Source organism: Chenopodium album, chromosome 22, assembly GCF_948465745.1.
Source record: "Chenopodium album chromosome 22, dcCheAlbu1.1, whole genome shotgun sequence".
In the NCBI taxonomy this organism is placed as follows: Eukaryota; Viridiplantae; Streptophyta; class Magnoliopsida; order Caryophyllales; family Amaranthaceae; genus Chenopodium; species Chenopodium album.
In genome coordinates, this window is record NC_137855.1 from 34,301,913 (window position 1) to 34,421,352 (window position 119,440).

Here is a 119,440-nt window from a genome sequence, read left to right on the forward strand (position 1 = left end):
CAAATCAAATCTTTTCATTTGTGCCAACTATCTTTGAATAAATTTCCTAATTAACAACATTATGAAAATTTCATACACATTAATATGAATCAACTTAGATGGTCTCAAATTAGTTGAACTAAACATAACTTAGGGTCTGTTCTCTTCATATTATTTTCAGTTCATTTCAGTTCCAATAAGTTCAGTTTAGTTTAGTTCTTAATTTCCTTTTCTCATAAAATATTCAGTTCAGTTCAGTTCAGCTCCAATAAGTTCAGTTCAGTTCAGCTCGTTTAGTCAATCAGAATAGGCCCTTACTTTAAACACTAGCTTTCTCTATGTCTAGCTTTTTATAATTACTTAGCTTGTGACAATTTTTATTTCACCCTCGTTATTTTAGTTAGTAATATCTTTAAGGAAAATTTGTATGTACCGTCTCTCAAAACACCATATATTGATTTAACCACATGTTTTTTCGTTTACTTTATTTAATCACCTGCAAAAATGCCAAAAAAAAAAAACATCTCTTAACATATAGTTTCCATTAATCAATAAATTACACTTAAAAAGAAATCATCGATTTTCGTGTCAAAACTCTCTATAAGGTGAACTAAACAGTGTAGAGTAAGAGCCTGTTCACTTCAACTTAATTTCAGTTCAGTTCAGCTCCAATCATTTCAGTTCAGTTCAGTTCAACTCCTAATTTCCTTCTCTCATAAAATATTCATTTTAGTTCAGTTCAGCTCCAATAAGTTCAGTTCAGTTCATTAGTTCAGTTAAGCTCAACTCAGTAAATGTGAACACGCCCTAACTCTAATGATAAGCTAATTAGCAAATTATCTTGTTATGCCACATAAGATTTAAAGCTTATCTCTTTCGTTGCTAGTTTGTGTCCCAATGGTTAGCTACTAGCTTATAATTTAAATGAGCCTTAATTTCTTAATTACTAGCTTTTTAAACTTAATTTTATTAATATATTAACGCTCTGTTTGACAAGTTCAATTCTTTCCTCTTAACCAAACTAATTTCATTTTTTAACTAATAGTTAAACTAGTAATAATTTTCTAAATTGTAAGTGACTCTAACTACGACCATTGGAGATGTCTAAGATATTGAATAAGCCGACCTAAACTTAGTTGTAAGATTTTTAATTATGATGATAAAAAGGTTTCTCACCTCATCTTTATTATCTATAAGCCTAATTAATTGTAGAAACAGTATGAAATACGTGGCTTAATTATATCCTCAAAAACAACGTATGATGCAGCACCAAATATCGTTGCATCTCCCGGGGGTCTTGTCAGCATGGTCCAGCAATTTAATTCGACGGTGATTTTCATCTTCTTTGTTAATTTGATTAAATTAAATTAAATTAAATATCCCCCATTATAATACTCGAGTTGTAGCAATAAACATGGGATGTAGTGCAAGTACTATAATTATGCAAGATTTTGGCATCTGTTCTAGTCAAACAAAAAACACGATCTCGGTATGCCTCCCCCAAATTGAATGAACATGTGTTAAGCTATTCATGTAATCATGTTGTATTGAGCTCGTGTTTTTTGTTAAGTGAATCATGCACAACTTGATTTACGTATTATGTCAGAGACCGGGACATGAGAGTTAACCTATGCCAATTGTTCCTTTCAAATTTTGTTATCGGTTAAAAATAAGCGGACTAGCCTATCGTTCTATTGTTGGGCTCTTGCCAAATTTTGAATGATATACATGTACGGCCTATATATGGTACATGATAACTTGTTATTTGATACGATTTTAGGGTGATTTTTGAACCTTGTTTACTTGATATATTAGCATTTTGGTTCACTTCTATCCTATTTTCATTCAATTTTTGTGTATCCCTTGCTTCACGGGTTTTTAGTGTTTTTGTTGAGTTTTTAGGTCTAAAAATCGATTATTTGAAGCATATGGATAACAAACCGAGGTTAGAAGCCGTGACAAAGGAGTAAAACTGAAGAGAATGTGAAGAAAAGGGCTTAGAAGACCCTGCACGGCCGTGCCATGTCGTGCAGGAGTGTCCCAGCCAAGTCAAGCCACTGCCTGATATGGCACGGACGTGCAAGGCTTAAGCACGTCCGTGCAAGTCAGCCAGCACGTCCGTGCCAGAAGCTGCACGGCCGTGCATCTCACTTGGCCTAAGTTGGAGCTACTGCCCGATTCTGCACGGCCGTGCTTAGGGTGGCACGTCCGTGCCACTAAGGCTGCACGTCCGTGCGCCCCTGTAGCCGTACCCGACTCTTGTTTTCTCCGTCTTTTTTATTTGAGGGTCATATAAATACCCCCTTTTGCTCAATTGTGCAGCATCCAAGTTTTCAGAGCTTCCTCTTAGTTTGTAGTTGTAGAAACATAAATACTCTCAAATCATTAGTTAGATTTCAATTATTAGTTTGGAATTCTCAATCTCAATCATTGTAGAAGACAAGTTCCTCCATTGTTATTCAATTTCAAGCTTTAATTAGTAATTTCTCCAACCTTTTTCTACTTAATTTCTGATTTCATTTGCTTTTGCATGTAATTTAAATCTTCTTAAGTTCTTGGTAATTTGTTATTGGATGATAGTTATTTCAATCGTTAACCACTTTTCCCCAATTATTGAAGTAGTTAGAACCCTAATTGTTGATTGCATGTTGATAAATATGAGTTGTGAGTAGTCTTCTTGCTAGGGGTTGGGTGAAGCTCAACCTTTTGGGTTAGTTATGCAAATATGGGAGAAACATTGATGTTTGTGTTGCAATTAAATTGATTATATGAGATTGCTTGTTAGTTCTTCATGATAGGATTAGCTACCCTTGACTTAGGAGCTTGATAGCATGATATGCCTAATTTGACATGGAAGTGTAAATTGAGTATGTCATTACTTATTGTAATTTGATTATGTATCATCTATTGCTAGACTAATGAGGAATCTAAGTTTAGTAGTGTGAGTTGTTTTCTTATTGCATGAGGTTGATTTTACATGTAGTCCTTGCTATAACTTGTCTATTTTACTCCCCGTTTGCCTAATTGCCTTGGTTGAGTGGATCCCATTCCCTAGTGTCTTTAATCCATTGATTTAGAACCATAGTTTGTTTGTCTACTTGACGAAACCCAATTCACCATTGACTTCGAATTAGCTTAAGTGTTAAGATCTTTAGCAACCATATCCCGTTCCTTGTGGACCGAACTCTTACTTGTCATTATGCTTGGTTTGTAAGGTGTTTGTTAATAAATGTGTTTGATTGAGTGTGGAATGAGCGACCGTTCTAACGCCCATCAAAATGGCGCCGTTGCCGGGGAACGGTGTTGTTGATTGCTAATTGATTACTTGAGTCTAGTTCACCATAAACCATAAAAATTTCAAAAAGAATTGTTTCTTTTTGGCTACACTTGTAGCCTTGGTACTAATTGCGTTTGTTGAGAGTGTATGCGCAGAACTCATAACAGGATCTTGGTACCTTACGATCCCGAGATTGAGCAAACTTATAGAAGGAGAAAAAGAGCCGGTTCTAGGCCGTTCAATACTCCCCCAACTAGAGAGACCAATTTCGAGGAGGATCGAGATCAAATGGGTGACGCGGAACCACCACCTCAAAGACCTTTAAAGGAGTTGGGAATTCCGGGAGCTTATAGAGCTTCAAGCGGCATTGCTCCACCCGTCACTCAAGCCAATGACTTCGAGATTCGGCCCGCGATGATAAATTTGATTGAAAGGAGGCAATATAGTGGAGCAAAACATGATAGCCCTCTTGCACACTTGAACGAGTTCGAGAAATATTGCAACACAATCAAGGTAAATGGGGTAACTCAAGAGTTTGTGAGACTAAAGCTATTTCCTTTTTCTTTGATAGGAAGGGCTCTTGAATGGCTTGAGAAGGAGGTGAGGCCTAACTCCTTGAGAACTTGGGACGAGGTCACCACAACTTTCTTAGGGAGATTCTATTCTCAAAAGAAGACGGCCGAGGCAAGGGCTTTGATCCAAGGCTTCCGTCAAAGGGCTAGTGAAACCATATATGAGGCATGGGAACGATACAAAGAATATCAAAGGGAGTGCCCTCATCATGGCATTCCATCATATCAAGTGCTTCAAATTTTCTATGGGGGATTGAGCCCACAAGGAAATACTAGCTTGGATGCGGGAGCGGGTGGCCCGATTATGAACAAAACGGAGGAGCAAGTCATCGAGATAATTGAGGATATGGTGAGACACCACATAGATTGGCAGGAAGGAGAGAGGGAGTCTTTAAGCAAAGGAGGGAATGCGGTCTACTCCGTCGATCACCTCAACGCCATCAATAATTTGACATCTCAAATAGCCAATCTTGGCAAGGAGATGACATCTATCAAGGCAAAGCTAGAGACTTCCACTTCACAACAAGAGCATCCCTCCCAATCTAAGGGGAGAGGTATGAATTCTAACTCTTCTCCTTCTACATCTAATAACATGCCACATGGGTGTTTGTTTTGTGAAAATTGTGGGTCATATGACCATGATACTGAAGGAATTATGTCTTCGATAAGTGCAATTACTAGATATATCAAGGATCACTATTATGGAGATAATAAGTTCATTCTATAGGATCGTCAATATCTGGTGCTAGATATGATAATTGATCTTTGGGTTAGTTAAATAACCCAAAGCCTTATAGAATGGATCCTATGAGGTCACACAACAAGGGTATTGGGTTAAGCAAGTAAGAGGCCCATTAATGGGCCTCATGAGCAATTAATTAATCATGAATTGGATTGGGCTAGCATGGTTAGATTGGAATTAGGTTTTGGGCTTTTGACATGGGCTCTTATTTAGAGATGAGATCTATAAATAAGATCCATGCCTAGGGTTTGTAAGAAGCAGTCATAATTCACACACTGTGAATTTTGACATCAAGGCAACCAATCCCAAAACCCTAATTCTCTCTCTTAACTCACGGCTCTCCCTCTCCCCTCACGTATGTACGGCCGCCCCATAGGTGGTGGTTCGTGGTGGTTATCGTGGTGGTTATTGGTTAGTTTGTCGCTCTTCTCCGTAGAAGGTCAATTGAAGGTTTCAATTGCAACTAACTAGCATTAGTGGAGGTCTTAACTTGTGCCCGTGGACCAAGTAGAGGAATCACGCTTGGGGTTCTTTATCTCCCTTTGTTCTTGCTCGATCGCATGTGGAATCACGCTTCAAAGGTACAATTATTTGTTCTTTATGTGTTATGCATTAGATCCTTGGATTAGGTACTGTATGAATATGATTCATGTTTTTTTTCCGCTGCGTAGTACCTATAAACTCTTACAGTGGTATCAGTTAGCCTATTGCATTTCCGCATATTGCCAATAATTCTTTGATAATCCACAATTTTAATTCAATTAGGAGGGAGAATATTTAATTATGGTTCAATTGTTACTTTTAATGTGATTAAACTTTTGGAATAGATTAAATGCGATTTAATTATGCTCAAATAGCCATGAAGAGGACCGAATTAAGCCCTAATATGTTCGAAAATTTCGAGCCCTAGAACCCTAATTTCGAATATTTTCGAAAATCCTAGCCTTAAAATATGATTTTTGTGCTTGATTTTGATTTAATTCGATTTGTTTTATGTTTCATAATTTTAATTGGATTGATTTATGCACAAAATGTTTTATGTATGATCATAGATTTAATTTTAAATGTTAGAATTAAATTGGGATTAATTTTATGATGAACCCTAATTTTAAAGTTGAATGTGATTTAATTTTAATCTTATGGACTGATTTAATTTAATTAGGATAAATGTTATTTTAATTAAATTAAAACACAAAAAAAAAAAATTTTGGTCGGCAACCACGGCTGGGTGGCGCAGCCACGGCGGCTGCCGACCAGGTGGTGGTCCAAGAGGGAGGGTTGGGGAGGGCGGCGGTCCATGGTGGCTGTGGGCAGCAGCGTGCAACCGTTGCACGGCTGCTGCCGCGGCTGCCACCGCTGGTGCTGCTGCTGCCTTGCGCGGCAGTGGCTGCTGCAAAGCAGCCAGCCACCGTGGCTAGCCTTGGCTGGCCACGCACGGTGGCCTGCAGCCCAGCAGAAGCAGCTCCACGCTGCTGCCCTTTGAGGCAGTGGCTGCTGTCACGGCAGCCAGCCACCGTGGCTAGCTTCGGCTAGCCAACCACGGTGGCCGGCGTTGGTGGTTGCGGTATTTTAAAAAAAAAAAAAAAATCAGTTTTTGAAAATTTATTTCAAGATAATTATGAATTATTTTGGGATAAAATCAGTTTTATTTTGGATAAGTTAAAATATTTTGAAAATATGATCTTTTATTTTAAAAGATAAAATTGGTTTTATTTGGATAAAATCTTTTATTTTAGGATAAAATCAAATATTCAAAAGTTGTTATATTTGATATTATCCATATTTAAGTTGTTAAATTGGTAATTATCCTAAATTAAAGTGGTTAATTTTGGATAAGATTTGTTAGGATATTCTGAGCATATTCCAAAAGGATAATAATTGATTTAAATAATGTGATTATCCCATAATTATTTTTGGATATAATTGATTTAAAATTTTGTGATTGGCTAGTAATTAGGATAGAATTTCCTAACTTTGTTAGGATAATCTTTGGGGATAAATATGATTTATCTTTTAGGATTAAAATAAGATTTGATTCTATCTCATGACTAATTTAGAATATATGATATTTTATTGATGATCATGAATAATATATGATATTATCTAATTACATTAATTAAAATATGAGATATTTAGATGCCATGTTTCCTTAATTGTGAACATTCGATGTTGTAGTTTAGGAAAGCATGATGAGTGATTTATTATGTGGCAATTTTATAATATATGATGTTGTTTTATTGCTATATAATGACTAGTATGGCCCAGTAGATTGCTAAATACGATCTGCGCATCGTGATGTATTTTTGTAATCTTAGTACGGTCTACGAACCGATAAAGTATTTTGTAATTTTATTTTATTTTATTTAAGTCATAGATAGAATAGAGTAGAATTACAGGTTGCAGTTAATCCAAGAAGCCCATGAAATGAAGGCCCAAAGGAGCAAGGTGGATGCGATCTATGATGATTCAAGTGGGAGCATTTACTTTATTAGCTTTCTTAGGATTAGGGGCCATGCTATGTCTTTTTTGTGCATTCAGTATTTTATGCATGTTAGATTTTATTGATGTTTTGTGATGATGCGCTAGAGTTCACTATTTAATCACAGCATAATAAATCTAGATCCCAGTAATATTGAGGCAGCTTTTCCAATTAAAAACCCAACGAAACCTTTGATCGTTTATGATGGGTCGGCCTCAGCAGAGCGTCATAATATATCTTGGGGAAGTGGGGGTAGATCACGTTCTACACTTTTAATTGGTTATACTCAACAAGGTTACCTAAAGATCAGTTTAGAACCTTGAAGCTAAGGGTAATAATTAAACATGTGATGGTTAATTATTCAACCAAGAGTTACAAGAGTTGTGATCAGTAAAGAGTTTACTCACCTTGAAAATGTAATGATTGATGGCATGGCCTCAGTCCGGTCAATTATTGCACAAATAAAGGATCTTGGAATCACTTAATTCAAGTTGGGATCACTTAAATTGAATAGAGTGTTTTAAAGTTACCAATTTAATTCGCTTATGGTACTTTAAATTTTAATAAACATAATTGAATTTTGCGTTTACTTATAAGTAACATATCGTTCTAATTTTATTATTATATAATCTCCTCGATTGAAAATAAAGTTGAGAAACGTTCTCAAAAAGTTTAAAAGATAATCCATAAACCTATATTCCAATTTTGCTAAGATTGTTCTAAAAGGCTAGTTTTAGAAATCCATGTCATAGGTCTAAGGTTGGTTTTATTCAAAATGTTTGAGTAAAATGCCAACACATCTTCATTTTGAAAAATGTTTCAAGGGATATAATGAGATAAGAGGTACAAACCCTCCAAAAGACAAGTATAAAAAAAATCAAATAAAATCTCTTATCCTCAATATGATTGAATATAAGAAAGTGATTGGAAATCTCTATGATCAAAAGTTGATCAAATAACAGTATTCTTCATCTACTTTATATAGAGTTTAATACTTGATTAAACTCAAATATAAATAATGATAGAATAGACTTAGAAAAATCATGAAAAGTGCTTAAAGTAGTTGAGCAAGGTATCATTTTGAACCTAAGAAAAATGTTCTAAGTGGCTCAAACGGGAAAAGTTTAGGAATATATGAGGATTGCATTAAGAAGTTATAGGCCAAGAATTGCAAACAAGTTGCTACTTCTCAAACCTAGAACTACTTACATGCTAAAAGTTGTTATGAACAACAAATGTTTCAAATTAAATGGACCAATTCCAATTGATTAGATACTACCTCATATAGTTGGAAGGTAAAGAATGGAAATGTTCCAATTTAAGAAGTATACTATAGAAATTGATTTAGCATATTGCTACTTCTTGGACATATGATGTCTTGTTTAGATCATTCATTGCACAATTTGGTTGAACTAAAGGAAGAAATTAGCTAAAGGAGGAATAAATCTACAAGTTTAGAAGCAAATGTTGCTACTTCACAAGTAGAATCTACAAGTTTGGAAGCAAAAGTTGCAACTTTACAAGTAGAACTAGTATTTCACCACTAATAATTGGCTAGAATTAAATAAATGTTATTCATTCTTGCCATTATCAAAACACCATTCAATGTTAGTAATGACTAAGCATCGAAGATTCAAAAACGTGGAATAAATGTTATTCTATGCTTCTTTGAGTCATAATGTGTTTTGAATTGCTAAATAGGTTTAAAGTTCTATATGATAGAAATAGTTAAACCATTTCTATATATATAAGTTGTCTCTAATATGTCAATTAATTCGAATGAAAATGAAAATTGCATGCGGAAGATCCAAAGGGATGGACTTTCAATATCATTGGATTATGAATCCATTGATATATGTAATTATCATTCTAATTTGAAATTATGACTAAGTCACCATTTAGAGAAATGATGATGCGAACTCGAGGTCGAATACATATCGATGTAAGAAAACCAAAGGTTCAAAGACTAGAAATGGACAAAGAAACTTCATTTGTGATACGATCACTACTTGTGCTTGGTTGAAGCATAAGAGTGAAAATTTTGAAAAGTTCAAAATGTTCAGTATGAAGTTCAGTATCAACTTGACAAGATAATGATTACACTACAATATGATTGTAATTGTGAAAATTTAAGTCGAGACATGTATTGGCAACACATTCAAAGTATTGCGATATGATCGTAATAATGAGAATTTAAGCCAAGACATTTATCGTTTTACAACAAAGTCCGAAAGAAAACCTTGTGAAGTGTTTATGAAGGAAGCTATCAATCTATATGAGATATATTTTGATAGTGGATGTAAGTTACCTATCTTCCAACCATTGTTCAAGGGATATACTTTTAAGATAAGCTACAAAACTAAACAAAAACTACATACGTCAAATCAAAAGTAGCAAAGGCTTCATATGTGATATGGATAAGAAAAGTTCTTATTCTACAAAGCAAGGAATAAAAGTTGTATTGAAACGTTTAATGCACATTCGATTCCTATATAGAGCACTGGGTACTACTATACAACCATACTTAGCACAAAATGTTTGTTGCTCAAGTAGGTGCCCTTATGGAAATTGTTCCAAAAGGTCAAGTGGGAGTAGTATAAACCTCAAAAGAGTTTGAGAAAAGCAACAAACAAACGTGGTTCAAACCATGATTGGTTCACCCTATGCTAAAAGTGCCTCCCTAAAAGGCAAGTGGGAGTATAAGAATCTTGAAAAGTTCGAGAGCCTTGAAAGAGTTCAAGAAAAGTGACTTCGAAAATCTTGAAGAAATTCGAGAAGTTATCGAATAAAAGCAACAATATGAGCATGATTCACCTCATGTTACAAATGACAACGCGTGGTCTCATTATGTGTAATGGGATTAATAACCATGTGTCGAAGGTAGTACATTCCAAGTGCACATCCTCTATTGTCGTTTCTCATTGAAAACTAAACAAAGTTGTTGTGTGAGTTTCAATTGTTGCATCAAACCCACAATGATGACTAGCATATGTAAAACTTAGCCAAAGAAATATGATTTCATAATGACTAAGAGTTCTAAAATATTTATTTTGGAACATTATGGTTATGCAAGTAATAAAGATGATTTGACAAGTTATGACTCCAAGTGGTTTAAAACCATGAAATCTGAAATAGATTCTAAGTATATAAGCAAGCATATGACACTTGAATAATTTGCCTAAGTTGGGTGAAACCCAATATAAGCAAAACAGACAAGAAAGAAAAATGTTTTCTAACTAAAGCAAAGACTTAGCTTGTTAAAGGATTCAACTAATTCATAGTATGACTATGATTACGATGAAACCTTTACATGTTGCAAAGATCTATTAAAGATATTTCAGTGATTTCTACCTTATGAGATTTGGTAGATGGATATCAAAACGCTTTCTTGAAATTGTTCATGAAATAAGATTTGTATATGATACAATCAAAAGTTTGAAGATCCAATAATCCTAGGGATGCATAAAAGATCCATAATGGACTGAAGTTAACATCAGGGAGTTAATGTTCTTAATTTTGCGAGTTAATCAAATCGTTTGATGTTCTTGTAAAATGAAGAAAAGGTCTTGTGTGTACAAGATGTTTAGTGGGAGCTATGAAGTCTTCTTGGTCTGTACAAAGAGCGATTATTTGTTGCTTGAATAGTCAAGTAATGGTTAATGCATTTTGTATGAAAACCTTGGAGAAGAAGATGAGTACATTTGGGATTCAAGATCTATATAGATAGGTCTCGAAGGATGTTTGAGTTTTGGTTAAGAAGCTTATATTGATAAGATTCTTATAAGGTTCAACATTATATTGAAAAGAGTTTCAATCCCTTGTGACATGGCACGTTGCTTAATGATTCAATACCTTGAGAAAGGATTGATGAAATTAAGACTTTGAGTGATGATCCTTATGCAATTTGCAAAGGATGCATCATGCATACCATGGACTATACTCGTCTATTTGATTCACGTGTTTTAAGAACAAGTGATGATAGATTTCAATCGAAATCCAATGTAACGTTGGAATACAAATTAGAAATTCCTAAGTTCCTTGCGAAAGGGCGAAGGAAAATTCTTAGTGTATGGAGATAAAAAAAATGATTATAAGATTTAGAAATTGCAAAGTTCATGTTTATGAGAATGTCTCATGAACTCTACTTACTGAACCCCTTCCATGACCAAGGTATGAGAGTCATACTAAGGTTTTTGGATTGAAGCAAGTTATGTAATTTTAGTTGTGTATGTTTTGAGAAAGCATATTACAAAAGTAAATACATTAGCTTGCAGAATTATGTTTATCAATTGAAACAAAGTTTCAATCTTATTTAATCGTGGTTTCAAGATTAAATAAAATGTCCAAAATAATTATGAATTGATGGGCTCACTAGGTTGATGACCTTTTGAATGAAACCCCACAGGTGAACAAAATTCATACATTATTTAAGTTCCTAGTTCGGAATCATTAAAGTGGACATAAATGATTTCAATTTGGACTAGCATGTTAAGACTGATTGGATAGCGCAGTTTCATGGGCTATAGGAGCGTAGCGATGCTCGGTCAATCACATGGATATGCATGAATGATGCATGATCGAACTATAGACCTACTTTGGAGCTTCCGGATATATTAGTGGATTCCTTTGACATGAGTGGAACATTGATCTCATTCAATGATTGTTTTAACTGTGGTACATTCAAACGTCTGGCCGTAACTGGAGATTATAAAGGATGTTTCCCGGTTACTTCATGAGTTGAGTGGGAGCTTTGGTTGCCACAAGATTGGATAGAGTCTACCTATTTAATTAGGAATGTGTCTTGGCCCCTTGAAGAGGGAGAATTCAGAAAATGCATGGCCGTGCTCAAATGGATTACATAGTAATCATTTGTTTTGTAATTCTAACTCAGATTTCAAGAAAGATTTGTAGATTAATATGATCACGACATGAGATGCAATAATATTATCAAATCGACACACATTGACTTAAGGAATTTGAATATTGCGCACTTGTCTCAGACAAGTGGGAGATTGAAGGAATTATGTCTTCGATAAGTGCAATTACTAGATATATCAAGGATCACTATTATGGAGATAATAAGTTCATTCTATAGGGTCGTCAATATCTGGTGCTAGATATGATAATTGATCTTTGGGTTAGTTAAATAGCCCAAAGCCTTATAGAATGGATCCTATGAGGTCACACAACAAGGGTATTGGGTTAAGCAAGTAAGAGGCCCATTAATGGGCCTCATGAGCAATTAACTAATCATGAATTGGATTGGGCTAGCATGGTTAAATTGGAATTAGGTTTTGGGCTTTTGACATGGGCTCTTATTTAGAGATGAGATCTATAAATAAGATCCATGCCTAGGGTTTGTAAGAAGCAGTCATAATTCACACACTGTGAATTTTGACATCAAGGCAACCAATCCCAAAACCCTAATTCTCTCTCTTAACTCACGGCTCTCCCTCTCCCCTCACGTATGTACGGCCGCCCCATAGGTGGTGGTTCGTGGTGGTTATCGTGGTGGTTATTGGTTAGTTTGTCGCTCTTCTCCGTAGAAGGTCAATTGAAGGTTTCAATTGCAACTAACTAGCATTAGTGGAGGTCTTAACTTGTGCCCGTGGACCAAGTAGAGGAATCACGCTTGGGGTTCTTTATCTCCCTTTGTTCTTGCTCGATCGCACGTGAAATCACGCTTCAAAGGTACAATTATTTGTTCTTTATGTGTTATGCATTAGATCCTTGGATTAGGTACTGTATGAATATGAATTCTAACTCTTCTCCTTCTACATCTAATAACATGCCACATGGGTGTTTGTTTTGTGAAAATTGTGGGTCATATGACCATGATACCTCTTCTTGTAATTATGATTCCCAACCCCAATCCCATTATGAAGAGGGTAATGATAATGAAAATGAACAAGTCAATGCTTTGTCTTATGATAATAGACCTAGGAATGACAATCAAAGATATTTACCACCTAATCGAAGGGAACAAGGGGGAAATGCTTATAACCAAAGAGGAAATGATTATGATTACCATAACTAAAACCAATGGGGTAATAGGAACCAAAGGGACCAAAATCCCCAAGGAAACTACAACCAACAAGGTGGTTATGGTAACCATAACCATAATAATCAAGGGAATTATGGGAATCAAGGCCAATATCACCAAGGGGGGAACTCTAATAATAGGAATAATTGGAACAACAATAATAATAGAGGTTTTTCTAATCAAAATGCTTCCAATTCAAATGTGAGAGGTAATAGAGCTCCCCAAGATAACTATTATGCCCAAGCACCACCTAGTAAGTCTAATCTAGAGGAAATGATGGAAAGTCAAACCAAAATGTTCAACACTTTCATGGCCACGAGTGACAAGAAGTTTAATGAAGTAATGACTCATAATAAAATGCTTGAAACTCAAATTTCACAATTGGCCAACGCTTTGAAGGAAGGGGCTAGCACTTCCAAACTTCCACCCCAAGGACTAGATCCTAAGAGGCCCGTTAATGCCATATCTACTAGGAGTGGGAAGGTGTTGGAAGAGAGTGTTCCTAAGAAAAACAATGAGAGAGTGAACATGAGTGAGCCTCCCCTTGAGAGTGATTGTGAGCAAGAAAAAGAAAAAAATCGAGAGAGTGAAAGAGAAAAAGAATGTGAGAAAGAAAAAGAATGTGAAAAAGAGAATGATTTTGAAAAAGAGAGTCAAGAGAAAAGAGAAAAAGAGAGGGAAACAAAACAATTGCAAAAGCTACCATATCCTCATAAATTTGTTAGAAACAAATTAGATGTGCAATTTGGAAAGTTTCTTGAGACATTGAAGCAAATTCATCTTTCAATTCCTTTTACCGATGCTATCAAGCAAATGCCTAATTATGCTAGGTTTTTAAAAGACATTTTGAGTGGAAGGAGAAAGTGTGAATTGGTTGAAACGGTGAATCTCACCGAGAATTGTAGTGCAATTATCATGAACAAGATGCCACCCAAGTTGAAAGACCCCGGTAACTTTTCTATCCCATGTGCAATATACAAGATGCAAATTGATAATGCTTTGTGTGACCTAGGGGCTAGTGTTAGCCTAATGCCATACTCGGTATACCAAAGACTTGGGATAGGGGAACTTCTACCCACCAACATCACCCTAAAATTGGCCGATCGCTCTATTAAATTCCTAAAGGGTAAGGTAGAGGATGTTCCTCTAAGGGTAGGAAAGTTTGTAATCCCGGTGGATTTTGTTGTATTAGAGATGGACGAAGATGTTAACATTCCAATAATTCTAGGAAGACCTTTTCTTGCTACTTCGGGTGCTTTAATAGATGTTAAAAGTGCTAAAATTTCACTAAAAGTAGGAGATGAGGTAATAGAATTTGACTTGAATGAGAGCATGAAATATCCAAGCTCTAATCTTGATAATTGCATGATGATTGATACTATTGATTCTATTGTAACTTCCATGCATGAGCACTTGCTCACTACTAATGATGCCCTTGATAATGTCCTTTTAAACAAGGAAAAGATAGGTGACCAAAGCAAAGAGATGGCATTGTATGAGGAGATGCTTGAAGGAAGTACGGAATCAAGCGATGAGCAAGTGTGCATGGGAATCACAACACATGATGCATTAGAAGTAGCTACCTCAAGAGAAGGTAAGGGTGTTCCAATGGTAGAGTTGAAACCTCTACCATCACACCTAAGGTATGAGTTTTTGGGCCCCAATTCAACTTTTCCGGTTATTGTGAATTCTTCTTTGAATGAGTGCCAAACTCAAATGTTATGTGGTGTTTTGAGAGACCACCAAGGTTCTTTAGGCTATACCATAGATAACCTCAAAGGTATTAGTCCCGCTTTATGTATGCACCACATAACACTTGAGGAGGGTGCTAAGCCTTCCATTGAGAGGCAAAGGAAACTCAATCCTCAAATGGGGGAGGTGGTGAAAAAAGAAATCACCAAACTCCTTGATGCCGGCATCATCTTCCCCATTTCGAGTTCTAGATGGGTTTCCCCCGTTCATGTGGTCCCTAAAAAGGGAGGAATGACCGTAGTTGAAAATGAGAATGGTGATCTCATTTCAACTAGAACGGTGACCGGTTGGAGGATGTGCATAGACTATAGACGTCTAAATGCATCCACCAACAAGGATCATTTTCCTCTCCCTTTTATCGACCAAATGCTTGAAAGACTAACCAAGCACAAGTATTATTGCTTTCTTGATGGTTATTCGGGTTTCTTTCAAATCCCTATAAACCCGGATGACCAAGAGAAAACAACTTTTACTTGTCCCTATGGAACTTTTGCATATAGGAGGATGCCCTTCGGGCTTTGCAACGCACCGGCAACCTTCCAAAGATGCATGATGAGTATTTTTGGGGACATGCTTGAAGCCGAAATGGAAGTTTTCATGGATGACTTCTCGGTAGGGGGCCTTTCATTCGAGGATTGTTTGCCCAACTTGGGCAAGTGCTTGGCAAGATGTGAGAAGGTCAATTTGGTTTTAAATTGGGAAAAATGCCACTTTATGGTGGAAGAGGGAATTGTCCTTGGTCACAAGATTTCAAGCAAGGGGATTGAGGTCGACAAGGCCAAAGTTGAAGTGATAGAGAAGCTACCGCCACCAATCAATGTGAGAGGAGTAAGGTCATTTTTGGGGCATGCCGGGTTCTATAGAAGATTCATTAAGGATTTCTCACAAATTGATAGACCCCTAAATGCTCTTCTTCAAAAGGATGCCATCTTTATTTTTGATGAAAAGTGTCTCCAAGCTTTCAACAAATTAAAGGAGGCTTTAATCTCAACTCCAATTGTGCAAGGGCCAAGATGGGATTTGCCATTTGAACTTATGTGCGATGCAAGTGATGTTGCGATTGGAGGAGTATTGGGGCAAAGGGTAGAGAAGAAGCTTCACGTGATTTACTACATGTCTAAGACCTTGAATGAAGCTCAACGGAACTACACCACAACGGAGAAAGAGTTTCTTGCCGTGGTTCATGCTTTTGAGAAGTTTTGGAACTACCTCATTGGTTCCAAAACTATTGTTTATACCGATCACGCAGCCATTAGGTACCTTATTGCAAAGAAAGAATCCAAGCCACGTCTTCTTCGGTGGGTCCTATCTCTCCAACAATTTCATGTTGAAATCCGTGATAAAAAGGGGGCCGAGAATGTGGTGGTGGACCATCTTTCCCGACTAGAGAATGTGCAAGCTAGCGATGATGAAATCCCTATATGTGATGAATTGAGAGATGATGTGCTTTACATCTTGAATGAAAAGGAGCTTCCTTGGTTCGCCGACTTGGTGAACTACTTGGCTTGTGGAGAATGCCCACCTGATTTCTCCAAGAATCAAAGGAAGAAGCTAAAAAGAGAAGCAAGACATTATGTATGGGATGATCCCATTCTCTACAAACGAGGAGTAGATGGTTTGCTCCGTAGGTGTGTCCCGGATGAACAAGTGCAAGGAGTGCTCAAGATGTGCCATTCCGATCCATGTGGAGGGCATATGGGAGCCAACAAAACTGCATTAAAAATCTTGCATAGCGGTTTGTGGTGGCCTCACATTTTCAAGGACGCTTGGGGATTTGTGAAGACTTGTGACCGGTGTCAACGAACCGGCAACATATCCAAGCGCAATGAGATGCCCCAACAACCGATTCTTGAGCTTGAGGTATTTGATGTATGGGGTATGGATTTCATGGGGCTATTCCCAAATTCTCATGGAAATCAATACATCCTTGTGGCGGTCGACTATGTATCAAAATGGGTGGAAGCCATTGCCTCCCCAACTAATGACCACAAGGTTGTCATGAAGATGTTCAAAAAAGTCATATTTCCAAGATTCGGTATTCCAAGGGCGGTGGTGAGTGACAATGGTTCACATTTTGTTCATAGAGCTTTTCAAAAGATGCTAAGAAAGCACGGGGTCCACCAAAGATTCGGCCTTACCTATCATCCACAAACAAGTGGACAAGCGGAAGTGTCTAACCGTCAAATAAAGCTAATCCTCGAGAAGACGGTTGCTAAGAATAGGAAGGATTGGTCGGAAAAGCTTGATGACGCTCTATGGGCATATAGAACGGCGTACAAGACCCCAATAGGCACAACTCCATACCGGCTAGTGTATGGAAAATCTTGTCATCTACCGGTGGAGCTTGAGCACCGAACCCAATGGGCGATCAAGAAGATTAATTTCGACTTGGCTAGCGCGGGAGAGCAAAGATGGCTTGATTTGCATGAGCTTGAAGAGCTAAGGTTGGAAGCCTATGAGTGTGCTAGCAACTATAAGAATCGCACTAAGGATTGCCACGACCGGAACATTGAAAAGAAAGCATTTCAAAAGGGCGATAAGGTACTCCTCTACAACTCTAGGATGAAATTGTTTCCCGGGAAACTTTTATCAAGGTGGAGTGGACCTTTTGTCGTCAAGGAAGTGTTTCCTCATGGAGCCGTGGAAGTTTGGGATATGGACGGCAAGAGATCTTTCAAGGTGAATGGGCATCGCCTCAAGCTTTACTACGAGGGTGCTCATGTGGGTGTTTTAGAATCAACTTAATGTAATCTTATCTCCTGAGTGTGGAGGTCGTCAAGCTAGTGACGTTAAAAGAGCGCTTCCGGGAGGCAACCCGAGTTTCTCAACTCTCTCTCTCAATAAGTTATTACTTAATTTCCATCACTCTTACTATTACTAACTTTTCTCTCAATGTCTTTTATAGGTGTTGATGAAAAGAGAAGTAAGAAAAGGCTTTTGTGAAAGTGAAGTAGTAGACAATTTTATTAATAATAATAATAATGGTGATAATAATAATTTTATTATTATTATTATGCCTTACTATTATATAAAAAAAAAAAATTAAAAAAAAAGGGGAGAATAAAGAAAAAAATGCAGCATCAGGTCTGCACGGACGTGCAGAACATCGCACGTCCGTGCAGAATCAGGCAGTAAGGAGCTTCGCAATTTGGCACGTCCGTGCCAAATCAGGCAGGAACTTGTTTCGAAACTGATCGAAACTGCACGTCCGTGCCAAATTTGGCACGTCTGTGCAGCCTCGATTTTGGCTGTAAAAAACACGGGTTTTACTAAAAAAAAATTTTTTTTCATCACTTTCACTCTTTCAATCTCACGATTCTCACTCCTCTCTCTCTCTAAAAAACCCCTCTTCTCTTCATCCCAACTCACTCAAATTCCCACAAACACTCAATTTCTCACTCAAATTTTACAAATTTCACAAAAATCTTCACTCCATTTCAACAAATTCACAAACTACTACCACTTTTATCACATTTAACCCCAAAAATCACCCAAAAACTCAAACCCTTACTTGAAAAAAAATTGATTTGGGGGTTTTCTTTGTGAGTAAATTTTGGAGCAATTGGTTGAAGGTGGTTGTCAAGCAAGCAAAAAGGAAGGCAAGAGAGGTTTATTTGCGGGTTTTACACCCACGATAAGCTCGGTATAATCGTTCCTCCCTTTTACTATTTTTTTTTGCTTAAATCCTTGAATTTTTGCTTGAATTTGGTTGGGAAAGTTTGTTGAAATTGATTATGAGTGATTGATAATTGCCAAGTATTATAGAGTTTGAATGAATTTTGGTGTGTTTTGAGAATTGAATTTTTGTAAGTGAGGTTGAGGAATTGATTTTCATACATGACAAAGCATGCTTGTTTGAGTAAATTGTTGTGTTGGATTTGTTGATTCTAGTGCATAATTTTGATATTAGAATTGTTGTGGTTGTGATTGGATTAAGTCTTAGTGGCTTGGTGATTTGCTTGTTTTAGGTGGGAGACTTAGAGCTTGGCTTGATTGTGTAATATTTGTTGGCCTTATTTGAACTTTGGTTGTGTATAAGTGGACTTAGTGCTTATTGTGTGTTTATTGTGTTGATTATTTGGTTGTGGTTTGTTTGATTGCATTGCATAAATCCGACCATGTCTAGAAGAAATCGACCTAGAAACACGGACTCTAGGTACCGCAACCCTTCTCCTCCTCCTCTCGTTGGTCCACCACAAGTGGATACAATGGGCATAATTTTCAATGACGAAACTTTTGCAAACAATTTCCTAAGAAATAGCAGGAGGAGAATTAGGCCGACCAAATTCTACAGTGAGGAGGTAGCCGAGTCCTTAGGGGTGGGGGAAGACATAAGAATGCTATTCGAGGGATGTGGCCTAGGTAGTTGGCTAGACTTGCATGCCTTGACCTACAAGAGATTAACTCTTGAATTCCTCTCCACCCTCCAAGTCCAACGGGACACAACCAGGAACCCCCGCCGTATCACTTTCCAACTCATGAACACCCCACATACAATGACCATCAATAGGGTGAACCAAGCGTTTGGGTGGCCTACGAACGGAACCATTGGGGCAAAGGATAGGCCACCCCGTAGCTATAACGCAGGTGAGTTTTGGAGGAAGATCACCGGCCTCTTTAACTACAACCCCAGGACCGATAAGGCCACGACCATTATCCACCCCGCATTTAGGTTGTCACAGCGCACCATAGCGAACACGACGTTCGCTAGAGGTGACAGTTCGGGGGTAGTGTCCACTAGGGAGCTTCACTTCCTATGGCACTTGAGTCACGGTAGTTCGGCCTTAGATGTAGGGTCCTGGTTTGTAGACCACCTAGAGGATGTTGCCACCGGGTCTGGTAACATCACCATAGGTGGTATGATCACTATTATTGCTGCTGCTCTTAATTTTGATTTTGCAGATCATCAGGTTTGCCCAGGAGCAACGCGGATCGATATGCAGTCGCTTAGGACAATGAGGTGGGTGGAGGACGTCGAGGGGCCGCACCCCTACCTGTGGCACGTGAGTGGCCGGTCCTACGCCTACCTCCCCGACACAGAGCGGACCTTCATCTACGACGAGACCAACTGGATCTTCGAGAGAGACCACGATTGGGCTCCCGCCGATGAGGACGATGAAGAGGAGCAAGAGCAAGGAGAGCAGCAGCAACCTCCACAACAACCCCCACAACAACAATTCCAACAACAACAGCAATACGATCACCAACAAGGATACCAAGGTCAAGGCATGGGTGAGGGCAACCCACCCCTCACCTTCGAGCAGCAAATGCATTTGATGAACCAAGGGTTCAACCGGATGACCACCGAGTTCGAGACTATGGGAAAGTCTCACGAAGATATGAGGTCCTCCTACGACAACATGAGGACAAGCTTCGAAGGACTTCGGTCGGAATTGGGTGAGTTCTGAAATGTCTACCAACATTGGTACCCCGGGGGCTCAAGCTCCCAAGGAGGACCGAACCAATGAGTTAGTCTCTTTTTCCCCTTTCTTGTGCTTTTATTGTTTTAACATTGGGGACAATGTTTATGATAGCTTGGGGGGGAGTCTTTCTTTTTGGTTTTGTTGATTGGCTCTTGTATGTGATTGATTGGTGATTTCCTTGCATGTTGTTTGTTCCTTTCCCTAACATCCAAACCCCTCAACATCCAAATTTGCTCCCTTTGAAATCCAACACCCTAAATCCAAATCTCTTAATGTGTGAATACTTTTCTTCTTTCCTCCCTTTACTTAGTTGTATAGTTGTGTTTTAATTTTTTTTTTTTATGCTTAGCTTAGTTCTCCTAACTTGCTATCTTTTCTTGCTTTTTAGATATAAAAAAAAAAAAACCTGAAAAATAGCCCTTGGATGAGACTCAAATGACGATGCTTATACGATTTGCTTGCTTGACTCTTGAGTGATGAGTAAAGTTCTTTTAGAAGGGTGTGTGCAAGAGTTGGGGTCATTTAGAGGCTTATTAATCTTGATTGCACTAGTGTATATGAAATGAAAACCGATGAATGCTCAATTGCACGTCTAGCATAGGATATTGTCAAATTTGCCCAAAGTAGGATATGTTTGAATCAAATTGCGGTCCCTTGTGCCCTTGGTGTGTCTCCCTTCCTCCCCGAAACGAAACTCTGCTAGGGAATTAGTTCTATGTATATCTTGTGTAATAAGTGGCATAATAAGCCACATGTTTCGAATAAAAGAAAGAGCCGCTCAAAGTTAAAAGAGGCGAGGGCAATGAATTAAAAAAAAAAAAAATAGAAAAAGAGTGGAGAAGTCAAAAACTCCCCCAAAATCCTTAAAATTTTCACTTTTTCTATTCTAGAGGTCAATTTGTGGATGCCTCCCACACGCTTTCTATTTTGAAGTTTCTTGTGTAAATTCCCGAATTAGAGCGTAGTTGAAAGGGCTTGGGAGTGCATTTTGGGAGGTGGACTTGCATTTTGAGATTTTATAACCGAAAAAGGGCTTTGCAACTTTGGAATATCTAGACGTGCTCTAATGAACTAGTAAAAGGTATAACGAAGTATCCTAGTGCAACCTTGCTTAGTTCGCCTCTCTACCCCCAACTTAGGTGCACATTTGTATGAATGGTAATTCTTGAAAGTTGCTCACTTGTCTTGCTTGTGGTTTGTATCCCGATGAGTTGACTTGGGCAATAAAAATATTGGTTTTGTGTGTTTTGACCACTTTGAGAGCAACAATGTGCTATGTTAGTTGGTGTGGTTTGTGTGAGTTGTGGGTTAAGCTCAAGGGAAACCCTCACGAGATAAAACTCGTCCTCTTAGGCGACTTAGGGATTTAAATTGCTTTCACTTGTGCTAAAAGTGTTTATGGTTCTTGCCATGCGGATTTGTGTTTGTGTTTTCTCTCCTTGGTTTGATCATTAGCAAGTAATCTTCCTTCTTGATTTGACATGTTTGTTTTGCTCGAGGACTAGCAAAAACTTAGCTTGGGGGGATTTGATAACTTGTTATTTGATACGATTTTAGGGTGATTTTTGAACCTTGTTTACTTGATATATTAGCATTTTGGTTCACTTCTATCCTATTTTCATTCAATTTTTGTGTATCCCTTGCTTCACGGGTTTTTAGTGTTTTTGTTGAGTTTTTAGGTCTAAAAATCGATTATTTGAAGCATATGGATAACAAACCGAGGTTAGAAGCCGTGACAAAGGAGCAAAACTGAAGAGAATGTGAAGAAAAGGGCTTAGAAGACCCTGCACGGCCGTGCCATGTCCTGCACGACCGTGCAGGAGTGTCCCAGCCAAGTCAAGCCACTGCCTGATTTGGCACGGACGTGCAAGGCTTAAGCACGTCCGTGCAAGTCAGCCAGCACGTCCGTGCCAGAAGCTGCACGGCCGTGCATCTCACTTGGCCTAAGTTGGAGCTACTGCCCGATTCTGCACGGCCGTGCTTAGGGTGGCACGTCCGTGCCACTAAGGCTGCACGTCCGTGCCACTCCTGGCACGTCCGTGCGCCCCTGTAGCCGTACCCGACTCTTGTTTTCTCCGTCTTTTTTATTTGAGGGTCATATAAATACCCCCTTTTGCTCAATTGTGCAGCATCCAAGTTTTCAGAGCTTCCTCTTAGTTTGTAGTTGTAGAAACATAAATACTCTCAAATCATTAGTTAGATTTCAATTATTAGTTTGGAATTCTCAATCTCAATCATTGTAGAAGACAAGTTCCTCCATTGTTATTCAATTTCAAGCTTTAATTAGTAATTTCTCCAACCTTTTTCTACTTAATTTCTGATTTCATTTGCTTTTGCATGTCATTTAAATCTTCTTAAGTTCTTGGTAATTTGTTATTGGATGATAGTTATTTCAATCGTTAACCACTTTTCCCCAATTATTGAAGTAGTTAGAACCCTAATTGTTGATTGCATGTTGATAAATATGAGTTGTGAGTAGTCTTCTTGCTAGGGGTTGGGTGAAGCTCAACCTTTTGGGTTAGTTATGCAAATATGGGAGAAACATTGATGTTTGTGTTGCAATTAAATTGATTATATGAGATTGCTTGTTAGTTCTTCATGATAGGATTAGCTACCCTTGACTTAGGAGCTTGATAGCATGATATGCCTAATTTGACATGGAAGTGTAAATTGAGTATGTCATTACTTATTGTAATTTGATTATGTATCATCTATTGCTAGACTAATGAGGAATCTAAGTTTAGTAGTGTGAGTTGTTTTCTTATTGCATGAGGTTGATTTTACATGTAGTCCTTGCTATAGCTTGTCTATTTTACTCCCCGTTTGCCTAATTGCCTTGGTTGAGTGGATCCCATTCCCTAGTGTCTTTAATCCATTGATTTAGAACCATAGTTTGTTTGTCTACTTGACGAAACCCAATTCACCATTGACTTCGAATTAGCTTAAGTGTTAAGATCTTTAGCAACCATATCCCGTTCCTTGTGGACCGAACTCTTACTTGTCATTATGCTTGGTTTGTAAGGTGTTTGTTAATAAATGTGTTTGATTGAGTGTGGAATGAGCGACCGTTCTAACGCCCATCAGTACACTAACATGACATTGCATGCATGTCCTGCTTATTAAGTTGGGATCGTTTTGTGTCGAGTCAATTTTGTGTTAGACCATACGGCTAATTTGTTGGTCCTTTCCATGTGTCCACTCTAAAGTTCTTGAAAAGCCTAAACTCGACACTCTAACTCCGCTAAAAGTAGATTTTGTAATATCCATGTGTTTGTATATGTTGCAATTAGTTCAACCAGGTTGAGTTTGGTTGGGTAATTTTCGAGTAAGACTTATTGTGGTAGATTCAGTTTAGGCTAGGTCAGGTCATTTTCAGATGTAATACTGTAGACACCCATTTGTGTCTCCCCAAAACCAAACCCAGTGATGAATACCTTTTGCATCGAACCATAATCGAATTAGGTGAAAGTGGTTGGAAGTTAAGTGTTGCGGTTTAGTTTTAATTAAAATTCTTCTCTTTCTGTTTTTGAAAATAACTCTATTTATTTGAAAATAGCCAAACCAGTTTAGTTTGGTCCATAATTAAGGTCCAATAATAGTATAGTTGGATGGGGTTCGAAAAGACCTTTCCAACGATATATTATAAGCCCAATTCCGATGAATATTGAGGAAGTTATGGCCAATATACTAAACTGGGCCCGGTTAATTATTTAAATACGGCCCAATGATCTAGAGGAGGGCCCAATGTTAATTATTATTCCTAAAATTATTAGGATTAATTATAATTTTCTAGAAGTTTCTAGAAAGTTCTTTTTAATTCTAATATTATTAGATTTAATAATTAATTATTTTAAAATAGACTTTTATTTGGAGTAAAATATCGTTTTATTATCTTAAAAATACATATTTTATCTTCTGTACGGATTCCGTAGATCAAGTTGATTAATGATCGGATTCCGCGTGAAGAAAACGCGCTAATACAGGTTGTCGCCAAACGACAAGTTTGTCGCCGCGCGACAGACCCTGTCGCCTCACGACAGACATTGTCGCGTCGCGACAGAGTCGATTCCTGGCGACAGCGTGTAGTTTTATTCCTTATCAAATTCTATGTTTTTTCGGACTATTTTCATTATAAATAGGGTCCGAATCCTTGTTTTCAGAATCATCAATTCTCATCAACTCTTCCTTAATTCTCTCTTTTCTCTCTTGAGCAATATATGCTTTCTTTCTCCCTCTCTTTCTAAATAAGCTTTTTCACATACAATATTCCGCATTCGCAAGACTTAGAATCTCTTAGCCAAGTTCGAAGTTGCCTTCGCCCTAGACGTGCAAGGTTTAATATTTTCTGAGGGTTTGGTCCAAAACTAGTCAAAACTTTGTTTAATTTGATTTCAATTTAATTCTTTAATTATTCTTTATTTATTTTCATTGAAGTTTACTAACTTGTGTATTTTGTTATTAGAAAGAGGTACGAGGCTTCAAAGTAAGTAGATTAGCTTACTCCCTATTTCTTTCACAATGTAGAAAGCATGCTTATTATTGTTTTATGATTCCTAGTATCATGTTAGGATGTTTAATATTCCTAGTATCATGTTAGGATGTTATTTTATGCTTTCTAGTATCATGCTTAGGTTGCTTTTACTTATTTCTAATATCATGTTAGCATGTTAGTACCATGTTAGGTTAAAGCTTTGATCTTTATTGTTTAGTGACATGCTAGGATCGTTATTAATTTTGTTAGTATCATGCCTAGGGTCTTGCTATTATACTTAAGCTTTATTATGCCTTATCATGTTATTATTATCATCATTATTGTTATTTTATTATCATGTTGCTTGATATATTTTTATTGTTATTGCTTGATCACGCCTTTTATGCAGGTTTAAAGGGAATTTGTACTTGAAATCACGCCTAATAAGATAATTAATAATTTAGTTTAGGCTAATATGATTTTAATTCAAGTGATCGCCAATAATAGTTTATTTGTGCATTAATTTCAACCAACATAGATTAAACAGTTTAGGGTTAATATAATGTTTGTATGTTATTCGAAAAGCGCACATGAATACGAGCAGAACAAAGTAGAGGCCTATTTTATAGGGCGGGTCCTTTCTTTTGTAGATTGGATTCGTACCCTCATCCCCGGACCCTATTTGGTTCAAGACCTTATGGAGTAGTTGATGGTCCTTTTGGATTGTCTTTTGGGTTTACAAGTTCCTAAAACTTGTTGGCGACTCTTTTTGCTCTTTGTCTTTCCCTTTGGAACGCCACCGTACTTTAGTGTATGATCACAGTGGGGTTCAAGTTTGGGGTTATCATAATGCTTGAAATATTCCCTACAAATACCTATATGCAAATATGCTTAATTTAATAAAATAACCATTATTACACACTACAAAAAATTGTGCCTATGGCAACGATCAAAAACTGATGCTCTATTTACCAAAATTGATGCAATAGATGTAAGAGCAAGTTTAGCCCCAAGTCTTAAGACTTGAGGTCTTGAGGTGACATCATCACTTTGAGTCTTAAGATTTATACTTAAGACTTTTCCCATTTTTCTTCAAAAATCTCAAGCAAGTCTCAAGTTGAGTCTTGAAATTTCAAGACTCAACTTAAGACTTGAGATTGGAACCCACTTCATTTTTATTTTTATTATCCCTTTTTTTTTTTCTTTTTACACTTTTCTACATATAATATGTCAAATATTTAAGTCTTAGGGCTAAAGTGATAAATTTGTGTAAGTCTTAGTGAGTTTTAACAAGAATTTGATGACATCATTTTCAATGGGGACCACCAAAAATGATGTCACATTCAAGTCTTAAGACTTGGGGCTAAACTTGCTCTAAGGCAATGGTTTACACCTGTTGCTTTAGGGTAGCGCTGCCTTAGGTAATACGCAACAGTTTTTGCACATATGCAATGTTCTACCTATTAAAAACATTTATACAATATATTTTAAATTCTTGATCTCCCTTCAATTTGAAGATTCTAAAAAATGGAACAAAAAGGTATACAAGGGGTATGAACTTTTCTCTTAGTTCTTGATGTTCGACTGACTTTCTAGTTTGATTTTTGAATCGTTTCAAAAAGTTTGATTCACTTATAATTTATTCAATTCCTTTTTTGTGGAAAACTGAATACCCATTTTATAATCTTTGCCTCTCATATCTCACATTTTTTAATACATCTTTAATTTTCATATCTCTTAATTTATTAACTTTTATCTTAACCTAACTCACTTTTCTATACACTTTTAGAACCAAACTAAGAGCATCTACAATGGATAGCTACAGTACATGTACATGTAGATTTGGGTTGCCACATCATAAACTTTAAGTTATATGATTTAAGCTACAACCTAGCTAACATTCTTTTGTAATAAGTAAACCATAAAAAAAAAAAATTAAATAAACAAATAAATACATAAAATATATTAAACAAATAAATATAATAGCATTGGGTGGAGTGAAACTAGATAACTCTATAGAGCTATGTAGTTTGACTTAACTCTACAAGAGGTTGTAGCTCCACAATGGTTAAAAATTGCTAGCAGGTCCTTATGCACAACTATTTTGAATGCTTTAAGAGTCTACAATGTGTGAGTTGAACTTTGGGGAACGAATGGACTAATGGAATATATGAATTCATATTTATGATAGATTAACCTAAGTAACTATTTATTATGGAGTAATAATTACGTAATATAGTTAATCATAGATTAAGGATTCACAGAGTACTAATTAGTTAGTGGTAAAAAAAACTTCAATGATTGCAACAACCAATGAGATCAACATTTTGATTATAGCTTTTCAACAACTAGAAAGCCATTAACCAAACATATTTCCTTGGTTATATACAACCACTAAAAAAATGTCAATGCAAAAGCCTACCATCAAACATGACCCAATATATACACCCCAATCCTCATAGCAATGTTTAAGATTAGGACTTGTTCTCATACAACTATTTTCAGTTCAGCTACTAATTTCCTTCTCTCATAAAATATTCATTTCATTTCAGTTCAGTTTAGTTCAATTCAGCTCTAATAAGTTAAGTTAAATTCAGTTCATTTCAGCTCATTTCCCTCACTGAGAACAAGCCCTTAGTATCATACCATTTATCAAGGAGATGTAGAATAATAATAATATATAGACAATAATGATTTGTCAAGAACTCCATATATTGTTGAGATGCATGTAATCTCTTAACCAGAAAATATATGTCAAAAAGACAATACGAAATACATTGTTGTTGAAAATGTCAACAAATTAATAATTCAGCAAATAAATTTGATTAGGAAAATAATTAAATAATTAGTTAAAACGGCTGCAAACTTTCCTAATTTCACCTTGACTGCCTGTAAGAACCTCAACAGCTTGCAACTTGATCATGACTTGTGCCTTCCTTACACTAAACAATGTCCGATTTTGCGACAAAGCCGAAACGAAGCCAGAGCTTGCAGGATCACGGGACAACTCTTGGTCGAGTTTGAGAACTCCCCGGTTTGCGATGAGCTCACCGTAGAAACGGTTGTTCAGTGTGTTGTTATTGGTTGGGTCTTGGTTAAGGAGAGCGGAGTTGTTGGTTGTATCTGTGTTTTGAGGACAAACTTGTCTTAACTGGTTTAGAAGGCTTAGTTCCATCTCTGAGTCGAATTCTCCGGTGTCTTTGTAGAGTCGTTTTTCGAAGAATTTGCAGTGTGCCTTTCCGACGGCGTGGTAACCTGAAAGAAAATTGTTAGCTCAAGTACATGAAAAATGATCATGCAATGCATTTGTGTAACACATTTTATAATGGTTAAGGGTAACGGTTTTATATGCTATTCACAAGTTACAACTAAACTATAATGACGTGTCAAAATATGCGTTACAACTTGCAAGTAATGTAATGAACACTTAAAGGAAGTATATGTGAAAAAACTAATTCACTTTAGTAAAGCATGATTTATTAGTCTTTTGGTCTTTTTTGGGACGATATTTTTTTTTTTTTTTTTAATGTGTAATTCTTTTTGATACGGATCAAAGTAACTAATTCAAATGAATATTTGGAAAGTTAATTTTAGTCTTTTGTTGTCTATATTATATAATATAAAATACTTTGTTAAGGACCTATATAACTATAAATTCATCATATAAGATGTATGAAAGGAGAAAATACTAAGGTAGTAACAATACCTAGAAGGACAACCATTTCTTCGACGGTGAAGTTCTTGGCTGCGAATACAGCAGCAGCTTCCTCGACGGCCATGGAAGGATTTGGAAGGTTCACATCGGCGGAATTGGAAACAAGTCCATCCCTACGTCCTGTTTCTACCGGAAAGTCAAGTCCTCCTCCCTGTTTATTAGAAGCTAAGTAGTGTTAGTATACATTTTAATTAATGTTGTTTTTTCACTGTTAATAATGTAATTAAAAACTCGAGGAGATGACGCTTTAGATATTATAAAGGTATGAATTTACCAGCCTAATAAGCACTTTAGTAGCAATAGCGATAATGTCAGCACAAGAGACAACGCCAGGACATTCTGATTCTATTGCGGTCTTCAATTTTTCAATAAATTCATAACCCCTTACTCCACCATTAGAGTCTGAAGTCTTCTCAGTTGATGGTCCGTCGATAAGAATGGATGCATCACAACCCTTCACATTATAAGACAAAAATTACAAATTAGTTACATTATATTCATCATACCATGCTATATATATAGCTTATTAAGGATCTATTTCATGATAAGATACGTTAATAATGAGTGAATGAAATTATCCACTTTCTTATATGAATAAATACTTTCTTCGTCAAGAAATAATAATTTCTTTATCTAAGTTATACCTTCATATACATGTAAGTCAGATTATTCATTAAGATGATACTAATTAACCCTATATATTATACAGAAAATACCAGTTAATCAATTTGATAAACAAAATTTGTTTATCAAATGGCAAAATTGTAAATAAATTAACAATTTTGTATTAAACTTGGGTTCCACTATTATTGATTTATTTACGAAAATGCCATGATGACTGGACATATATGTTGTTTTATTTACCATTTTGCCATTTGATAAACAAATTTTGTTTATCAAATTGATTAACTGGGACTACCTATAATGTAATACGGTATCCCATATATAATTGTATTTGAACTAAAGGATTTGTTTGAAAACCTAAACATAATACTAATATAGCTAGAAATTGTGGAATTTTCTAAGATTTCAAAAAATAAATGTGTACTTGACTATTAATTTAACTAGGATAAATAGTGTACGAGAATATAACATAGTAACTTACATGGACAAAACAATCATGAAACTGGAGACGAAGAAGGGCAGGAAGAATAGTAGGATCCTGGTCAAACTCCTCTTGGCAAAGGACATCAATGATTTCCTCAACATCAGAATTGCATTTGTCTTCGTAGAAACCAACAACCAAACCAGAAGTAGCTGTCGTGGAAAACCAAAATGGACCCGAACGTCTAGAACTCATAGAAGGACCAGGAGCAGGAGCCAGTGCAGGGCCAAGGCTAGGTGACAACGCGGGCGAGTCACCCATTGGTTGTTCCTTTGAAGGTTTTGAAAAAGGATTCTCGACTTTTATGCCAAAGATAGTAGCACATTGAGCCATTGGGGTTGATATCAAGACTAGCCCTAGGGTTAGCATGACTAACCCAAAATTTGCTTGAAGCTTCATTTTTTTTTTTTTTTTTTTTTTTTTTTTTTTTTTTTTTTTTTGCTTTTTACTTTTTTTTTTAGATCTTCCGAGTAACTAGTAGATAATATTATTGCTTTAATATGGAAGATCGATGATGTTTTAGTATGAGGTTATGCATGCAATATATATATGATGATAAAGAAAGAATAATTTTTTCAAAAAATAAAGTTGATGGATCGTTAATTAAAGTGGCATGCACGACTCCACTATTCATGTTATTTTAGACGTGCAATGGAGTATTTTTAAGAGGACGGCTAACTTCGAGTTCTTCCACTTCTCATAATAATGTTTCTATCATTCCTATGAATGTGATCTAACTACATAACCATTGATGTTGATTTGTGAGGGATTATTCATAGAATGAGCACATCAATTATTGGATACAATTTTTATTTTTTATTCGTGAGTTATGAAATTTGAAATTAGATAGTCAATTATTATTGACCCATTATTTGACTAATTACATAAACCTTTTTACATACAAGCATGTAATTAAATAAACGAAAGGTCTTATTTTTATTAACCGGTTAATTTAGATATATTCAATAAAATAAGTTATCAATCATCAAGTTAAGTTCGTTAAAAAAAAGGTAAACTACTATTCTCTTCAGCTGATCGGTTTGCTAAGACAAAATTTAGATTAATTATAACAAATCTTTGTACGATTGTACCCGTGGTAGCATCAAGTAATGACCTTTGAATTTGATTATTTCGGATTATTTTATAGTTGTATTATTTTTTTATTTTTTATTTTGGATTTTTAATAATGCATACTTATTGTCGTACTAGAGTCTACATGTATATTGTATAGACGTGTTGGACTTACCATGTTAAAGCTCAAAATAGTTTATTCTTCCATTGATGAATTGTCCCTTTTCAAAGGTTAATAAATCACCGAGTTTGACCTCAAATGGATGAATGTGGAGAGCTCATTTGTGTAAGGATTTTTATAAAATAAAGTCGGATTATTCTTTAGAGTTAACAAGAAAAAAGACCCAGTCTATTTCGTCAACGGTGATGTTCAATTGGGCCAGGTTACCGACATTTCAATTTGCATTTATTTATCAAGTTTGTTCCTAATATTGGGAGATGACAATCTAAAGGCCCATTGACAATGATTTTTTTAACAACACAAAATTGAGTCATATTTCAAACAATATTACTTCCTCTATTTCAAACATACTTTGGGATTAAGATAGAAATAAGTAATATAACCCCAAATCGTTTTGGGACTAAGACTTTTATTATTGTTGTTGTTCTTGTTATTGTTGTAGTAGTAGTAGTACAGTATTTCAAACATTATTATAATCTAATACAATTGAAATCTATTATGAAATCAAAATAAATCGATTACTTTAGGTGTTGTGTTTAATTTGTGGCTAAACATAAATAACAATATATAAAACCTAAATATGAGAAATAAAAGTTGAGAAAATGTACAAATATAAATACACAGTTTGATTAATATGATCTATTTTACCATGCAGGTGATATCATTTTCTTATTAGCTTTTACGAAAGATTAAAAAAAAACAGATTACAATGTGATAAGGCAGTGTCCCTCTCACAGTATCTCTCTCAAAAGTGGAGTTACATTTTGGCTTGGATTGGCTTGGTGACTTTTCACATGCGCACCAAGGACGGACATCCGTATTAACATATGTGCCAAGTTTAACTTTGTCAATATTTATGAATGGAGAAAATAAAATTTTGTACAAGGTACAGATTGTTGGGTTTAGGACCATTTAACACCCTTTTTATATGCTTCTAGCTAAAATTCTCTTAAATAGTGCATGCACTTGTTTGACTATAATTTTCCAACCTAAGCCAAGAGCATTCAGAATCATTTTACTGAAATAGCTAATTTAGCAAATCAATTTTCTAATTAACTAGGGGATCCTACGCGCGCGATGCGCGCGGTATAGGTAGTGTTTCAAGTTGAGTTATTGCAGTTAGTCTTAATACCTTATGCATGTTTGCATATATTTTATTATAACTATTTGTACAAATGCGATTAATATGTTGAATGTCATGTATCTTAGCAATGCTCAAAACTCTAGCAAATTACTCTAGAATTAGTGAAGGAGTTGTATAAAGTATTGAGTTCTAGAGATGGAAATGTTTGCTATATTTAAAGTACAGATTGAAATGGTTCAATTAGCGGGACATCACATGTCTATATTTTTCTTGTATTCATTTAAGATACCAATACACCTCACTTTAAGTTTTAATCGGTTAAAGTTATGATCATAGTAATTACAGTAAATGTCATTTAACAATGATTACAGAGTAAATTAATATTATAAGTCATTATTTATTTTGTTAAAGTTACAAAAATAATGAAGTTATTTTCTTGAATTGGTAAAAAATGCAGTGGACAAAATGGACCAAGTAACCTCAAAAACTAAGGGTTTGTTCTCATACGATTATTTTTCAGTTCAGTACAGTTCAGCTCTAATAAGTTCAATTCAGTTCAGCTCCTAATTTCCTTCTCTCATAAAATATTCATTTCAGTTCAGTTTAGTTCAGCTCTAATAAGTTCAGTTCATTTCAGTTCACATATCTTAAACCTTTCAAAATCAACAAACATAGTGTGTCCTAAGTTGGTAGCAAGATCAGAAGGCTCTAAGAACTCTGGATAAAGATTGAAATCTTGAACTAATCAAAAGTCTCGTTCGATTCAGTTCAGCTCAGTTCAGTCAATGAGAATAGACCCTAAGTTAAGTGGAGAAATAAGGTCCAAGGATTAATAACAGTAGATGTTGAGTGATTGACTGTGTGAAATTGTCAATCAAGTTCATTCCCAATTCAAATTTCTACCAAGCTAGTCTTCAGTTCAAATGAGTAAAATAAAACTTGGGCAATTATTGCCGAACGTTAAGAGTCACCAAACTAACTAAACTATCTCAATGGCATTAATACCGCAATCTCTTGAATAACTTTCTGGTTATTGTATTTGACCAACCTTTGTCTTAGCTTTTTTTTTTTTTTTTTTTTTTTTAAAAAAAAAAAAAAAAAAACTACTCATATGATCTTTTGGATTTCACTTTCATGAACTTTTTAAAATGAACCAATACCCTTGTAAACTTATATCAAAATCATGGACATCGATTTTCTCTTAGTGTGCGAAATATAACCGATTCACCAACCCACACTTGAGCTTGATTTCTCATATATCAATTTCAGTTTCAACATAGTTGCTTTTGCACTATATTGGACAAATGCTTGCTTCCATAGTTCCTTGTGCTTCATATAGGAAAGAATGTAAAATCAAAACCTCTCATAATCAAACTTATGAAGGTTTAGGTTTTAAAAAAAAAAAAAATACTTATGAAGGTTAAAATAATTAAAGCAATCCTAATTATACTGACAAGTGAGCAATTAAATTAACGATAAAACCCATGTTGTGAAATTGATCAATAATAACAAATTAGCAATAAAATAAATACATTGATTAATCATAAACTACTCATACACCATTAATGGGGGTATAAAGGTAATTAAACATTTTCAGGGCTAAAAATGTCCTAACACTATTCATAAGAGTATTTTCCCACTTTTTATAAGGTAGGGAAATGACTATTACCCTTTCAAAAAAGAATTAAGTTTACTCCCTCCGTCCCCTTTTGATAGTCCCTTATGGACATTTTTCAAGAGAATTAATTAACACAAATAATTAGAATAGTAAAAGTACATTGAAAAAGTAAATTAATATTGGTTATGAAAAAAGTAGAGAGAAAGTAATAAAAGCATTGGAAAACAAAATTTACATAGAAAATTTAAATTTGCACAAATATTGTTGCAATTAAATTGGAGACAATATTGGTAAAAAATTAATATTAATATAATATTAATGGTTGTTGAAAAAAGCAAATAGGGTGAACATTTTGGGATCGTTTGGGCATGGAGAGTTTACATTTAAAAGCAAACATACATAAATGAGTTTACATTTAAAGACATTAATAATAAATCATCAAACAATTTAGTACGAATTACACTCTTTACGGTAAGAGAATTGGGACATTATTCTCGGCACTTATTATATTCCGTGTTCTAAAAGTGCGAGTCTTAGTTGACTTTACTACAAACCTTCCTAATTTGTCCTTGATCACCCAGGAGGACATCAAGGGCTTGCATTTTAATCATAGCTCTTACAAATTTGGTATTGAATAGACCACCATTTTGAGCAAACTGTCGAACAAAGCCACTCGTTAAAGGATTTCGTGACAAGCCTTGGTCTATTGGTAAGATTCCTCGTGCTTTGAGAAGTTGATCAAAGTAAGAGTTGTCAAATTTGTTCGAGCTTTGTGGATTTTGATCCAAAAATGCAAAGTTATTTGTTCTTGTGCCACGGGGGCAAGTGCGACTTAGTTGTTGACGAAGGCTTGAGTCCATATTTAGGTCAAATTGGCTAGTGCCTTCGTAAAGTCGATCTTGGAAGAATGAACAATGTGATTTTCCAACGGTATGCCCACCACCTAATTCAATGAATTACACATTTATAAGAATCCTTGATTATTGCCAATAACTATTAAATGATTGTGATTCATTAAAGAGAAAAAAATTAAAAGATGATAGAAAATATAATCATACCAAAAAGAAGCACCATTTCTTCGGAAGTAAACTTTTTTTCCTTGAAGGCTAGGATACTTTCGGTAACAGATCCGGATGGGTTAGGAATTCTTACGTCTCGAGCATTAGATACGAGTCCATCTCTTCGTCCGGTTTGTACAGAATATGCTGGTCCACCACCCTATTTAGGTAGATCCATATGTAATAGGATAAAAATGTTATAAACTAGAAATAATAAACATTAATTTTAATTTACTAAATTATGATTATTTACCAGCTTAATAAGTTCTGTTGTTGCAATTGCAATAATGTCGGCACAAGAGACGACATTAGGACATTGTGTTTCAGCCACACCCTTCAAAGTATCAATAAACTCGTACCCTCTAACACTCAAATTAGGACCCGCAGTTTTCTCAGATGACGGTCCATTAATTAAAATTGATGCATCACACCCCTGAGAAAAGAACCAACTCGTTAAATAAACCATATCTATATATTAGAATGAAATCTCAAGTACTAACGTGAAATTTTTCGTTAATTATTTTTTTCCATGACAATTAGTAAACTACAAATATTGAGCTAGATTTGATAAAAGTACTTACATGGACAAAGCAATCATGAAATTGCATGCGAAGGAGTGCCGGAAGAAGAGTTGCATCCTTACGAAAAAGTTCTTGGACTTTTGTTGTTATGGTAGCCTCAATGTCAACATTTGGTTTAGGACATAAACCTTTATAGAAACCTACTTGCAAACCAGAAGGTCTCGGTGGATTATTCGAATAAATTGGTTTCGGACTTGAAGGACTCGAAGGATTCATAGGAAAAGGACTCATAGGACTAAATGGACTAAAAGGAGTAAACGGGGTAAATGGAGTAAACGGGGTAAATGGAGTGAACGGGAAAGAACTATCGTCTTCTAAGGAAGAATGTAAAACACGTGAATGTTTACGACTATCCAATGTTGCTTGACCATCAAATTTACCGCGATCACCCAATCTAGAACGCTTTGGCAATTTGGAAGCATGACTCTCACCAACATGGCTCAATACCAAGATGAACCATATGGTAATGGCCTTAAGTAATGTAGCTAAAGTTGGAAGACTCATTATATTTATTGAATGGTCGTTCCACTTCTTTTGTACTAAAATAGTTAGTATATATGTTGCTCAATCTTAATGGTTTGTTTTTGTAATATGAGAAATATTTGGTGGTTTAGTACGTTGAGAGGGCATCACTTATATATGATGGGAAGAACAAGCATAAGCAATATCTTATTCAAGATACCAAGTAAATAATGCAACAACATGGACGAAGTTTCTTTAATTTTGTTCTTATAATGTAGTGTGATGATAGCTAATTAGACTACATTTTCTTATTCGATTAAGATCTAACATGAGATTTATACTATTTAAAAGCATATGATAAGGTAAAATAAAAAAAAAAAACAGGAAGTCGCAATGATATAGGAAACACTAACAAGAGTAATATAATATATATGCCACCCGTTTTTATTTTTTTAGTGACTTAGGGCCTATTGGACCTTAACTGAACTAAACTGATTGGAGCTGAATTGAACTGAAATTAAGCGCTGAAATGAACAGACCCTTAAGACCTTATGCTTGGAATTTTAGGAGAAATATATGTGGTCATGTGGAGAGTATTGGTATTCAAAACAAGAATTATTGCATGTCACCCCACTACCTATTTAATTACCTTTTTTTTTTTTTTTTTTTTTTTTTTTTGTGTTTCACCCGATTCACTCTTTGGGCTAATCCGGATTCGAGGATCAGTTTTGGGTGGTTAGGTTCCAGTCCCCTACCAATTGTTGTTGTGGGGGATCGAACACGAGTCCCCCTACCAAGTGTAGTCCCAATCACCACTACACCAACACTCAATTGGTACCTATTTAATAACCTATGATTAACTTAAATTTCTTGTCAATTTGCACGTTGTTCAAATGAAGAACATTACATTTTATTCACAACATCTTTTAAAGATCATATTACATACAATTTATATTAACATTACATTAGACCTTAGACGACAGAACATAATTTATACTTCTTTTTTTTTTTTTTTTTAATGCCAGAAATTGTTTGCAAATTAAAGTCAAATTCATAAATTTAATAAAATATGAAAAGTCAAATTTATTTTACTTGATATATAAATGAACATCCATGTGAGTAACACATGTATTATAAAGTTGTTTGAGTTGTAGCTGATGTTCAGAAAGATTAAAAACTACTTCAATTGCCGTAATTATTTGACTAGCTATATATTCCAGGTGGTAGTTGTTGTTGGAGAAGAAGTGGAATGTAAATGCATGTGATCGATCTCCATGCTAGCATATACTTGTATAGGTTGCATGGCTTCATTTTGTTAAATTGTTAAAATGTCTGTGTGTATGTACTACCTCCGTTACATATTAGTTGCAACTTTGAAATATTTTATCACTCACAAATAATCCCCAAAGTTGCAACTAATTTGTAACGGAAGTAGTATTATGTACTTGTTATAAACTTATAATAGTATTACTTGATAACATACAAGTTTTTGAATATTACTGTTTTGAAAAATTATATGAACGCCTTATATGTTATATGTGAGTTAGGTTAAGGGAACACGGAATCTATCATATGTTTAAAATTACTCACAAAAGTAGTCTTTTTATGATAAAGACAAAATTTTTTACTTAAATTTATTAATACTTATTAACATATATTGAAATGGGTATTGTCGTATTGACACTTTTACGTATATATGTATTAGTTTCTGCATCAATTTAGCTTAAAAATCTGAAAAAAAAAATAAATTTTTTTTAAAAAAAAAAAAATGGCCCATAAGTGATGCGGTAAAAATCAAAGCATATAAGTGGATTTAATATTTATGCTAGATGTAATTTAATGTTTATATGAACCTAATGCTGACTGCTTACCAACGTAGGTTGGATTAAGATGGTAGTTAATTAGTGATCGATTAATTCAATCAGGGCATGAAATTCTCTATGAAAATAGGTTGAACTAATTGTTAGGACATGAAATTCTCAATGAAAATAGGTTGAAATGTTGAATATATTGTTATGAAATTGTGATTAATGTCTCTAATATCATCCTATGAATTGTATGTATATAATATGTTAGAAAAGCTATTAATTTATTATAAGCAATTTCTTTCAAAAAAAAATAAAAATAAATATATTATAAGCAATTCTTGGTATTATGAAGATGGCATCTTTTCTAGTGAGCATACTTTTTTGATTATTTAGAGTATAGAAATATATACATCTTTATATTAATAATATTTTTTTGGATAGCAAAAACATTTCATTAATTAAAAGTCATACGACATGTACAATAGAGATTTGACGTTAACAAATACATAAGATATTGAATCAAATAAAATTTTCCTTCATAAAAACTACGATCGTCGAGTAGATCTTGCATTGTGGAACAACTCTCGCTTATGTCGTCGCTTGAAAATACAGTCTTACTAGAGAGACATCTAACGATCCTTTGTAGCCGTGAGGATGTTTTCCTTCTGATTCATCTGTTTGTATTGGAAAACTTGATAACTTCTTCACCAATAAAAAAATTTACCCACTACAAGAAAACAGCTTAATAGCGACGGACTGCTTCCGACGGACCCATTATTCCGTCGGAAAAAACGAAATTTCCGACGGATTTTTTTTCCGTCGGATATTTCCGACGAATTCAATAATTCCGTCGGAAATTTCCAACGGAAAATAAATCCGTCGGAATATATGGACTTTTCCGACGGAAATTCCGTCGGAAAGTACAATTTCCGACGGACTACAAATCCGTCAGAACTTTCCGACGGAATTTTCCGTCGGAATCTAATTAAAAAAAAAAGGAAAAAGTTTTAAAAAACCCTAATATCCTACACCTTTCTTCCGCCTCCACTTTTCTTTTCCCCCCTTCTCCTTCTCTCTCCTCTTCTCTCTCCTTCTCTCTCCTGGTTCGTCTTCTCCTCCCCTTCTCTCTCCTGGTTCTCTTCGTCTTCTCCCACGGACAACACCAACAACAACATCTTCTCCTCTCTCCTCCTCCATCTCTTTCTATCCACCATCTTCTCCTTCTTTATCTCTTTCCTCATTTCTCTTCTCATACTTGTGTTTTTCATGGCCGAAATTAATGGTTTTTTGGTCAAATTCGACCATGAAAAGTGTAGATCTACACTTTTTATGGTCGAATTTGACCTATTTAAACCAAATTCAAGACTTCAAAGCCAATTTCAGTTAATAAGGTATGTTTTTCGAGTCTTAAATTTTTTTTTGGTTTTTTTTTTGTAAATATTTTCGATTTTTGGCTGTTCAATGTGGTTGTGGTGGCTTGTGTGGTGGTTTGGTGTCATGGTGGTTTGGTTTTTGGTCGGATCTGGGTCGTTTAGGAGGGTGGGTCGATTTTAGGGTGAGGTGGGTTGGGAGTTTTTCGGGTTTCTAGGTGTTTGGTTTTGATTTTAATTTTTTCTTTTTTTATTTTTTTATTTTTGGGTTGTGGTAGTTTGTTTTGGTGGGGGTGGTGGCGGTGGTTGTTTGAGGTGGGTGGTGGGGTGGTAGATCTGGGCTCGTAGTGTGGGTTAGGGTTAGGAGGGTATGAGTTTTGGTGGTGTGGGTGGTGGTACGGGGCGGGTTAGGGGGGCTAGTGATACGGGTTAGGGGGCTGGTGGTGTGGGGTGGTGCCGTGGTGGTGGGGGGTTAGTTAGGGGCTGGTGGTAGTGGTGGTTGTCTGATGTAGGGGTAAGGGTTTATTTGGTGGTTGGTGGTGGATGATACGTCGTGCCGTGGTGGCGCGTCGTTTTTTTTTAATTCCTTAAAATCAAGTTCCGACGGAATCGTATCCGTCGGAAATTTCCGACGGAATCGTATCCGTCGGAAATTTCCGACGGATTTTCCTGGTGCTGTAAAACCTCTTTCGGCGGAAAATTCCGTCGGAAATTCTGTCGGAAAAGTGTTTCCGACGGAATTTTCGTCGGAAAAAGACAAATTTCCTACGAAAGGTTTTCCGACAACCGGTTACGACGGAATTCCGTCGGAAACGGATTTCGAGGTGGTTCCGACGGAATTTTTCCGTCGGAAATGACCTTTTTTCTAGTAGTGGTACCGACAATCTACTATATTGAATATCATGGATGCAAAACTAAGAAATTTCTCCCCAAAGGAGATAAACCTTGTCTTTCGAAAGAAGTCGAAAAACCCTTGTCTTTTGAAGGAGATCGCAAACCCATTTTTTCGAGGGAGATAAGTTCCTCCCCAAAAGAGGAAGCATTAGTATAAACCTATAAAAAAAACTTTAAAGAAACAAGGACTGGGGCTTTTCACCGGTTAAAACCGATGAAAGCCCCTTCAAAATTCAACAATGGAGGCTAGGATTTGAAGAGAGGAAAGAGGAGAGAGGAGATAGTTTTTTCATTTTTATTTTTATTTTATATTAATAATATAATCAGGGATTTATTATTGGATTTCGTATTTATTATGTTAATAGTCTTAGTTTAGTTATATGCATGTAATCCTTCAAATTAAGGTTATTTATTATTGTTCATTTACTCATCAAATGAGTAAAAAAAGCCTTTGAACTTAAATCTGTGTTCCGGGGTGGAACCGAAATGATGATAAGAGCATAAGAGAGTAAGAGAAAATAGAGAAAGTGAGAGAGAGAGAGCCCTCCCATGTTGTAACACCCCAATAATTCTCTCTTTAAACCTGTGAGGACCCTGAACAATATTCAAGAGAATTACTGGCGTGTTACCGCCACGTGTTCAAACGTTAAGGCTTTATCAGAAAATAGCAGCGGAAAAACTAAATCAGTTATAAATAAGTTTCAAAACCAACGAATGAAACCAAATTAAGTCATACAACTTGGAACCATTAAGGCCCTTATTCAAAACCCAATAAAAGTAGTAAGTGATTAAATTCAGTGTTCAAATAAATTCAAACCCAAAAGAAATAGTGTCGAATAAAATCGAATTAAAATAAATTCAAACTTGCAAAAGAAATAAAATGCAAACAACCAACTCTCTACTCAAGATCCCACGACCCTGATGAATGATGCATGTGTAAGAACCTGTGGTAATTCTGCTCCCCAATATTACAAGTGTAAAAATTGGATCGTCACAGGGTCATTAAAAGGCGAAGGCCATGACCAAAGAAAGACACACAAAGCACGCAATCAGCAAAGCTGAGTACATACAAGCTGCAAAATAAATTAAGAAATCCATAACATGCTACTAATAATCAATCATCATGCATCATTAAATTATAGACTCAACACACGACTCAACTATTTATATTACTAAGACTCCATTAATTAATAATAGGTAAATCATTATTTTTATTCATTGGATTACGCAATAGACAAGGTTGTCCAACCCATGCTCCATTTGGAACATCAATAAAAGAAAAACCCCATGCCTCCTTTCGGAAACATAAATAAACATCCAACGACCACGGGCGCGACTCCGTGACCGTAGTTAGTATGAGATCTCACCTAACTCCTAGTTTTGAAAAATATTTGAAATAAGAGGCTCGTAGATCAGACGGCCTCGAGAAAAGTACACGGCTAATACCCCATGTACCCCAACCCCTGATTGTCATTACTCCAGAAGTGCACCAATCCAGAGTTTTATTGCTCATCCATCTTGCACTTTACGTGATTTACAGGTTTAGATTTGGTGATGACTCATATGCATAACAATACAATCAATCCAATATCAATTCAATCAAGTAAAACAACTTTTCAATTTCAATTCTTGATTTATTAGTGGCAAGCAACATTTATTATTTATTCCTTTACTACCTCGGTGTATAAACACCTTGAGTGCATAAGGCACCCCAAAACCTCAACCTCGTCTTAGAAGACTTAAATTCTTCCTTTACTCATCATGCTTGCATAATCATGAATGAGTAATAAATTAATCATTACACCAATCATATACCTTTGCCTCTAAGCGCACCTTGCATAATTAGAGCACAAATAATACTTGCAATATAAAATAGTGCACGTCATACGAAATTCACAATGTATAACCAAACAATTTAACTCAGTCATCCCTATACATGATACTAAGTTCTCGATCCGTCGTCCTTAAACATGCACCTAAAAGAAAGGTTTTGTAACTTGTACGTACCTTGAGCAAACGAATTGGTATGCCACTTTACTAACTAGAAATCACCTTCAATAAACTCCTCTCCTAAGCCAAATAATAACATCTCAATCAATACCTAATCAATCAAATTTACAGCAATACTAACTTACTTTAAAACCTTCAAAATCCAAATCAAACAACACTTTAAAACCTTCCCTTTTGTTAAAATTAAAGGCTCATATATAGTTCTTTAAATTTTTCTTCATAAAAACCTTAAAATACACTCTTGTACATGAAATTACAGCAAGTTCAAAGTCTAATAAAAATCTGAAAATTATATAAAAACCCCTAAAAATCTCCCTTTTTAATGGGTGATTAAACCCTCTTTATAAAACATCAAAAGTAGTACTTAGAAACTATTTCCAACACTTAAAACTTCAATAAAAACATATATTTATGCTTAATTAACTTTAAACATAATTAATTTTATTAATCAAACTCAAGGATAATATTTTAAGTATAAAAAAAACTTCGTTAAAATCAAAAACTGCCCGAAAATCATATTTAGAGGCTGAATTTGGCCACGAGAGGATAATATCTTAAAACGTTGTTTCCATATGGAAAGAACTACTTTTTCATCAAAATCGGATGAGTTCAGAATCTGATCGGGATTAAAACGGGATTAATATTAACGAACGAAAATCTAAAATTAAAACACGAATCTATGTGTTCAAAATAATCTGGAATTAAGTTAAACTATTCAGTAGTTATAATCACCAAAATTTCAAAACATCATTACTATAAAATCCCTAAATCAATTGTTCATAAAAACCCTAAAATCATGATTTTCAATAAATTGAAACCCTAGGTTTATAATTCATAAAATATGAAATTTATAACATAAATATAATCTGAAATTTATAATCTTTATACCATTAAAATATAATTTGATACTAAAAATATAATCTTTATACTAAAATCAAAACCCAAAACAATTAAATTAACATTAAGCAAAATAATGAAACAAAGGAGGATGAAAATAAGACTAACCTTTTTGTGAGGGAAATTTTTGGAGATTCATCGGGTATTTATAGGAGAGAATTATTGTAGGATAAAAAGAAAGATTGGGCCTCATAAAAATAATGGGTCGATTAAGTAAACAAATGGGTTAGGCTTGTGTAATTGGACATAAATTGTAGAATAAAGGTGCATAAAATAATTTGTTCAAATAATTTTCGACCCAGATTAATAATTTGAAACTTTTGAAATTAAATTATGAAAAATAACAAATAAATATTATAAATAAAATAAATTTTCATTTATAAAATATTTAAAAATACGAGGGATTACACATGTCACTTGGTAATTTGGTATTTATAGTCCTTTTTAATGTTCATACTTTTTTTAGATTATAGGCTTGGGCTAGTGTGCTTTTAATAACTTGCACGGTTCATTGGTATATTAAAGGCTTTTTATATAAGTAATGAGTTGGGTCATTATATATCCCGTACAATCTGGGTGTTTAATCTGTTTATACAAAAACTTCAGTATAATCATTTAACTTGTCTCTTTGAAACTTTCGCGTGTTACATGTGTGATTGATATTATAGAGACATTTCTTTTCTATATATAGAACTGAAATAGTTATAGGGATATTCTTTATTTTTTTGCATCTTCCCGTGCTAGCCATGTTGACCTTTTACAACAACCTTATGCTACAAGCTTATGGCCTCGCCTAGTTGTGAGACTATATTTACATACGTGTAATTATATTGGAAAATGTTGTTATTTGTATTGTTGTGCAACTTGAAGGAAGTTGCTACAAAAATGAACGAAAAAAATTATGGAATTGGTTAATAGATTGGAGTCACAATAGATATGTTAAATTGTTAACAGATTAAAAATGAATAAAAATTCAAAGATTATTATAAAATGACTTGAAACTAAATAGGCCTAGGAGCCCAAATATAATAGAGATAATAACAAATCAAACAATTTTGGGATACACACTTTCATTTCCCCTAAGAAAATTGAGATTATCTCTGCAATTATTATTTTCCATGCATGGGAGTCTTAGTTGACTTTACTACAAACCTTCCTAATCTGTCCTTCATTGCCAAGGAGGACATCAAGGGCTTGCATTTTAACCATAGCTCTTACAAATTTGGTATTGAATAGAGTATCATTTCGAGCAAACTGTCGAACAAAGCCATTTGTTAAAGGATTTCGTGTTAAGGCTTGGTCTATTGGTAAGACTCCTCGTCTTTTGAGGAGTTGATCAAAGTAAGAGTTGTCAAATTTGTTCGAGCTTTGTGGGTTTTGATCCAAAAATGCGAAGTTATTTGATGGTGTGCCTCGGGGGCAATTAAGGCGTAGTTGTTGACGAAGGTTTAGGTCCATAGTTAGGTCAAATTGGATAGTTCCTTCGTAAAGTCGATCTTGGAAGAATGAGCAATGTGATTTTCCAACTGTGTGTCCACCACCTATTTCAATGAATTACTCATCAATAAGTATACTTGATTAATGTCAATGTATGTTCATAGAATGGTTATTTTTCTATAAATTAAATGATAGAATTATAAAGCTATACCAAAAAGAAGCACCATTTCTTCAGGAGTGAAGCCTTTTTCTTTAAAGGCTAAGATACTTTGAGTAATAGATCCGAATGGGCTTGGAAGTCTCACATCTTGAGCATTAGATATAAGTCCATCTCTTCGTCCTGTTTGTACAGAATATGCTGGTCCACCACCCTATTTAGGTTAATCCATTAATAGGATACAAATATTATTATCTAGAAATAATAAACATTAATTTTACCAAATTGTGAGGCAAATAAATTACTAGTAAATAATTTACCAGCTTAATTTAATAAGTTCTTTAGTGGCAATTGCAATAATGTCAGCACATGAGACGACCTCGGGACATTCTGCTTCAGCCACACTCTTTAGAGAATCAATAAAGTCGTACCCTCTAACACTTAAATTAGGCCCCGCATTTTTCTCAGATGATGGTCCATTAATCAAAATTGAAGCATCACATCCCTTGTATAAAAATATAGGCAAAAGGAACCAACTTGTTAATAATCAACAATGTCTAGAAATTAACAAGAAATCTTAAGATCGAACTCATCATGTGATATTTTTGGTAATTTTTTCCCATTCTATTTACTATTATTTTAGATATTTTTGAAATAGATTAGGAAAAAATACTTACATGGACAAAACAATCATGAAATTGCAAGCGAAGGATCGCAGGAAGAAGAGTTGCATCCTTGCTAAAAAGCTCTTGGACTTTTGATGTTATGGTGGCCTCAACGTCGACATTTTTGTTAGGACATAAATCTTTATAGAAGCCTACTTGCAAACCAGAAGGTTTTGGAGGATTATTGGGAGAATTAGGAGGACTTGAAGGACTTAATGGTGAATTAGGAGCATTTGTGGGGGGATTAAGCAATCCACTTGAAGGTGAACTTGTAGGTGGACTATGACTTATTGAAGGAGAAAAAAAGTCGGTTGGACGATTGAATGGAGAATTAGGGTTTGGAAAATTAGGTTCCGTAGGACTAAACGGGGTAAATGGAGTAAACGGGGTGAATGGCGTAAACTTGGTAAATGATTATCGTCTTCTCGTGTATGACCCTCCCAAGCATTTACTTGACCATCATCGTTAGGCCAATGACCCAATCTAGAGCTCCCATGACACTCACCAACATGGCTCAATACCAAGATGAGCCATATGGTAATTGCCTTATGTAATGTTGCAAAAGTTGGAAGACTCATAGTGTATTTATTGAACTAAATTAGTAAGAATGTTGCTCTTAATTGTTTTTCAATTCAATTGTAATTTGAGCAAATTTTTGTGGTTTAGTCCATTGCAACACTTCACTTATATATGACGGGAAAAGGAAGTTCAAAGTAATTTTATATTCATTATGCAATATAACGCGACTACGTGCATGCAAGTTTTTTTTTTTGGTTCCAATAATGCATGTGATTAAATTAATTATAAGTTTCCCTCAAAAAAAAAATTAATTATAAGTAAGCATTAGCTAGACTACATTATTCGATCACAATCCAACACAAGATTTATAATCTTTTAAAGCATATGCTACGTGAAATTATTGAAAAAGGAAGCCGCAATGATATAGAGTAACAAGTTACTTAATTACTTTGTATTAGAAAATACTCCTTTGTATATGATATATCGAAGAACTTGTATAATATTAGGCTATTAGCCCTATACGAAACTACTCCTCGATTCTCGTATATGTGGGTCGGGTTTGAGTCGAATCATGTCAGATCATGCATTCTATAGAGTTTGGGTAGTGGGTTTTAGAGGAGATTCAATTTCTAGTCAATTCAACTCAAGTTCAAGTCAATCTGGTTCAGGTTTGATACATGTTCTTTGCATGTTGTTACATGTTTGAGTCAAATTTGGTCCAGGTCAATTTTGGGTTAAGTCATTATCATAAAGGTCGAGTTTGGTTTAGGCCATTACTGTGTTTGATCCAATTATGAGTCGGACCATTATCAGGTTAGTTTAAGTACAACTCGAGTTGTTATCATGTCCCGTAATTCAAAAACACTTTGCATCAATCTAATCTAATATATATAAAGGGGAGTTTTTTCCCGAGGTTTTAGAGAGCCACGTAGGATTTAATTTTCTTAGCGCGTCACGTAAGATAATAAATTTTAGTTGTAGCCAATTAAATAAGAGATTATTAATTTCTTTTAGAATAATTAATTGATTTAAATGTCACGCAAGAAAAATCCGCGAATGATATTTTTAAGTTTTAATTAATTAAATAATATCTTTTGATGTTAGGAATTTTATCTAAACATATAACAAATTTTAGCATATAAATACAAAAAAATAGATTTTTAAAAAATTCAAACAAACCGTGCATCGCACAGGTTTCATCTAGTTTAATAAATTTATGTAATTTTTTTCACAAAATATAAGATTAATCCATTTACCATGAGTCCATCCACCCAATGCATAAAATTCCCAAAACTAACATTTCCATAGCTATGTGTGAAAATTTGAAATTATTCTTATTAAATTCTACTCCCTCCGTCCCTTAATACAATGACTCTTTCTCTTTATTATGTGAAGAATAAATGCTCAAAAGAGGCATTGTATTAAGGGAAGGAGGGAGTATTTACATGCTCAAAATTCGAATAATCATGCACTGACACCCCCTTTGCTCAACAAAACATAATATACTACCTTTCTCAAGTTCAACAAAACATAATATACTACCTAATTATGATTAGCTTAAGCTTCTAGTCAATAATCTCCAAGTTGTGTTCAAATAAAGAGCAATTTATTTTATTCACAACTTTTTTTATCTTTTTTTTTTTTATTGAAACTATTTTTGTTTCTTAAGATCATATTATTCACAAAATCACAACCAATAATAACGTTGTTACAGAACATAATTTTTATTAATTATGATGCTAATGAAGACAAATTCATTATTTTAATAAATAAAAACAAAGTCAAATTCATAACACTTCATTCTTTAAACATCCATGTGATTAATCACTATATTTCCCACTAAATTCTGATTATATGCTTATATATGCATGAGATCAACACGTGCAGTGTTTGTTCTTTGAGCTGTTGCTTCTTTTAGAAAGGTTTAACATTATTGCAATTATTTTGTTTATTTAATTAATTAATGATAGAAAAATAGGGAATATTAAAATTAAACGCTAAAATAAATTATACAATTGCTGTTATTGTTTGACTATAGGAAATCCAGGTAGCAATTGTTGGAGAAGTGGAATTTAAATGCACATTAGTATTAGTCTAATGTTGGAATTATTACCCTAATAAAAGTTAGAGTTATTCAGGAACAATACAAAATTAGAATCATTTAATAAAATAAAAAAATAAATAAAAAAAAACCCTAAATTTGGGATTATTAAAACTATTATTAAGGGGAGGGGGCATTATATTGCAGTTTAGATTAAAGCAAATAATTTTCCTAAAAAAAAATAAACAAAGGCAAATTAATTTTTTTTTTTTTTAAAAAAAAAACAAACAGAGCATATAACTGGTTTTAAAACCATTATTCGTACCACATCATATGAAATTGTTTATGTACATTTAGGTACAAAATACATCATCCTTATTTCTTGCTCATTTGATGATTAAATGAACAATAACTATCCTTTTGCTTTCAAAAAAAAAAAAAAAAACAATAACTATCTTTTTAATCATCAAAATTAACAAAATATACATTGGGTACATTGTGCACTAAGGTGAATATAACAACTTTTGCAAATCATCACAATAAAAAAACACCTACAAAATACAGAGTATATACCACTGTTTATGCTACAGTTAGAAACAAATTAAAGCAAAAAGACCTAAGATAACTGCGACATATGTACTTATTTTTTACAAAAAGAAAAAGGACTGCTTCATCGATACAAGATAGACAAACGACATTTACATACAATTTCTAAGTAATCTAAAAAACAATACAAGTACGAAACACCTTACAACTAATTATATCGCAAATCAATCAACAACCACCTTAACAAAACTTCATCTTAGGGTCTGTTCTTTTCAGATTATTTTCAGTTTAGTTCAGTTCACTTCAAGTTCAGTTCAGCTCCAATAGTTTAGTTTAGTTCAGTTCAGCTCAGTTCGGTCAATTAGAACAGGCCCTAATCAATACAATATGCGAGTTAACATTGGCTTGAAATCCACTGATATATAGTCCTTTGGGTGAAAATGCTCATGAAGTCCTCCTGATCCTTATGGTGATTATAAAAAGATGTTCAATCCTTGCTAAACGAATAAACAACGAAATTAATCATAATAGAAAAAAAAAACATCTCAAGGATGAGATCTTATTATTGATGCGTTTAAAACTTTTTAAAGTTTACAACTAGTAAGAACACCGGTGGAAGTTCTTACAAAATCCACAATTGAGATCAATATGATAATAAATGACATTTTTTCTTACGGTTTTTTCACCATCTACCCCTGAGTTTTTTTATTTATTCAACCCATGAAAATTTTCAAATTCACCATATACCTTTGAGTTGTTACAAAAATTCACCATATACCCCTAATGATAACAAGATAAGTGGAATTTGATTAATTATGCATCGAAACCACTTTGGATCTCTCCTTCCATCCCTGAAACCACTTCTCTCCTTTGTCCAATTCCTGAAACCACTCTAAATCTCCGTAACCATATCTGTACGATTGATTTTGAGGATAAGAAAAGAAAATCTGGGGTGATTTTGGGGGTGGGAAAAAGAAATGTGGGTGATTACGAAGGTAATGGGATGTATTTAGGGTGGTTTCGAATCATAATTAACCCTAATAATTGATAAAGTTAACAATCAATAGAAATCAAGGGTATACGGTGTATGTTTGTAAAAACTCTGGGGTATATGATGAATTTTAAAAACCTCATGGGTATATGGTGAATAAACAAAAAACTCAGGTGTATGTTGTGAAAAATCCGTTTTTCTTATTTTTCGTCATCTTTCTTGGGCTCTTAAAAAGGGTAGGTATGGGCCAAGGATGAGAGAGTGACGATAGATATCACTATAGATGGGCAACGGGCCGTGCCTGGCCGTGCCGCGGTGGTGGGCGTGCCGTGCCGTGCCTAAATTTGGCACACCCCAGCCCACGGCACGGCCCACGTGCCAGGCGGGCCGGGCCGGGCCGCGGGCCAAACCGTGCCACTTTTTTTCTTAAATAATAAATGTAAATAAAAAACGATATAATATACATATTTTTTTAGTACAACTTAATTTTATATATATAATGTTATTAATTTATGTTTATGTTAATGTTAATATATTTTGTTTTGAACAACTTTATTTTAATTAAGGTTATATAAATTATTTATCTAATTATGTCTAAGTTTATATAAATAATTTTATTAATTTACAATACATATAATAAAAAAAAATTACGAGTGCCGTGCCGGCGTGCCGACCCACGGGCCGGCAATCGTGCCGCCCACCGTGCCTCGTGCCATGCCCGTACCAATTCCCAAAGTTTTGTTCACGGCACGGCCCACGGCCCATATGTGGGCCGCCGTGCCGGAATCGTGCAGGGCCCGTGCCGCCCACGTTCCGGCACGGCCCGTGCCCATCTTTAGATATCACCTCTTTGGGCATTAGCATTGACACCCTCAAAATATGAGCTCTACCGTGCCATGCGTCCATGAATACCCACGTTACAATTGGATTTAACAGGTGACATTTATGCTTAATACCTTTGGAGGTTCATGCAACAAGAGAGGTAATAATTCGAGTGTTTGAGTCGGGTTTGGTGAGATTGGCTCGAATCTATTTTAAATTTGATTTATAATAAATAATTGTATCCATATAAGTCGAAATCTAAATTTAATTTTTATGCATTGGTTTCAGATTGAGTGATTAGTTCTGACACTTCTAAACGAGTACATATATTTAGAATTTGGTTCATGTTGGGTTACAGACCATACTTAATTGTTTTTTTTTTTTTCTAAATAGTGCACTTAATTGAGAGGTCGATTTGTTTTCTTAATAAAATCATGGAGCATTATGAAGTGAGAAGGATCTAGACATTTCTTTGGCATGCATATGGCTCACCGGCCAACATTATGCATAAATTTTGACGGGATCCAGCAAAAAGTAGTGTTACCAAGACATAAACTCAATTAAAGGTGATTGTTCACAAACTTCAAAATAAAAGATACTTATTCGCTAAAGCAAAAAGTAGTTGTTGGCAAAATTTCCTTCGATGTAATGAGACTCGGGTCTCTTAAACCTTAACTCCTTTGTGATTTTTATTAGGTATAACTCGTATAAGTATACTCACAAAATAATATACTCACGAATGAAATTTTAAAGCTTAATACATTATGGGTAAATATAAGTTTCGAAACTCAAAAGATCAAGGAAGCCCATTTACAAATAATATACTCACGAAGCAATAAATAAATCAAACAATTTTGGGGATATACTCCTAGTGCTAAGAGAATTGAGAAAAGAATAATGTCTCTACAGCTATTACCTCATGCTCTACAAATATGCAAGTATGCAAATTTAGTTTACTTTACTACAAACTTTCCTAATTTGCCCTTGATTGCCAAGTAGGACGTCAAGGGCTTGCAATTTAATCATAACACTTGCAAATTTAGCATTGAATAAGCCAGGATTTTGAGCATACTGTAGAACAAAGCTACTAGTTTGAGAATCACGTGACAAAGCTTGGTCTATTGGTAAGATTCCTCGTCCATTCATGAGTTGATCTAAGAAAGAGTTGTCAAATTTGCTCGAGCTTAGTGGATTTTGATCTAGAAACGTGAAGTTATCTGAGTTTGTACCTTGGGGGCAAGTACCACTTAGTTGTTCACGAAGATTCGAGTCCATATTTGGATCAAATTGGCTTGTACCTTCGTAAAGTCGATCTTGGAAGAACAAACAATGTGATTTTCCAATTGTGTGACCACCAGCTGTTTCAATGAATAACACATTCATATATAAATTTCTTGACCAATGTCACTATATACTACATCTGTTTCTTTTTTACTTGTAACAAAGGAATATTTATGTGTCACAAATAATATTTCTTTGTTACAACTAAAAAGTAACGAATGTTATAAAATTACGACTTTGAAATGTAAATATACCTATAAGAAGCAACATTTCTTCGGGGTTAAAGTTTTTTTCACCAAAGGCTAAGATACTTTCGGTAACAGTTGCGAATGGGCTTGGAAGTTTCACATCTTCGGCATTAGATACGAGTCCATCTTTTCGCCCCGTTTGTACAGAATATCCCGGTCCACCACCCTATTTAGTAAATCATAGTGAGATTAATTGATTAAATTAAAAGTGTTATTCAAAAGAAATATGACGTAATAATAAACTTAAGTTATATCAAATTATGAGGGTGAACAATGAGGAAAGTAATTTACCAATTTAATAAGTTCTTTGGTTGCAATTGCTATAATGTCGGCACAAGAGACAACATCAGGACATTCTGCTTCAGCTACACTTTTCAAAGTATCAATAAACTCGTACCCTCTAACACTCAAATTAGGACCCGCGGTTTTCTCAAACGATGATCCATCAAGTAAAATTGAAGCATCACATCCCTGTTATAAATACATAGACAAAAAAAAAATTAGTAGCTCATTAAATTAATCAACCAATCATATCTAGGAATCAAAAAGGAATCTCAATCACTCACGTTAAATTGTTTTGTTAATAATTTTTCATGACACCTAATAAATAAAATTACATTATTTTTTAAACAACATTACATAAAAAAAAAAAAACTTACATGGACAAAACAATCATGAAATTGCATACGAAGTAGAGCAGGAAGAAGAGTTACGTCCTTGCCAAATAGCTCTTGAACTTTAGTAGTAATGGTGGCCTCAACGTCGACATTTGGTGTAGGGCATAACCCTTTATAGAACCCTACTCGCAAACCCGAAGGTCTTGGAGGCTCGGAAGAATTTGGAGGAGTACTTGACTGACTTACTGGTGAAGAAGTTGGAGCATTGGTAGGGGGACTAACCACGGGACTAGAAGGCGAAGGCGAGGTTGTAGGAGGATTTGAAGGCGTTGAAGGGGCCGGAGTCGTAGGAGAACTCGAAGGACTTATCGAAGGTGAGAAAGAATTGGTGGGAGGAGAATCGATAAGTGGACTAGGACTAGGAGGACTAGTCATAGGACTAAAAGGAGTAAACGGGGTAAACGGAGTGAAAGGAACAAACGGACTTTCGGCTTCTTGTGAATCATCAAGTAAAACACGTGAAAGTTTACGACCCCTGAATGCATTCATTTGACCATCGAACTTACCTCGATGACCTATTCTAGTTCGCTTTTCGGGTAAACCCGAGCCGTGACACTCACCAACATGGCTCAATGCCAATATGAGCCATATGCTAAGTGTCTTAAGTAATGTATCAAAAGTTGGAAGATTCATTGTAGCTCAAAATAATGGTTTTGTGATTTGAGAAAATTTTGGTGGGTTGGTCCATTGAGAAAGCAACACTTATATATACGAAAGGCAAGAGGAAACATAAACATAAACGCAATTTCTTTATTCGTGTTACAAAATAATGTGATAACGTGGAAGTTTCATTTGTTGCTACTTGCTATTATGTAGTGTGGTAACTGATGAGTATGCATTAGAATATGTTTTCTTACTCGAACACGATCTGACATGAGATTTATATTCTTTAAAAGCATATGATCTGATATGAAACAGAAAAGCCGCAATGATGCAGTGTACATTAAGTTTAATTTATTACTACGTATTAGAACCATGGAACCTTTCTGTAGGATATATTGTACTTTCTCCGTTTCTTTATACTTGCAACACACATTTTATCACGGTACTTAAAAATACACTTTACATAATATAATACACTTTAAAATGGGGTTAACAGATTGTTAGAAATATAATCAAGTGGGTCATGAACTCTAAATAACAATATAGTACATTTTCACCATAAAAGTTTTTCTTTTATAGTGTGTTCCAACTATTGTCACATTTATTTTTTAGAAAAATGTTGCAAGTATAAAGAAACGGAAAAAGTTTATATGGATTTTTTTTTTTTTTTTTTTTTTTTTTTGAGATCGGTTTTATGAAGAGACTACTGGACCAAAACCCATATACTAGAACCCAATTTGCTAAATTAAAATAATTTTTATTTTAGCAAATTGGGTGCACGTAGAGACTTGGATCCTAGATTGGCTAGATAATTAATTAAGTTTGTTCTTCAGATACTTTGTGGTAAGTTAATTTTCATTTGCAGCCATTAATTAGTCATTGATACTAAGCTAGTAGCTTGCTAGATTACTACTCCCTATCATATTGACAAATTAGTTGTTCCTAATCAATCCACAAAATAAAACGCGCTCAAAATTAAAATAATCGCACGTCATCCCCAATATTAATTAAATTATGATTAGCTTAAGCTTCTAGTCAGTCTGCCAGTGGATTCAAATGAAGCGTATTTCATTTTACAAAACTTTACTACTCCGTATTAATTAGTTATCAGACAGCTTAAGAACATAATCTATATATTTTAATTTTTATAAATTTTAACTTTATTTAATTTTATGACGGTGAGATTATGTCCAAAGTCAAATTCAATATTTTTATAAAATAATGAGGGGAAAAAAAAGTCAAATTCATTAGACTTTGTATATGAACATCCATGTGGTCAATCACTAAAATTAAGGTGGTCTAAGTATAAAATATTTATAATGATGGAGAAAATGCTTGTTCTTTGCAAGATTATACGTTGCAGAATGTTGATGGAAATTCCTTAAGTTGACTTAAACAATAATCCCACCGCTAAACTTTCATTATTGATTAATGATAATCCATCATACAGCGCACGTCACTAGGTCTCTTGTAATGGGACAATATAATGTATTACGTGTGTTTATACAACAAGTATGTCCGTGTTCAAATTACACAAAAGTCACCTCTTTACATATTCCCGTAATTGTTGGAGATTATTTCAAGATCATCACTTGCGAATAAAAACTAAAATTGCTCATCATAACAAGACAAAGTAGTTTAGGCTTTTCCTCTAACTCTTAATCTTCTACATACGGCCATACAAGAGTCACACAGATGAACGATGACGATAATTTGTAAGATTATTTCCTCTCTTTCTCAAATTAAAACAAAAATAAACCCCAAATTACCAAGGTTTAATTGCTTTTTTAAAGGGGAAACGCTTTTATATACCCCTGATTAAGTTTCCCCAAGGTTTCCAAACTTTCAAATGGTGTGAGACGTTTTGCAAAACCAGGAAACTTTCAAATGCGTTTCGAAACGTAAAACGTTTCCGAAACGTTTCGGAAACGATACGTCAATGAATTTTGACGTTTCCGTGCATCAGAGCTAGGAACCTAGTAAAAGTATTAGGGGATGTCCCAATTTCTCATAGTGATAAACAAATTTTGTTTCTCTATCACACGGCATTTTCGTGAATAAACCAACAACTTTATTCAATTGTAGAGCCCACATGAAAAAGTTATTGATTTATTCACGAAAATGCCTCCATGATTTTCCCAAAATATTAGGTGAGACAGATTTATTATGTATACGGTGGGACACACCCTTCATCCTCAACGCAAGCTCACAACTTCACAAGTCATGACCCTTTCCTTTGTCTCTTTAGTAGTGCATCGCGCATGCCCCAACACGTATCTAATTCTATGCTGCTATTATGCATCAATCTCATGACAAAGTATAGCTTAAAAATTTTCAAGAGTAATAAACTTCGTTTCAATTCAATTCAATTGGTATACTTGTAAGTTGTAACACATCAAAATACAAAATGTACCTTGCCTCTTAGGTACGAGAAAATCATAATTCCCTTCAAATAAATATAGAGTAACACCATAATAAAATTAATGAATGATCGTCATCACAAAATCCAAATTATTTAATTTGGATTTTAATTACTTTGTAATAAAGTCTATCCAAAATTTTAGATGACTTAACCAATTATACCCTTGTTTACCATGCGACAAGTTGTCCTAATTTGTCCATGTAATCCTGTAAGAACATTAAGTCTAGCCAACTTATCCAATGCCAAAGCAAATTTAGCATTAAAATCAATTCTATTAGCTGCTAAATCTTCCACAATTCTGCGAGTTGCTCTATCATAAGCAATGTCTTGATCAATTTGGAGAACTCCAAGATTTTTTAGGATCGAATCGTAGAACTTTTTGTCTACTTCAGTTGGAGAAATTTGATCAAGATCGATGAGGTTGGTCTTCATCCCATTTTCGGGACAAGTATTTTTCAAAACGTTGAGAAAAGTGCTATCGATTCTAGGGTCTGATCTTCCTGCTTTGCCGTTGAAGTTGTACATACGGTCTTGAAAATTAACGCATTGTGCTTTTCCAACAGTATGTGCACCTATATATGTACATTGATAAATGGTAATTAGAAGAAACAATAATATAGTGTGTGCACGTTACAAAAATGTACTTCATATAATAAAATTTAATACGCGTTTTTTTTATATGATTTACCCAAAAGGAGGACAAAGTCTTCAGCAGTGAATCCCTTGGCACCAAATGTTGATATGGCTTGAGATACGGGCACATTTGGAGGAGGTAAGCTCATGGCATCGCTAGCTAGAGAGGTTTCACCATCACGTCTCCCTGTTTCTACTTTATTGTATGCAATTGCGCCGCCACTTGCCTATATAGTATTCATATGCGTATAAATAACAATATGTGAGACAGTTTCTCATGAAACAATAATAACAACAACAAAAGCAAGCCTATTTAACATTTGTCATCGTCAAATAAATTATCTTTAATGTTTTTTTCTTTGAAACTACTTGTATTCTATCTTTCACTTTAGCACCTAATTTGTCAATGTACGTATTATATATTCGTATATTGTTAATAGCTGCAACTATTTTTCAACGATTTATCAAAACAAGTTATATGATCTTTTTTTCATATCGATATGGTAGTGAACTAGTGATACCTAGCTTTCTATGTTCTATCATAAATTCGTAATAGCTCAATGGCATATATCAAATTAGAAACAAACTAATTTTTAAGTTAAGCAAAAACATTAAATTTACGTACCAATTCAACGGTTGCTCTTGTCACTATAACAATAATATCAGCACAAGAAACCTTGTTAGGGCAAACATTCTCTACGTCTCTCTTAATATCATCAATGAGTTCATAACCTCTGACTGATCTATTTGGCCCTGCAGTCTTCTCAGTGTTTTCTCCATCGAGTAGAAGTGATGCATCACATCCCTATTCAAAACAGATTAACATCGAAAATATATAAGCATCAAGCATTAGATGAAAGGAGAAATAATTAAACCCTGTTTAACTACAAGTTTTAGTTTTTTTTTTTTTTTTTTTTTTTTTTTTGGTGAATGGTTTAACTACAAGTTAGAATACAATAATCAATAAAAAATTGTCTTGGTTATGCAATTTCATACGAACAAATCTAACTATAATACCTAAAACTTAATTAACTATATTTGGTGATTGACAATATACAAAGTAAGACATTATATATTGGTATTCATGTCTTAGCTTTGTATGTTATTAACTACGTTTCCAATTCTCCACAACAAATTTTGATCGGTATTTAAGATGAACTTACATGCATCTCTATAGTTTTGCTGTAAAACGAACATAGATAGCCCTTATTAAAACTTATTTGAACTTTTCTTTTTTAAGGTGAATTGAAGATGGTCGGCCCTTATTAGTCATTTTTATATCTATATTTTACACCTTTCTAAACGATTAATTACTCATAACTACGAAAATAATTCAAACAAGTACATTTTAAGCCTTAATAAGGGCGCAAAACTAGATGAAAACTGAAATACTAATCAAGAAGGAGAATTGGAGTATACCCTAACAAAGCAATCATGGAAGAGCATACGAAGCATGGCAGCTGCTAGGGTTATATCATCATCGAAAGCCAATTTCACTTTCCCACGGATATACTCCTCAACATCAATATCACCACACTGGCCATTGTAAAACTTGACGACCAACTGACCGTAACACTGGCCGGCCAGGGTCATGACTATGAGCCCGAGGGCTAACAAGGCCACCGACGAATTGTTTCTCCTCATGACTACTTATCTACCTCCTTCACCTCCTTCCTGAAACGGTCTGATTAATAGTATATGAATTGGAAAAGAAATTGGAAATGAATAACATTTATAGGGAATATACATCAAAGTTATGGTTTTAATGTAATGTTATATGGTAGGTTAAGTCCATGCATAATAACAATGCTACGTGCAACCAACTAACTAAATGACTATGTGCCATGTCTTTCTTTGTAAAGCATGAATTTGATTCATTTGGTTGTATTTTAAGAATAGTTCAATTATTTTATATTGTCAAATTGCCATTTTTATATAGAGGCTTTGAAAAATGAAGACTGATTGAGAACATTATATTGAAACAGTATGGAATTATCAATTTTTAAGGGTCTAATTGAGGATCTTAGTGGCCCTACACCATTTGTAAACTCTTAAGCCACCTTTAGATTCTTGTTTATACTCCCTCGGTTTGTTATTAGTTGTTTACCTTTGACTTTTATCATATTCTCAAAATCCGACATAGTTGTCACAAAAAAAAAAAAAAAAAAAAAAAAAAAAAAAAAAAAAACCGACATGATCATATAAGAATCATGCACTTTGTAAATTATTTCTAATTTTGTGGTTTAAGATAGTTAAAAATTTTAATGATTGAGACTATGCATTGCGAACTTGAAAGCCAAAGTATATGTTTATAGATTTATACTGCGCATCCCCTTTTGTTTGCTCATTATAGTATTGTTACTTATTAACTTATCCAGACTTTTCTTGATAAATGAAACCATGTCAACTGTATTATTAACAAGGAATAGGTAGCTCTTACATAGTTAGCATGATTTTATGAGTTACTTGTAGCGGACCCTAATAAACTCCTGAGGCAGTATTACAACCCAAATTTATCATTCTGCAGCTGCATCGACGTACAGAAGTCGTACAGATGAATCCATACCCGCCACTAAGATAATGCTATTAATTACGTCAATTGACTGCTAAGTATGCTAATATTTCTGAAGACAATTAACACTACAAGAATGTCATGTATTGATACAGTATTTGCAGATAAATAGCTGATTACATGTGAGCTGTAAATTAATTGGAGCCACAAGCTAGGCAGCAAAACGGCTATATTAGCCAACTTAACTGGGTAAGTTAAAACTGTACAAGGAAAAAAAAAAAATGGATTTCTCCCAAATGAAACGTGACTTGTTACTCCAGAAGCAAAAAATCACAGATTTCAGCTTTCTGTGGCAATCTCTTTCTAGCCAAATTTGTGCTCTAAATCTTTACAATGATTTTACCTACTCTGCTTCAACGGCCAGCAACAAACAATGAAGTGGACGATACCTGCTGCTTTCCTTCAGCCTGCATCTTTCTGAGTTTAGCCTTGTCTATTCGTGCTCTCCTTACAGCTTCTTGAATATGGCGATCATGGTCTTTTAACATCTGATCCATGTTGCTTGAAGGGACTATTAAAGGTCCTGAGTAGTGAATTTTGCTGCCCTTTGACCCGTAGCCAAGCTGAATAATAATGTAACAGTGCAAAAGTTTAGGGGCAGGAATGAAAAAGAAAAGAAGCTGATCCTAGTAATTGATTTTGCAACTACTAATTGAAAAACATAGCCAAAATCAAGGACAGGCACAACCAATTGATATAAATTCAGGATGCCTTACTCAAATTTACTTTAACTAAGGGCATGCTTGGATTGGGGGTAAAACATTAAGGGGGTATTAAAAGTCAAACTTGAAAAAACAAATGTAATTAGAGGTGTTGTAGGAGACATGGTGCTTCCAAATGAATTAAACTAGTTGTGCCATGAGGAAAAGAGAGAGATGGAGGAATTATTACTCTCATAATGAGGGTAATAGTTACCCACCCTCCCCCTAGTGTAACTATTACCCCCAAAATGAGGGTATTGATTCCTCTTTCTTCACCTCACACCATACCATCACTACATAATTTTCTTACAATCACACCATCACTATCTCCTTCCCTATTTTCACATTCATTTTGCTTAGTTTGACTTTTATTACCCCCTTAACGTATTACCTCCAATCCAAGCATGCCCTAAGGGTAAATGATTTTTAGGATGTTGCAAAATACAATAGATCAAGCTGTTTAATACTTCCTCTGTTTCAAATTAGTCGACACATTAGGACTTTCGACACTATTCACAAACTCTACTTCAACTGGTTTTTGTAATTTATAGATAAGAAAAAACAGTCACGTGGAAACTTCTTAGATTCCTCTCATAGGTTTTTTCAAAACACAAATTATTATAATTTGTACTTACTGAATAGAGAAATTTATGTTGTATTTTTTTTTATTTTTTTTGCATTGGCAAATGTGATAAAAATCGTAACGTTAAACTTGGAACGGATGATATATTAGTATCAAGATTAGTACGGCTAAAAGAACAGATGAAAGAAAGAACTTACAAGCACAGGATCATTGTTGCTACTTCTTCCATCTTCGTTTTGATGAGAACTTGCAAGACCCTGCCCTTGATCTGCTTGATCTCGCCTCTTCATAGACTCTGACGATTCTTTAAATGATCCAGGGAACCTCGCTACTAGTTTTGGAGCACCAGATCGCAGAACACTAGACTTTTCTCTTTTGTCCTCAGATAAGAAGCTCCTCCTCGCTGTCATTGGACCAGACAGTGTTGACGTATCAGCCCCATTAGAGACTTTGGGAGCATCATCCAAGTTCTTCCCAGCCTTCACCCATGCTGCAGGATTAACAAGTGGTCCTGAATGTGATGCTCTCTTATGATGGTGCCCATGCCTGCTCATACCAGAATCTTCTGCTTGAGATGCTCTAGGGGGTTCAATTGGAAAGCCAGAAGCAACCTCTTCCTGGTGAGGATTAAACTTCTCACTTCGACTCTTTGAATTAGATTGAGCCTGCCTCTTCTGAAAACAGCATATACATGAGTACAGAGACAAAGTCCAAGAAGTGGAGGGTAGAGAAAGTAGAATAAATAGATACTCTAGTGAATGTTGATTTAAGAGTTTTTGGCACAAAAAAAACTCAAATAGCAAAGGAGGAACATGGTGAAGGGAAACAGAATAAATTTTCCAATGCAAAGGGACATGACAAGACATTACTCACAAAAATATCTAATGCAGGTCATTCTGGCACATCAAAATATATGACAACTACTTCCTAACCTATTCAGTATTACTTCGGGTTTCCACTTTCCAGATTTTAATTCATAGTTCAAGTTTGAATCTTGTTTTCCCAAAGCTATATATCCTTCCATGTTAAGCACCACCATCCGCCATTCACAATTATAAACACAACCAAACCACATTGTGAAAAATATCACTCTTAGGTATTGAGTTGCATCCAATAGCATAAATCTATCCTTAAGGCTTACTTGGATTGGAGCGTAAAGTATCAAGGATGATTATAAGATTAAAAACAGTGAATGAAAGGGGATACAAGTGGAGGTAAAATAGATGCGGTATTGAATGTGTAAGGAGGGAAAAATAGGGGGCATTTCACCCTCCTATTGAAGGTCAGACAATAGTAGAGCACTCTACCAGTGTATACAAAAGCATGCCTAGGCAATAGGGGTAGAGAACTTTTTCAGATCTAGGTGAGACACATTGAAAGTGCACCTGAGGCACAAAAGAGGCACATGAGGGGCACAACAGTCAATTTTTTTTAAATTGTAATGTATAGTCTGTCTCACTTCAATGAGCCATTCCGAAGCACACCCAAGGCACAAAAGGACCCATATTGCCTTAAAAAGTTTGTTTTTCTAACAGATATTTAAATATTACACACCTCAGATCACTCAAAACATAAATACGTAATGAAGTAAAAGCCCAACCCATGGCCAGTCCAAATCTCCGATACTACACAACTCCAGCCCAATAATATATCTGACCCAACAACATAATGTGGCCTGCCCTGACCTAATCAATTCTGAGTTCAAGGCCAAGCAATACAATCAATAATTGGAAGCAGGACTTCTTATGATCAGAGCCATTTTTAGGCTTGACATTCTGCAGAGTTTAATCACCCCAAATGTGCCTCCGATTCATGGCCAGTCCAAATCGAGATGTTCAGGCCAAGAATACCTAACCCAACAGCATGATGTGGCCTCCCTAACCCAATTAATGCTAACTTCAAGGCCAAAAATTACAACCAATCAAGCAGGACTTCTTGGGATTTTGGCAATTGTTAGCTATTACATTTTGATCAGAATTTAACCACCCTATTCTGCTCCAACCATCTACCTTCCATTGAAAATGTTAAATCAAATGGTAATTTATAACAGTAATCCACCACTGAAATAATTACAAATGAGATTATGAGATGTTGTCAAAAACTGTTGGACAAGTTGTAACTCACGACTCATCCTGAATGGACAAACATACAAAACAGGGACTTCTAAAAAAAACATTCTTAAACTTAATATTCCTCCATTCTTTCAAAGTTCTGACACAAATAAGAATTCAGGTTGAGAAGTGAGATTGCATTGAGAATCCAATATTCTAGGTGAGGTCAGGTTAGAATCAGGATCTCAAGCCATGTCACCTTTTGGTAGATCCAGAAGCGGCTGCATGCATACTAAAATCCCTTCCTTTATAAAACTATACTGTTACGTTTCCTTGCCATCCCCATGACAACATCATCAACCCCATATAAAACCCAAGTGAGTAGAGCCTATAGAATCCATAATTGCTAGTATTACTCCTATTGAGTCTAGAAAGGCCAAAAAAAATGAAAATGTTAAAATAAATATTTATCAACATTTAGACAGATAAACCACAGGCTATGGCTCTTGCAAAGTGCCTGAATAAGTCATAATGAGCTCATGATATAAGCCAGAATAAGTTATGGAGAGCTTAACCACAGTAGCAACTATTCAAAGAGGAATACACCTACTAAGAATCCCTTGGCCAATCTCATTATTTGTTAAAATAAATAAATAAAAGAATAAAAAGGTACCTGCATGGACACGGCTAATTCAGCATTGGCATCCGGTGCGGGAATGGCTCGGGACTCTCTTGTTCCCCTCTTTTCAGGGTCACCCCTATGAGCCCTGCTTCCAGCAGCTCCTTGTCTGCATGCATGCAAAATTTCATCAGTTTTCATTTCTCATAAAGAGCTGGAGGGGAGAGGGGTGGAGGAAGTTGGTATGTCAACTTTCAGCATGTTATAGATCAGCCTAAACTACACTCCAGTAGTTGCATTGAAGATTGTGGAAACAAAAATGAAACCATACAATTTAGATTGCAAGATGATGTGGGGATGGTATATAGTGTGCTGGCATGTCCTCTTTCTGCATACTATAGATAAACCTTAAACTACACTCTATTGTTATTTTTCACTAAGGGAAAATGACTGGGTAGAAGTCTAGTTCAAACTTCATATCCATCGGGAATTTTAATTCAAATCTTCCAACCCAAGTATGAGGTACCCTCTAAAGGAGGCTTTAAACTAGTCTGTCACTAGAATGCAGGACACAGAAAAACATCTCAGTTGGACTGAGAAACTGACCAATACTGGAATAAGAGGCAAAAAATGCTTATAGAAATACTTAAGAATCTTATCTATCATCTAATATGTGGCTTGCTTCCAAGTAAGGGATAGGCATATATAAAGATTGAGCAATGTGATACATACTATAGAGTTATCCACATATATCAAATCCAGGATGTCTATCATTCTTAAAGTCATTACCCTATTCATTGCATTCTCATTAAAACACTCATATTCATATTCAGTATAGGAACCTTTAGAGCCAAAGTTAATTAGAAATGCAAACGTAACAAAACAATCACCTTCTAGCCTCCTCATCTCTCATTTTTGCATCAAACTCTTTACTTGGAGGATATTTCGGCAAGCTTGATGGATCACAGGGAAGTGGTTTCGTAAAGAAGAACTGAAGAATAAACAAATACACTATTAAGCACAGGATGCAGCTTGAACTATACAAAAAAATAATAATAATAAAAAAAATTTAAATTAAATAAAAATATATAGGTTTAAGGATGGGGATCAACTTAAAAATATAATACTCTCCAAAAACAGCAGGACCATCAAATAAATCAGGATACTAGAGGAAAAAGAGGGGTAGGAATGAAGGGAGGGTGCAAGAGAGATAAAGTCAAGCTATTTTCAATAACAGAATCTTATGCTAGAGCACATCTGTCATAAGTTCATAACATCAAATAATGCAAAACTTTTTAGTAAATGAAGATGAAATTCAAAAGAAATTAGTTGATACCCCTACAAGGTAAGTCAATAAGTCGCTTAGTGAAGGTTTAGCAGTCTTATCACAAGCTACAGCTTAATCATGAAATTAATGCTATTATATATATTTTATAAACCCAGTAAATGGAGAATTCTATGGATAAAATGTACCCTCTAATCAAAAGCAAAAATCTTATGTATGAATGTCTGATACATGAAAATCTCAGAAATGGTTTGGAATCCAAGAATATAGCTAAGATGCCAAATATTCGAAGGAAGTTAAGTAAAGGTGTCAGAGAATTTAAACTTGACATGAGCTTGCAAATCAAAAGCTCTAACTTCCCATCAGAAATACAACAAAAATGGCATTGAAAAATGAACACTACTTGATTAAGTGTGGAGCACTCCATATCTACAAATACTAGTAGTTAACAAAACTCTACCTCACTCTTTAAGGCAGAAGATGCAGAGCCACGGTCAGCAGGATCAACTGAAAGTAGAATTTCCAAAAGTCCTAGAGCTGGAGCAGGAAAGTCTCTAAATGTTTCTGCAACACGACGAATGTATGGTTGTTGGGGTTTAAAGATCGTCGCATGTGGTAATTTTGATTTTTTCCAATAATCTTCAGAAGGTGAGCCACAAAGCTTGAAAATTTTGTGTAATTGTTCCACCTATAAAACATAGCCAAAGATAGGGCATCAAACCATTTTTCACAAGAACCAAGGTTCTGATCAGATATTCCACTGTTAAAATGGTCAGCATGCAAATTAAATGCTACAACAAAATCTCCAAAACCTACTTATGTACTTCTAAGGAAATCATTTCATTTAGTGGATACTACTCCCTCTCCCTATCTTCACGCATAAGACATCTGCAAAAAGATGACAACCCCTCATCCAATTCTATATATACAGCTTTGAACTTCCCCAATCTTCCACAAAAATAAATACAAACAGAAGCCAAAAAGTACAGCTCTAACATCTGAAGGGCGCATTAATTCTAAATTATATCCTTGAGAAAGAAATAAACCAAATACCTCTGTTCGTCCAGGCATTATTGGCTTGCCAGCATAGAGTTCAGCAAGTATGCAACCAGCACTCCACAAGTCCACAGATGTACCATAATAAGTTGCACCGAGTAAAAGCTCTGGAGGACGATACCAAAGTGTTACAACTCTGCTTGTCAGAGGCTGAGTTTGACGGGGGTCATAAAAGCTTGCCAGACCAAAGTCTGCAATCTTCAGTATCCCATTGTTATCAATTAAAAGATTAGATCCTTTAATATCGCGATGTAAAACTCCCCTGCTATGACAGTGTTCAAGTCCACTTAACAGTTGTTTCATATAGCACTTAACCTGTGCATATAAATTCAGGTTAGAAGGTTGAAACATCATGCAGGAGGAAACAATCAAAAATCTCAAATGATTAGAAACAATTGTATTTTCATTAAGTAGTCTTTCTTACAAGGTACATGCTACAAGGACAAACTGAGGAGTTAGAATGCAAAGATAAAGAAACTAAAGACTATATACCTGTGGTTCAGTGAACTTTACAGCTGGATGAGAAGCAAGCCCTGCAAGGTCATGCTCCATATACTCAAACACAAGGTATAAGCTGCAAGACATCCTTGAAGTAACAAGACCCTCCAGTTTTATTATATTAGGATGGTCTAATCTACGAAGAATGTGGATCTCTCTTGCCATGAAACGAACACTTTCAGGCTCCAAGTTGTCAAATCTTACTTTCTTCAAAGCAACAATTTTCCTTTGTTCAAGATCTCGAGCTCTATAGACATTACTGTAGGTGCCCTGCCCAATCTGAGAAGAAATGACACAAATTGACAACCAGTAAGGAAATATGCCAATATAAACCAGATCATACTAATCATATTCGGTTAATCGGTTATCAAAAAAAAAAAAAAAAAAAGATACAAAATGATCAATCATTCTTGGAACGGTTGAGAACTTATCAATAAATATTAGATCCCTGCCAAAAGTGAATGCAGAGGCTGCAATTATTCATCAAAACCAGCCCACAATATGACAGGGAAAATATGAGCCACCAATTCCTCCTCCTAAATCTTAAGAATTGTTTGGTATGCAGGAAAAAATGTAGAAGGCATAACTTCACATAAATTAGAGTTTTGACATGGTGTTTGGTTGACCAAAAGTTTAAAAAAAATGGGGGAAGCTAAAATTCTTGGGAATTTGCAATTCCCACAAATCATGGGAAATAATTTACCTAGCCTCCCCTTGTTAGTTAAAATTTCTATGCCAATTCATGGAGATTAAATATTCCCTTATGTCAACCAAACTTAGTCAGGGCATTTCTTATGAATTACAAAAGGCAAATAAATTCCCATAACATAGAACTTCCTATGGGAATTAAATTCCTACACAAACCAAACAAGCACTTAGTGTAAGCAACAGAAACAAATATAAAACCCTGTAAACCAAACAGGAACCAATATAATATGTATATAAGTGGCCATTAGGAAGCCAGTCATAAGACAATCTATCAACACAATTCGCAAAGATAAATTACCTAGCTTTTGTCCAATAGGAGGACATTTTTACACTCAAGCATGTGATTTCATCATTTAGACTGGGAGAATAGAGATCTAACAACTTCAAAAGCAGACTCTCAACCCACAATATGATCCTACAGGGTTGCTGACAAAGTGCTCAAACTGCTCACTAATAGTAAAAATTCAACACATCAAGTAATTCTAATGATGCATACATAGTAGTACAAGCTTCGTAGAATTCAGATGTCATTTCAACAATACTTGTTATCTTTCTGACCAATTCAAAAGATCAAGAAGAAACTTGAAAGCAACCTGTAAAATAGGACGTTTCAAATGTATAAAATCATTCACATCACTGGGCATGAGCCACAATGATTGAGAGTAGTACTAGGATGGGTGACCTCCTAGGAAGTCCTCATGTTGGTTCATGTAGCCGACCCCACTAATGGTATTAAGGCGTCCAAGGCGAAGAAGAAAACCGTGTTTTCCAAAAAAAAAAAAAAAAAAAACTTAGACATGCCAAAATGTTACGATTGACCAAGTAAAGCTTTGCTCAATTCTTCATAAATTCTAAGATAAATTAAAAAATAATTCAATTGACCAATTAGTTCACCTAGATATCAACCTACATTCAACTCTAGTCCAAACAAAAAACACATAACCAATAAGCATCAATATCAGCAACCAATTAAACTGTCTTTTTTTGGTATTCTAAATTCCTAATTATATCAGTAACATAATCAAATTAAATGCACCAAATCAACAAAAAAACCAAAATTGAATTACATCACAATCCAAATCAATAATTACAACGGATACATTGAACCATACCTTATCCAACTTCTCAAAGGAATCAGCCCGCCGTGGCACCCATCCTTTAATAGCCTCCCCAGCAACCGCGGCAAGCCAAGTCGGCCACCCAGCAGCAACCTGCTCTCCTTCAACAGACACCGATTTCGGAATCGTCCCGATCACCGGAGGATAATGATGAGGAATTACAAGCTCAGGTTTCTCCCTCTTTCGCTCGAAACTCTCACCGTGTAAACGAATACTCCCATTATTCACCTGCTTATCAATCAACATTACCTTCTCATCACCTCCATTACCATTACTGCTAATACTATGACTACTATGATGATTATTCCGATCTTCCCTCCTCAATGAAGCTACTCTGGATGAAACCCTTGCCTCCGACGATACCGCCTTACTCGAAAGCCGCTCCCTCGGACTCTCCTTACTATCATCTTCAATTGCAGATGGTTTGCAACAAATGCAACCCATTTTACCCCCAATTTCACACTACCACTCCTCCACTGAAAAATCGCATCACACCAAAAGGGGCAAAACCCAGCAATTTCGCACAATTCCCAGTAATTCTCCAATACCCATCATCCCAAAAAGGGGGAAATTGAAATTGAAATTGAAAATCCCAGAAAATTCAGCTACAAGATCTGAGTCAAATTCGTACAAAACAAACCCTAAGTTGCAGTAAATGTCAGAGTAAGTAAATAAATTAAGCTAAAATAAACAAAATCATCAAACCCTAGGAAAAGAGTGAATTGGGTAAATAATAAAGATTGAATTAAAGCATAAAAAACAATGGATCTAGGGCTCCGATTTGCAGAAATATGAGAGGAGGAAGAGGAGAGAGAAGATGAAGAAGATGCATTAATTTTGGTTGAGAATGTGAAGAGAGAGAAAGAGTGTATTATTCAGAGTTTTTACTGTCGAACAATTTATATACGTTTTTGAGAGAGAGAAAGAGAAGAGTGAGACATTCTTTGTATTTGAGAAGAGTGTTCACTCACTCGCTTCTCTTTAACGCGTGGTTTCTATAAATAGAAACAAAGATGATTAGTGAGGAAATTAGCAACTTTATTAATTAATTATTATGGTTGGTTACAAAAAAATGTGTTGTCTTTTTTGGGTTGTTAGGGGAAATTATAGGTCATTTGGACATTATATTAGATTGGATATTTAAGAGTGTTTAATATCATTGGATATTTGATTTTTCGGGTATGTGAAATAACGAAAATTTACTTCAATGAATGGTTAAGTAGTAGAGTAGTTCTTGTCTTGACCTGCTGTGTAAAATTTGAATCCGATTATCATGAGTCAGGTCATCGGGTGCTCAGATTTTTGTGAGCTGTTTTTTAAATCTCTCAATAATTTCAATATTATTCATGATGAAATTAGTGGTAAATTGGTGTTTATGAGGTTTTGGACTAGAATGATTTTGGTTGATTGATTTCGTGTATAGTTTCTAAGATATGGGTGTTTGTGTAATATTAACGATTATAAAAGCATTATCAATGTACCCTTAGGGTCTGTTCTCATACGATTATTTTTAGTTCAGTATAGCTCTAATAAGTTCAGTTCGGTTCAGCTCCTAATTTCCTTCTCTTATAAAATATTCAGTTCAGTTTAGTTCAGTTCAGTCCTAATAAGTTCGGTTCAGTTTAACTCAGTTCAGTCAATGAGAATAGGCCCTTAGTGGAAGATCAGAAGATGAAGTTGGTAGCCTCAATTAGGACTGAAGGACTTGGGGTCTGTTCATATTTACTTAATTACAGTTCAGTTCAGCTCCAATCAGTTCAGTTCAGCTCCTAATTTCCCTCTCTCATAAAATATTCATTTCAGTTTAGTTCATTTCAGTTCAGTTCAGCTCTAATCAGTTCAATTCAGCTCCAATCAGTTCAGTTCAGTTCAGTTCAGTTCAGCTTAGTTCAGTAAATGTGAACAGGCCCTTGATATGCTTGGTTGAATGTCAATGGCATGACAATAGGTCTTTGGTAGAAAGGTAAGCTAATATAGTTAAATAGTAGAGCACCATTAGATGAACCATTCCTTTAAATTGATCTCTGTTGTTGATATTCCATCCACTTTCATTAATCTTAGTTTGTAAATGGGTTGATTGGTGGTTCCCATTCCCAAGATCACTATTTTTTTAAAACATTAATTTTCTCGTAAAAGAGACTTGATGACACTTGACCTAACTTGTCATAAGTAATCCGATCAATAGTTGTAAGTGCTCCCAAAACCTTTTGTATGTTGAACTTTTGAATAAAAACTACTAGTAATTGGGCTCAACTATGTCCTAGCCGGCTAGCCATCCTAGGTCATTATTTGAAATTCCATGAAATTTGTTATACCCGAGTACTATGTTTAAATTAAAACTCAGCCTTCTCTTAATTTACCAACTTACAAAAGAAGACGTGTGAAATGATATAGCAAACTTTAGTGGGTCCATTAATCTAAGGCTAGATGAAATGATTTTGTTAGTAAAACAAAATCTGGGCAACAGATATCCCAGTATATATGCTTCCTTGACCCACAACTTCATAATTAGTTTAACCCTTTTGGTTAGTGATTCAGTGATTCTGTTACACTTTATGTCACACAGATACCTTATTTTATATTTTTGAGATCACATCATGAAAACAATGGCATTATTACATTGCTAAGACCGAGCTAGAATGTGCAAATCACATCATTAATCAGGGACAACATTGAACTACCATGGTCTTAATTGGGGATGTGCACAAATGTTTAGGGTGAGTGTATGTGATCAGTTTAATTTGTTCATAACATTGGTGTGTTCGTGTGTATGGTGTACATTTCGTCGTGCACATTCACTTATTGACCCGAGCAGAAGTTACTATGTAGTTTGAAAATGAACTTGATTTATCGTTATATTTTATATTCATCTATCTAAAATTAGTTGTCACATTGTCTCAACCCTCATAATTAAAGGTATATCACTATAATTAGATTACAATAACTATTTCTCATTGCTCAAATGCAATAGTGACATTAAGAAATCTTTTCGGGTTATAATTTATAACGTTATCAAAAATCTACGTATCCCTTTCTCCCCATCGATAATATCGTCACTTAATCGAAGTAGTGACATATTACAGCCAACGGAGGTACGCTAGAGCATGCACAAGCACTAGCAGTCTAGCAAAGTAGCAAGCAAGGGATATTGACACGATAAAATAAAAAGAATTGAAACAGGAAAACCACACAAATAAACGAAACAAGAAAATGCATAACCACATACACAAACCACACAAGTGATGAGATGATAATTGATGAAGAACGTGAACAACCAAGGAACATGGTAATATGGCCTACTTACAATGGATTCTACCTCTCTAGCAAGCAGCTTTAAACACAAAGAAGTTGCATGGGTCGCGTATTCACTAATAAACACAAACTACAGGCGAAAATTGGAGGGATCGACTATGTGATATGTATAACATATTAACATGTGAAGTTTTTTGGTGTACATTTTTGGCATTAGTTGTCTTTGGTCTCAAACTTATTGTTACAAATGAGGGAAGTGTATAGGGATTGAATCATACTCAATACACGTGACACCTTAACCAACAACTAGCTTAGTGAAGTTTGGTGGAGAACTCACCTTAATTGTGGTGGCATTGAGGTCACAAGCTTATGCTCCACCAACTACATATGATTAGGAATAGGGGGATTTCTCTACCTCTCCCCTCTAGTTTCAAGCGTTGGTCTGCATAACTGACAGCTAACTTGTGAAAGGTGTTGGTCCAATAAAAATCCTCCTTCTTACCAAAAAAATAAATAAATAAATAAATAAATAAATAAATAAAATAAAGGGTTGATATCAAGCCTAAACTTCCCTAGTGGTATACTGGTGTATATATAAAATTAGTTGTAATCTAGTTTAGTTCAAGTAAGGTAGAGTCATGCACCTTTAGCGTGTTGGGCCGCACGCACACCACAACTCAGCATTAGTATGATATTGTAAGGACATGCCACAGAAACTCGTTTTTGGGCTCCAATCCTTTCCAAAAGGCCTCATACGTACCAATGGAGTGTGCTCTTATTTCTTAAGTCTTCTCTTCCTTAGCTTATTCTTTCCATGTGTAACCACTTAGATTGCATACCCCCAACACCAACCCTTTAGTCATTGCTTAGAGTCTGTTACACACTGATTATTTCATTCATAGATATCAGCCGAATTCGAACTACTTTACAGACCTAAAAGATGTGATTTATTGCTAAATTCCATCAACAAAAAGCTACCATACCATAGAAAAGGCAGAATATATGCTGATAATTTTTTTGTTATTTTTTTTCCAAGTGATCAATTTCTAGATGATGTTTATGTAAACCTACCAAATCCTTCATTTCTATATAATCCCCTGTAATTTGTAATTTCCTTAGCATAATAGCATCAAACAATAGATTGTAACAAAAAAAAAAAAAAGAAATATAAAAAAATTTACTAGTTTAATCCAAAATGGCCTCATGTAGACCAGTTGTGTATGACAAAAACTCCTACTATGGTACTGAACATGCCAAAATTAACCACCATGGTGTGACTGAATATAGCGCGGTATATAAGCATGAGGACGTTGTGGCTGCAGGCGCGCCAAAGCATAACCAGCATCATCATGAGCAGGGGATAATCGGTAAGATCACCGGGATGTTCCACAAGAAAAAGAAGAACCGGGAGGGGCGTTGCCATGATGGTAGCAGCAGCAGCAGCAGCGACAGTGAGAGTGATCATGAACACTGTGAGCCTAGGAAGGTCTGTATTTTTATATTATCTAAGAATTTTAAAAATTGAATAATTTTGATGATTGTAAGTTAATTTTGTGTTTATTGAATTTATTGTGTGCCATATTTGGTTTATGCAGAGGTGTGACTGAAGTCTTGGACTGGAAACTCGGCAGTTTGTTTACTCTACTTATGACATGTACGATGTGTGATGATTTGGTTGTAATATGTACGAAATAATATGTAATGTGTAACCAGAAATCTATGTACTAGTTTTACTTTTCTTAAGAATAAATGAAACCCAACTTTGTACTACTAGCTTAGCTAGAAACTACATCATGTATGAAACTACATCATGTATGTACATGTGTTACTCCATGAAATACAAATTAAATGTTTGTTGTACTATGCATAATTGAGCCAATGCGTTTATGTGTTATTGTGTTCATTAATCAGTACACTGCGAAAGGGCTTGTTGAAGTGTATCACCACATGCATGTAAGTGTCCCACATTGGTTTAAGATGAGAGAGTTAATCACTTTATAAGGCTAAGGGGCTACTCCTCCTATTGTCATATGGTTTTGAGATGGAACCTCCTTTGATCTTGTGAAATGGACTCTCTCTCTCTCATCTTTAGGACTTTTTATTAGTTAAATCTCACTCAAATCAAATCTGATCTCATGATGCATCCACTCCCTACTTGTGTATGTGCACCACTTCGAGAATAATTAGTTGTGAGCCACAAGTAGCAAATGACATAGGCTAGATTCAATATTCTTTCAAAACTTTAACCAACTAAACTAATTGACATTTTTTTTTTTTTTTTAATTGCAGCATGGTAAGGAGATGAACAATGTTAATTTGTGTGTTTTGTCTTAACAATTTGATCCAACTTTATTTACTGTGATTATTTCCTTTTACATTGAATTTATCTCCATCATTTTTGCTATACTGTCAATATCTCTTGTAAAATCAGAAATAATTTGAACCCAATGCAAGCAATCATAATACTTATCTTAAAATATGTGAATCATCAAATTAGTATATGATATTATTTATTTTAATTTGTATTGAAAAATATAACATTACAAACACAATGCAAACAAATTCATTACATAAAAAAGGTACAAACTTTCACTCATTAACACTTCAAATCAGCATGATTTTAATCCACAGCAACTCCTTCCAATCTTCCATGAATTAGCATCTCTGCATGTAAAAAATACAACAAAAATAATTGTTAGAAATTTCATATTTGTATTTTTTTACTACAAATTTATTAAACAAAAAAAAAATGGAGTTGCAAGAATTATATAAACCATACGTCTAAATGCTTGTGGTCATGACACTTCTTAACATGGCTAATGACCACCCTTTCTTTTATCTTCCTCTCAATAACAATTGTTTCTGTTTCCTCATCAACGTCCGAATCTGCAAGGCCGGCCGCCCCATGGCCAAAACACTGCCTTAACTTGTGACTCCTAGCTAGGGTTACTCGTAGTCACCTCGTGTTGCTGCTTGTTAGCAGCTTGCCCTTGCGCTTGCCCATGCACAACTTTGACCTCAGTATTCCCTTTCTTAGGGTGTCCGCCAACATCCTGGCACGGCTTGTTGGCGGCTTGCCCATGCTCATTTTTATGCTCAAATGTTACATGCTTGTAATTAGGGTGTCCAACATCGTTTTGATGCTTGTTAGTTGCTTGTTCAGTTTTCGTCTCATTCCCATGCTTCTGCCAGAAGTGGAAATGAAGCTTTTTCTCATTGGTTTGCCCGGTTTTCGGGTTTTTAGTTTGATCACAACTAACCTGAGCAGGCTTACACAATTGCATTGTAGCCATTTTTTTTTTTTTGTAATTGATGTTGAATTTTTTTGCTTGTTTGCTATAAGAGAAGTATTGACATTAATTTTATAGGTGTTCTTGGTTGATGGGTATTTTTCGTTTACTTTCACTATATTATTTTTTATCAATTATTTCATAATGGGCTTAATGGTACATATTCTTATTTTAGGCTCATACATTTCTTTCAATTTAAAATTACCATTATATGTGAATAATGTGATCTTGAATTGATAGAGAGAATCATATATAAATTAATTTATCATAGCAATTTAAACTTTCTAGTCTCTCTATTTTGATTGAATTTTAAATTGGGTGGACATGAGTTTTCCATTGATTGAATATATATGGAGAGATTGAATATATATTCTTAAGAATCAATTCACTCAGCTGAACTTTCAACAAATCAAGAGTTTTTTTTTACAAAGGATTCTCAGTTGTGCATGCATTGGCCCAAAAAAATGTTACACACCTCACACAACTACACAAGCCGTGAACATAAACCAGTTTGTAACTCCTAAAGAAGATGAAACTTATATGTGTTAAGAATGAAGGAGAAATTCATGAAGATCGAGAAATAAGGACTTTTGTAAATCATACTTCGTACCTCAAATTTGTTCAAGCAGAAAAATAGACTAATAAAGTATTGGCTCACTTGGTAAGGTTCTTACCTCAAATCCTAAAGGTGTATATAGGGTTTAAACCTACTAAGTGAATGCACTTGGAGGTAAAGATTCTCTTATCCTCCACTATACTCTCAAGTATCAAGGTCCTCCTTACCATTTAAAAAAATTCTAGAAAATAGAGGAAGAGAAGCATAGCTCCACCAGAAACCAACCCATCTGTCACCCGCTTCATCTTTGACCTACCCTTCATCTTAAAGCGGATTACTAAATCAGGTGGATTGAGTCACCGATATCCATTTGAAATCGTCATCAATCCCTAATCTAAAGAGCATAATCCTTAACCTTATAAACAAAATTACAAAAACATACTTTGTATCATATAATAGTAGTTCATTGCTTCAAAAAAATAAATATAATAGTAGTTCATAATCAAATAATTAATATGTTCATATTGAAAAGAATATAATGTAAAAGAACAAATAATTCATCCTAAAGAATACATAGAGTTCAACTAACCCCAATAAACATAAGTTTTTATATTGACCAGGTGCACCATTAACATTATACACGTGTCAAAATATACCGATCGGTTGATTTGAATAAGTCAAATTGGGTCAAGTAATTTTAGGTTGAGTATGATGGATTTCAATTAGGATGTATTTCGGGTTGAATAATTGAGTATGAGTCACTTTTGCTAGGGTTGCACTATTATTTTGTTAAACATGTCTATTCCATTAAACTTGAAAAAAATACATTATCATTGCATCAAATTCGATTCCATCTGCCTCTGATAAAACTGTTGGACCTTTTATTATTTCTTTTAGTGATTCTTCCTTTCCAAATGTTTCACTACTATGAAGAATTGGACTCTTTGTAGAACTATTATAGCATAATGCTGTAAGCACTTTAACCAAAGGCAGCATATATCATTAATATCAATATGCAATGAATGATTCCCAAATCCATTAAAAAGGAAAATTCAATTAAAAATAACATATTTTTTGGTCCACTAGCAATGACAAATTCGCTTGAAAGAATTTCAGAAAGGTCAGATTTTCTGAGTAGTAAAGATAAGTTAAGAACATGTACCATTTTTAACACAAAATTAAGATGGTCACACCATCAATTTCAGGTGAGGCGGACTTTCAATAGTGAATTTGTGAGTCATGTTTTAAAATAGACAGTCACCTTCTCACATCAATCTCACAACTAACATTACTCCTTTCCGTCCATTCACTTTTAATTAATCGTGATAGTAGGGATATATGCATAAAGTTACTGAAAATTTTGGTATTAAATTGAGAATTTTATTTGTAATATAATTAATTAGATTAGACTTGTGCGTTACACAATTTAATTAATTTTTATTACTATGTATAAAATAAAGTTTTATAATTGTGTAAAAAAGAGTGATAATTTTTTTTTTTTTTATTATAGCAATACATAGTGTAGAGATTAAAAAAAATAATAATAATAAATGATGATATCACTCATAGAAAATGGAGGAAAAATTTTTAATGTTAAAATGACGCGTAGGATAATTTGAGGGTTGATGATGTCAGTAATATTTTGTTTTAGTAATAGTTAATAGATAAACAAGGTATTTTTATGATGTCCTTTGTTCATCACCTAGATTGGTTTGATCTAATTTTCTAATTTGTCTAGATCATGACTTTATTTGTACAAAAATCTTTAAGGCGAAACATTATCAAATGAGATTTCATTCATTAGATTTGTATAGTCTTTTTTTTTTTTTTTTTTTTTTTATGCAAATGAGGGGAGAAGCCCCGAGAAAAAAACAATAAAAACTAAGCAGGAACTAAACGTGGCAAAGCCACACCAACAACATCATCATGTAAAATACGTCCTAAATCTATAGGAGGGAATTGAATCAACTCGATGGTGTTGTTCTGGGTGACCCCTTGATTTGCGAGCCAGTCAGCTGCTCGATTTGCTTCACGGTAGATATGAACTATTTGTATTTGCCAATTGTTGCCCTCGATAATCTGCTTGCAATGCCTTATGATATGATAACCTTGGCCTCGATGAGTGTCTTCTCTTGTGAGTGCTTCTACAGCTAATTGACTATCCATTTGGACTTGTAACTTTGTCACACGCATACGCTCTGCCATTTCTAGCCCATACTCTATAGCTTTAAGTTCAGCTAAGAAAGCATTACACGAGCCAATCTTCAGAGCAAAAGCATACACCAACCTTCCTGTGGGATCTCGAAACAAGCCACCCCCTCCTGCTGGACCTGGCGATCCCCTCGCTGCTCCATCTGTATTTAAGGCTAGCCAGCCAACTGGTGGAGCTAACCAACGCACTAGAGTCTAACCAATCTAGGGTAGATGGTTCCTCTTCCTCCTCTTCTCTCTTTGATGTGGAAATTGCTTTCAACCAATTAAATCTAACCAATCAAAGACTTCTTGAACAAAATGAGTACCAAAGTTTTGTAGCGGAGAGAAGCTACCAACATCAAGTTGAGAGGGGAGACTTTCTCCCTTACCTCAACTATCCCAACCGTCCCGTTCAAGAAGGGCCGGTAGCGGGTTGGAACAATGGCCAACCCACCTACCCCTTTTGGCAAGGCCCGCGTAGTTCAATTGAGGAGCTTCGCTCCTTTCCCCCTTATGACTACACACAACCCGGGGGAAGTGATTATAGGGGCGACCCTAGCTATTACTATGTCCCCGAGGTTAGTGGAGATAGTTCATCTTCGGAGGTGCTCGATCCCCCCCTAAGGGGGCATTACGGGTTTCCACCCGGCTATGATGGTGGTTGGGGTGAGCAAGGTGTGCCGGACTTTGGCCATTACCGCACTTGCCCCAACTATGATCTACCTCCTTATGTAGACGCCCCGGCCACTTCTAGTGATGTAGATATTAACTACAATTATCACTATTCGCCGGGACGCCGACATAATTAGATGGTCTAGGCATTCTAGTCACCGTTTCATTGCCCCTTTTTACTTCTTGGGACACCGAGGACGGTGCCAATCCCAAGCTTGGGGGGAGGTTACTTCATTACCTATTTTGTTTCATTGAAACGGTGACTAAATGTCTAGCTTGGGGGAGTATTTAGGCCTTGCATAGAGTTGGGATTTGATGTTGCTAGTTTTGTGCTTAATTTGATTATGCTCCGTTTGTCTTGATTGGTTAGTTAATGGTTGAATGTTTGCATTTTGATGAGCTTGGTTTGGTTTATGTGCTTCATTTTTGATGATGATATTTGTTGATGAGCCTCCTCTCCTTCCCAAAAAAAAAAACCTTGAGGATGAGCCAATTAGCTTAGGCTCTTAGTTCTTCTCAACCCTCATTAATTAGCTTAGATCTTCTCAAACTCAATCATTGTAGTAGATTAATTGAAGATTGTTCTCTTGAATTCAACAATTTCTCAACTTTGAAGCATTTTAAGTAATCTCTTTCCTCTATCTCTTACTCTTTAATTTCAGTTTTTATTTACTTTTAATTGTTAATTTCTCTCTTGATCTTGCTTAATTGTTGTTGCATGTCCAATCTACCTTATTCCTACTACTCCTCTTAACTTATTAACTTAATGCTTGGATTAGAACTTGTTGTTTTGATGTCCCTCACCATGTTTAGTGAGTAGTTAATTAGCTAGGGGTTGGGTGAAGACCCAACCAAGCCATGGGTTGATTGATGTTTGTGCTTGCATGTTCATTTTGGATTGATGATTGATTGTTAAAGAGATGGTTAATTGCATGTGTAATTGGATGGCCACTTATTGCTCATGTATTCACTTCTATGCTTGCATTGAGAGATGAAGTCTAGTTGTGAGCCTTTTCTTATTATGGTTATGCTAATCTCCTCTTGATTATGGTTCCTTGTTTGAATGATGTAGTAGTCTTAGTTGCAACAATTAGGTGAGAAATCTCAATTGCTTGTGCTTTAATGCTTTCTTGGACCGATCGAAAGACAAACCCGAGTTAGTAGTCTACTTCTCATTGTTAAGACTTGGTTGGCCTATCTTGTTAGTTGAGTTTGGCTTAGGAATGCTTAGTGTTGTGGCTTCGAAAGAAGGTAACATTGAGTGCCCCCTCTATCACCCAATTTGTGTTCGTGCTTGCCTATTGATTTGATCCGTTGGTTTGGTTGGAGTCGATCCCTATTCCCCCCTAGTGTTTGTCTCCATAGTAGTTATCTAATCAAAACCAAGGGCAAATCGAAGAGAAAAGAGGGCGATAGCTAGGGGTGCCACATCAAGTGAGGCACAAGTGGTAGTTGAGTCCGATCATTCCAGTTCTAGTGAGTCTAGTGGAGACACCATTCCATTAGAGTCACCAAGGACAAATTCTCCAACTTCTCCACCTCTTCACCAATTTGAAATGGCCGCTCCGAACAAGACTTTAAGAGAGTTTGGTGTTCCTCCTCCATATCAAGAAGCAAGTGGGATTGCTACTCCCGCTATTGAAGCAAACAACTTTGAGATAAGGCCCGCCCTTATCACCTTGATTGAGGGTCATCAATTCTCCGGGGCAAAGCATGAAGATCCCATTGCACATCTCAAGCAATTCACACGGTATTGTAGCACCGTGAAGGCAAATGGGGTGACTCCGGAGTACATTCTCTTAAGCATGTTCAAATTCTCTTTAACGGGCAAGGCAAGTGATTGGCTTGATAGATTGCCTCCAAACTCATTGAATACTTGGAATGAGGTGACTTCGGCATTCCTTGGGAGGTTCATTCCTCTTGGGAAAACGGCGGAGTTAAGGTCCAAGATTTCGAACTTTCAACAAGAGCCCGACGAATCCCTCTATGATGCTTGGGAGAGATTCAAGAGCTACCAACAACAATGCCCCCACCATGGCATGGAAGATTGGCTCTTGCTCCATGGGTTTTATAGAGGACTCTTGAGATCGGACCGCATACTCTTGGATGGAGCATCGGGAGGACCTATCATGAACAAGCCACCCACGGAGGCACTAAAGATCATTGAGGATGTAGTTCAAAACTACACCGATTGGAGCCCCGATGAGAGAAGCACTTCCAAGAAAGGAGGAAAGTATGAGGTAAATGCTATAAACATGATTAATTCAAAATTAGATGCTTTATCTTCTAAGTTTGATCAATTGCAATCCTCTTCTCTATCCCCTTCCCCACGTCATAATTCACATGCGTCTAGTTCATTGAATGAAAACATGTCAATACAAATGATGTCTTGTGATGCTTGTGGAAGTGATGATCATGTGACTTCGGAATGCTATTTGCTAAATGATGCATGTTCCCCTTCCCCTTCCATGGAACAAGTAAATGCAATCAACAATGGTCAAACCAATCCTAGGTATGACCCTTATTCCAACACCTATAATGAGGGATGGAAACATCACCCAAACTTTGGTTGGAAAGGGGGCCAAACCCAAGGAAATGGTCAAGGTCAATATAGTGGCCAAAGAAATGTCCAAAATAATCAAGGAAACTATAGGAACCAAGGTAATGGTAACTATGTGTCAAACAACCAAGTTAATCAACAAAATGACAATAGGTATCACCAAAGAGGTCAATATTCGTCTAATCATAACCCACCCGGTTTTAATGGAGGAAATAGACCTACCCTTGCTCCTATCCCTCAACCTCCTCTCCAACTTCAAGCTCCCCCTCCTAAGTCAAGTCTAGAAGCAACAATGGAAAAATTTGTTAATGCTCAAACCAAGAAAACCAATGACTTAGAGGAGTCCATCAAGCAAGTGCAAGTTCACAATAAGATGCTAGAAACTCAATTAACTCAACTAGTTAATGCACTTAAAAGCAACAATCCTAGCATCTCTTCACCTAGTCAAGAAGAACATTGTAAGGCAATCATGACTAGATGTGGGACTAGCATAGATGAAACTCCACCCATGAGCTTGCAAAAAGAGAGTGAAAATGAGGAGGCTAGAGAAGAAAAACAATGTGAGGTGTCTAAGTCAAGTGAGGATGAGATGGTTGTCATGAGTGAGTCCACCACGGTGAGCTTAACCGAAAATTGTAGTGCAATTATCAAAAACCACTCTCCCACTAAACTAAAAGACCCCGGAAGTTTCTCTATTCCTTGCTCAATTAAGAACATTTCCTTTGAGAATGCCCTATGTGATCTAGGAGCTAGTGTGAGTTTGATGCCTTTTTCGGTTTATGAGAAGCTTGGTATAGGTGGTTTGGTACCCACTAATGTCACTCTTCAACTTGCCGATGGATCCACCAAATTCCCTAAGGGTAAGGTTGAGGATGTCCCTCTCAAGGTAGGTAATTTCACCATTCCCGTTGATTTTATTGTGCTAGGAATGACGGAAGATGCCCTCACCCCTATTATCCTAGGTCGGCCTTTCTTAGCAACGGGTGGTGCAATCATTGATGTTAGGGAAGGAAAACTCACATTAAATGTGGGTGATGATGAATTTTGTCTTACCATTGACCCTAAGAGAGGATGTCCTTCCCCCATGAAAGATTGCATGACCTTAGATGCTATTAATGATAATGATTTGCATATGTTGAGAATGCTTTGTGCTACTAACCCTCTTTTCAATGTCCATGAGTCAAAGCAAGGTTTGGATAGGTTTGATGAGGTGATTTCCATGCTTGCTTGCCTCAAGACTATGCTTGAAGATGGTGAGCCCGACGCTCACAAGGATGAAGAGGGTGACATCAAGGCTTCCAAGAAGAAGAGGAAGGGAAAGTCAAAGAGAAAAAGGAAGAAGGATTCAAAGAGAGATGATAAAAATGAATTTGTTGTAGGTGTTAGTCAAGAAAACAATTTGGTTTTGCCCAAGATGGCAAGTTGTAACAATGAAAACAATGGTGACAATTTGGTTTCGAACTTTATCCCACCTTGAGGATACTTTTCGAATTTGCGTCAAGCTAGTGACGTTAAAGAAGCGCTCCCGGGAGGCAACCCGTGTATTTTTGCTTTTACTATAAAAAAAAAAAAAAAAAAAAAAAAAAAAAAAAAAAAAAAACGAGAGAGAGAGATGAAAGAGCTTAAACTAACACTTAACATTTTGAATGCTTTGTTTAGTGTTTTGTTTTGATATAGGTAATTTGCTTGGAGAAAAGAAAAAGAGGCAGATTCGGAAACTCCAGATAGGAGCGGGCGCTCCTACCCGAGTGCACGCCCGCTCCTACTAGCAGCAAACAGGCAGGAACTCCAGCAAATTGAGGAGCGGGCGCTCCTGAAGGAGTGCACGCCCGCTCCTCTATATAAAAAACTGGGCAGAAACTTTAGAAAAAGTGGGAGCGGGCGCTCCTAACACCCTGCACGCCCGCTCCTACTAACGAAAAGCAGGCAGTAAGTTCCTCCAAAGGCAGGAGCGGGCGCTCCACTCTACCGGAGCGGGCGCTCCACCCCTGCCGTGTTAAAAAAAAAAAAAAAAAAAAAAAAAAAAAAAAAAAAAAAGAGAGATTTTTTTTTTCCTTATCTCTTTTTACTCTATCTCATTCTCCACCTCTCATTTACCCATATTCATCTTCTCTTTCCTCTTTACCCACCTCTTTCTCACTCTAAAAACCCCATCTTCTCTACCTTCTCTCATCAAAATCATCATCAATCCTTCATTTTTTTCACTCAAAATTTACAAATTCTTACTCTCCTTCCAATTCTCTTTCTAAAAATCACAAAAATTCACAAATTTGGTCAAAAATTCGAAAACCCACAAAATCTCCATTGAAGAACAAGAGCAAAAAGGTGAAAGCTTGAAGAAGGAGGAGCAAATTTGGGTAGCCTTGGAGGATTTTAGAGTATTTTCATACTCTATTTGGTATAATCCACTTCTCTACTTAACTTTCTTTTTCAAATTTTCATAATTATTGTTTATTTCATATAAATTGTGTAGTTGATTGCATGATTGGTTGGAATTGAACAATTATTGTTGTTTATGGAGAATTGTTGGAGAAAATTGTGAATGATTTTTAGAATAGTTGAAATTGTGATTCAAAATTGCTTAAACATTGTGATCTTGTGAATGTGATTTGTGTGAAATTAGTGAAGTACATTGTTGTTGGGAATTTGTGTGTTGGAATATATTGTTGGTTGTGTCGTGGAACAGGTACATTTGGATTTTTAAAGGGGGTTTGAAGTTAAGGGTGTGTGTGGAGTTGTTTGTTGTTGAGTGTTATTCCTAATTACCTTTTTCCGAACTAAAAGAAAAAAAAAATGAAGAAATTCATTGGAGGGATTAAGAAAAGAAAAACAAGTGAACCTCAAGCATCCTCATCCCCTTCACAACGAGAAAACCCTAACCCACCACCAACTTTAAAAATCGATAAACGATTTAAAAAGCCTTTCGATGACCTTTCCAAACGAAAAATTATTCCAACCCGATTCTATCATCAACATTCAATGCGACTTCTAGGGGTCGATGAGGGAATTAGAAGAGTAGCCGAAAACTTCGGTTGGCTAGACTTCTTGGACCTTGCGGAAGAAACCTTTTCTTCCCTAACTCTTGAATTCCTCTCATCGGTTTCTATGAAGCGCATAAACCTTGAGGATGAGCCATTGGAATGCGAAATAAAATTTAGAATGTTCAATGTCGAAAAAACCTTAACTTTGACGAGATTGAACGAAATTTTTGAATGGCCCACCCTCAACCAAGTCTATGACCCCAATGGTACTTACTTCTCAAGTTATGAGGAGCAAGTGTGGTGGAATACCATTGCGGGGTATCCCAATTTCACAACCCGGTCTAGCCATGCTAGCCACATTATCCACCCCGTCCTTCGAATCTTCATGCGAATCATGAGCTATGCTTGTTTTTCTAAACAAGACTTAGGGAAGCTAACTAAAGAGGAGATCAAATGCCTCTTTCTAGCTTCAAGATTCGAAGGAAATGTGGAAGGGAATGTGAACATGGGATACTTGTTCATCAAGAGATGTATTGAAATAAGAGAAAGTGGAGAGATGAGCGGAGAGATTAGATGCGGGGGAATGATTTCAATTATTGCGAGGAAGTTAGGGTTTGGGTCTTTTCTAGACCAAATGACCCCGGTCCAAAGTTCTAACATGCTTGATCTTAAGGCACTTAGTGATATGAAGTTCCTTAGTGAAATTCCGGGCCGAAATCTTCGCTTTAGTTGGAAGGTCAATGGGGTGCATTATTGCACTCTCCCAAATCCGGCGGTTAATAACTCGGTGGGGGACACATGGCAAGTGCCAAGAGATCAACTCCCACGAGGTATGGCCGGTGGTGGCGAGAATGTACCCGTACCCCGTCGTATGAGTACATCCTCCATTCCCCAATCTAGGGTAGATGGTTCCTCTTCCTCCTCTTCTCTCTTTGATGTGGAAATTGCTTTCAACCAATTAAATCTAACCAATCAAAGACTTCTTGAACAAAATGAGTACCAAAGTTTTGTAGCGGAGAGAAGCTACCAACATCAAGTTGAGAGGGGAGACTTTCTCCCTTACCTCAACTATCCCAACCGTCCCGTTCAAGAAGGGCCGGTAGCGGGTTGGAACAATGGCCAACCCACCTACCCCTTTTGGCAAGGCCCGCGTAGTTCAATTGAGGAGCTTCGCTCCTTTCCCCCTTATGACTACACACAACCCGGGGGAAGTGATTATAGGGGCGACCCTAGCTATTACTATGTCCCCGAGGTTAGTGGAGATAGTTCATCTTCGGAGGTGCTCGATCCCCCCCTAAGGGGGCATTACGGGTTTCCACCCGGCTATGATGGTGGTTGGGGTGAGCAAGGTGTGCCGGACTTTGGCCATTACCGCACTTGCCCCAACTATGATCTACCTCCTTATGTAGACGCCCCGGCCACTTCTAGTGATGTAGATATTAACTACAATTATCACTATTCGCCGGGACGCCGACATAATTAGATGGTCTAGGCATTCTAGTCACCGTTTCATTGCCCCTTTTTACTTCTTGGGACACCGAGGACGGTGCCAATCCCAAGCTTGGGGGGAGGTTACTTCATTACCTATTTTGTTTCATTGAAACGGTGACTAAATGTCTAGCTTGGGGGAGTATTTAGGCCTTGCATAGAGTTGGGATTTGATGTTGCTAGTTTTGTGCTTAATTTGATTATGCTCCGTTTGTCTTGATTGGTTAGTTAATGGTTGAATGTTTGCATTTTGATGAGCTTGGTTTGGTTTATGTGCTTCATTTTTGATGATGATATTTGTTGATGAGCCTCCTCTCCTTCCCAAAAAAAAAAAACCTTGAGGATGAGCCAATTAGCTTAGGCTCTTAGTTCTTCTCAACCCTCATTAATTAGCTTAGATCTTCTCAAACTCAATCATTGTAGTAGATTAATTGAAGATTGTTCTCTTGAATTCAACAATTTCTCAACTTTGAAGCATTTTAAGTAATCTCTTTCCTCTATCTCCTACTCTTTAATTTCAGTTTTTATTTACTTTTAATTGTTAATTTCTCTCTTGATCTTGCTTAATTGTTGTTGCATGTCCAATCTACCTTATTCCTACTACTCCTCTTAACTTATTAACTTAATGCTTGGATTAGAACTTGTTGTTTTGATGTCCCTCACCATGTTTAGTGAGTAGTTAATTAGCTAGGGGTTGGGTGAAGACCCAACCAAGCCATGGGTTGATTGATGTTTGTGCTTGCATGTTCATTTTGGATTGATGATTTATTGTTAAAGAGATGGTTAATTGCATGTGTAATTGGATGGCCACTTATTGCTCATGTATTCACTTCTATGCTTGCATTGAGAGATGAAGTCTAGTTGTGAGCCTTTTCTTATTATGGTTATGCTAATCTCCTCTTGATTATGGTTCCTTGTTTGAATGATGTAGTAGTCTTAGTTGCAACAATTAGGTGAGAAATCTCAATTGCTTGTGCTTTAATGCTTTCTTGGACCGATCGAAAGACAAACCCGAGTTAGTAGTCTACTTCTCATTGTTAAGACTTGGTTGGCCTATCTTGTTAGTTGAGTTTGGCTTAGGAATGCTTAGTGTTGTGGCTTCGAAAGAAGGTAACATTGAGTGCCCCCTCTATCACCCAATTTGTGTTCGTGCTTGCCTATTGATTTGATCCGTTGGTTTGGTTGGAGTCGATCCCTATTCCCCCCTAGTGTTTGTCTCCATAGTAGTTATCTAATCAAAACCAAGGGCAAATCGAAGAGAAAAGAGGGCGATAGCTAGGGGTGCCACATCAAGTGAGGCACAAGTGGTAGTTGAGTCCGATCATTCCAGTTCTAGTGAGTCTAGTGGAGACACCATTCCATTAGAGTCACCAAGGACAAATTCTCCAACTTCTCCACCTCTTCACCAATTTGAAATGGCCGCTCCGAACAAGACTTTAAGAGAGTTTGGTGTTCCTCCTCCATATCAAGAAGCAAGTGGGATTGCTACTCCCGCTATTGAAGCAAACAACTTTGAGATAAGGCCCGCCCTTATCACCTTGATTGAGGGTCATCAATTCTCCGGGGCAAAGCATGAAGATCCCATTGCACATCTCAAGCAATTCACACGGTATTGTAGCACCGTGAAGGCAAATGGGGTGACTCCGGAGTACATTCTCTTAAGCATGTTCAAATTCTCTTTAACGGGCAAGGCAAGTGATTGGCTTGATAGATTGCCTCCAAACTCATTGAATACTTGGAATGAGGTGACTTCGGCATTCCTTGGGAGGTTCATTCCTCTTGGGAAAACGGCGGAGTTAAGGTCCAAGATTTCGAACTTTCAACAAGAGCCCGACGAATCCCTCTATGATGCTTGGGAGAGATTCAAGAGCTACCAACAACAATGCCCCCACCATGGCATGGAAGATTGGCTCTTGCTCCATGGGTTTTATAGAGGACTCTTGAGATCGGACCGCATACTCTTGGATGGAGCATCGGGAGGACCTATCATGAACAAGCCACCCACGGAGGCACTAAAGATCATTGAGGATGTAGTTCAAAACTACACCGATTGGAGCCCCGATGAGAGAAGCACTTCCAAGAAAGGAGGAAAGTATGAGGTAAATGCTATAAACATGATTAATTCAAAATTAGATGCTTTATCTTCTAAGTTTGATCAATTGCAATCCTCTTCTCTATCCCCTTCCCCACGTCATAATTCACATGCGTCTAGTTCATTGAATGAAAACATGTCAATACAAATGATGTCTTGTGATGCTTGTGGAAGTGATGATCATGTGACTTCGGAATGCTATTTGCTAAATGATGCATGTTCCCCTTCCCCTTCCATGGAACAAGTAAATGCAATCAACAATGGTCAAACCAATCCTAGGTATGACCCTTATTCCAACACCTATAATGAGGGATGGAAACATCACCCAAACTTTGGTTGGAAAGGGGGCCAAACCCAAGGAAATGGTCAAGGTCAATATAGTGGCCAAAGAAATGTCCAAAATAATCAAGGAAACTATAGGAACCAAGGTAATGGTAACTATGTGTCAAACAACCAAGTTAATCAACAAAATGACAATAGGTATCACCAAAGAGGTCAATATTCGTCTAATCATAACCCACCCGGTTTTAATGGAGGAAATAGACCTACCCTTGCTCCTATCCCTCAACCTCCTCTCCAACTTCAAGCTCCCCCTCCTAAGTCAAGTCTAGAAGCAACAATGGAAAAATTTGTTAATGCTCAAACCAAGAAAACCAATGACTTAGAGGAGTCCATCAAGCAAGTGCAAGTTCACAATAAGATGCTAGAAACTCAATTAACTCAACTAGTTAATGCACTTAAAAGCAACAATCCTAGCATCTCTTCACCTAGTCAAGAAGAACATTGTAAGGCAATCATGACTAGATGTGGGACTAGCATAGATGAAACTCCACCCATGAGCTTGCAAAAAGAGAGTGAAAATGAGGAGGCTAGAGAAGAAAAACAATGTGAGGTGTCTAAGTCAAGTGAGGATGAGATGGTTGTCATGAGTGAGTCCACCACGGTGAGCTTAACCGAAAATTGTAGTGCAATTATCAAAAACCACTCTCCCACTAAACTAAAAGACCCCGGAAGTTTCTCTATTCCTTGCTCAATTAAGAACATTTCCTTTGAGAATGCCCTATGTGATCTAGGAGCTAGTGTGAGTTTGATGCCTTTTTCGGTTTATGAGAAGCTTGGTATAGGTGGTTTGGTACCCACTAATGTCACTCTTCAACTTGCCGATGGATCCACCAAATTCCCTAAGGGTAAGGTTGAGGATGTCCCTCTCAAGGTAGGTAATTTCACCATTCCCGTTGATTTTATTGTGCTAGGAATGACGGAAGATGCCCTCACCCCTATTATCCTAGGTCGGCCTTTCTTAGCAACGGGTGGTGCAATCATTGATGTTAGGGAAGGAAAACTCACATTAAATGTGGGTGATGATGAATTTTGTCTTACCATTGACCCTAAGAGAGGATGTCCTTCCCCCATGAAAGATTGCATGACCTTAGATGCTATTAATGATAATGATTTGCATATGTTGAGAATGCTTTGTGCTACTAACCCTCTTTTCAATGTCCATGAGTCAAAGCAAGGTTTGGATAGGTTTGATGAGGTGATTTCCATGCTTGCTTGCCTCAAGACTATGCTTGAAGATGGTGAGCCCGACGCTCACAAGGATGAAGAGGGTGACATCAAGGCTTCCAAGAAGAAGAGGAAGGGAAAGTCAAAGAGAAAAAGGAAGAAGGATTCAAAGAGAGATGATAAAAATGAATTTGTTGTAGGTGTTAGTCAAGAAAACAATTTGGTTTTGCCCAAGATGGCAAGTTGTAACAATGAAAACAATGGTGACAATTTGGTTTCGAACTTTATCCCACCTTGAGGATACTTTTCGAATTTGCGTCAAGCTAGTGACGTTAAAGAAGCGCTCCCGGGAGGCAACCCGTGTATTTTTGCTTTTACTATAAAAAAAAAAAAAAAAAAAAAAAAAAAAAAAAAAAAAAAAAACGAGAGAGAGAGATGAAAGAGCTTAAACTAACACTTAACATTTTGAATGCTTTGTTTAGTGTTTTGTTTTGATATAGGTAATTTGCTTGGAGAAAAGAAAAAGAGGCAGATTCGGAAACTCCAGATAGGAGCGGGCGCTCCTACCCGAGTGCACGCCCGCTCCTACTAGCAGCAAACAGGCAGGAACTCCAGCAAATTGAGGAGCGGGCGCTCCTGAAGGAGTGCACGCCCGCTCCTCTATATCAAAAACTGGGCAGAAACTTTAGAAAAAGTGGGAGCGGGCGCTCCTAACACCCTGCACGCCCGCTCCTACTGACGAAAAGCAGGCAGTAAGTTCCTCCAAAGGCAGGAGCGGGCGCTCCACTCTACCGGAGCGGGCGCTCCACCCCTGCCGTGTTAAAAAAAAAAAAAAAAAAAAAAAAAAAAAAAGAGAGATTTTTTTTTCCTTATCTCTTTTTACTCTATCTCATTCTCCACCTCTCATTTACCCATATTCATCTTCTCTTTCCTCTTTACCCACCTCTTTCTCACTCTAAAAACCCCATCTTCTCTACCTTCTCTCATCAAAATCATCATCAATCCTTCATTTTTTTCACTCAAAATTTACAAATTCTTACTCTCCTTCCAATTCTCTTTCTAAAAATCACAAAAATTCACAAATTTGGTCAAAAATTCGAAAACCCACAAAATCTCCATTGAAGAACAAGAGCAAAAAGGTGAAAGCTTGAAGAAGGAGGAGCAAATTTGGGTAGCCTTGGAGGATTTTAGAGTATTTTCATACTCTATTTGGTATAATCCACTTCTCTACTTAACTTTCTTTTTCAAATTTTCATAATTATTGTTTATTTCATATAAATTGTGTAGTTGATTGCATGATTGGTTGGAATTGAACAATTATTGTTGTTTATGGAGAATTGTTGGAGAAAATTGTGAATGATTTTTAGAATAGTTGAAATTGTGATTGAAAATTGCTTAAACATTGTGATCTTGTGAATGTGATTTGTGTGAAATTAGTGAAGTACATTGTTGTTGGGAATTTGTGTGTTGGAATATATTGTTGGTTGTGTCGTGGAACAGGTACATTTGGATTTTTAAAGGGGGTTTGAAGTTAAGGGTGTGTGTGGAGTTGTTTGTTGTTGAGTGTTATTCCTAATTACCTTTTTCCGAACTAAAAGAAAAAAAAAATGAAGAAATTCATTGGAGGGATTAAGAAAAGAAAAACAAGTGAACCTCAAGCATCCTCATCCCCTTCACAACGAGAAAACCCTAACCCACCACCAACTTTAAAAATCGATAAACGATTTAAAAAGCCTTTCGATGACCTTTCCAAACGAAAAATTATTCCAACCCGATTCTATCATCAACATTCAATGCGACTTCTAGGGTCGATGAGGGAATTAGAAGAGTAGCCGAAAACTTCGGTTGGCTAGACTTCTTGGACCTTGCGGAAGAAACCTTTTCTTCCCTAACTCTTGAATTCCTCTCATCGGTTTCTATGAAGCGCATAAACCTTGAGGATGAGCCATTGGAATGCGAAATAAAATTTAGAATGTTCAATGTCGAAAAAACCTTAACTTTGACGAGATTGAACGAAATTTTTGAATGGCCCACCCTCAACCAAGTCTATGACCCCAATGGTACTTACTTCTCAAGTTATGAGGAGCAAGTGTGGTGGAATACCATTGCGGGGTATCCCAATTTCACAACCCGGTCTAGCCATGCTAGCCACATTATCCACCCCGTCCTTCGAATCTTCATGCGAATCATGAGCTATGCTTGTTTTTCTAAACAAGACTTAGGGAAGCTAACTAAAGAGGAGATCAAATGCCTCTTTCTAGCTTCAAGATTCGAAGGAAATGTGGAAGGGAATGTGAACATGGGATACTTGTTCATCAAGAGATGTATTGAAATAAGAGAAAGTGGAGAGATGAGCGGAGAGATTAGATGCGGGGGAATGATTTCAATTATTGCGAGGAAGTTAGGGTTTGGGTCTTTTCTAGACCAAATGACCCCGGTCCAAAGTTCTAACATGCTTGATCTTAAGGCACTTAGTGATATGAAGTTCCTTAGTGAAATTCCGGGCCGAAATCTTCGCTTTAGTTGGAAGGTCAATGGGGTGCATTATTGCACTCTCCCAAATCCGGCGGTTAATAACTCGGTGGGGGACACATGGCAAGTGCCAAGAGATCAACTCCCACGAGGTATGGCCGGTGGTGGCGAGAATGTACCCGTACCCCGTCGTATGAGTACATCCTCCATTCCCCAATCTAGGGTAGATGGTTCCTCTTCCTCCTCTTCTCTCTTTGATGTGGAAATTGCTTTCAACCAATTAAATCTAACCAATCAAAGACTTCTTGAACAAAATGAGTACCAAAGTTTTGTAGCGGAGAGAAGCTACCAACATCAAGTTGAGAGGGGAGACTTTCTCCCTTACCTCAACTATCCCAACCGTCCCGTTCAAGAAGGGCCGGTAGCGGGTTGGAACAATGGCCAACCCACCTACCCCTTTTGGCAAGGCCCGCGTAGTTCAATTGAGGAGCTTCGCTCCTTTCCCCCTTATGACTACACACAACCCGGGGGAAGTGATTATAGGGGCGACCCTAGCTATTACTATGTCCCCGAGGTTAGTGGAGATAGTTCATCTTCGGAGGTGCTCGATCCCCCCCTAAGGGGGCATTACGGGTTTCCACCCGGCTATGATGGTGGTTGGGGTGAGAAAGGTGTGCCGGACTTTGGCCATTACCGCACTTGCCCCAACTATGATCTACCTCCTTATGTAGACGCCCCGGCCACTTCTAGTGATGTAGATATTAACTACAATTATCACTATTCGCCGGGACGCCGACATAATTAGATGGTCTAGGCATTCTAGTCACCGTTTCATTGCCCCTTTTTACTTCTTGGGACACCGAGGACGGTGCCAATCCCAAGCTTGGGGGGAGGTTACTTCATTACCTATTTTGTTTCATTGAAACGGTGACTAAATGTCTAGCTTGGGGGAGTATTTAGGCCTTGCATAGAGTTGGGATTTGATGTTGCTAGTTTTGTGCTTAATTTGATTATGCTCCGTTTGTCTTGATTGGTTAGTTAATGGTTGAATGTTTGCATTTTGATGAGCTTGGTTTGGTTTATGTGCTTCATTTTTGATGATGATATTTGTTGATGAGCCTCCTCTCCTTCCCAAAAAAAAAACCTTGAGGATGAGCCAATTAGCTTAGGCTCTTAGTTCTTCTCAACCCTCATTAATTAGCTTAGATCTTCTCAAACTCAATCATTGTAGTAGATTAATTGAAGATTGTTCTCTTGAATTCAACAATTTCTCAACTTTGAAGCATTTTAAGTAATCTCTTTCCTCTATCTCTTACTCTTTAATTTCAGTTTTTATTTACTTTTAATTGTTAATTTCTCTCTTGATCTTGCTTAATTGTTGTTGCATGTCCAATCTACCTTATTCCTACTACTCCTCTTAACTTATTAACTTAATGCTTGGATTAGAACTTGTTGTTTTGATGTCCCTCACCATGTTTAGTGAGTAGTTAATTAGCTAGGGGTTGGGTGAAGACCCAACCAAGCCATGGGTTGATTGATGTTTGTGCTTGCATGTTCATTTTGGATTGATGATTTATTGTTAAAGAGATGGTTAATTGCATGTGTAATTGGATGGCCACTTATTGCTCATGTATTCACTTCTATGCTTGCATTGAGAGATGAAGTCTAGTTGTGAGCCTTTTCTTATTATGGTTATGCTAATCTCCTCTTGATTATGGTTCCTTGTTTGAATGATGTAGTAGTCTTAGTTGCAACAATTAGGTGAGAAATCTCAATTGCTTGTGCTTTAATGCTTTCTTGGACCGATCGAAAGACAAACCCGAGTTAGTAGTCTACTTCTCATTGTTAAGACTTGGTTGGCCTATCTTGTTAGTTGAGTTTGGCTTAGGAATGCTTAGTGTTGTGGCTTCGAAAGAAGGTAACATTGAGTGCCCCCTCTATCACCCAATTTGTGTTCGTGCTTGCCTATTGATTTGATCCGTTGGTTTGGTTGGAGTCGATCCCTATTCCCCCCTAGTGTTTGTCTCCATAGTAGTTATCTAATCAAAACCAAGGGCAAATCGAAGAGAAAAGAGGGCGATAGCTAGGGGTGCCACATCAAGTGAGGCACAAGTGGTAGTTGAGTCCGATCATTCCAGTTCTAGTGAGTCTAGTGGAGACACCATTCCATTAGAGTCACCAAGGACAAATTCTCCAACTTCTCCACCTCTTCACCAATTTGAAATGGCCGCTCCGAACAAGACTTTAAGAGAGTTTGGTGTTCCTCCTCCATATCAAGAAGCAAGTGGGATTGCTACTCCCGCTATTGAAGCAAACAACTTTGAGATAAGGCCCGCCCTTATCACCTTGATTGAGGGTCATCAATTCTCCGGGGCAAAGCATGAAGATCCCATTGCACATCTCAAGCAATTCACACGGTATTGTAGCACCGTGAAGGCAAATGGGGTGACTCCGGAGTACATTCTCTTAAGCATGTTCAAATTCTCTTTAACGGGCAAGGCAAGTGATTGGCTTGATAGATTGCCTCCAAACTCATTGAATACTTGGAATGAGGTGACTTCGGCATTCCTTGGGAGGTTCATTCCTCTTGGGAAAACGGCGGAGTTAAGGTCCAAGATTTCGAACTTTCAACAAGAGCCCGACGAATCCCTCTATGATGCTTGGGAGAGATTCAAGAGCTACCAACAACAATGCCCCCACCATGGCATGGAAGATTGGCTCTTGCTCCATGGGTTTTATAGAGGACTCTTGAGATCGGACCGCATACTCTTGGATGGAGCATCGGGAGGACCTATCATGAACAAGCCACCCACGGAGGCACTAAAGATCATTGAGGATGTAGTTCAAAACTACACCGATTGGAGCCCCGATGAGAGAAGCACTTCCAAGAAAGGAGGAAAGTATGAGGTAAATGCTATAAACATGATTAATTCAAAATTAGATGCTTTATCTTCTAAGTTTGATCAATTGCAATCCTCTTCTCTATCCCCTTCCCCACGTCATAATTCACATGCGTCTAGTTCATTGAATGAAAACATGTCAATACAAATGATGTCTTGTGATGCTTGTGGAAGTGATGATCATGTGACTTCGGAATGCTATTTGCTAAATGATGCATGTTCCCCTTCCCCTTCCATGGAACAAGTAAATGCAATCAACAATGGTCAAACCAATCCTAGGTATGACCCTTATTCCAACACCTATAATGAGGGATGGAAACATCACCCAAACTTTGGTTGGAAAGGGGGCCAAACCCAAGGAAATGGTCAAGGTCAATATAGTGGCCAAAGAAATGTCCAAAATAATCAAGGAAACTATAGGAACCAAGGTAATGGTAACTATGTGTCAAACAACCAAGTTAATCAACAAAATGACAATAGGTATCACCAAAGAGGTCAATATTCGTCTAATCATAACCCACCCGGTTTTAATGGAGGAAATAGACCTACCCTTGCTCCTATCCCTCAACCTCCTCTCCAACTTCAAGCTCCCCCTCCTAAGTCAAGTCTAGAAGCAACAATGGAAAAATTTGTTAATGCTCAAACCAAGAAAACCAATGACTTAGAGGAGTCCATCAAGCAAGTGCAAGTTCACAATAAGATGCTAGAAACTCAATTAACTCAACTAGTTAATGCACTTAAAAGCAACAATCCTAGCATCTCTTCACCTAGTCAAGAAGAACATTGTAAGGCAATCATGACTAGATGTGGGACTAGCATAGATGAAACTCCACCCATGAGCTTGCAAAAAGAGAGTGAAAATGAGGAGGCTAGAGAAGAAAAACAATGTGAGGTGTCTAAGTCAAGTGAGGATGAGATGGTTGTCATGAGTGAGTCCACCACGGTGAGCTTAACCGAAAATTGTAGTGCAATTATCAAAAACCACTCTCCCACTAAACTAAAAGACCCCGGAAGTTTCTCTATTCCTTGCTCAATTAAGAACATTTCCTTTGAGAATGCCCTATGTGATCTAGGAGCTAGTGTGAGTTTGATGCCTTTTTCGGTTTATGAGAAGCTTGGTATAGGTGGTTTGGTACCCACTAATGTCACTCTTCAACTTGCCGATGGATCCACCAAATTCCCTAAGGGTAAGGTTGAGGATGTCCCTCTCAAGGTAGGTAATTTCACCATTCCCGTTGATTTTATTGTGCTAGGAATGACGGAAGATGCCCTCACCCCTATTATCCTAGGTCGGCCTTTCTTAGCAACGGGTGGTGCAATCATTGATGTTAGGGAAGGAAAACTCACATTAAATGTGGGTGATGATGAATTTTGTCTTACCATTGACCCTAAGAGAGGATGTCCTTCCCCCATGAAAGATTGCATGACCTTAGATGCTATTAATGATAATGATTTGCATATGTTGAGAATGCTTTGTGCTACTAACCCTCTTTTCAATGTCCATGAGTCAAAGCAAGGTTTGGATAGGTTTGATGAGGTGATTTCCATGCTTGCTTGCCTCAAGACTATGCTTGAAGATGGTGAGCCCGACGCTCACAAGGATGAAGAGGGTGACATCAAGGCTTCCAAGAAGAAGAGGAAGGGAAAGTCAAAGAGAAAAAGGAAGAAGGATTCAAAGAGAGATGATAAAAATGAATTTGTTGTAGGTGTTAGTCAAGAAAACAATTTGGTTTTGCCCAAGATGGCAAGTTGTAACAATGAAAACAATGGTGACAATTTGGTTTCGAACTTTATCCCACCTTGAGGATACTTTTCGAATTTGCGTCAAGCTAGTGACGTTAAAGAAGCGCTCCCGGGAGGCAACCCGTGTATTTTTGCTTTTACTATAAAAAAAAAAAAAAAAAAAAAAAAAAAAAAAAAAAAAAAAACGAGAGAGAGAGATGAAAGAGCTTAAACTAACACTTAACATTTTGAATGCTTTGTTTAGTGTTTTGTTTTGATATAGGTAATTTGCTTGGAGAAAAGAAAAAGAGGCAGATTCGGAAACTCCAGATAGGAGCGGGCGCTCCTACCCGAGTGCACGCCCGCTCCTACTAGCAGCAAACAGGCAGGAACTCCAGCAAATTGAGGAGCGGGCGCTCCTGAAGGAGTGCACGCCCGCTCCTCTATATCAAAAACTGGGCAGAAACTTTAGAAAAAGTGGGAGCGGGCGCTCCTAACACCCTGCACGCCCGCTCCTACTGACGAAAAGCAGGCAGTAAGTTCCTCCAAAGGCAGGAGCGGGCGCTCCACTCTACCGGAGCGGGCGCTCCACCCCTGCCGTGTTAAAAAAAAAAAAAAAAAAAAAAAAAAAAAAAAGAGAGATTTTTTTTTCCTTATCTCTTTTTACTCTATCTCATTCTCCACCTCTCATTTACCCATATTCATCTTCTCTTTCCTCTTTACCCACCTCTTTCTCACTCTAAAAACCCCATCTTCTCTACCTTCTCTCATCAAAATCATCATCAATCCTTCATTTTTTTCACTCAAAATTTACAAATTCTTACTCTCCTTCCAATTCTCTTTCTAAAAATCACAAAAATTCACAAATTTGGTCAAAAATTCGAAAACCCACAAAATCTCCATTGAAGAACAAGAGCAAAAAGGTGAAAGCTTGAAGAAGGAGGAGCAAATTTGGGTAGCCTTGGAGGATTTTAGAGTATTTTCATACTCTATTTGGTATAATCCACTTCTCTACTTAACTTTCTTTTTCAAATTTTCATAATTATTGTTTATTTCATATAAATTGTGTAGTTGATTGCATGATTGGTTGGAATTGAACAATTATTGTTGTTTATGGAGAATTGTTGGAGAAAATTGTGAATGATTTTTAGAATAGTTGAAATTGTGATTGAAAATTGCTTAAACATTGTGATCTTGTGAATGTGATTTGTGTGAAATTAGTGAAGTACATTGTTGTTGGGAATTTGTGTGTTGGAATATATTGTTGGTTGTGTCGTGGAACAGGTACATTTGGATTTTTAAAGGGGGTTTGAAGTTAAGGGTGTGTGTGGAGTTGTTTGTTGTTGAGTGTTATTCCTAATTACCTTTTTCCGAACTAAAAGAAAAAAAAAATGAAGAAATTCATTGGAGGGATTAAGAAAAGAAAAACAAGTGAACCTCAAGCATCCTCATCCCCTTCACAACGAGAAAACCCTAACCCACCACCAACTTTAAAAATCGATAAACGATTTAAAAAGCCTTTCGATGACCTTTCCAAACGAAAAATTATTCCAACCCGATTCTATCATCAACATTCAATGCGACTTCTAGGGGTCGATGAGGGAATTAGAAGAGTAGCCGAAAACTTCGGTTGGCTAGACTTCTTGGACCTTGCGGAAGAAACCTTTTCTTCCCTAACTCTTGAATTCCTCTCATCGGTTTCTATGAAGCGCATAAACCTTGAGGATGAGCCATTGGAATGCGAAATAAAATTTAGAATGTTCAATGTCGAAAAAACCTTAACTTTGACGAGATTGAACGAAATTTTTGAATGGCCCACCCTCAACCAAGTCTATGACCCCAATGGTACTTACTTCTCAAGTTATGAGGAGCAAGTGTGGTGGAATACCATTGCGGGGTATCCCAATTTCACAACCCGGTCTAGCCATGCTAGCCACATTATCCACCCCGTCCTTCGAATCTTCATGCGAATCATGAGCTATGCTTGTTTTTCTAAACAAGACTTAGGGAAGCTAACTAAAGAGGAGATCAAATGCCTCTTTCTAGCTTCAAGATTCGAAGGAAATGTGGAAGGGAATGTGAACATGGGATACTTGTTCATCAAGAGATGTATTGAAATAAGAGAAAGTGGAGAGATGAGCGGAGAGATTAGATGCGGGGGAATGATTTCAATTATTGCGAGGAAGTTAGGGTTTGGGTCTTTTCTAGACCAAATGACCCCGGTCCAAAGTTCTAACATGCTTGATCTTAAGGCACTTAGTGATATGAAGTTCCTTAGTGAAATTCCGGGCCGAAATCTTCGCTTTAGTTGGAAGGTCAATGGGGTGCATTATTGCACTCTCCCAAATCCGGCGGTTAATAACTCGGTGGGGGACACATGGCAAGTGCCAAGAGATCAACTCCCACGAGGTATGGCCGGTGGTGGCGAGAATGTACCCGTACCCCGTCGTATGAGTACATCCTCCATTCCCCAATCTAGGGTAGATGGTTCCTCTTCCTCCTCTTCTCTCTTTGATGTGGAAATTGCTTTCAACCAATTAAATCTAACCAATCAAAGACTTCTTGAACAAAATGAGTACCAAAGTTTTGTAGCGGAGAGAAGCTACCAACATCAAGTTGAGAGGGGAGACTTTCTCCCTTACCTCAACTATCCCAACCGTCCCGTTCAAGAAGGGCCGGTAGCGGGTTGGAACAATGGCCAACCCACCTACCCCTTTTGGCAAGGCCCGCGTAGTTCAATTGAGGAGCTTCGCTCCTTTCCCCCTTATGACTACACACAACCCGGGGGAAGTGATTATAGGGGCGACCCTAGCTATTACTATGTCCCCGAGGTTAGTGGAGATAGTTCATCTTCGGAGGTGCTCGATCCCCCCCTAAGGGGGCATTACGGGTTTCCACCCGGCTATGATGGTGGTTGGGGTGAGCAAGGTGTGCCGGACTTTGGCCATTACCGCACTTGCCCCAACTATGATCTACCTCCTTATGTAGACGCCCCGGCCACTTCTAGTGATGTAGATATTAACTACAATTATCACTATTCGCCGGGACGCCGACATAATTAGATGGTCTAGGCATTCTAGTCACCGTTTCATTGCCCCTTTTTACTTCTTGGGACACCGAGGACGGTGCCAATCCCAAGCTTGGGGGGAGGTTACTTCATTACCTATTTTGTTTCATTGAAACGGTGACTAAATGTCTAGCTTGGGGGAGTATTTAGGCCTTGCATAGAGTTGGGATTTGATGTTGCTAGTTTTGTGCTTAATTTGATTATGCTCCGTTTGTCTTGATTGGTTAGTTAATGGTTGAATGTTTGCATTTTGATGAGCTTGGTTTGGTTTATGTGCTTCATTTTTGATGATGATATTTGTTGATGAGCCTCCTCTCCTTCCCAAAAAAAAAACCTTGAGGATGAGCCAATTAGCTTAGGCTCTTAGTTCTTCTCAACCCTCATTAATTAGCTTAGATCTTCTCAAACTCAATCATTGTAGTAGATTAATTGAAGATTGTTCTCTTGAATTCAACAATTTCTCAACTTTGAAGCATTTTAAGTAATCTCTTTCCTCTATCTCTTACTCTTTAATTTCAGTTTTTATTTACTTTTAATTGTTAATTTCTCTCTTGATCTTGCTTAATTGTTGTTGCATGTCCAATCTACCTTATTCCTACTACTCCTCTTAACTTATTAACTTAATGCTTGGATTAGAACTTGTTGTTTTGATGTCCCTCACCATGTTTAGTGAGTAGTTAATTAGCTAGGGGTTGGGTGAAGACCCAACCAAGCCATGGGTTGATTGATGTTTGTGCTTGCATGTTCATTTTGGATTGATGATTGATTGTTAAAGAGATGGTTAATTGCATGTGTAATTGGATGGCCACTTATTGCTCATGTATTCACTTCTATGCTTGCATTGAGAGATGAAGTCTAGTTGTGAGCCTTTTCTTATTATGGTTATGCTAATCTCCTCTTGATTATGGTTCCTTGTTTGAATGATGTAGTAGTCTTAGTTGCAACAATTAGGTGAGAAATCTCAATTGCTTGTGCTTTAATGCTTTCTTGGACCGATCGAAAGACAAACCCGAGTTAGTAGTCTACTTCTCATTGTTAAGACTTGGTTGGCCTATCTTGTTAGTTGAGTTTGGCTTAGGAATGCTTAGTGTTGTGGCTTCGAAAGAAGGTAACATTGAGTGCCCCCTCTATCACCCAATTTGTGTTCGTGCTTGCCTATTGATTTGATCCGTTGGTTTGGTTGGAGTCGATCCCTATTCCCCCCTAGTGTTTGTCTCCATAGTAGTTATCTAATCAAAACCCCCAATTTGTGACCGAACTAGATTGCAACCGTTTCATACTCTCGGTGTACTTACCCATTCCCTGTGGATACGATCCTCTACTTACCCTAGACTTGTCTTAGGTTGGTTTAGGTAGAAATATTGTTTGGTTTTAGGGTGATCGTCCAACGACCGATTATTTCCCTCTACCAATTTCTCTTGAGCCTATTCGCGTTTGTCATGATCCTATCATGCATTACGAGCCATAGAAAAACCTTGGCTCGTTGTTGAACCTTCAGCTTCCATATTAAACTCCAAGTACCATCATCCCCAATATCATCATCACGCCTTATGATATTCATGGCAGATTTAATAGAGAACTTCCCCTTTGGACCATTACCCCAGTACAGCAGGTCTCCTACCTCATTATCCTTGCGCAAAGCGTGAGCTTCTATCAATCGAAGATTCTCAGAAGGAAGTAGATCCGCAAATTCCTCCCATTTCCATCCTAATTCTTCATCCCATAATTCCTCAACTGTAGCTCCATCTAAGTAATCTGGAATGCTAGCTAAGGCAACATCTCGAAGGGGGCTTGGAGAAGCCCAATTGTGGTCCCAAAATAGGGTGGTCGAACCATTTCCAATTGCTACTCTAGCCCCTGCTGCAATAATCTTCGAGTTCTCAGTTATCCCACGCCATACATTGGACATATTGGTCTTCGATTCGAACATATCCACATCACACCTCCCTTTACAATATTTTGCCCTTAGAACACGAGCTCACAAAGCGTTTGGTTCAGTTAGAACACGCCAACCAAGCTTTGTTAAAAACGCTGCATTTGCTTGACGTGAAGTTCTAATCCCCAAACCTCCATTTTCCTTCGATTTTTGTAAAAACTCCCAAGAAATCAAATGAATTCTCCTATGTTCATCATCACCTCCCCAAATAAATCGCCTCACTTTTTTGTCAATTTCATCACAAATTGTCCTAGGAATTTTTGCTGTTTGCATTGCATAAGAGCTCATCGTGGTGAGGGTCGACTTTGCTAGAGTAATCCTCCCTGCTAAAGATATGTATTTTGACTTCCACCCCGCAAGTCTCCTATCAATTTTCTCACATAAATAAGCAAACGTATCCCGGGTAACCCTACTAGTAAGGGTGGGCATACCAAGATATGTTCCCAAATCATCAGTTTCATCAATTCCCAAGGCATGACAAATCTCAGTAATATTTTCCGTACGCATATTTTGTGAAAAATAAACCCTCGACTTTGAATAACTGACCTTCTGACCCGAGGCACTACAAAACCATGCAAGACATTCTTGGATCACCACGGCTTGTTCTACTGTAGCTTCGGCAAAGAAAATAATATCATCGGCAAAACACAGATTTGACAATTTAGGTCCATTCCTATTAGCATATATTGGTTTCCATCGATTCTCAATAATCGATTCTTCAATCAACTAATTTAATCTCTCCATACATAAGACAAAAATGTAGGGAGATAAAGGATCACCTTGACGGATTCCACGCCCCGGTTTAAAGGCTTGGGTAGGCTCACCATTCCATAAAACCTTCATCGACGAGGTTGTGATACACTCCATTATGAGATCAATCATAAGAGGTGGAAAAAGAATTTCACAAAGAGTGTCTCGTATAAAATCCCACCGCAATCGATCATAGGCCTTTTCAAAGTCAATTTTTATTGCCATAAGTCCTTTTCCACCTTGCTTATGACGCATAGTATGAATGACTTCTTGGACAATAACTATATTATCCGTAATTTGTCTTCCTGGCACAAAGTTGGTTTGTGTACAAGAGGTTAAGTGGGGCATCATCGGCTTGATTCTATTAACAATAGCCTTGGTGATTATCTTGTAAGCCACATTACATAGGCTAATTGGGGAAATTGAGTAGGTAGCTCCGGATTATCAACCTTCGGAATAAGGACAATAAAAGTGTCATTTAAATTTTCCGGTAAACCTTTTCCACTCAAGGCATCAAGGGCTACCTTATAAACATTCTCCGCTACCAAGTCCCAATTTTTTTGAAAAAATAAAGCTTGGAAACCATCCGGACCCGGGGCTTTCATAGCACCTATTTCAAAAACTACCTTCTCAATCTCACATTTAGCAAAAGGCCTAGAAAGCATATCCCAATCCCTCGTAGTGAACTCAGGGAAAACACCAGAGGGCAGCAGACCTAGGGTCTCATGTTCATCAGCTTCAAATAAATTCTGGAAATAGGAAACAATATTCTGCTGCACTTGTTCCTTCTCGTAAACCCATTCCCCACTCACAGTGTCTTTGATGGCAGTCACATTGTTTCTCCAACGTCGCGCGATAGTGCTAAGGTGGAAATAAGAAGTGTTACGATCACCGTCTCTAATCCACTCCACCCTCGATTTTTGGTACCAAAGCAACTCCTCTTGTTCAAGGACATCATCCAATTCCTTCCGTAGCTTTGCTTCCAATTTAATAAGGTCTCTCGATTTTTGCTCAGCTAGACATTTTTGAACCCCCATAATCCTTGCAAGCAAATTTCGTTTTTTCTTAAAAATATTATGAAAAACGTCTTTGTTCCATTCCTGTAAATCACCTCCAACCTTCTGTAATAAAGGAACAAGCGGACTGCTCTTATCCCATTTCGAGACCAAAAAATCACGAAAGTTATCATGCGTCATCCAGGCTGCCTGAAACTTGAATGGTTTATTAATTGAGGAAATCGGAGCAAACCCATTAGGAGAGATCAAAATCGGACAGTGATCCGATTGCACAGCAGGGAGATTTTTACCAGCAGCATTCGCAAAACGAAGGCTCCACTCAGCGTTACATAAAGCTCTGTCGAGTCTAGCACTTGTACGAGTCTCGATGGTGTTACCTCTAGCCCAAGTGTGGTTAGGACCACTAAATTCTATTTCCAAAAAATCCATATCTTCAACCCACTCGTTAAATCTTGCAGTTCGCCTAGTAGTTTTGGAGCAACTTGAACTACGTTCATGGGCAAAATGAGTATCGTTAAAGTCACCCGCTACCATCCAAGGTTTATTGTGAGTACTAGCAAAGTCTTTCAATTCACGCCATAAATCACTACGCTTAACAGGATCTGGGCTAGCATAAACAGCCGTAAAGTACCAAGGTTCCTCACCCACCCTACGGATATTCATAGTAATAAACTGATTATGTTGATGGATTGGCTCGACTGTAACCAAGTCCGGTTTCCAATAGACCCAAATCCCACCACTGAAGCCTTGAGCATCAACCCTTGTATGACCCGCATAGCCTAGGATGTTAGAAATATTTTCTGCTTGTTGACCCCCCATGTGAGTTTCGACTAAAGTAAGTACATTAGGTTTATGGTTCCTAACAACTTCTCTAAGTGCACTAATAAATGCACGACTCCCTGCCCCTTGAACATTCCATACTAGACATGAAATAGATTGGGAATTCGGAGCTAAATTAGGTATAGTGTCTTCCATTAATAACGGTATAGAGGGTAAAGAACTTACATAAGCACCAGAGATAAGTCTCATCAGGCGACCTATCTCATTGGGAATCTTCAATGTTACTACCAATTCCATTGGCTCCGGAATCGGTTCCATCCATGACTCTATCCTCACCTCCAGAACATTCGTCAGGGGGTCGGCTATGCCCAAATATGGTGTCTCCATTGGTTGACCGACACACAGAATTTTGTCCATCGGGATCATCAATTGAACAACATCCGATGGTGGGGGAAACATGGGTAAGTTCCTTTGTCGATTCATCTTGTGATACTATCTCTACAACCTCTGGGATCACTTCTTTTTCCTTCTGGTTCACGTCTTCCAAAGTATCAGTGTGGCAATTTTCCTTTCCCTCTCTATTTTTGGAAACAAAAGGTTGAGGAGTATCTTTTGAAATAGCTAAATTTGTGATCGGGGCAAGGGGTCTAAATTCTTGCGTGGCTTTACTGGGAGTTTTAGGATATTCTTTTTTCTTATTATTAGATTTATTCCCCAAATTTTTATCATAATTCTTTTTTCCTAAATTGAAGGAATTTGGCTTAGGATAAATACCAAAACTTTTTTGAGAATTATCTCCTAAATTAACTGTGGGGATATTCACCTCATTAGTAATTGGCAAGGGAGTCTCCAAATCTTTCCTAGTATCTCCGGATCCCAAATTAATTGCTTTCGAAAAGATATCTTTTGAAACAGAATTTTCAAAAGCATTATTCTCGGCTTCATCTTGGGCAGCAAGTACTTCGAAAGTGGAAATTATCCCTACAATCCCTCCCGCTGATTTAGCTTGACTTTTGGAAATATTGTTAATAGTTTCCTTATTCAAAATTTGACCCTCTTTGCCATGGGTCGGGCCAGCTTTATCCGTTTTCGGGTTACGTTTTCGACCCGGTTTCTTTACCAACATCCAGTCACCATAATCATCAATTTCCTCAAGCTTGGCAGGTGGAGCATTTGGCTGTTTACCATGATCATTCAATTGATCATTTACAGTATCGATTACCATCGTATCAGAATTCATTCTCGATGCACATTGGTCTTCAACATGGCCTAATTTCCCACATTTATAACAGAGCATCTTGATACCCTTGTATTGTATCCTCCATATCTTACCTTTCAACCAAAACTTAGCTAGCAGGGGCTTCGATAGGTCAATTTCGACACTCAGTCTTGTGAACTGACCTAGTTCAGCATAAGCCGTAGACCTGTCAACTCTGACCACCTTGCCAATTTTTCTCCAATCTTCCTCAAGAACTCTTTATCGAAGTATTCAACAGAGAGGTTTGGAATTCGCACCCACGCAGTGAGAACATTAATAGATGCTTCTTCTGGAATGAAATTTGGAGTCCACTTTCGAATGGTGAGGTACTTGTCATCGATAAGCCAGGGGCCCTGAGTTAACACATAATTATAATCATCTACATTAGAGAATCTAGCAATGAAGTACTTGTAGCCAATATCTGTCAAAATCACCCTTCAATTGCCATTTCCTTTTGAGACGTTTCATCAATCCCATATAGCCAAGACTACCATCGAACATACGGATTATGAGAGTATTTTTCCAGGGCTTTCGCATTGCCCTTTTCTCCTCTTTAGTAAGGAGTATAACAGGGCATCTCTCACTATCTTCGACACCTTCCGGGGCTTCATCATCATCAGAGACATCATCTTCTTCAATTTCGATATGATTCTCCAAGTCTGCAGCAGAGGCTAGTTGAGTATCTCTCAACAAGTCTCTAAAAGATCTTGAATTTGCCCCAATAGCAGGAGGCAGTTGGAAAGGCTTTGGATTCGAGGTAGGGGGCTTTGGCATCTGCCCTCGAGGGTTCTGTGAAATCTCCCCATTTTCAATATCCATTTTAGAAATTCCCAGATTTGGAACAGAGTTCCCTTCCTTATTAAAGATTATGTGTGTGATTTTCCTCTTTGGTTTTTTGTTTGATCGAATCAATTGATCCACCATTTCTCGAGAATTAGGATGATGTTGGTTATCGCTCATTCTAGAGAGAATTTTTGTATAAGCCAATTTCTTTGTTATTAGATTTGTATAGTTGCATATACATAATATTTTTGATTTGATCTTTTTAAAATGCGCGGCAAATATTTGTCTAATAAGTTGAAGTCAATATAGGTAGCTAGTTAAGGGGAAAGAAGGAGTACTAGTAGACTAGTAATAATAATAATAATAATAATAATAATAATAATAATAACAATAATAATAATAATAATACGGATTAATAATAATAATAATAATAATAATAATAATAATAAAGTACATGTAGAATTGATGGGAGAAAAATAATTCAAGAGTATAAGTTCTCTTAAAAAAAAAAAAAAAAAAAAAAAGAGTATATGTTCGCCTTCTCCCAATCTCCTCACTATCAAACTCCTATAAAAGAAAGTGAAACTCCTTTGTTACAACTTACAAGTGCATTCTAACAACTTATCTTCTACTAGCCAACTTAAGTGTACTACTAGCAATGAACTCATATCCCTATTACCCTGGTCAAACTGACCACTACAACCACCACCAAGGCGTAGGCGGCGTCTTCCATAACGACAACCAACACGCTGTCCCGTATTACGGCCACGGTGGAGGCCATCATGGTTATGACAACCACCACGCTACTGCCGTCCCATACTATGGCCATGATGCTAATCATGGTCATCATAACAACCACCACGCCACCCCTTATTATGGTCACGGTGCCGGGTTAGGCGGCATGGCTCAAGGTTACATGCACCATGGAAGTGGACACCATGGGATGGGTTACAAGAAGAAGAGCAAGAAACACCATTTTGGACATCATGGTGGTGACAGCAGTGGCAGTGACAGTGATTAAATGGTAATTTTTAATTTGTACTTAACAAACTTAAGGATATTTGTTATGGTTCAAAATATTAAGTATCAACATTAGAGGCCACAAATAGGTTAATTTGATTGAGGTTTGATTTAATCCATTATTTGGTTCATCCTTTTTGTCATCATCAAGTCGGTCTAATATTAACTCAGATTTTATTTGTGTCGTGTGACCTTTAAAATATATGTGAATACTGACTAGAATAATTTATAGACTTTTATTACTATAGATTTGATACTTAGTCATGTTAAATATCATATGAAGATGTCTACTTCAATATTGGCCAAATTTCTATTTTATAAATTTCACATATCAAAATTGTGTAGAATTTTAAGAATTTTATGTACGGATTTGTTTTGCCAAGTCTAATTAAACATCCCCTACATCATACTCCCCCAATTCTTTTTTACTTGACTTATTTCTTTTATCACGCTTGTCAATGCAAAACTTTACATACAATAACTTTAATTCCTCATAAGTAAAAATTATATATTATAATAGTACTTATTGAGATGAATCTAACAAGATCCTACATGAATATGTTTTTACTTACGTGTAATTCACAAAAAATGGTCAAAGAATAGGTGATGAATAGTGTAAAAGTCAAAGCGAGTCAAGTAAAAAAGAGTGGAGAAAGTATCAGATTAGGGAATCAGGACCACGTACGACCCCCATAACTTTTTTGGGCGATTAGATAGATACTACAAGTATTGATTATTTAAAAAATTGTAGTAGTCTTGTTAATTTTTCTAATAAAATTTGCTTGGCTTTGATTTGATGACACAGGATGATCGATTAAGTAAGCAAAGAGGAATTGGAAATCTGAGTACTCCGATATAGTCCGATCCCTAGCTATCTGATGCATGCATGCAGGAGTTTTTAGTAGAATAATAAATGGCACATCATCTCCTAATGATCAATGTGTCTTATTAATGAGTTATGATGTACTTGTACTACTCTTGTTCTTTGTACTAAAAATTATATATGAATGATGAATGAACTTTTTATATATTATTAAATGTTTAATTCTGACATCTCATCTTAATTACCATGTATAATTTAACTGTTTTTAATCCCGGTATCTCATCTTAATTGCCATGCATATAATTTTACAATTGTATGATTAATGGAATTTACGAATTCTTGATGTTATATTCATTGACATAGACCAAACTAAAATATCCCGAATAAGGTTCCGTTCACTTCAACTTATTTTTGTTGAATTGAAATTATTATTACTGAAAAAAATTATATTTGCTGAATTTAAATCATATTTACTGAACTTAAATTAATTTTACTGAACTGAAATTATTTTTACTGATTTTATATTATAATTCTTCTTTAAGAAAATTGAATTTTACTAAACTGAACTTAATTTTACTGAACTGAAATTATTTTTTTAGAACTGAACTTATTTTTATAGAACTGAAATTATTTTTACTTAATATTATTTTTTTAAGGTGAAGTGAATAGATCAGCCTAACACATATTAAAGTTCTGGTTCATATAAAAGTATTTCAAAGTTTTTAGATACTTTTATTATACTCCCACCATCCCATCATATATTTGTTTTTTGATAGTCAACTTTTAAAAAGTTTAAGTAAAAAAAATTATCGTTAATATTTACATTCATGCGAGATATATATTATATTGTTGGATACTTCTCAACATGAGCTTCATAAAGTCATTTTTTTAAAATCCATATATATTTCACTTCATATTTCACTTATTACTCGAATGCTGGGAGAAAACTCACCAATAATCCATCTACTATGAAGTAAAACCTTGATGGTGAATGAATGCAAGATCTTAACACACTATGAAAGTTTACGCCTCTAAATTCTCTCTTGCTTTATCTTAAAACCCTAAGAGCACACATGATGAGCAATTACGTACAAGCTAAGAGGCTATTTTCTCTCAATAATCTCTCGTCAATCATGACCTAATATGAAAAAACATGAGTATATATATATTGCATGCAAGACGTAATTAATAAGAATCTTAAGCTACGGGCGTAGATATATAAACCATGAAATAAAATCTGCAAAAACAGATCAAGCACGTGCTCGAACTTGGGCTTTGCACATGCCTTAGTCTTAACCCCTGCGCGCAAGACGACCTCATGCTGCACACGGCAGGGGCTCCTTTAGGCTTCAAGCTCCTCGCTTTTGTTCTTGCAGAAACATTGTTCAAGTTGTGCGCGTGCATATTCTCCTTCGTGTGCAACACCCTCTCTTCCATGCCCTTTTGTTCATGCCTTTAACCATTATCTACACTTCTCAAACCCAATAATATTATCTCCACACCCCATATACCCAAATTTGTGCACCAAGGGCTCATGAATAACATCACCTACACAAAAAATATGCACCCATACTTTTAGATCATGCGCAAAGATTAGAGATGTAATTGGGTTATTGTTTATGCTAATTTTCGTTAGGTGGGATTGAATATCAAAATCTAGCCTACGAATCAACTAAATAAAATCGGAAGCAAGTAATAACGAGAGCAATAAAACGACACAAGGAATTGTTGACGCGGAAAACCCAATGAAGGTAAAAACCGCGGGTAGAATGAGGATCTACCAAACTTTCACTATGGCAAAAATGTATCACTTGCGTACAATAGGCGTGTTTAGCTTAAGAGTTACTAGGTTGCAATGTCCCGATATTCGTAGGTGTCCCCCCCTTTATATACAAACGTCCCAATTCTCAATTGCAGCCGTTGCTTTGGAGATAGAATTCCCATCCTTGATTCCCGGAATTCAGTTAATGAAATATACTCTCTGCTTTGATTTTCAACGGACTGGAGAAGGATGAATGAGACCAAGTCTTCTAGCTTATCTTCTTGCGGAAAAATAGGAATGCTGGTAAGCAGCTTCGTCCTTCGTCCTTGACGAAGAGTCGTCGTCGCCTGACCTCGCTCTGACTGTCGTTGACTTACATATATGAATTTCTACCCATAACAATTTGCCCCTAATTGCTAAATGTGAATTGCCACATACACGTTTGGCAATTAAAAAATAAACAAACAACAAAAGCATAAAAGAAACAAGGAAAATCAAAGAATACAAACAAACGTGGGTTTACTTGGGGGCGTTTCCGTCATTTCGTGTGGAAGCACATTTTCCTATGAGCAGTTACTCCCTTCTCCACTTTCTCACTCTAACCGTCGCTTCCCTGCCTTAATTACTGCAGCACGCTTCCTCCTTCCCCAAATTTCTACACCATTTCTTCTTCTTTTCTTTGCTTTTTCTTTCTCTTTGGCACAGAATTCTTCCGGTGGTAGCGTGCGGCGGCGATTCAGAGCTTTCAGGTGTCTTCGTTTGTCAGGTAATTTCTTCAACTTACTTTCTTTGTTTGTTAATTTCTTGGGCGAAATGTCGAGCAAAATCCCCAAAACTAGAACTAGGTTTTCCCTTCGTATTGTTGAAAAAAGAGAGACGGTTCCTCCGCAGACCAAATCGATGGTCCAATCAAGGTCACCCATGGCGCCGGATATGAGAAACGATTTTATCAAGATGGCGGGTTTTCCCGACACAACCTTTGCACACATTCCGGGCCCTGGTCAGACAGTGAACGATTGCCCGAAAGGTTTCGTGGTGTTCTATAGGTATCCATTTGAACAGACGGGGATCACATATCCTTTCCCGCCTTTAGTGAGGTCATTTTTGGAGGTTTTAGGTATCAGTCCGGGTCAATTGATGCCTTCGGGTTGGAGAATTATTTCTCTGATTGCAGAAAAGACCAAAGATTGGGAGGAACCTTTCACATTGTCGGACTTAGCTATAGGATATGGGATGAAAATGGGGGAAGATGGGTTCGTCAGTTTGACCAAGAAAGGGAGTAGGTTAGTTTTGAACACGGACGTGAATGATAGGGGATGGAAGAAGTGGTTTCTTTTTGTAAAGAGAGTATCCCTGGGTGTCGAAGGCTCATGGTTGACGGAAGGTTGGCCGTTGAAGGGTAAGTGTTTATTTTTCGATCGTCGTTTGTTAAGTTTGAATTAGCTAAATTGGTTGATCTTGGCTTTATTTTTACAGAATTGGATCTTGGGTTTTCGGAATCGTCGGAGACATCATCGGCGAACGTGAAGAAGTTCCTCTCCCTTAGTCTTTCAGTCAGGACCTTCGCGAAGAAGAAGAAGACGACGTCTGCGCGGCCGTCGCAGGAACAAGGGACGCCGAAGAATACTTCTCAACGGGTCGAAGACTCAGAAGAGACGATGTCAACTCGTAAGTTCTACATCGTCTTTTGGCTTTTGCTTTGTATTTTTTGCATCTTGACCCGTGTATTCATTTGCGGTGTTTCGTGATTTTGGCAGAATCTGCTGCCCCAGATGCTCGTCGAGGACGAAGCTTGTCTCAACAAGAGGCCGACCTGCGCATGAGGAGGAAGCGGGGTCTTCCTCCCGCAGATCAGCAGCCAATTGCCGCACCTGAGAAGGTGGAGACGGTGTCGACTCCAGTCTCTCAGAGGACTGTCGACGACCAGGGGACTATAACTTTGTCGCCGTCTCCTCCTCCTAAGCACCAAAAGACTGACGATGAGCCTCCGGTGCCAGACATCATGGCGCGCTTCCCTGCCAACTTTCTGGAGATACGAAAGGGCGATCAACACTCTCTCTTTCCTGCCTTGAATCAACTGCTCTTCCCTAAGTCTAGGGAGCTTTTGGCTGGGACTTCTGCATTGGATCTAGCTTCTGAAGCAGCGTCGGCTCATCTCTATGTAAGTTCATTGTGGTTTTGTTTTGTTTGGTTTGTTAAATCGAAGAATTTCCAGTTGATGACTTGGGATGTGTTTGGACAGTGTTTGCAAAATTCGCTGGTGTTAAGGGACAGGGTGATTGGTTTGGCTAAGGAGATGAAGAGGTTAGACAGTGCTGCCAAAAATGCTGAGGATCAGCGAAGGACTGCTGTCAATGCCTTTCAAAGGACGAAAAGGGAGCTGGACGACGTTACCAAGAAGGTAGACGCTTTGGAGAGCCAAGTGTCAAATCTGCAAAAGAAGGCTGAGGAGGAAGCTAACCAGTTGAGGGGGCAGTTGAAGGAACAAGCCAAGAGTTTGGAGGATAAGGTCGGGGTCATTGCTGCTAAGGAAGAGGCTCTAACGAAGGTGAATGAGGATCTGACGACCGTCCAGAAGGAGCTGGAGGACGCCTTGGACGACTACGCAGAGCTGGAGATAAAGCTGAAGGCGAAGCTCATGAAGCAGTTTCTGGATGGGAAGGCTTCAGAGTGGCGTCCCCAGGAGGTGATCGACCGTTTTCTGGCTAACGGTGGTGATCTCAAGGAGCTAGAAGAGGATACGGCAGTGGCGTTGACTGCTGACTCTGGCCCCGGGCCTTCCATCGTCGTTCCTCCACCAGCTGCTGTGGACGAGGCTCAGCTTCCTATCGTTGGGGGCCAACCTGGTACTGACGTGGATCAACTTCTGGAAGGTGCAGAGGAGTTGCAGGTCGAAGGTGTCGACGACAATGCTTCAATCGACGACATCGTCAAGGGGGTCGTCAACGATCTCCCCGTCGACGGAGCTGATGCTTGAGGGCCATAGTCTGTGATGGTTTTATTTTTCTGTGCTGTATGAACTTTTATTTCTTATGTTTTGCAAACAATGTTACTTTGTCGTTGTGTTTTGTTCCACTTGAGGGCAAGTGGCTTTTGAACTTTCTTGTATGCAGGATACTCAGTGCATCTTGCTTTTGTGTGCTAAGTATTTCTTTGTTTTCTGTGACTTTGTTTTTCGTTCATCCTGTGCTCTGTAAAATAAGAGATTTTGACTAACAGTTTTTCAAAATATAAGTATGTAAAAAGACGTTTAAAATATTGACATGTCAGGAATTTATAAGAAACTTTGGAAAAATTCAGCTTTTATTAATCATATTTTACAACTGCTGGTCATGCCTTGTCGATATCGTTGTGTGACTTAGGCCTTTCGTTGCGATGTTTGCCAATGCCCCTTGCGTCCCAGCGTCGACGCTGAACACTGAAGTCTAGTTCGGTTGTTCAGGTATCGGGTGTTTGGCGTCGGACGTTATGGTCAGATTTGCCCCGGGTTTTCGTTGTATTACGGTTGTCGGCAGTTTAATCATCGTCGAACGGTTATTGTTGTTTTGCTTTTGCTTTACTTCGTCGTCGTTCTGCAAAACCAACATGGTTAGAGTACCGTTGGCCGTTGGCGTGGCCAACGGCCCTCCGATGCTTAAGTCAGTACACTTAATCATAGAAAGTTCGAATGAACAAAATGAATTTGAGAATTTGTTAGCGTGTTACCTCTTTGTCAACGAAATATTTTGACGATCATTAAAAGTAATACTTCCTGAGATGGGTTGCATTCCAACTCCTTGGGATGGGGTTACCTTGTTGGTCCGTCAGTCGATAAGCACCGTTGCCGACGACTTGTGTGATCTCATATGGCCCTTCCCATGGAGGGGCTAACTTACCGTCTGCTGGGTTCTTTGTGTTCTGGAACGCCTTTCTGAGTACCCAGTCACCTAGCTGGAACGTCTTGGCTTTGACATTCTTGTTGAAGCTTCTAGCGACGATCTGTTTTTGTGCTGCCATTCTGATTAGGGTTGTTTCTCTTAGTTCTTCGGTTGCGTCCAGGCTGTCTTCCATCTCTTCCTGGTTTCTTTCTTCCGTCATGAGGCCGAACCTTGACGTTGGGAATTCGGCTTCTACTGGGAGGACGGCTTCGCATCCATAGACGAGGGAAAAGGGTGTTTGCCCCGTTACCTCTCTTGGCGTCGTTCGGTTGGCCCACAGGACTGCTGGGAGTTCGTCGGCCCACTTGCCTTTAGCTGCTTTTAGTCTTTTCTTTATGGCTTCCATGATGACTTTGTTGCTAGACTCAGCTTGTCCGTTGGCTTGTGGGTACCTAGGTGTGGATGTTCTCAACTCTATGCGGAACTTCTGTAAAAAAGAACGAGTTTTGTCGCTAATAAATTGCGACCCGTTATCGCAGACGATTACTGACGGGATCCCAAACCTGCAGATAATGTTAGTCCATATAAACGCAATAACTTCCTTGTCTGTAACCTGTTTCAAAGCAACTGCTTCGATCCATTTAGAAAAATAATCAGTTAGTGCTAGCATATAGACTCTCTGTCCTGGTGCCGCAGGGAGCTTCCCGACGATGTCCATTCCCCATCTCATGAAAGGCCATGGCGTCAACGTTTGATGCAGTGGTTCTGAAGGCTTGTGAATGGTGTTGGCGAACCGTTGACAGCTGTCGCACTTGGTTACGTATTGCATTGCGTCTTCGTGGAGCGTCGGCCAGAAGTATCCTTGTCTTTTTGCAATTTTGGCTAGTCTCCTTCCCCCGACATGGCTACTGCATATTCCGTCGTGCAAATGGCTGAGGATGGGCCGTTGTTCATGTTTTTGGATACATCTTTGGGATAGTCCTGACGCGGATTTGTGGAATAGAACTCCGTCGTCCATGTGGTATCTAGAGGCTTTGTATTTAAGCTTTCGGGATTCTGTTTTGTCATTGGGAAGGATATCTTTGGTTAAGTAGTCTATGATAGGTTTGGTCCAATCGTCGTCTTGGGCGATTGCGTCGACGGGTAAAATTTCTTTAGTTGCGACGGAGGGTTTTTGTAGGTGGACTAAGGGGATGTTCGTGAAGGTAGTCTTTTTGAGGGCGGAGGCTAGGTTTGCAAGTGCGTCTGCTTGGGCGTTTTGGTCTCTTGGGACTTGTGAGATGGTGAATGGATCGAAGTGTTTGGCTTTTTCTTTGGCTATTTTGAGGTATGCCGTCATTTTGGAATCTTTTGCTGCGAAGTCACCTGTCATCTGGCTGACGATCAGAAGGGAATCACTGTATACGTTTAGGGCTGTTGCCCCTAGGTCCTTAGCGACAATCATTCCTGCAATCAAAGCTTCGTATTCTGCTTCATTGTTAGTTGCTTTAAAATCACAAGATATAGACCTTACTATCATGTCCCCTTGTGGCGACTTTAGCACCAATCCCAGGCCAGCTCCTCGTTGGTTGGACGAACCGTCGACAAATAGGATCCATTTGCTATTTCTTTGTACGTTGTTGATTTCCTCTACCTCCTTGTCGGCGATGGCCTGTAAGTCGGGGCTGAAGTCAGCCACAAATCTGCTAGGGCCTGCGATTTTATCGCCTTTCTGGGTTGGTACTCGATGTCCATTGTGCTCAGGTTAATGCTCCATTTGCCTAGTCGACCTGTTAAATCTGGTTTTCTCAAAACAGACTTAAGTGGGTAGTTAGTCATCACCACTACGTGGTGGGTTTCAAAATAATGCCTGAGTTTTTTCACGGCAGTAATTAGAGCAAGAGCCAATTTCTCTAGGGATGTGTATCTTACCTCGGCTGGGAGCAGTGTCTTACTTACGTAATAAACTGGGAGCTGCCCAGCCTCGTCTTCTTCCCTCGTTAGAACTGCGCTGACGGCTACAGCACTGACGGCAATGTAAAGCTGCAAGGTTTCGTTAGTTTTTGGTTTCGACAGGAGAGGTGGCGTCATTAAGTACTTCTTTAATTCTTGTAATGCTTTTTCATGATCGTCAGTCCATTCAAAACCTTTATTTTTCCTTAAAACATTATAGAAAAGATGACATTTGTCTGACGATCGTGAAATAAAACGATTTAATGCTGCCACTCGTCCCGTCAGTTTTTGGGTTTCTTTAACATTTCGGGGGGATTGAATATTTATTAAGGCCCTGACCTGGTCGGGGCTAGCTTCAATTCCCCTTTGTGTTACTACATAGCCCAAAAATTTACCAGCAGATACTCCAAACGAACATTTAGTGGGGTTTAGTTTCATACCGTACTTACGCAATACCTCAAAGGTTTGACGAAGATGCCCGACGTGGTCTTCTGACTTCTTTGACTTCACCAGCATGTCGTCGATGTATACCTCCATCGTGTCCCCTAGTTGGTCCTTGAACATTCTGTTGACTAGCCTCTGGTACGTCGAACCTGCATTTTTTAGTCCAAAAGGCATAACTTTATAACAATATATACCTTTATCAGTCATGAAGGCCGTCTTCTCTTGATCGTCTGGATGCATTAGGATTTGATTGTATCCGGAGTAGGCGTCCATGAATGTTAGGAGTTCGTGACCGGCCGTAGCGTCGACCATGGCGTCGATATGCGGGAGCGGGAACGGATCTTTGGGGCACGCCTTGTTCAGGTCGGTGAAGTCGATGCATACTCTCCACTTGCCATTCTTTTTGCTGACGACTACCACATTCGCGAGCCAGTCTGGGTATTTGACCTCCCTGATTTTCCCGGTGTCGATCAGCTGCTGCACTTCGTCGTTGATGATTTTATTTCGTTCGGGAGCGAACTTTCGACGCTTCTGCTTGACAGGCTTGTGACTTGGATCGACGTTCAACTTGTGCGAAATGATGCTTGGGTCTATTCCAGTCATATCTTCATGAGACCAGGCGAAACAGTCTTTACTCTCTCGGAGAAAGGCTAGGAGGGTTTGCTTTAGTTCAGGTGCTAGGTTGGCTCCGACACGGACGGTTTGGTTTGGCTTTTCAGGGTCTAATGGTGCTTCGTCAATTTCGAGGTCACTTGGATTGTCTGGTGTCGGACCATGCTGTAATTGCTAGGCAGTTCTCATGGTAGGTTTTAGGGTCGTTTTGTAGCAGTGTTTGGCTTCACGGGGTTCTCCCTTTATTTCTTGGACTCCCCATGGGGTTGGGAATTTGATTGACTGGTGGTAAGTTGAGGGGATGGCTTTCAGTCGATGGATCCATGGTCTGCCCATTATGGCATTGTAGGCTGAGGGACAGTCGACGATGTTGAACTTTGTTTGAGGGTTTAGGCCTCCTGCATAGGTGGGTAAGGTTATGTCTCCGAGAGTCGACATGCTTTCGCCGTTGAAGCCGACCAAAGTCGTTGACCTTCTGGTGATGTCGCTATCTTTCAACCCCATGACTTCCATAGTGCTCCGGAACAGGACATTTGCGGAACTGCCTCCGTCGACCAACACCCTTCGAAGCAGACAATTCCCGACGATCAGCAAAATTACCAAAGAATCTTCATGCTCTCGGTTGATGTTGTTGATGTCGTCGTCGTCGAACGTGATTGCCATCGCTTCCAATTCTTTTTCCTGGGGATCTTTGATTTCTTCCGGGACATCTGCATTATCTATGGTAGACTTTGCGATCCTTTTGGCTGCAGAATAGGTTAGTCCACAAATATCTGAACCACCAGTAATAACGTTAACTGTTACCTTGGTTTCGGGTGGTTTTGGAGGGCCATCCGTCACATTTCCTGGCTTCGGGCGACCTGCATCGGCGCTCTTTTTCCTTCCCAGCAAATGCTTGAGGTTACCTCTCTTCAGCTGGAAGGCGACCTCTCTACGCAGGGCGTAGCAATCCTCCGTCTTATGGCCATGATCGCTGTGGAATTCGCACCACTTGCTCATATCCTTTTCCGATTCGGGTTTGTTGCTCTTCATCGGCCAGCGCACTTTGTTGCCTAAGGGCTCCAGCTCTTTGACGACCGCTACTATGTTGACGTCGAATCCATACTCCGATATTTCGGGGTATTGAGGGGCGTCGAGGACCTGTTCTACCTGCACAGCATTGACAGAGCGTGATCTACCTGATGCCTCGTAGGGCTAGCGTCGCCATGATCCTCTTGAGTTGCTTGGAGCTTTGCGGTCGGACGGGCTTATGGCATTCGGATAGGAGTTGCGGTTGGCGATATCTTCGTCGAAGCGCATCTGGGCCACGGCTCTTGTCCTGACTTCTTCAAAAGTTGAGCAGGGGTACTTGACCATATCTTTGTACAGATCTGAATCGGTATGCAATCCCCGGAGGAAGGCTTCGATGGCAGTCCTGTTATCGACGTTCTTGATCGACACCTTCTCTTTATTGAATCTGGACCAATAGGTTCTGACGCTCTCTCTGGGCCCTTGGACGATCCGGTACAGGTCACTGGTTTGCTTGTCGAATTGCCTGCTGCTTTCAAAATGGGAATAAAATTTGTTAACTAACATAGCAAAACTGGTTATACTACCTGGTTCGAGTTTGCCGAGCCATTTGAGGGCGGGACCGGTCAGCGTCGCGCCGAATGATTTGCACATGCATGCTTCCCGGCAATCGAACGGGATCGAGGCCTGCCACATCCGCTGCTTGTAATACTCCACATGCTGCTCCGGGCATGTCGTCCCATCATAGAGTGACGTAAACGTCGGAAGCGACACTCTTCTTGGAATCCGGGTGACAGGCTAAAGTCGTATCCCCTAATCAAAAGTAATTACCTAAGTCCTCTAACTAAAGTAGATAGGGAAGTAGGGTCGAATCCTCAGGGAAACTGGTCTTTCTACTCCTAATTAATTAATTTAATCTAAATTATTAAGGTAACCAATGTTGTTGTAATTAAAGAGTATACTACGGAGAATATGAGTAGGGAAAATAAAGTAGGGAGAAATTAAATATTAAAAGGTCTAGGGCATAGGTTCACCAATAAACAATATTCCAGGGTAAAATATAATAATCAATGCATCAATGCATCAATTAACCAGATTATAAAGGGCTTTCGCTACGTATTACAATCACAGAATTAATCTACCGGTATTAAATCTCATCTCTCGAATCTCGACTTAACCATTTATAGATTAACCTGCCTATTAAATCTAGACCTAAACATCAATTCTCATCTCTCGAATCTCGAATCAATATTGTCAAACTCATGCATAAAAGATCAGGCCTAATCTAGTCACAGAGCATTAAATCAATCAATAGGAAATCAATTAAGCATTGATAATTAACAACAATAAATTACCCCTTCATATTATTCATGGATCCCCACAAACCCTAGAAAGAGAACTACTCAAGCATAATTAAATCCAAACTAATCAAAGCAATAAAAGAGGACATGATAGAAGAAAGAAAATAAATAACTGAAATTAAACCAAGAGTTGTAGAGAGAGAAACAAGAGAGAAAATAATACTAAGAGTTTAATTAAGAGGAGAGAGAGAAAAGTTAGAGAGAGAAAGAGAAAAGAAAACTAAATTAAAATTAATAAAAACAAAAACAAAACTAAACTAATGAAAAGAAAACTAAAACTAATTAATGAACCTAAAACTAAACTAAGGAAACCTCCGTAAAAAAAAACCCCCCAATACTAATACTACTACTCCTTTTATAAATAAAAGTCAACCACCAACTATTAGTTTCCTATTCCCAACAAAACTCCAACTAGGAAAAATACTCAGAAGCGAGAATAAGAGTAAACATTAAGCCCAAATCAAAATGAGCCTGCGCTGATCTCTGCCCGACCGGGCCTGGCCTCTCCCGATCGGGCCCGGTTAGCTTGAGCTGCGAGCTGGGCTTCATAGCTCTACCTCCCTTTTGTTCTTGGACTTGGTCTTTTAGAGCTCATTAGCCCAAATTCATTCACTTGTTTGGTCCGTGATATAATAACTTGTGAAATCTTGGACCTTTACTCGTATCAAGCCCTTAATCACCGGATTAGATTTCTCTAACTCGGCCTTGGGCTTAAAATATATGGTCATAAAATACGCTCCGTCTCTAATATTTTTGTAGTGGCTTAAATAAGCTCGGGAATTATCATAAATCTGCAAATTCCTACAAAATAAAACAAACTCTACAAAAACACTAAAAAACGTATATTAGTAAATAAAATAGCTCCGTAGAGCTCAAATAAGCACAAATATGACCATGGGACGGGGAATAAAATATATATAAAATAGACTTATCACCGGGCCATGGCCAACTCGTCACAGAATGGCGTTGCGGCGAACCCGTCGGGGGCTTCTCTTTGGACTGGGATCGGGACACCTGGCATCCTCTTCATCATCGACAGCACCCTGGAGTTCTTCTTTTCCAGCGCGACCAACCTCTGGAGCAGGATCTCTGTTTGATTCGGCGGCTGATTGTCTTGCTCATTCCCTGGCGTCTGAAGGCTTCCTTGCCCGACGTTCCTGACTGGGGAACTCCGGTCTCTCTCTCCGTCGCTGGACTCGGTATCGGTATCATGTGGAGATTCAAGGATATCCAACGGCGGCATTCTAGGGATCATATCCAACCGCCTCGGCTGGCGGCGACGAGTGCTGTTGGCTGACTCCAACTGCCGACGGAGCTTAGCTGCGTCGGACTCCGACGCCTCCTTTTCCCTGCTGAGACGCTCGTTAGACTCTCTGGCTGCTTCAAGGTCCGCCCGGGCCCTCTCATAGGCCTCCCTAAGTTGCTCTGGGGTCATTTCGCTGGCTGACATCTTGAGGTTGAAATAGGGTTTTTCTGGATCTTATCTAGTTGTAGCCCCACGGTGGGCGCCAAATTGTTTATGCTAATTTTCGTTAGGTGGGATTGAATATCAAAATCTAGGCTACGAATCAACTAAATAAAATCGGAAGCAAGTAATAACGAGAGCAATAAAACGACACAAGGAATTGTTGACGCGGAAAACCCAATGAAGGTAAAAACCGCGGGTAGAATGAGGATCTACCAAACTTTCACTATGGCAAAAATGTATCACTTGCGTACAATAGGCGTGTTTAGCTTAAGAGTTACTAGGTTGCAATGTCCCGATATTCGTAGGTGTCCCCCCCTTTATATACAAACGTCCCAATTCTCAATTGCAGCCGTTGCTTTGGAGATAGAATTCCCATCCTTGATTCCCGGAATTCAGTTAATGAAATATACTCTCTGCTTTGATTTTCAACGGACTGGAGAAGGATGAATGAGACCAAGTCTTCTAGCTTATCTTCTTGCGGAAAAATAGGAATGCTGGTAAGCAGCTTCGTCCTTCGTCCTTGACGAAGAGTCGTCGTCGCCTGACCTCGCTCTGACTGTCGTTGACTTACATATATGAATTTCTACCCATAACAGTTATTTTAGTGAGCCTCCATCCAATTCATACGGGTAGGGGTAGGGGTAGGGCTTATGCTTTTACTTTTGCTTCTATTTAATTATATGTTGATATTCAAATTTAATTTGACTTCAAGCCTTGAAGGTGAATACTTTTTATCTTTCAAAAAAAAAAAAAAAAAAAAAAAAATCAAGGTGAAAACTTTTAGGACAACTAATTTAGTATTAAGTTGGTTTGGATATTCAATTCGACAAGTTGATAATGATTTGGGGTAGAGATACTACATCCGTTTTGTAATAAACGCAATAATTTGCCGTTTGTACTATTCGTTTTCATAATTTACTTTGATTATATTTTTATTTTTGTATTAGTACTTAAATATTTTTTCATTATATTAATTTTTTTTTCCTGAAGAATTTTCATTATATTAACTTTATATACAAGTATCTCTTCATAATATTCGTATAAAATTATAAAA

General features: G+C 37.3%; 10 protein-coding genes, 2 long non-coding RNA genes and 4 other non-coding genes across 16 annotated transcripts; 5 read left to right on the plus strand and 11 right to left on the minus strand.

Annotated features, from left to right (window-relative positions):
• Positions 1-3,938: 3,938 nt before the first annotated feature.
• LOC145606520 (small nucleolar RNA R71) lies at positions 3,939-4,044 on the minus strand. Its single transcript, XR_014105380.1, has one exon. It is a non-coding gene; the product is annotated as a small nucleolar RNA R71 (small nucleolar RNA).
• Positions 4,045-27,583: 23,539 nt separating this feature from the next.
• Positions 27,584-29,957, minus strand: LOC145603433 (peroxidase 57-like). The gene is made up of 4 exons (XM_081659341.1): positions 29,559-29,957; positions 28,728-28,907; positions 28,445-28,604; positions 27,584-27,993 (listed from the first exon to the last, which is right to left on the minus strand). Exons 1-4 carry the CDS (start codon positions 29,955-29,957, stop codon positions 27,584-27,586), a joined length of 1,149 nt encoding a protein of 382 aa, XP_081515467.1.
• Positions 29,958-34,045: 4,088 nt separating this feature from the next.
• On the minus strand, positions 34,046-35,655 carry LOC145604241 (peroxidase 57-like). Its single transcript, XM_081660175.1, has 4 exons — positions 35,152-35,655; positions 34,824-35,003; positions 34,571-34,730; positions 34,046-34,455 (listed from the first exon to the last, which is right to left on the minus strand). The coding sequence occupies exons 1-4, from the start codon at positions 35,653-35,655 to the stop codon at positions 34,046-34,048; spliced, it is 1,254 nt and encodes a 417-aa protein (XP_081516301.1).
• An 8,068-nt stretch (positions 35,656-43,723) lies between these two features.
• On the minus strand, positions 43,724-45,314 carry LOC145604242 (peroxidase 57-like). Its single transcript, XM_081660176.1, has 5 exons — positions 45,304-45,314; positions 44,864-45,212; positions 44,513-44,691; positions 44,241-44,401; positions 43,724-44,133 (listed from the first exon to the last, which is right to left on the minus strand). Exons 1-5 carry the CDS (start codon positions 45,312-45,314, stop codon positions 43,724-43,726), a joined length of 1,110 nt encoding a protein of 369 aa, XP_081516302.1.
• A 5,404-nt stretch (positions 45,315-50,718) lies between these two features.
• LOC145604244 (peroxidase 57-like) lies at positions 50,719-52,609 on the minus strand. Its single transcript, XM_081660177.1, has 4 exons — positions 51,959-52,609; positions 51,591-51,770; positions 51,306-51,465; positions 50,719-51,128 (listed from the first exon to the last, which is right to left on the minus strand). Exons 1-4 carry the CDS (start codon positions 52,607-52,609, stop codon positions 50,719-50,721), a joined length of 1,401 nt encoding a protein of 466 aa, XP_081516303.1.
• A 2,539-nt stretch (positions 52,610-55,148) lies between these two features.
• On the minus strand, positions 55,149-57,331 carry LOC145604245 (peroxidase 57-like). The gene is made up of 4 exons (XM_081660178.1): positions 57,054-57,331; positions 56,260-56,439; positions 55,690-55,861; positions 55,149-55,573 (listed from the first exon to the last, which is right to left on the minus strand). Exons 1-4 carry the CDS (start codon positions 57,276-57,278, stop codon positions 55,149-55,151), a joined length of 1,002 nt encoding a protein of 333 aa, XP_081516304.1. The 5' UTR covers positions 57,279-57,331.
• A 944-nt stretch (positions 57,332-58,275) lies between these two features.
• On the minus strand, positions 58,276-67,705 carry LOC145606138 (putative serine/threonine-protein kinase At1g54610). The gene is made up of 8 exons (XM_081662193.1): positions 66,820-67,705; positions 64,994-65,278; positions 64,499-64,816; positions 63,906-64,133; positions 63,051-63,151; positions 62,215-62,329; positions 59,688-60,164; positions 58,276-58,769 (listed from the first exon to the last, which is right to left on the minus strand). The coding sequence occupies exons 1-8, from the start codon at positions 67,267-67,269 to the stop codon at positions 58,560-58,562; spliced, it is 2,184 nt and encodes a 727-aa protein (XP_081518319.1). The 5' UTR covers positions 67,270-67,705; the 3' UTR covers positions 58,276-58,559.
• Positions 67,706-70,846: 3,141 nt separating this feature from the next.
• Positions 70,847-71,940, plus strand: LOC145605990 (uncharacterized). Its single transcript, XR_014105179.1, has 2 exons — positions 70,847-71,563; positions 71,673-71,940. It is a non-coding gene; the product is annotated as an uncharacterized LOC145605990 (long non-coding RNA).
• Positions 71,941-78,344: 6,404 nt separating this feature from the next.
• On the plus strand, positions 78,345-80,825 carry LOC145604246 (uncharacterized). The gene is made up of 2 exons (XM_081660180.1): positions 78,345-79,300; positions 79,502-80,825. Exons 1-2 carry the CDS (start codon positions 78,345-78,347, stop codon positions 80,823-80,825), a joined length of 2,280 nt encoding a protein of 759 aa, XP_081516306.1.
• LOC145606488 (small nucleolar RNA R71) lies at positions 78,723-78,829 on the minus strand. Its single transcript, XR_014105353.1, has one exon. It is a non-coding gene; the product is annotated as a small nucleolar RNA R71 (small nucleolar RNA).
• Positions 80,826-85,232: 4,407 nt separating the features above from the next.
• Positions 85,233-87,713, plus strand: LOC145604247 (uncharacterized). The gene is made up of 2 exons (XM_081660181.1): positions 85,233-86,188; positions 86,390-87,713. Exons 1-2 carry the CDS (start codon positions 85,233-85,235, stop codon positions 87,711-87,713), a joined length of 2,280 nt encoding a protein of 759 aa, XP_081516307.1.
• Positions 85,611-85,717, minus strand: LOC145606493 (small nucleolar RNA R71). The gene has a single exon (XR_014105354.1). It is a non-coding gene; the product is annotated as a small nucleolar RNA R71 (small nucleolar RNA).
• Positions 87,714-92,110: 4,397 nt separating the features above from the next.
• On the plus strand, positions 92,111-94,591 carry LOC145604248 (uncharacterized). Its single transcript, XM_081660182.1, has 2 exons — positions 92,111-93,066; positions 93,268-94,591. Exons 1-2 carry the CDS (start codon positions 92,111-92,113, stop codon positions 94,589-94,591), a joined length of 2,280 nt encoding a protein of 759 aa, XP_081516308.1.
• Positions 92,489-92,595, minus strand: LOC145606494 (small nucleolar RNA R71). The gene has a single exon (XR_014105355.1). It is a non-coding gene; the product is annotated as a small nucleolar RNA R71 (small nucleolar RNA).
• Positions 94,592-104,678: 10,087 nt separating the features above from the next.
• LOC145605557 (uncharacterized) lies at positions 104,679-106,164 on the plus strand. Its single transcript, XR_014105095.1, has 2 exons — positions 104,679-105,123; positions 105,925-106,164. It is a non-coding gene; the product is annotated as an uncharacterized LOC145605557 (long non-coding RNA).
• Positions 106,165-114,723: 8,559 nt separating this feature from the next.
• Positions 114,724-115,581, minus strand: LOC145604249 (uncharacterized). The gene has a single exon (XM_081660184.1). The coding sequence runs from the start codon at positions 115,579-115,581 to the stop codon at positions 114,724-114,726; it is 858 nt and encodes a 285-aa protein (XP_081516310.1).
• Between the last annotated feature and the right edge of the window lie 3,859 nt (positions 115,582-119,440).

Excerpts from the sequence above, each read along its gene's own strand:
- LOC145606138 (XM_081662193.1), bottom strand. The coding sequence starts at position 67,269 with ATGGGTTGCATTTGTTGCAAACCATCTGCAATTGAAGATGATAGTAAG. Across the intron at positions 62,330-63,050 it reads AGAGATGAGGAGGCTAGAAG|ACAAGGAGCTGCTGGAAGCA; the intron begins GTGATTGTTTTG and ends GCATGCATGCAG. Across the intron at positions 58,770-59,687 it reads GCAACAATGATCCTGTGCTT|CTTGGCTACGGGTCAAAGGG; the intron begins GTAAGTTCTTTC and ends ATTATTATTCAG.
- LOC145604242 (XM_081660176.1), bottom strand. Across the intron at positions 44,402-44,512 it reads ACTAAAGAACTTATTAAATT|GGGTGGTGGACCAGCATATT; the intron begins AAGCTGGTAAAT and ends TTAACCTAAATA. Across the intron at positions 44,134-44,240 it reads AGAAATGGTGCTTCTTTTTG|GTGGTGGACACACAGTTGGA; the intron begins GTATAGCTTTAT and ends TCATTGAAATAG.
- LOC145604245 (XM_081660178.1), bottom strand. The coding sequence starts at position 57,278 with ATGAGGAGAAACAATTCGTCGGTGGCCTTGTTAGCCCTCGGGCTCATA. Across the intron at positions 56,440-57,053 it reads TCCATGATTGCTTTGTTAGG|GGATGTGATGCATCACTTCT; the intron begins GTATACTCCAAT and ends TGTTTTGAATAG. Across the intron at positions 55,574-55,689 it reads AGACTTTGTCCTCCTTTTGG|GTGCACATACTGTTGGAAAA; the intron begins GTAAATCATATA and ends GTACATATATAG.
- LOC145604248 (XM_081660182.1), top strand. The coding sequence starts at position 92,111 with ATGGCCGCTCCGAACAAGACTTTAAGAGAGTTTGGTGTTCCTCCTCCA. Across the intron at positions 93,067-93,267 it reads AATGGTCAAACCAATCCTAG|GTATCACCAAAGAGGTCAAT; the intron begins GTATGACCCTTA and ends AAATGACAATAG.
- LOC145604241 (XM_081660175.1), bottom strand. The coding sequence starts at position 35,655 with ATGAGTCTTCCAACTTTAGCTACATTACTTAAGGCCATTACCATATGG. Across the intron at positions 35,004-35,151 it reads TTCATGATTGCTTTGTCCAT|GGGTGTGATGCATCAATTTT; the intron begins GTAAGTACTTTT and ends TTCTTTTCTCAG. Across the intron at positions 34,731-34,823 it reads CAACAGAACTTATTAAGCTG|GGTGGTGGACCAGCATATTC; the intron begins GTAAATAATCAT and ends CTACCTAAATAG.
- LOC145604244 (XM_081660177.1), bottom strand. The coding sequence starts at position 52,609 with ATGAATCTTCCAACTTTTGATACATTACTTAAGACACTTAGCATATGG. Across the intron at positions 51,771-51,958 it reads TTCATGATTGTTTTGTCCAT|GGATGTGATGCTTCAATTTT; the intron begins GTAAGTTTTTTT and ends TATTTATAACAG. Across the intron at positions 51,129-51,305 it reads AGAAATGTTGCTTCTTATAG|CTGGTGGTCACACAATTGGA; the intron begins GTATATTTACAT and ends TCATTGAAACAG.
- LOC145604246 (XM_081660180.1), top strand. The coding sequence starts at position 78,345 with ATGGCCGCTCCGAACAAGACTTTAAGAGAGTTTGGTGTTCCTCCTCCA. Across the intron at positions 79,301-79,501 it reads AATGGTCAAACCAATCCTAG|GTATCACCAAAGAGGTCAAT; the intron begins GTATGACCCTTA and ends AAATGACAATAG.
- LOC145604249 (XM_081660184.1), bottom strand. The coding sequence starts at position 115,581 with ATGAAGAGCAACAAACCCGAATCGGAAAAGGATATGAGCAAGTGGTGC.
- LOC145603433 (XM_081659341.1), bottom strand. The coding sequence starts at position 29,957 with ATGAAGCTTCAAGCAAATTTTGGGTTAGTCATGCTAACCCTAGGGCTA. Across the intron at positions 28,908-29,558 it reads TTCATGATTGTTTTGTCCAT|GGTTGTGATGCATCCATTCT; the intron begins GTAAGTTACTAT and ends TATAATGTGAAG. Across the intron at positions 28,605-28,727 it reads CTAAAGTGCTTATTAGGCTG|GGAGGAGGACTTGACTTTCC; the intron begins GTAAATTCATAC and ends TCTAATAAACAG.
- LOC145604247 (XM_081660181.1), top strand. The coding sequence starts at position 85,233 with ATGGCCGCTCCGAACAAGACTTTAAGAGAGTTTGGTGTTCCTCCTCCA. Across the intron at positions 86,189-86,389 it reads AATGGTCAAACCAATCCTAG|GTATCACCAAAGAGGTCAAT; the intron begins GTATGACCCTTA and ends AAATGACAATAG.